The sequence below is a fragment of the Meriones unguiculatus genome, chromosome 3, assembly GCF_030254825.1.
Source record: "Meriones unguiculatus strain TT.TT164.6M chromosome 3, Bangor_MerUng_6.1, whole genome shotgun sequence".
NCBI classification, from domain to species: domain Eukaryota; kingdom Metazoa; phylum Chordata; class Mammalia; order Rodentia; family Muridae; genus Meriones; species Meriones unguiculatus.
In genome coordinates, this window is record NC_083351.1 from 118,351,957 (window position 1) to 118,496,135 (window position 144,179).

The 144,179-nt window shown below is 37.8% G+C and overlaps 1 pseudogene; it reads left to right on the forward strand.

Moving 5' to 3' along the window:
• The first annotated feature begins 19,686 nt into the window (after positions 1-19,686).
• On the forward strand, positions 19,687-20,918 carry LOC110543400 (inositol polyphosphate 1-phosphatase-like; annotated as a pseudogene).
• Positions 20,919-144,179: the final 123,261 nt, after the last annotated feature.

Sequence of the window (144,179 nt, forward strand, 5' to 3'; positions counted from 1 at the left end):
TTTATATGCCTCTATGTAAAAGCATGTTTGTTTGTTTTTTTCCACCTGTGGTTTGCCTGCCTTGTGCAGTTTGTCTGCCATGTATGGCTTGCCCTGGTTATTGTTAACTTTATTCATGTGACTCTTAAGCCCCAAAATATATATTGTCTGATGATCTGAATAAACTTGGCTATTGCCTGAGACTGCTTCATTTATTAGATCCATTTTTCCAGGTCCTCCTGCCTCAAGAGCAATGACAAACTAGATTGTGAGACATGATGATAGATGTCATGTTTTTATAAGTATTAAACTGTAATTCTTCATAGCCAATTAAATATTAATTTAATACGTGGCTCACTTTCCCAATATTTATTCAAGATTTTGGCTTCAAAAATATAGTAGTTAGATATCCTTTCTCTCTCTCTCTCTATACCTCCCTCCCTCCCTTCTCCACTTATCATCCCTTTATTGTTGCATGCAGTGAAGCTAAACTATAATTTAATCTGCAATTCAAGTGTAATTAATAAGATATAATTTATTGACTCTATGAACAAATATTGTATCATCTCTCTGGTTCAAAAGACAATGCCAGAAGCAGAATAGTCTTGCAAAACAAAGCATAAACAACCAGACTGAACAGGTTGCATCTCTGTAGCTGCACTAAGCTGGAGAACTGGCGTCATATGTCACTTCACACAGGGAAATAACCTGTTAAAGCACACCATTGTAGTGGTCAAGACCTCTTATATCTTCCATAATTCAATTATAACTGATCCACATTAGTTGAGAATTTAACAATCAGTGTTTCTTTTTGTTTCCTGGGAAACTTTGCCTGTTATACCTTAAAGTTTCTGATAATATGAACCTTACATTCACTGAGCACTTTCACGTGGGGAACCAGGCTTATCATAGCTACTCTATATATACTGATATAGAAAATAAATAAAATTATTAATAACAATAACAATAACAATAATTATTAATAAATAATAACAAATATACTTTCAAAGTAGAAAACTGTCTGTTGGTAGTTTTATTTTTTCAATATTTGTTGTCTTTTAAGTTTTAAGGAGAACTTTAAGTTTTAGGCAAAAAAAATTTCGATGTGTTCTAGCAATTCATATTCACTATTTCACTTTGTTTTCGTAATGAATTACATTTTCAATTTTTTTTGAGTTTTTTTTTTTATTTTTTTCCCTTTTTTTAAATTTTTCATCAATTACACATTATTCATTTTTCATCCCCCCATAAGCCCCTCCCTCCTCCCCTCCCAATCCCACCCTCCCTCCTCCCTCTGCTTGCATGCCACTCCCCAAGTCCACTAATAGGGGAGGTTCTCCTCTCCTTTCTGATCTTAGTCTGTCAGTTCACATCAAAAGTGGCTGCATTGTCCTCTACTATGGCCTGGTAAGGCTGCTCCCCCCAGAGGGAGGTGATCAAAGAGCAGGCCAATCAGATTATGTCAGAGGCAGTCCCTCTTCACATTACTATGTAACCCAATTGGACTCTGAACTTCCCTGGGCTACATCTGTGCAGGGGTTCTGGGTTATCTCCAAGAATAGTCCTTGGTTGGAGTATGAGTCTCTGGGAAGTTCCCTATGTTCAAATTTTCTTGTTCTGTTGCTCTCCTTGTGGAGACCCTGTCCTCTCCAGCTCTTACTATTTCCCAGTTCTTACCTAAAATTCCATTCACTCTGCCCAACAGTTGCCCATCAGGCTCAGCATCTGCTTTGATAGTCTGAAGGGCAGAGGCTTTCAGAGGCCTTCTGTGGTAGGTTCCTAGGTTGTTTCCTGTTTTCTTCTTCTTCTGATGTCCATCCTCTTTGCCTTTCCGGATGGGGATTGGACATTTTAGTTAGGGTTAGTTTAGTCTCTTGCTTAGTTTCTTTAGATGCACAGGTTTTTGTGGGTTTGTCCTATGTTGTATGTCTATATGAGTGAGTATATACCATGTGTGTCTTTTTACTTCTGGGACAACTCACTCAGGATGATCCTTTCCAGATCCCACCATTTACCTGCAAATTTCATGATTTCCTTATTTTTCATTGCTGAGTAATATTCCATTGTGTAGATGTACCACAATTTCTGCATCCATTCTTCAGTTGAGAGGCATCTGGGTTGTTTCCAGCTTTTGGCTATTACAAATAAAGCTGCTACAAACATGGTTGAGCAAATGTCCTTTTTGTGTACTTGAGCCTCTTTTGGATATATGCCCAGTAGTGGTATGGCTGGATCTTGAGGAAGCGCTATTCCTAGTTGTCTGAGAAAGCGCCAGATTGATTTCCAGAGTGGTTGTACAAATTTACATTCCCACCAGCAGTGGAGGAGGGTTCCCCTTTCTCCACAACCTCTCCAGCATGTGTTGTCACTTGAGTTTTTGATCTTGGCCATTCTCATGGGTGTAAGGTGAAATCTCAGGGTTGTTTTGATTTGCATTTCTATAATGGCTAGTGAGGTTGAGCATTTCTCTAAGTGCTTCTCTGCCATTCGGTATTCCTCTACAGAGAATCCTCTATTTAGTTCTGTTCCCCATTTTTTAAGTGGATTACTTGGTTTGCTGCTTTTCAGCTTCTTTAGTTCTTTATATATACTGGATATGAGTCCTCTGTCAGATAAAGGGTTGGTGAAGATTCTTTCCCAATCTGTAGGTGGTCGCTTTGTTTTGATGACGGTGTCCTTTGCTTTGCAGAAGCTTTTCAGTTTCATGAGGTCCCATTTATTGAACATTGATGCAAAAATACTTAATAAAATACTTGCAAACCGAATCCAAGAACACATCAAAGATATTATCCACTATGACCAAGTAGGCTTCATCCCAGGTATGCAGGGGTGGTTCAATATACGGAAATCCATCAATGTGATCCACCATATTAACAAACTGAAAGAAAAAAACCACATGATAATCTCCCTAGATGCTGAAAAAGCCTTTGACAAAGTCCAACACCCATTCATGTTTAAAGTCTTGGAGAGATCAGGGATACAAGGCACATATCTAAACATAGTAAAGGCAATATACAGCAAGCCTATAGCCAACATCAAACTGAACGGAGAGAAACTTAAAGCAATCCCACTGAAATCAGGGACAAGACAAGGCTGCCCACTCCATATCTCTTCAACATAGTGCTGGAAGTCCTTGCTAGAGCAATAAGACAGTTGAAGGAGATCAAGGGGATACAAATTGGAAAAGGAAGAAGTCAAATTATCACTATTTGCAGATGATATGATAGTATACGTGAGTGAGCCCAAAAACTCTACCAGGGAACTCCTACAGCTGATAAACCCCTTCAGCAAAGTGGCCGGATACAAAATTAACTCAAAAAAAATCAGTAGCCCTCCTGTATACAGAAGACAAAAGGGCTGAGAAAGAAATTAGGGAAACAACACACTTCACAATAGCCACAATGACATAAGGTACCTCGGAGTAACCCTAACCAAGGAAGTCAAAGACTTGTATGAAAAAAATTTCAAATCTCTGAAGAAAGAATTAGAAGAAGATATGAGAAGATGGAAAGATCTCCCATGCTCATGGCTTGGCAAGATTAACATAGTAAAAATGGCCATCTTACCAAAAGCAATCTACAGATTCAATGCAATGCCCATCAAATTACCAACACAATTCTTTACAGACCTGGAAAGAAAAATTCTCAACTTCATATGGAATAACAAGAAACCCAGAATTGCTAAAACAATCCTCTACAATAAAAGATCTTCCGGAAGTATCTCCATCCCTGATCTTAAGTTGTACTATAGAGCAACAGTTTTAAAAACTGCATGGTACTGGCATAGAAACAGAATGGTGGATCAATGGAACCGAACAGAGGACCCAGAAATAAACCCACACACTTATGGACACCTGATCTTTGACAAAGACGCCAAAACCATACAATGGAAAAAAGATAGCATCTTCAACAAATGGTGCTGGTGTAACTGGATGTCTACATGTAGAAAAATGAAAATAGATCCATACTTGTCACCCTGCACAAAACTGAAGTCCAAGTGGATCAAAGACCTCAACATAAAACCAGACACATTAAATCGGCTTGAAAAAAAAGTGGGAAATACCCTAGAACTCATTGGTACAGGGGAAAACTTCCTGAACAGAACACCAACAGCACAGGCTCTAAGAGCAACAGTCAATTTTTCTCTTGGTAGTATAAAATATCAACAAAATAAAACTGTGATAATATTTTAAAACCAATATTAAAATTATTAATTAATATTTAACATATTTTAAATTATTAATAATTAAATTAATAATTAAAATTATTTAAACCAAAATTAAAATAGTAATTTAAACCAATTTTAAAATTTTTTACAATTTATTCAGTTTGTATCCCAGCTGTAGTCCCCTCCCTCATCCCTTCCTCACCTGTTCTTCTCCTTCCATGTCCCTCCCCAAGTCTACTGATAGGGGAGGTACTCCTCTCTTTCCATCTGACCCTAGCTTATCAGTCTCCTCAGGACTAGCTGCATTGTCTTCCTCTGTGGCCTGGTAAGACTGCCCCACCCCCTCAGAGGGAGGTAATCAAAGCCAGCCACTTGAGTTCATGTCAGAGACAGCCCCCGTTCCCACTTGGAGACTGAGCTGCCATGAGCTACAGGTTTTCTAAGTTTTCTCCATGCATGGTCCTTAATTGGAACATCATTCTCAGAAAAGACCCACAGGCTCAGATCTTTTGGTTTGCTGCTCTTCTTGTGGAGCTACTGTGCCCTCCAGGTCTTTCTCTCTCTCCCTTCTTTGAAAAGATTCTCTGCACTCTGCCCAGAGTTTGGCTAGGAGTCTCAGCATCTGATTTAATACCCTGCTGGGCAGAGTCTTTCAGAGACCCCTTGTGGTAGGTTCCTGTCCTGTTCTGGTGCTGTCTCAGACAATTAGGAATAGTGCTTCCTCAAGATCCAGCTGTACCACTCCTAGGCTCCAAAATATGCTCTAGGACACAACAAAGACAATTGCTGAACCATGTTCGTACCAGCTTTATTCTCAGCCAGAACCTGGAAACAATCCAGATGTCCCTCAACTGAGGAATGGATACAGAAATTGTGGTACATTACACAATGGAATACTACTCAACAATTAAAACCAAGGAAATAATGATATTTGCAGTCAAATGGTGGGAACTAGAAAATATCAACCCGGGGGAGGTATCACAGAAGCAGAAAGACACACATGGCATATACTCATCTATAAGTGGATATTAGACATATAATATAGGATAAACATACTAAAATCTGTATACCTTAAGAACCTAAGCAAAAAGGAGGATCCTGGGTAAGTTGTTCAATCCTCACTCAAAAATGTAAACCATGAAAATATTTTTTAAATAGCAAAAGGTTTTTTTGTAGATTTTTTTAATGTGTTATAGTTTTGTATGTGCATATAATGCATTTTTGTTACTCTCTTCTATCATCCTTTTCAAATTTTTTCTTCCACATCTATTATTTCTTTCTCTCTCCCATATAGTTTGCAAGATACATGACTTTTGGGCTATTTGTGACTCACTTTTCTTAGCCAGCTTCATCTGGCTGACCAATGATTTGGAAGTATCTTTGTAGTTTGACAGAATAACCCAAAGGTAGACAAAGAAAGACAGTGACTTTCCTTTTTGTCCTGAATCTATTAGTGGGAAAGAGTTCATCAACTAGGGATAAACCCCTGAATGTCCACTCTATTCAGGCCCCACTGTTGACTGACAAGCTCTTCTTCAGACCCAGTGCTGGCAGCTGTAGCTACTACAAATACATGCTTGCAATGGATTATTTTTCCTCTATAGATAACAATCCACAGTCACTCACTCTATTTTCTGGTTCCTGCATTGTTCAGCTCTGTCTTTTGCAGTCTTTGCTGATCCAAAAAGAATACAGTATAAATAACTTGTTTAGAGATTAACACTCATTTGTCCCCTATTCTCAGTGTGGCCAACATTCAAGCTTTAAAATAGCAAAACTTTGATTCTCAATTGTTTTTTGTTTGTTTGTTTGTTTGTCAAAAACCTTAAATCGCCAGATATAAAAGCAAATCATGTCATCTTCAAGTTATATTATGATCACACAAACACTGCATCTTAAGTGGGGTGAATTAGCAGTGTGCTGTCATTACAGGTAATAGAACATATATTTTTTATAATGGTTTCCCTGAAAAACACAACATTGCCTATTATTTTTATTATGTCATATATTTGCTGAAACTTTCCTTATGTGTGCATGTAGCCATGTGCCAGTCAGTCTAACAATCTTTAACTATATAGCTGAAAAGAGCATCGACCTAAGGCATTGACACTGGGACTTAAGATGCTGCAAATGGGTTTTAGCAGGTTGAGACACCAGTATGTGGCCATGCTGCACTCTAACAAGCTGTTGGGTATGACAAGTGATCTCTGAGGTCTAGATGATGCTCCGTGAGTCACTGTTTATAATTTTTCAGAAATTTTTATGTATTTTTGGTTCTATGATACAGAAATACAACTTATTTATGAAACAAACCATTGTTATTCCCAGGAAACATAAACAATCAAATCAGCAGTTCAAGGGTGTTATGTGTTTTCACTCAGAGTGGGCTGGCTCTGTGGTTTTATATACTGCTTATAAAGTATAGTGCATTCATTTCACTAAAATAATAATGTCCCTTAATAATTCCAGATAATTGAACCAGTTTAGTGTTAACATAAAATTTGAAGTCTCAACATATATTTAATTTGTATTCACACTGAGCTGATGATTAGGTTGCTAAAATTTGATGACAAATGTCACATATACATTTTTTTTCTAGAATAGTGTAGGTTTTTTGAATTTTTATGATTATTTTATATGTGTCCAGTTTTTTTATTTTAATATCAGTACATTTTGTTTAACTTTTCATATTCTACATTGTCTTACTTGCTTTATTTTTTCCATATACTGTTTTAAAAATCATATATAATTTGTGAGTCCATTCAGGAATAATTATTTACTATAGAGGATCTTATTTAAATACATAATTAAACTTTTATTAAATTTGTGTTGAATCCCTGTTTTTTTCTGAATACATGAATTACATGAAATAGAAGGCCTTTTGTCTAAGGACCTTTATTTAACCACAGAGATTATATAGTGTTGATAATGAAGACTTTTTTTTTTTACTTTCATTTTTTCTAATTTCAGTTTATTTATTTTACATCCTAAGGATGCCCCACATTCTTCTCTTCGTAGTCCTCCTTCCCTCTTTTTCCCCTTCCTCTCTCCCATTCTACCCAGAAAAGAGGAGCCCCCTCCCCCTTATCCAAGGCAGTACTGCCGGGGGAAGTGATTCAAAGGCAGGCAATATAGTCCAAGTTAGAATGCTCCCCCACACACAGACACAATTGCCAGGCTCCCCATATGAAGACCAAGCCGCCATCAGCTACATATGTGCAGGGGGCCTATGTCCAGACCATGCATGCTCCTTAGTTGATGTCTCAGTCTCTGTATGCACCTATGGGCATGGGTTAGTTGTCTCTGTTGGTCTTCTTGTGAAGTTCCTATCCCCTCCAAGTCCTTCCATCTCTCCCCCAACACTTCCACAGGGCCCCCAGAGCTGTGCCCCATGCTTGGCTGCAAGTCCCAGCATCTGTCTAGATCCTCTCCTGGCTGGAACCTCCCAAACAGTCAAATCAGGCTCCATCTGCAAGTGTAGCAGAGCATCAATAATAGTGTTAGGCCTCTGTAAGGTGGAGTGAATCTCAGGTTGAGTCAATTATTGCTTGGACATTCCCTCAATATTTGTTCCCTCTTTATCCTTGGACTTCTTGTAGGCAGGGTAATTTTTGGATCAAAAGTTTTGTCTGTCATTGCTATTCCCCTCCTTCCACTAGGCTTGACTGGCTAGGAGGTAGTCAATTCAGTCTTCATGTCCCCTACTGTTAGGAGTCTCTCTAGAGTCATATCATCCATGTCTTCCCAGGAGCCTACCCTGTAGCCGGCCTCCAGCTTGACAAAGAAATATTCCCTGACCCCTCAGTTTCCCTTCTTGTTCCCAGCCCTCTCACATCCCATCCCATTCTCTTCTTCTATTTCTATTATTAGGTTTGGTCTTTTCATATTGTCCCAGATTTCTTGGATGTTTTGTGTCAGGAACTTTAGATTTAACACTTTCTTTGACTGATGTATTGATTTCTTCAATTGTATTTTCTACACCTGAGATTCTGTCTTCCATTTCTTGTATTCTGTTATTGATGCTTGGGTCTGTAGTTCCTATTCTCTTCCCTAGGTTTTCCATCTCCAGAAATGACTCAGATTGGGTTTTTTGTTTGTTTGTTTGTTTTTTGGATTTTTGTTGTTGTTGTTGTTGCTTCTATTTTCATTTTTAGGTCCTGGACAGTTTTATTCATTTGTTTCTCTCATTTGGTTATATCTTCTTGTATTTCTTTAATGGGTTTTCTCAGTTCCTTCACCTGTTTGAGTGTATTTTTCTTTGTTTCTTTAAGGATTTATTCAATTCCTGCATGTGTTTGGTTGCATTTTCCTGCAGTTCTTTAAGGGATTTATTTTCTTCTTTTTGAGGCCTTTATCATTTTCATTACCTCAGATTTAATATCATATTCTTGTGCTTCCAGTGTGATAGTATTGTCAGGACTTGCTGTGGTCTGTGGTCTGATAGCTGTGTTTTGGTGGTGTCATATGGCTCTGGGTTTTGTTGCTGATGTTTTTGCTCTAACCTCTAACCATTTGCTTGACTCTATTTTTAGCAAGCCTGGTGATCCCTGACTCTAATAGGTCTCTGAGGTTGTAGTTAGAGCTTGTGGTCCCAAATGGCTGCAGCCTTCTTGTTTTCTTTATGTTTCCTTATCCGTGCTAGTCTCCAATGCCTCAGATTGGGGTGGGTCCCAGGAAATGGCACAGGCCTGGAAACAACTGGCGTATGGGGAGCTGCTGTGTGCTGAGGAAATGGAACACAGAGGGCCCTGGGAAGATCTGGCCATTGCTGTGGCAGGCTGTGGCAGCCCAGTAGATGGGGATTGGGGGCTTTTCTCACCTGGCACTCCCTGATACATGTTGGTCTTGAGGGCCACAGATAGGTGTGGGTCTTGGGAAATGGTGTAGGCTTGGGAACTGGGGTATAGGTACACATGGGAAATTAGGAAGGACTCTTTTATGTGCCAAACATTACAAGTGCAGTTCTAATTAAGAAGGTCATTCATTCAGAACAATTTTTCCTTTTATGATGCTTGCCTGTGACAGTGTAATTGGTGGAAACATTATAAATATTAAAAAGTGATTTAAAATGGGCTTGAAACAGCCTATTACCATAAGACAGAAATCTTTTATTTTCTTTTATTTTTATTAATTATAGTTTATTCACTTTGTATCCCAGCTGTAGCCCCCTCCCTTATTCCTTCCCAATTCCATCCTCCCTCCCTCTTCTTCTCCTATGCCCCTCCCCCAGACCAATGATAGGGTAGTTCCTCCTCCCCTTCCATCTGACCCTAGTGTATCAGGTCTCATCAGGACTGGCTTCTTTGTCTTCCTCTGTGGACTGTTAAGACTGCTCCCCCCACAGGTGGAGGTGCTCAAAGAGCCAGCCCATGAGTTCATGTCAGAGACAGTTCCTGTTCCTATTATTGGGGAACCCTCTTGGAACTGAGCTGCAATGGGCTACTTTTGTGAAGGGGTTCTAAGTTATCTCTATGCATGGCCCTTGTCTGGAGTATCAGTTTCAGAAAAGACTCCTGTGCCCAGATGTTTTGGTTCTGTTGCTCTCCTTGTGGAGAAATCTTTTAAGAGGTAACCATTTGGAACAGAATTACAGGCCAAACAGGGTTGTAGCCAGAACAATTGGCTAACTATAAGAACTTCCTTATAAAAAAAATAATAAAAAATACAGAAATGTTTATCATATCTTATAGGTCTATATAAGTGAGTATATCCCATGTTGGTCTTTCTCCTTCTGGGATATTTCACTCAGAATGATCTTTTCTAGATCCCACCATTTGCCTGCAAATTTCATGATTTCCTCCTTTTTGATTGCTGAGTAGTATTCCATTGTATAAAAATACCACAATTTCTGTACCCATTCCACCGTTGATGGACATCTGGGTTGTTTCCAGGTTCTGGCTATTACAAATAGAGCTGCTATAAACATGGTTGAGCAAGTGTCCTTTTTGTGTACTTGAACAAACTTTGGGTATATACATAGCAGTGGTATAGCTGGGTCTGGAGGAAGCACTATTCCTATTTGTCTTAGAAAGCGCCAGATAGCTTTCCAGAGTGGTTGTACCAGTTTACATCCCCACCAGCAGTGGAGGAGGGTTCCCCTTTCTACACAACCTCTCCAGCATGTGTTATGGCTTGAGTTTTTCATCTTGGCCATTCTGATGGGTGTAAGGTGATATCTCAGGGTCGTTTTGATTTGCATTTCCCTGATGGCTAATGAGGATGAGCATTTCTTTAAGTGTTTCTCTGCCATTCGATATTCCTCTGTCGAGAATTCTCTGTTTAGCTCTGTTCCCCATTTTTTAATTGGATTACTTGGATTGCTGCTTTTCAGCTTCTTTAGTTCTTTGTATATACTGGATATTAGTCCTCTGTCAGATAAAAGGTTAGTGAAGATTCTTTCCCAATCTGTAGGCAGTCGTTTTGTTTTGATGACGGTATCCTTTGCTATACAGAAACTTTTCAGTTTCATGAGGTCCCATTTATTGATTGTTGCTCTTAGAGCCTGTGCTGTTGGTGTTCTGTTCAGGAAGTTGTCTCCTGTGCCAATGAGTTCTAGGCTGTTCCCCACTTTTTTTTTCCAAATGATTTAGGGTATCTGGTTTTATGTTGAGGTCCTTGATCCACTTTGACTTTAGTTTTGTGCAGGGTGATAAATATGGATCTATTTTCATTTTTCTGCATGTAGACATCTATACACCTAAAAAAGATAATCAATTGAGCAGACATGGGGTAAGATGATCAATCCTCATTTAGAAAGACAGATGGGATGTGCATTGAACGTATGACAGGAGTCTACTGAGTGCATCTGAAAGACTCTAACTAGCAGTGTTTTCAAAGCAAAGACTCATGACCAAACAGGGAATCATAAGAAAGAAGGGGAGTTAGTCTGATGGGGAAAGGATAGGAGCTCCACAAGGACCAAATATATCTGGGCACAGGGTCTTTTCTGAGACTGACATTCAACCAAGGACCATGTATGGATATAACCTAGAACCTCCACTCAGATGTAGCCTGTGGTAGCTCAGTAACCAATTGGTTTCCCAAAGTGAGGGGAATAGGGACTATTTCAAACAGGAACTCAATGACTGGCTCTTTGGTCTCCCCACCCCCGAAGGGAGGAGCAGTCCTGTTAGGCCACAGAGGAGGGCTTTGCAGCCAGTCCTGAAGATACCTGATAAAACAGGATCAGATGAATGGGGAGGAGGTCCCCCCTATCAGTGGACTTGGAAAGGGGCACGGTGGAGATGAGGGAGGGAGGGAGGGACTGGGAGGGAATGAGGGATCGGGACATGGCTGGGATACAGAGTTAATAAAATGTAACTGATAAAAAAATAAAAAATAAAAAATAAAAAATAAAAAAAATAAAGAAATGAAGGAAAAGAAAGGAAAAGAAAACAAAGACAAAAAAGAGTATCATAAAAATAAAATTTCTAATAAAGAAGTTATAGAAACACAACCTGAGAAATTTGGGAAATGAGAGAGGGAGGAAGAGAGAGGAGAGGGGGGAAGGAAAAAAGGAGGGGGGAGCAAAAGGGAGAGACTTCAAGTGAGAGACTCAAGTATGAGACCCTACTGGCAACTGGGAATTATACAAATGTCCTGAGTGAAGTAAGTAGCTGCAAAAACTCAGCTTGACAATATTCATGCTTTATGAAATGTAATAGTCCAGCATTAAAGAATCTTTTTGCTGTTGTTGTTGTTGTTGTTGTTGTTGTTGATGATAGGAATTGAACTGAGGAACTCTGGAAAAGCAGACAGTGCTCTTTCACACTGAGCCATCTCTCCAGCCCCAAGAATCTTTTAACATTTGAAAAATTGTTAACTTTTTTGAAAAAAGCCTTAACTTCAGAAATAAAGTTTAGTTCAAGAAAATAATCTATGAATCAACTATGTATGTGTAAAACCATGGAGAAATATGACATTTAGAATGATAAAACATTTAGAATGTTAAAAAAAATGTAATGGGCAGTTTACTTGTGAAACAAATATTCAGTTTATATATATCTAGATATCTATACATGTGTTTATTTTTATTCCAATAATGAGAATGAATGAAACTAAATGTGTTCCTATTTTGTTTTTACAACACCACTTGCTTTCTTGGAGTAATTGTGAAATCTGGAGTGTGAATGTACTAACTCTTTTTTTTTTTTTTTTTTTTTGCTTCTCATTTGAATGTTTTAACTCTTTAATATAAGTATTTTCTTACTAAGCAGGGACTATCTTGTTAGTTATTTTGTATTTCTCAGATTTTGTAAGATCCTGAAATGACTACAGATATAATACTATGGTGCTATTATAATTTTAACTAATTTCAATGAGCTTACTGCACATTAGGCTTTTTCTAAAATGTTTTCCTTGACTGTTTGCATCCTTTGTATGTTGGCATGCTCTAAGTATCTAATCCAGCATGTGTGCAGTGAAGAAAAGCTTTCCACTTGTTAGAGATTGGTTCTGGTTTCAGATATCAACACAACAAAAAGTTAGTGAAGTATAAAACAGGTTGGACTGTGGTTAACATTTGGAATGATGATAAATTCAGAAACTTAATATCTAAATGTAGAAAAGGAAGAGAAAAGAGTTTTAGATAGTGACCAGAGAAGGCAATATTGAGGTAATTTTAAAAAGTAAGACTGTTTGAAATTTTCACTATATTTTGTTATTGCTCTTTTAAGAATAGTTTTATATAAATTTGGTCTTTGTTAAATCACATACAACAAACATGAATAATGGATTGAAGAAGAGAAAAAATTTAAATTAATTATTTTTAATTGAAATAATATTATATTTCTCCCATTTCCTCATTCTCACCTCACAACTGACTGTGAGGTTCCTAACCCAATTTCTATATCTACTACACAACTGCTATACCTAAGACTCCAGGAACATCAGGGAAGAAGTTCCAGAAAGACTGTAAAATTCAGAAAAAAAAATCTATTAAAAGATTTTGGCTTCTGGATACAACAAAAAAAGTTATGTCCATGAAAGACTGACAATGTGATTGTCTAAGTAAGACCTGTGCAATGACAGCATCTACTGGTATGTCAACGTAGTGGGGAGAAGTCTATGGGGCCTTACCTCTAGGTAAGGATGACAAACAATTAACGACTGATGGAGGAGGAGAATTTATCATCCCAGGGATAAGACACTGAATTAGTTGTCCAATACAAAGATTTCCAATCAAATCGCATGTATACAGGAACACTAAATTGACTCAAAATGTTGAATTTCCAAATTTATGCATGTATGTGTATATGTACATTAGTAAACAAGTATATGTACAAAATTAAAGAATAAGATTTTAGTAAGACAGCACAGTCTCTAAGAGCAACAGTCAATAAATGGGATCATATGAAACTGAAAAGCTTCTGTAAAGCAAAGGAGAGTCATGAAAACAAAACGAATGCTTACAGATGAGAAAGAATCTTCACCAATCCTTTCTCTGACAGATATCCACTATATATAAAGAACTAAAGAAGCTGAAAAGTAACAAACCAAGTAATCCAATTAAAAAATGGGGAACACAGCTAAACAGAGAATTCTCTGTAGAGGAATATCGAATGGCAGAGAAACACTTAAAGAAATGCTCAACCTCATCAGGGAAATGTAAATTAAAATGACCCTGAGATTTCACCTTACACCCATCAGAATGGTCAAGATGAAAACCTCAAGTGACAACACATGCTGGAGAGGTTGTAGAGAAAGAGGAACCCTTCTCCACTGCTGGTGGGAATGTAAACTGGTACAATCACTTTGGAAGTCAATCTGGCGCTTTCTCAGACAACTAGGAATAGCACTTCCTCAAGATCCAGCCATACCACTCCTAGGCATATATCCAAAAGAGGCTCAAGTACACAATAAGGACATTTGCTCAACCATGTTTGTAACACCTTTATTTGTAATAGCCAGAAGCTGGAAACATCCCATATGCCCCTCAACTGAAGAATGGATGCAGAAATTGTGGTACATCTACACAATGGAATATTACTCAGCAATGAAAAATAAGGAAATCATGAAATTTGCAGGTAAATGGTGGGATCTGGAAATGATCATCCTGAGTGAGGTATCCCAGAAGCAGAAAGACACACATGCTATATACTCACTCATATAGACATATAACATAGGATAAACCTACTAAAATCTGTACATCTAAAGAAACTAATCAAGAGAGAAGACCCTGACTAAAATGCTCAATCCTCATCCTGAAAGGCAAAGAGGATGGACATCAGAAGAAGAAGAAAACAGGAAATAACCTAGGAACCTGCCACAGAGGGCCTCTGAAAGGCTCTGCCCTGCAGACTATCAAAGCAGATGCTGAGACTTATGGGCAACTGTTGGGCAGAATACATGGAATCTTATGTAAGAAGTGGGAAATAGTAATGGTCTGGAGAGGACTGGAACTCCACAAGGAAAGCAACAGGATCAAAAATTTGAACACAAGGGTCTTCGCAGATTCTCATACTCCAACCAAGTACCATGCATGGAGATAACCTAAAACCTCTGCATAGATGTAGCCCATGGCAGTTCAGCATCCAAGTGGGTTACATAGTAATGGGAAGAGGGACTGCCTCTGACAGAAACTAATTGGCCTGCTTGTTGATCACCTCCCCCTGAGGGAGGATCAGCCTTACCAGACCACAGAAGATGACAATGCAGCCTCTCCTGATGAAATCTGATAGACTAAGATCAGAAGGAAGGAGAGGGAGACCTTCCCTATCAGTGGACTTGGGGAAAGGCATGAGTGAAGAAGGAGGAGGAGGGTGGGACTGGGAGGGGAGGACGGAGGGGCTTATGGGGGGATACAAAGTGATTAAAGTGTAATTAATAAAAGTTAAAAAAGAGGAAAAAAACGATTTTAGTAATTAAGTTTGAATATCATAAATACAAATAGTTGTTATATGTAGGATAGTTTATTAGTAATCAATTTTCACTCATTTGATCATAACATCAACCAGATGAGAATTCATATTTTAAACATACTAAATATAAAAGTTTTAAAAACCTACCACTACATAGTATGTACATATCTTGGACTATCACAATATTGAGAAAAAGAGTCACAGAAAAATCTCATAAGGAAGTAGTAAAAGAAGGATAAAATATTAGCAAAAGGCTTATAGGACAAGCTTCTGTGCAAAAATTAGTACCTGAATTCAGGTTCCATGCACTCACCAAGATGGGAAAATGAGAGGTGTTGGAAGAGGGGAAACCATCATCAAAATATATTGTTAAAAAAAAACTATTTTATATATAAAAATAAAAAGAGTAAGTAAATTAAAAAACAAAAGTTAGATATTGATATCGATATGGATAGATATACAGATATGCATGTCAATGTACTTCTCCACTTCTAAATAAGGGGTGCATAATAGTAACAAGAAAAAACCTGGGTGTGCCAGTGGCTACAGTTAATCTTTTTTTTATTATTTTATTTTTATTTTTTGCTACCTTTAATTCAACTTGGGAGGCAAAGATAACTTGAGTGCAATGGCCAGCTTAACTAATCGGTTTCTAAATCACAGTTTCAGTAAGAGTCAATCACTGTATCAAAAGAGTAGGTGGCCAACTATTGCGGAAGTTGATTCTTGGTGTCTAGAAGCACATGTGTAGAATAAGTATGCAGGCCTGCTCACAAACGTGCACAAATCCACAATATATAAATCATACACATACAGAATGTGTGTATGTGTAAGAGAGGCAGAAAGAGACTGGAAGAATGGGAGAGAATGACAGAATGAGATGAAGTGGAAGTTTCTGGTTTCTTTGAAGAATCAGTTGAGTTACATGATGTTTTGCTAAAAGATGTCTTATGAGAGGGCAACAGATGTTTTGCTGTGAACTCTCTCGTGTGAGGGAAGTGACTTCAGCCAGCTGAGAAGATCAGTCAGTGGACTCTGAGGAGAGAATATTTTTAGAAGTCCATGCACAGTGAGACATGCCTTTTTGGACATCCCAGTGCTGATTTGACACTTGACTTCATGGAAAGAAAAAGTCCAGAGAACTTCTCTGGGCAATCCTACTGATTCTTGAGGCTTTTGCTGACTTGTCACCATCTTCTAAATCAGGCTGATTCACGTTGTTCCTTGATGTTGGCCTTTGGACAATACTGCTGGTATCCCGATGACTGATTTCAGTAATTCTCTAAAGACCCATAAACTCTAATCAGCACAAAGTAGATAAAAAAGAGCCACAGCTGTTTTCCCTACTAATCTCCAACCTAAGGTCCGATGCTAGAAGGGAAGTAAAAGAGTTTAAGAATTCTAAATTAAGTAGGTTTGGTGAAAAAAAAAATCTAAGCCTACAATGAGAAAATAAATGAGAGAGAACATGAAAATACTACTATACAGGTCAATCTCTAGACATTAAGGTATTCAGTTCATGGGAGCAATTAATGCAAATTTTGTATCTGAATATTCATCTGGTTGAGTGAGAGCAAGATAGAATAAAGGGACCAGCAAATCATTTTGCCTTTGGGACCAGAATTCAGTAGGATCAAGTGGTTGACTAGCAGATGGAAGAGGAATGATTTATAGAAATGTGTTTTTTGTATACAGGAGGGCTACTGACTTTTTTCAGTTAATTTTGTATCTGGCCACTTTCCTGAAGGTGTTTATCAGCTGTAGGAGTTCCCTGCTGGAGTTTTTAGGGTCACTCATGTATACTATCAAATCATCTGCCAATAGTGATAATTTGACTTCTTCCTTTCCAATTTGTATCCCCTTGATCTCCTTCAACTGTCTTATTGCTCTAGCAAGGACTTCCAGAACTATGTTGAAGAGATATGGAGAGAGTGGGCAGCCTTGTCTTGTCCCTGATTTCAGTGGGATTGCTTTAAGTTTCTGTCCGCTCAGTTTGATGTTGGCTATAGGCTTGCTGTAAATCGCCTTTACTATGTTTAGATATGTGCCTTGTATCCCTGATCTCTCCAATACTTTAAATATGAATGGATGTTGGGTTTTGTCAAATGTTTTTTCAGCATCTAGGGAGACTATCATGTGTTGTTTTTTTTTTTCTTTCAGTTTGTTAATATGGTAGATCACATTGATGGATTTCCATATTTTGAACTACCCCTGCATACCTGGGATGAAGCCTACTTGGTCATAGTGGATGATATCTTTGATGTGTTCTTGTATTCGGTTTGCAAGTATTTTGTTGAGTATTTTTGCATCAATGCTCATAAGGGAGATTGGCCTGAAATTTTCTTTCTTTGTTGGGTTTTTGTGAGGTTTAGGTACCAAGGTGACTGTGGCTACATAGAATGAGTTGAGTAATGTTCCTTCTGTTTCTATTTTGTGGAATAGTTTGAAGAGAATTGGAGTTAGCTTTTCTTTGAATATCTGGTAGAATTCTGCACTGAAACCATCTGGTCCTGGGTTGTTTTTTGTTTTTTTTTTGTTTTTGTTTTTTGTTTTTTTTTTTTTGTTGTTGTTGTTTGTTTTTTTTGGATGGGAGACTTTCGATGACCACTTCTATTTCCTTGGGGAATAGAGGACTATTTAAAAAGATCAGTAGCACTCCTGTGTACAAAAGACAAAAGGGCTGAGAAAGAAATTAGGGACAGGGGTAATATCTAGTATATATAAAGAACTAAAAAAAACTGGAAAGCAGCAAATCAAGTAATCCAATTAAAAAATGGGGAATAGAGCTCAACAAAGAACTCTCTGTAGAGGAATATCATATGGCAGAGAAACACTTAAAGAAATGGTTAACATCATTAGCCATTAGGGCAATGTAAATCAAAACGACCCTGAGATTTCACCTTACACCCATCAGAATGGCCAAGATCAAAACCTCAAGTGACAACACATGCTGGAGAGGTTGTGGAGAAACGGAAACCCTCCTCCACTGCTGGTGGGAATGTAAACTTGTACAGCCACTATGGAAATCAATCTGGTGCTTTATCAGACAACTGGGAATAGCACTTTCTCAAGATCCAGCCATACCACTCCTAGGCATATATCCAAAAGAGGCTCAAGTACACAATAAGGACATTTGCTCAACCATGTTTGTAGCAGCTTTATTTGTAATAGCCAGAAGCTGGAAACAGCCCAGATGCCCCTCAACTGAAGAATGGATACAGAAATGGTGGTACATCTACACAGTGGAATATTACTCAGCAATTAAAAACAATAAAATCATGAAATTTGCAGGTAAATAAATGGTGGGATCTGGAAAGGATTATCCTGAGTGAGCTATCCCAGAAGCAGGAAGACACACATGGTATATACTCATCCATATAGACATATAATATAGGATTAACCTACTAAAATATGTACACCTAAAGAAACTAATCAAGAGGGAGGACTTTTGCTAAAATGCTCAATCCCCACTCCGAATGGCAAAGAGGATGGACACCAGAAGAAGGAGAAAACAGGAAACAAGTTAGGAGCGTCCCACAGAGGGCCTCTGAAAGGCTCTGCCCTGTAGATTATCAAAGCAGATGCTGAGACTTATGGCTAAACTTTGGGCCAAATGCAGAAAATCTAATGAAAGAAGTGGGAAATAATAGTAAGAGATGGAGAGGACAAGGAAAGCAACAGAACCAAAAAATTTGAGCACATTTGAGTCTTTCCTGAGACTGGACTCCAACCAAATACCATGCATGGAGATAACCTAAGACCCCTGCACAGATGTAGCCCATGGCACTGCAGTGTCCAAGTGGATTACATAGTAATGGGAACAGGGACTGCTTCTGACATGAACTGATTGGCCTTCTCTTTGATCACCTCCCTCTGAGGAGGGAGCAGCCTTACTAGGCAGTGTCCAAGTGGATTACATAGTAATGGGAACAGGGACTGCTTCTGACATGAACTGATTGGCCTTCTCTTTGATCACCTCCCTCTGAGGAGGGAGCAGCCTTACTAGGCCACAGAGGAAGACAATGCAGCCACTGCTGATGAGACCTAACAGAGGAGGATCAGAAGGAAGAAAAAGAAACTCTTCCCTACCAGTGGATTTGGAGAGGGGATAGTGTGGAGAAGGGGGAGGAAGGGAAAGATTGGGAGGGGAGGAGGGAGAGAATTAGAGGGGGGATACAAAGTAAATAAAGTATAATTAAATAAAAAAGGATCATGACTTATTGATTGGGCATTTATAATTCCGACAAAATTTTACTTTATTTTTGGCTGTTTGAGACATTGTTGAAACTTTTTATTTAATGATTCTATTTTTGAAGTTATTCTGTAATTACACCATTTCCATTATCTTTGCTTTTTCAAAATTCTCCTGTATATTCATCTGTGCTTGGTTTCATACCATAGATTTTTTCATAAATTGTTATTACATGTGCAAATGTTTATGTCTTTATAATATATATATATATATATATATATATATTATTCCTAAATATAATTTGGTCAGTCTGTATAATGGTACTGACAATCATGAATTTCCATTATATGAAAATCAAAACTATCCTTTTTCCCTAGACAAAATGGCTTATTACCATAAAACTCAAGCATGTGCTAGTGGAGATAGGTAGAAAGAAAAGCCTTTTGTAGTATTTGTGGTAAATACATATAGTCCCCCCTATAAAGCTCAATGGCAGTTCTTCAGATAGATATAATTGGAACTTTGGCAGTATTGGGTACACATACAAAGGTAAGGATGTCAGTATAATATTTAACCTGCATGTCATTTTTAGTGTGAAAATTTTAAAAATTTATTTATTTTATTTGAGTTGTATGAGTGCTTTCCCTGAATGTATATATGCACCATTATTTGGGTGCTAGACATCAGGGAGAATATCAGGTACTGTAGAACTACAGATACAGATGATTGAGTGCCACCATGCTGCTACTGAGAACAGAACCCAAGACTACTGCGAGAACGATACAAAATTTTTGAAGAAGCATCCAACCAGTTTACAAATGATTTGGGGAAAACGATCACCATGGAACTAAAGTCAAAAGAAGAGGAAAAAGCAGAACTTCTCACCAGAATCCTTAATGGCAATGTCCTGGCATCTGTAGCTTTAGTGGTTCATCTGGACATTTGCTTAACTGACTGCACTCTGGAGTCCCTGGAGATGAGGATCTCACAGTCCATTCTTGGGATTTGGGGATCCCATAGATTTAACCTATCAATATATTAAAGGTTCTGCCAACGTTAAACCCAACCAAGGAGTTTTCCCCAGTGGACTTCAGTGTGTCCCCATTTAATTGGGGTTTGTGAAATACAGACAGGCATGCCCCTGATGGGAGTTATCAATCAGACGTCTGTGTCTCAAAATCTAACTACTCTGAGGTAGAAGGGACAGTGCTACTATGGCCTTTCTTACATGGAGACTAGCATCCGTTCCCTGCAGCTGGCCATCTCTAAACGTAACTGTGGAGAAGCCCAAACTGAAAACCCAATGAGTTCTCCAGCCCCTTTTCTGCAGCCATCAATACAAGTAAAAAAGAGCCCATGAAAGCCGCTGTGCTGTCACGTGTGTGCGGAGATAGTCTTCCCAGGTGCTGGGGCTGGTTACAAGAGCCTCTGTGTAGTCCAGAGACTGGCCGACATTTTCATCTTCTCGAAGGACACCAGGTCCAAGTGGGAGTCCTGCGCTGCTCACACCATTCTGAGGGCCGTGGTGAAGGCATCATAGAAATGAAGGAATGGGCTGAATTTTGGCACAGTTGCTGTGTCACATGGAAAATTAAGGTGCCTCTCGGGTGGATCTCTGAGCCAACAAGGGAGGACTGATACCTTATAGGTCCAGAAATCGGCTAGACACCTTCCTGAGCCACCTCATACAAAACCTGGGACCTCTGAAGATGCAAACATAGGACTCTGACCTCAACATTTCTTAAACCAAAGTGAACCCTTTCCTGTTATCTCTGTCTCTTGAAGATAATTTTGAAGATCGTTTTTTTCCATGAGTTAACAACCACCTTCTTCTTTGGTCATAATGTTAATTTCAGTAATTAATGACACTCATGTCACAATTATGTTGGTGCATAGTTCTGATAGTGAGCACCATGCTATTGATGTTACTGGCTACCCTTCAATAAAATACCAAGGGAGGAGCAAAACAAAAACAAAACAAAACAAAACAGAAACACAAAACTTAATTCACTGTATGTGTGTGTAGTTATTTTAAATAGTTTATACTTTATGTATGAGGTGATTGTGTATTTATGCTACACTTTTTAGATACTTCAGTTTTTCAGTCTCCTTGTAGAAAGCATCTGTAACAAGTGATATCATATTGTATCGGCAGCAGCCTTACATATTTGCTACCTGTCATGTGTTTAGTGGCACTAAGCAGTCAAATTAAATGATGAGCTTCTATGTACTGTATACTATGTGGTGCTTGCTTTATAAATTGTGAAACCAGCTGTTAGATTATTTTTCATAAATCATGCCCATTATATCTAATGCATGGTTATAAATTTGTTTCTTGTTACACTGTTCTTGTTTCAAACACTTAGAAAATGTAAATCTCATCAGATGTACTCCAGCCTGAGAACGGAAAACAACATCCGTGTTAGTCCTGAAGTTTGCTAAGGGGAACAACACCCATAAGAAATTATGTGGAACAAAGATGTATGGATATTCTTCCACTGATTACTTTTACCATAGCCATAACAGCTGGAATGAAAATAGAAAAAAACAATTCAGAAACTATATTCTCCTGTATGTGACCTAATTTATTAGAACTGGCTAGTCAACAAAAGCAGTATATTATTTATTTTCCCCTTGAGCAAAATGTCACGTAAATATTTTATAAATTTCAGTGTCCCCAAATGTAAGTCTATGTCCTGAGGCAAAATCATCATTATAAATGTTTCCAAAAATCAAATTCAATAAATCATACTTTCTTTCCCTACCAAACTAGAATAAATAAGTGACATGAATAGCTTGATTATCTTCCCAATGAGTGAATTTGGAAAGTAGAGAGTTAGGGTCTGGGTGGTACATGAAATACCTTGTACATTTTTTTTTTTCTGGATGTGTAACTAGTGCTTAGCATATACCTTATCACTCCATATAAGTTCTTTTCAGCATATGATTCTTCTTTTAAATTATAATTTACAATAAATGTTTTGTCCTTTAGCTTTACACATGTGTTGCTCTGTGTGAAAATTCTTCTTGGCATACAGTCGGACATTAAACACTGTTTGACACAAAATATTCAAGGACTTAGGAGTGGAGTGAATCTTCTATTCATAAAAAGTAGAGTTTGTAAGACAAAATTTCCTATTTTTTTATTATTATTTGCTGTAAGGACCGAAAGCATGGAACACTGAAAGTAAAGAACGTATATAGGACAGTTGTAGAAATATGATCCTGTTCGTGTTTGAGATATTATTCCTCTTAGTATTTAATATAGACAGCCTATCTTGTTTTAACACAACATGCTCTTATTGTGCTTCTCTTTGTAGCTTTGGACTCATCGAGGAAAAGCAGAACTACAGTTCCTGAAATTTGTTCTCTGACCTCTATAGATAAACTACAATGGGGGCTCCTGAGTTCCTTTACTTTTTCTCTATTTGTAGCTGATCTCTTGAAAAAAAAAAATATTTATTCCTTTTTCCCTTCTATTTCTTGCACTCCATTTGAAACCAAAGAGAACAATTCAGAGAATCAATGAAACCAAGTGCTGGTTCTTTGGGAAAATCAAATTTCCTATTCTTATCCTTCACCTTGGAACCCCACATTGAGATACCATGTAGAACAAACTAGCTGGTTTTTTACTATTTCGGGGTATTTCTTTATCCTATATTCTATATCTTACCCCACGTTTCACCCCCAATTACTAGATAGCATAGAAAGAAGGATGGAGAGAGAGAGATCTTAAATCTAATTTCTTTATTCTTGTTTTTTCTTTGAGCACAAGTCCAAACAAACTACAACAACCTCCATCCCCAGTGACCAGCAACCACCAGTCCCTCCTAAAAATTAGCCAAATTTTAAATGTCACATAATCTCAGCATCTGGCAAAACCATGCCTCTGCTAGAGCACAAAACAAATCATAGTCAGCTGTCAGAGCATCCCCTACAATAGGCCAACAACCATCAACCCCATATTCCCCACACCTGGGATTAAAACAAAACAGCAAAAACCCTATTCCCCTTTTTTTTTTTTTATCCAAAATTCCAGAATTCTCACTACACACATCTACTTATATAAGGTCAATATTTGGTTTCTTATGTTAAATTGATATACATGTGCTTTCTAGCAATTTTATATCAGCTTCACTACTGGAATGTTTGCCTATTTAAAAACACAACTCTTACCTCAAAGAACATGAGCAATAGTTTGTTCTGGAACCAAATATGAATGACCATGTCACAAAAAGACATAGTTAAAATATCCCAGAATCTATGCTGTGATGTAGAGAAATTTTCATCTATTTTATAGTACTTCAGAAGAAAATGATAAATGAAGATACATTTCAGGCACACATGTGAAAGCTCCGGAGAGGCAGGGAACCACAAGGCATAGAAATCCTCAGGACTAGCCACAGGATTATCATCATGGATTGCTGCAGCCATGAATCATCTGAAGGAATGGCGGGCATGGGAGCACTAGCAGGCCTTCTGGTGTTGGTCTCCTTGGTTTGCCTGTGGAATATATGCAAGATTAGAGTCTCACAACAGTGTGATGCAACCATGATCATTCAGGCCTTTACCGCCATTGAAGCAGTACAGTCTCCCCAAGCATGGTTGGCTACCATAAAAAGCTCAGGATGCGAGGCTAAGCACTGCACTCAGGGTCAGCCTCTTTGGACCCAGAGAAGAGCATGTCTGATTGCATGCGGGTTGATGCCCCAGGTCCCGCCTCTGAGAAAAAGGTATCGGACGGGTCTGATGCTCTTTGGGTGGATGACACCTAAATGAACATTGGTACAAAGTCCCAATTTATTTCTAATATCAGAGATCAGACCTCTACTCTTGCCTGATGCGTCTAAAACAAAAAGGGGGAACTGTAGAGAGCTGCGGAATGCTGTGCCTTAAAGATGGAGCTGGTTTCCGCCTTCCACCTTCCCGATGGTGAGTGCTCTCTGTCACGAACAATTCCACATTTGGCTAAGGCTGAGGATCTGGCTTGCTTCCATGTATGTGGACCTATCTGCATTGCCCCCGTGGCACGCCTGGGTTGGCTACCCAGAGGCTATTTAAGCTGTGGGTTGGCTTTCCCCAGGGTCACGTGATTGTTCAAGGTTCCTGAATAAACTGCATTGAAAAAAAAAATTCTTGCCAAAAAAAAAAAAAAAAAAAAAAAAAGAAATCTCTACAGTGAACCTCAGCTACTAAGTGATGACATTCATAGTGGGAACTTATTGGTCTGCTAACCGAACACATCCCCAAAGATATTTATTTGCTGTTTATTGGATACTAGTTCTTACATATAGATGAACAAAAAAAAAAAAAAAAAAAAAAAGGCTACTTAGGGGATAGCAATAGCCCAGGAAAATTTGGAGTTTGGCTGTGGACCTGCAGCAGTCCAGTCTCATGCAGATAACTCAGTTTGCCTTGCAAAATTCTCAGCTGGAAGGTGCAGGATTTGTTTGTTTGTTTGCCTGCTTGCTTATTGTTTGGGACTTTCATTCACAGTTTTAATAATTGTCCAGATATGTTTTCAGGTGTTAAGTATTCAAATAGTTATAATACATTTATTATTCAATACCATTCAGAATCCTTTGACTATCAATCTATCAATATATTCGAGATGTATATATACACTGCAAAGTAATTGATATTGAAATACTTGAGTAGTACTTTCTTTCCGAACTAATGTCATCGGAATCTAAATACAAAAATTTGAGCATGTCTTCAAGACACTTCCAGAACTTCCAAGACTCTAATGAAACTTCTGCACTAAGAGACTGATTTAACATTAATATGACTTTTGACAGCAAAGGTCATATTGGAGCAATATGTACTTGTAAATGTTGTTTCTATTTACTCGGATGAGGAGATAGGATGAGAGCTATACCCAAGTTTTACTAATACATGGCATGTGCTGAGCCAAGAGCATTTCTATCTAACTATTCCTAGGAATATGCCTAGAAGCTTCTAGCCTCCATATAATTTAATCTTCTTCATGCCTAGAAAGCTTCAGCTTCTAGCCTCCATCTGCTAGCCTAAGCTGAGAATATTTTCAGCCTTCAAAGACTACTGTTGAATAAACTCACCCTTTTCAATTCTTTCTGAACTCTGGATGGCTGGTTCAACTCAGCTGTTCTGGTCTAAACCACTCTCTAAGCTGACTGATTCAAACAGGCCTCTCTTGGCTTCTGACTGAATTGCTCTCCTTGGAAAAAATTTTTTTTTCTGAAATCCATGAACTAAACTCTCCCAAACTCCCTGCACTAAACTCAACCTTACTGCACAAACTTTACAGTGTTCCTGTTCTATACTATGCTGTACTGTATTGTGTCTTCACTGCTCTTAAGTAGCTTCTGTTTCCTGTTTGTTCTCCTAAGACTTGGGCATATCCTAGCTCTGACTCTGTCAAACCTTTTGCTGATTAGTCACTTTGTCTGTCCCTTCATTAGATGTCATTGTTTGGGATTAATAATGTGTACTAAAGGTGTATCTTGTCTATTTTCCAGCCAGATCACACAGACCTAGGTCTTTGGGTGTGATCCCTTGCCAGAGTAGCTATGTTGCTTGATTAACTTTTTTTTTAACATTTTTCTTCTTTCTGTTTAAGCTATAAAATAATGTATACAGTTTAATTATTACATGAGCACAGTCATTAATCCCATAAACATAACAGTTTAAATATCTTTAAGAGGCTTTATTGATGCAATGATTCTTCATTCTTCACCTGTCCTTCAGCAGATGTACATTTCAGTATTAAGGCTTTCTAGTCTGCCATATAGATGAAAAATCTGTCTTTTCTCAGCCAGTTTGTAGAACTGTCCCCATGCAGGTGGATCAGTTTTCTGTATCATCTATATTGCTGTCTTTATGTCTTTATGTGTCTATTCCTTTTTTAAGTCATGCCATTTATGCAGAAGATTTATTTACTCAGATTGGATCTTTATCAAATTTGATTGGACCCATAGTCTTTCATCACTTGTGGAAATACAGACAAAACATCTTTTCCAATTTAACACATTCCCTGACTTCTATTCTGATGTATAACCTCTTTAAAATACACAGGTTGATATAAATCAGCATTTTTTTCTCTCTACAATCCAGTGTCTTTCTTCTAATCTTATTCCTTGTTTCTGTTGCTCATGATACAATAAGATATTTATAACTCCACACATACCAAGATATAGCATTTTTTTACCAATTAAACAAGATACTTTGGAACTTACATTCCATGTATGGCTCCACACAGCTTCATACACAATAAAACATGGAAAAAACCAAGCCATAATAAATAAGATTTCAATAGACAGGGCCAGTTAAAATAGGTCTCCATTTTCTAAGATTGAAGGTATGTTGGTTTGAGCTTACCATTGTTGTACTAGATCTCTTCCTCTTGTGTTTATGGTTCTGAAACATAAGGCTTTAATATTTCTATTTAATCTTCTGGTCCCACACATTAATTTGCCTTATACTTTGCTTTACTTGGGATAATATTCCAATCTCTAAAAACTCTGTACATTCCTTCTGAAGGAGCCAATGTGGATTTTAAGATTCTAGTGAGATTATAGTTATACCAGCTTCTGTGTCCACCAAACTTTCAATTTTCATACCATTTAATTTTAATTTTCTCTACTCATTGAGAACAGTCTGCCAAAAAACCTATCTTTTAGTACTTCCAAATCTTCCTGTTTTTTTTTTCAATAAAAGTTTATTCACTTTGTATCTCCCCTGTATCTCCCTCCCTTCCCCTCCCAATCCCACTCTCCCTTTTCACCACCCCTGCCCCCTCCCAGTCCACTGATAAGGGAGGACCTCCTCTCTTTCCGCCTGGTCCTAGTCTATCAGGTCTCATCAGGACTGGCTACACTGTCTTCTTCTGTGGCCTGGTAAGGCTGCTCCCGACTCAGGGGGAGGTGATCAAAGAACAGGCCAATTAGTTCATGTCAGAGACAGTCCCTGTCCCCATTACTATGGAACCCACTTGAACACTGAACTGCCATAGGCTACCTCCATGCAGGGGTTCCAGGCCATCTCTGTGAGTGGTCTTTGGCTGGAGTATCAGTTTCAGAAAAGACCCCTGTGCCCAGACTTTTTGGATCTGTTGCTCTCCTTGTAGAGCTCCTGTCTTCCCCACGTCTTACTATCTCCCGCTTCTTTCATAAGATTCCTGCACTTTGCCCAAAGTTTGGCTGAGTCTCAGCATCTGCCTCCATACCCTGAAGGGTAGAGACTTTCAGAGGCCCTCTGTGGTAGGCTCCTGTCCTGTTCCCTGTTTTCTCCCTCCTCTGATGTCCATCCTCTTTGCCTTTCTGCATGGGGATTGAGCATCTTAGCCAGAGTCCTCCTTCCTGATTAGCTTCCTTAGTTGTACAGATTTTGGTATGTTAATCCTATATTATATGTCTAATATCCACTTATGAGTGAGTATATACCCTGTGTGTCTTTCTGCTTCTGGGATACCTCATTCAGGATGATCTTTTCCAGTTCCCACCATTTACCTGCAAATTTCATGATTTCCTTGTTTCTTATCGCTGTGTAATATTCCATTGCATAGATGTACCACAATTTCTGTATCCATTCCTCAACTGAGGGGCATCTGGGATGTTTCCACCTTCTGGCTATTACAAATAAAGCTTCTGCAAACATGGTTGAGCAGATGTCCTTGTTATTAATTGAGCATTCTCCTGTTTTTTCAATTGGGACTGTTCTGCCTTTGACATATGGAAAAGAGTAAAAGTTGAACAATCCTATCTCCTGTTTTATTTATTTATTTATTTTTAAATATTTATTTACTATGTATACAGTGTTCTGCCTGCCAGAAGAGGGCACCAGATCTTATTGATGGTTGTAAGCCATCATGTGGTTGCTGGGAATTGAAGTCAAGACCTCTAGAAGAGCAGCCAGTGCTCTTAACCTCTGAGCCATCTCTCCAGCCCCCTATCTCCTGTTTTAATCTGCATATTTTTTCTTTATATAAACCATAATCTCAGTCTCTCCCTTGAAGTCATCTGTAATTACTTAATTCACTATGAATCCTTGAGATTTTGGGCTACTTTTGTAAAACCATTTCCACTGTCTTTGGAGGTAGAGGTTCATGAACTTTAGTGGGTTATAGTATAGCACTGAATTTTTGGAGATAGTATGAGGTTTATTGATGGCTATTCTAGGGTACCACTTCCTTCTGTTGCAAGCATTAGGTCTTCAATACCAAGCATGTATGCACTATTCCACTGTCAAAAGAAAATGGCTGGCTTGTGTTGTTTGTTTTCTGGGTGTGAGATAACCCATTAGTGAGTTTCTTCTATTTACAGGATTATTTTTCAGGAGTTTCCTATCACCAAGGGATTCCCTCACATATCTCTTGCTGATCTGCATTCATTAGAAAAAATGCCTACCCCTACTGAATTTTCTACAAATCCCAGAAGGCTGAGGTCTTTTAGAGGCTCTCTAGGAATGTCTGTAAAGGGGACTGTAAATGTTACAATCCCTTTTCAAATGACCTTATCTCCAACAGTTAAAACAATGGACATTTTGATAACTAGGATTATTGGCCATTGCTTGTTCAATTACTGAGTCATTAATGTCAATACCAGCATGGTTCTAATCCATATATTCATGGATGCTGATCTAGTTTTTAAAGGTCTGAAAACTTTTTTTTACACTCTTCATTTGCATTTTCGAAAGTCAAAGTTTCAATTAATACCCGTCTCACATCTGGATCTGATAATGCCCTGCTTATGGCACACATTAATCAATGTAAGGAGTCAGTAAATTTCTCTCTGGGGCATTGCATAATGACATTGACTCTTTTCTTTGCTCCTCCACATTATCCCAGTCTCTTAAAGCTACTAAAATATATTGTATAATAATATAGTCATCAAATTGCATCTACTTTTCTAAATCAGCATATTGACCTTTAGTTAAGAATTTATTTTTCATGATATTAACAACTTTAGACCTATTATGATTTTTCCATAACTGCAGATTCTTCTCACCACAATGTCAGCCATTGTAATTGAGAACCAGCTTTCAGTACAGCTGCTGTTAAATGTTTCTGGTCTTTGGGGTACAATTCTGTTTGGAGTAGGCCAGGTATTTAAACAAGTCTCACATAGGCTGTTGCATTTTCTAAGTTACTATTGATTCTTCAAATTGTCTAAGAACTTGAAATTTGGCAGGATTTAAGGCTGGCTGTTCATTTTGTGAATTTTTACCATTGCCTGGTATTTTTCCCTGGATAACTGGAAAAGCTAGTGGGGGTTGTCACTTTTCCTCAGTTCCATTGTTGACTTATATTTTTCAAACACCTACTTTATTTAGGGTTCTAAATATCTCTACCTCCCTTCCAACCTCCTGCCTGTAGGTAGGAGATTCGTAGAGAAAGGGACTCTAGAACTCTTTAAGCTGCTTCCTGCTGATTAAGGTCTGGTCAAACAGCAAAGCATCAAACCACAGCAGGAAGAGCAAACAGCAAGCAACAGCAGCTGCAGGGGTACCATTCAGCAGAAGAGGCAAGAGTCCACCCAGAGGCAAAACCTTGACCAAAGCAACACAAAAGCTCTATGGAGCATTTCTCTCTGCAAAAACTAGCAAACTGATACAAACCATTACAAAACATAGAGATGCAAAATGTGTTGTCTCAGTGTCTGTGGGCTTCTATTTATCTCTTCTCAGAGTCCATAGAAATATGTTTTCCACCTCACAAACACCATGACCCTCTAAGGAAATAGCTTCCAGCTGACAAACATCAGGAGGTTTTTATATGGGTGCTATTTTTTTTTTTGCCAGGGGAGGAGGACATTCCCACATCCCATATTTAAGACCAAAACAAAAAACATATCTACATGACACAAGAAAATTTCTGAAGAAACTAGAAACTTCCACTTCATACCATAGGTTCACAATTAAGCCCTTTCTGTGTTCTCTCTCTCTCTCTCTCTTTCTCTCTCGTCTCAAGCCTTTTTATTATCCTAGATAATTTTCCTCTTATACAGCTATTTTTCCTGCCTTTTTGAGATGAAATATGTAAATATAGTAATTGAAAGTAGGGAGGGGTTTACTGTAGAAGTCTCATTTGAAATACCTACTGTGATGGCTTTTTAAAATAACATTTCTACACCCTCTACTTCTTCCCTTGGTCTTAAGGGATATGAATTAGTTTTTCCATTTTTTAATGTTAGAAAAGTCTGATTATATAACTAAAACCGTCTTTTTGGATGGCTTATTGTGATTCACTGTCTCAGAGACTCCAGTGTTGTTTCTCGCTGTTTTTATTTCTGTGATTTGCTATCTCAGAGGCTTCTGTGTCATTCCTTGCTCTGGGCTTGAGGCTTCCGTGGCTCCAGAGTCTCTTGATTTTCTTTGGCTGTCCAGTCAAAAGAAAAGAATTGATGCTCATTCTAGAGATGATTCTTGCTATGGGCTCCTTGATCCTGACTCTTATGTCTTCCAAGTCTTTCTGGGCATTTATTGGAACTGGAAGTACTGATGATTTCCCCCGAGACAATCCGAGGTAAATTTCTCCTTTGTGGCTTTCTGTCACATGTCTCTGGTCCTGTGCAATGTTTTGGTCTGATGTCCTCTGCTTTCTGTAATGTTGGCTGTTTTCCTCCCTATCCAAATGCGGTTTCTTTTTTATAACTGTGCTGGGTGCCAGATGTAAATGTTGTTTCTCTTGCATGAGATGATGGGATAAGATGAGAGCCATACCCAAGATTTATTAATACATAGTTTAGGCTGTGCTCAGAGTGTTTCTATTTAAATATCCCTATGCCTAGGCCTGGAAGCTTCTAATCTCCATTTAATCTAATCTTCTGCAAGCCTGGACTTTGAAGGCTTCAGCTTACAGTCTCTGCCTTCTAATGTAGGCCTAGGATATTTCAGCCTCCGAGATGATGAATACACTCATCCTTTCCAGTTATTTATGAACTCTCATTCGTTGGTCCATCTCAGCTGTCCCAGCTGAAAATTCATCTGTAAGCTGATTGTTCAAACGGGGTTCTCTAGGATTCTCACTGGATTGTTCTGCTTTAGAGAAACTGTCTCCGGACTCCATGAACTGAATTGTACCAAACCGCCTGAATAGAACTCGACCTGACTGCATGAACTCTACCAACTTCTTGAACTGTATTTAACTCTACTGTACAGTACTGACACTGCACTGCTCCTAAGTACCTATTTTTTTTCCTGGTTTTTATCTTGACAATATTCTATCTCTGACTCATTATGCCCAGTCTTACTGCAATTCATATTTTTTGTCTGTCCCTCAATTAGACATCACCAAGACCTTTTCCATGGTCCAATGTCCTACTTCCTCCTATAACTCCTCCTCCCCTGGCTGACAGGAAGTCCAGCCCTATTCTCTTCCCTTTTCATTGATTAGTGGTGAGCTGCTTTATTGGCATACCACTAGACAATTGGAGAGCAGTGTTTACTCAACATGGAGACAAGAGATTCTCAGAACAAGGATTACAACCAGATTTGGGAGGGGGGTACAGAAATCAGAATTTGAATTACACAATAAACTTATACGTAAGAAACATACACATAGGAATATATATTGACAACATAACAGCTATATATCATTGCTGTACATAGGGCTTGCTGGAGTTTTAATTTCTTAAGATTCAGTTTCTTAGTTGTAATAACTGTTGATGACCTTATTCAGTATAAAACAAATATATTCAGTTTTAAATAACAAATGGAAAGACTGTTAAATGAGATGAAGCACTTGTGAAAAAAGTCGACAAGATCTCTGAAAAGAAAATTATAATATGACAGAATTTAACATGTATGTGTGTGTGTGGGGGGTGGCTTTTTGTAAGAGTCAGGTGTGTATGAAGATCAGTGTCTATCTTCCATAAAACTCAAGGGGCTTATTCGATGTTGCTTTTGCCTTTGTCCTTTGTAAAAACTATACAGATAAATGTTTATTTCACCATTATTTCTGAAATATTTCAACTAAGAAGTTATCAGTCACTGCTTGATTATTTAAATTGCTGTCATACCTACTAGCAGTCAGAGATGTCAGTATAAATAGAAAAGCTAGGCAGGATATTCATGTTGTTGATTAAACTGTGTATTAACATTTAACGCTTAAGAAGACTTTGTACTCCAAATAAAATGCATTATCTATAAATTAAAAGAGGGTCAGATGTATAGATAGTTACTAAAAAGATATACTTTGTGCTTGTCTTAATTAGTACAAACTGATTGTTAAATATTAATGTAAATTCTTTATAATTTAACATCTTAGAAAAGAAATATATTCTACAGTTCTATTTTTTCTTCTTTATATTATTGTTTATTATTATTATTTACAATTTTTCAATTTGTATATCAGTTGTAGCCCATTCCCTTATCTTCTCCCTAACACATCTTGTCTCCTACTTACTTCCCTGTCCCTCTTCCCTAGTTCACTGATAGGGAAAGTCTTCCTCTTCTACTGTCTGACCATAGTCTATCAGGTCATATCAAGACTGCCTAGATCATCTTCCTCTGTGTGCTGGCTAGGTTGCCCCACCAGGGAGAAGTGATTAAGTAGCAGGCAACTTAGTTCATGTCTTTTCTACTCTTACTAGGAAAACATAGAAACTGAGCTGTCTATGGTCTATATCTGAGTAGGAGTTCTATGTCTTCTTTATGTATGGTCTTTGTTTGATGCATCAGTTTCTGCAATACCCTAAGAGCCTGGGTTTTTTTTTAATATTTTTTTTTTATTTTTTGCTTTATTGAAATCATGAAATTTGCAGCCAAATTCCATCCTGAGTGAGTTATCCTAGAAGCAGAGAGATGTGTATGTTATATACTCACTTATAAGTGGATATTAGACATATTATATAAGATAAGCACACTAAAATCTACAGACCTACATGCCAAGGAGGATCCTAGGGAAGATGCTTAATTCTCATTCAGAAGGGAAAACAGGACAGACACAGGAAGCGATAGAAGAGTGGGAAGAGGACTGGATCCTACCACAGATGCCCTGTAAAAGACCCTGACCAGCAGGGTACCAAAACAGATACAGCGACACACAGCCAAATATTGAACAGAGGACTGGGAGTGTTACGGAAGAAGAGGGGTATAAAAGGACCTGGCAGGTACAAGAGCCACACAGGAGACCAACAATTCTATTTCATAAATATATTTCTATACTTGAGAGTCTCAGGTTTCATGTTTATACGAACCTGGCTATGGATGTGAAAATTATCCTTTGACTTAGGTGAATATCAAATACTCTGTGTAGCCCATTTAGCAAAAAGTTCTTTTAGAACTACACATTAAACATTTATCTAATGCTAAGAATATGCAAAAAGTATGCACAGACAATGTTTATAATGTGTATTTACTCATTAACTGTTTAAAATGTTTTATTAGATTATCAACAGATATATGCTTGGAAATAGTGAAACTTCACCAGTTGTGGTGTTATAAATTCTACTGTGCAAATGTTTAAAAAGTAGTTAAAAACTAAATAAAGATCCCATAAGTTATGCTGTTGTAATGACTAAAACAAACTGCAGATCCATTTAGAACTTTGTTTCTGTCAGTATTTTAACTTTTATAAGCATAAGTAAGGAGCAGTTAAAGAGAGAAACTTCTTTTCTAAGTGTATCATCATAATTAATAATAAATGATACTATTATCTTCATGCATTCTCAATTTGGATCAAATTCATTAGCATGTAAATCTTTTGCAATTTCATTTTATTCCCCAAAAACATACCATTCAACTGCAAATATGCTGTTATAGGTAAAAAAAAAATTACAGAAATGACAATAGATTTTAAAATAAATTACATGGATGTTTAGGGGGAAAATCTGTTTTCATTTATGTTAGTGTTTTGGTGTCTATGTAAATGTAAGCCACATGTATGCAGCTGCCATGGAGGTGGTAGAATTGTGCAGAATCACACAGATCTGGAGCAACAGTTGGTTGTGAGCCATGTGCCATGTGCTGGAAACTGAATTTGGATCCACTGGGAGAGCAGCAAGAATTCTTTTTTTTTTTCTTTATTTTAATTTTTTTCTTTACAATTTATTCATTGTATATCCCTATTGAAGCCTTCTCCCTCAGCTCCCTCCCAGTTCCATCCTCTTTTCCTCTTCCCCTATCCCCTTCCCCTAGTCCACTGAAAAGGGGAGTTCTCCACTATTGCTACCTGCCCATAACTTGTTAAGTTTCATAAGGACTGCCGTGATCCTCTTCTTGGGTGGCCTAGCAAGGCTTCATCATCAGGGATGAGTGATCAGAGAGCAGCAGTCAACTGAGTTCATGGTAAAGGCAGCTCCTGCTCTCCTCCCTCAGAGATCCACATGGAGACTGAGCTGCCAATAGGTCACATCTGACAAAGGGGTCTAGGTCCTCTCCATGCATGGTTCTCTGTTAGTGCATCAGTCTCTGCAGGACCGCCTGGCTTCAGACCTTTTATTTTGTTGGTCTCCTTGTGGGGCTCTTGTTCCCTCCATGTCCCTCTATTCTCACCCCTGTCTTCCTCCATAAGACTCCCTTCACTCTGACCAAAGACTGGCAGTGAGTCTCAGCTAATATCCAGAATATATAAATAACTTAAGAAATTAGACCCCAACAAACCAAATAATTCAATTAGAAATGGGGAAGAGAGCTAAGCAGAGAATCCTCAATAGAGGAATATAGAATGGCAGAGAAACATTCAAAGAAATGCTCAATATCCTTAATCACCAGGGAATTGCAAATCAAAACAACTCTGAGATTCATTCAATCTTACACTTATCAGAATGGCTAAGATCAAAAACTCGAGTTACAACACATTCTGGAGAGGTGTTGAGAAAGGGGAACACTCCTCCTTTGCTGGTGGGAGTGCAAACTTGTACAACGACTTTGGAAATCAATCTGGTGCTTTCTCAGAAAATTGGGAATAGCAAAACCTCAAGATCCAGCAATATCATTCCTGGGCATACACCGAAAATATGCCCCACCATTCAATAAAGACATTTTCTCAACTATGTTCATAGCAGCTTTATTTGTAATAGCCAGAATATGAAAAGAAACTAAATGTCCCTCAGTGGTGGAATAGATACTGAAATTGTGGCACATTTACACAATGGAATACTACTCAGCTATGAAAAAAACGAGGAAATCATGAAAATTGCAGGCAAGTGGATGGAACTAGAAGAGATCACTCTGAGTGTGGTAACCCAGAAACAGAAAGACAGGCATGGAAAACACTCACTAATAAGTGGATATGAGCCATATAATACAGGATCGCCATCTACAGACCTAAAGAAGCTAAACAACAAGGAGCCCACTAGGGAGAATGCTTAAATCTCATTCAGAGTAGCAAAGAGGATAGACACCAGAAGTGATGGAAGAGAGGAAACAGAATGGAGGCCTACTAAAGAGGGTCCTCTGAAAGGATTCACCCAACATGGGGTTGAAGCAGATGCTGAGACTCAAGGCCAATCTTTGGGAAGAATTCTTAACTGCTGGGCTGTCTCTCAAGCTCATACTTTCTCTTTCAAATCTTCTCTCCATAACATATAGCATATGAAGAGCCATAATAGGAAACTATTGTTTTCATTTTCTTTGTTCCTAAGAGGCACAACCGTAGAAAGAGTAATTAATTTGCGCAAATTTATGGAATTTTTTCTTCCTTAAGGCTCTATTTTGTCACCATGATTTTCCTTTGGTACAAGTAATGTAGAAAAAATTACTAAGAGATAGATGCAGGTAATTCATTTAAAGCAGAAATTTCTGTATTTGGAAAAGAGAAAGCAGTGGTTGATAAAGCAATATATTTTAAAAATCTTAAGCATGATAGAAAGTCACAGATAGTAATTATATCTATTAAAATATCCCAGCATTATTATGTTTTCATAATAGCAATGTTAAAAGTTAAAACCAAAATCTGGAAGTATCCTGTTGCTTCAATACATAGAAGTTACTTTAATATGAGTAAATGTTAACAAAGTTTCTGTTAAAGTTAATTTCAGTAACAGAAAAATCTTAGGAGAGTGTATTTGACTCAACATCATCTAAGTGATTCAGAGAAATTTAAGCATCACAGTGATTGATTGTGACCTATTTAAAAAAGGAAAGTTGGTGAAGGAAGAAGCTTTTTATGTACAATTAACTAGTCCAAACTTCTCAAATGTAGCTGCAATGAAGGCAGCTAGGTTAACCTCCATAGAAAACAGATAAAATGTTGTTACACTTTAACATTTAGAAATAAGACTAAAGAACTCTGCTGTTTGCAAGGTCGAGCAAATGAATTCAAGGATTCAGTTTAATGTTGAACAACTAGAATAAATGTGCACCTCTAGAAGTGTCTGTCTTTGTACCAAAGGTTTAAAAAATACAAACATTGCTGAGTAAATCCCGACTTTCTTTCCCAGTGGCCCTCACTATTATTTTTATGAAAAAGCTGTCTTGAATCTTTACCTTTCCTTGCATTGACAGTGAAGAACATAAATGATGAGAGTTAAATTTGAAAACTATATTATTTACTAACACAATTTTTTTTGTTCAAAATCACACTGTTTCTTTAAGTGAGTGAAAAAGGAAAAAAATAATTTGTGTGTGTATTTATTCTACTTTCTGCCTTTAAAGGTAGTAGAATATTTAGCATGCTGCCTTCACTAAAGTGGGAATTACATGTCAGTGCTGTAAGGGCATTAAATGGTCTTCATGAGATATCTGTACGAGGCCAGAAGGAAGCAGATGGCCACAGCCTACGGGCAAGAGCTCACCTTATTGCTGGAAGTCTTTCTCTCCAACCCTGAGCACTCTGGATGGGAACAGATTCACCAGTCTATGCATACCAAGCAGAACAGCTCCCACTGCCTATTGACAACATGTGCCTTCTGTAGCTTGATAATCATTTGTTATTCCTCTTAGAGCTATGAATGTGTTTCCTCAGAGCTGTAATTTAATTTTGGATACTGCAAAACAACAGTATATAAAGACATTATCTCTTCCAAACAAAATACAATAGGGCAGAACTAGAAATGAATGGAATGGAAACTCAATAAACAAACCTTTGTCCTTGAAGACAGCTATAGGCACTACAGATGAAGGTGAGCACAACAGAAATCATTTACATTTCTTTATGTCATATGATTAGAGCCTGCTCCTCCAGCTGAAAAATATGACAGGAATGTTCTGAATCCACAGGGAAGCAGAAAAGTTCTGATTCCCTTTCTGTGCTCTTCCCTTTATACTTTGTCGCATCTATTTTCCCCCCTTTTTACCAAGCTATCATTTCCCGGACCAAAACAATAGTATGTGCAGATAAACCTAACGGTGAAATAACGGCACGCATGCATTGTCAGTAACCAACCAGTTTCTAATTGGTCTTAAACAAGCTCAGCAAGAAGCAAAGCATTCCTGCTGTTGGAAACCTAACCGAATACTCAGGACCAACAAGTGAAGTCATGAATCTTGAAGGAGAACATACAACTTCTACTATACTAAACTCAAATAATCCCATACCACATTCAAAATACATATCCTTAAACATACGGCAAGTGTAGTCCTCAGCCCTCATGAAGCAATCTTCCTTTTACAATAGACCAAGATCATTACAGAAAACCTTACCTGATCACCATGTAGAGTGAAGGAGTGCAGTTCTTTTTCTTCCTTTTTTTTTAAATTTTTTATATTAATTGCAGTTTGCTCACTTTGTATCCCAGTTATAGTCCCCTCCCTCATTACTTCCCAATCCCACCCTCCCTCCCACATCTCCTCCAAGCCTCTCTCCAAGACTGCTGTTAGAGGAAGTCCTCCTCCTCCCCTTCCATCTGAACCTAGCTTATCAGGTCTCATAAGGACTGGCTGCAATGTCCTCCTCTGTGGCCTGGCAAGGCTACTCCTCCCTCGGGGGGGGGGGGGGTGTAAAAAAGCCAATCATTGAGTTCATATTCTAGGCAGTTCCTGATCCCATTACTGGGGAATTCACTTGAATACTGAGCTGCCATGGGACAAGAGCATAGCACAGAGGGCCTCTGAAAGACTCTACCCAGCAGTCTATCAAAGCAGATGCTGAGACTCATAACCAAACTTTGGGCAGAGTGCAGGGAATTATATGAAAGAAAGAGGAGATGGTAAGACCTGGAGAGGACAGGAGCTCTACAAGGAGAGCAACAGAACTACAATATCCGGGCACAGGGGTCTTTTCTGAGACTAATACTCCAACCAAGGACTATTCATGGATATATCTTAGAACCCCTGCTCAGATAGAGTGCATTTCTAACTAACATATCCATGTAACATCTCCTAAGGTGTGAGGACCAGTATGACAAAGAGGAACAAAAATGTAAGACACTAAGAAACAGGATGATTGTGTGTGTGTGTGTGTGTGTGTGTGTGTGTGTGTGTGTATGTGAGAGAGAGAGAGAGAGAGAGAGAGATGGCTTCCTAAATATAACCTGAACAAAGATAGCACTAATAGAATTCTTAAACACAACTAAGAAATACTGAGAGTAGGGGAAATACTCTTCAGTAAAGATCACAGCAATTAGTTATCCAAAACCAAATGGTCTTCACACATGCAGACAATATGATACAGAGAGTTACTATATTTAAGGACACGCCAATACCACACATATAAGTAAGAAAGGTTAAAGAAAAGAGGTTATGTATTTGAAAGAGTGAGTCGGTATATGGGTGTGAACAGATAAAGCACAGAAAGTGGGGAGGGTCAGTGGAACTATAAGATAATTATAAAACCTTAACCAGAACAATTTAGAAAAAATTTACTATTCTTTTTCTGCTTCTTCATTTAAAATATGTGTTTGTGTGTGTTTGTGTGTGGCATCATATGTGTATGTATACAGACATGTGTGTGGGCAGGAGTGGTTATACATTCTGCATATGCACAGAGGTCAGTGGAAGATGTCTGTTCTCTTACTTGACTTCCAGCTGGTCTGGTGGCAAGTAAGTACCAGCATCATTCTATTTCTATATCCTTAACAACACAGGGGGTAGAGCATACAGAAACATGCTTGGCTTTTCACATAGTTACTAGGGATCTGAACTACAGTCCTCATTCTTACATAGCAAGTACTCTAACTTTTTGGCAACCTTCACAGGCTCCAACACAATTATTTTCCTTAGAGAGAAACCATTAGTGACAGTTATAACAATATTCTATCAAAGTCACACATATCCACATGGCAAATTATGAAACTATCTGTTGGTTAAAATGGTTCAATTGACGTTGATACTCTAAAATTGGCCACATGAGTCTTTTAATTGATTTTCACATCATAGAATAGATACTTTGTAATTTTGGGACACCATCATCTTATAACTACTAAAGAATATCAGAAGGACTCTTTATGACTCAATTTACATGTTTAAAATTACATACTATAATTAGATCCAGATTGAAAATACTTGAAATGTTACAAAATTCTGAGATTTCTCTCTTAAAAAGAAACAAAGAAATATAATTTTTAAATAATCCATTGGCCTTTGGGAGGATAAAAACAAGCTAAAATTTGGTCCATTACTCACAGAGGCATGTCAATAATATAAAATTAAATTAAATTATAAAGAAAGAAAAGGAAAAGGAGAAACAAAGAAAAAACCTGGAAAGAAGTTGGGAGAAATTTCTGTGATTAAAGTGCTACTTCTGTAATATGACAACATTAATTCAGAGATGCAGAACAGGAGAGCAAACGACACAAACAGATCTCAGAGGCTCTTTTCCCAGTCATCTCAGCAGAAATAGTTATCTGGAGGTATAGTGATAGAATCTGTCTCAAAGGAGAAAGGAACAGGGGGATTCAGGTGGAAATGAAGAAAAGATATAGGGTTGAAGGGGAGAGTGCTGGGAGACACAGTTGAAATTTGATCTGCTCAGATGTAGCCAATGCACCTCAGTCTCTATTTGGGATCCCTAGTAAGAAGAACAGGGGCTTTCTCTGACATGAACTCAGTGGCTGGATCTTTGATCACCTCCCCTTGTGGGGGTGCAGTCTTACTAGGTCACAGAGAAAGACAATGCAACCAGTCCTGATGAGACCTGATAGGCTAGGGTCAGATGGAAGGGGAAGAGGACCTCTCCTTTCAGTGGACTGGGGGAGAGTCATGGAAAGAGAAGAGAGAAGAGGACAGGAAGGTGGGATTAGGAAGGGATGAAGGAGGGGGCTACAGCTGGGATACAAAGTGAATAAATTGTAATAAATAAAAACAAATTAAATAAAATAAAATCCTAATTTTAGATTAAGAGAGAGAAAGAGAGATGATATGGAAACCTGGTGAAGTGGAAAAATTTTAAACATATGAAAGCAACTGTAATAAGGTCTCCTAACAGTGAAGTAGGCAGAGTCCCAATTGACCTTCTTTTGTCACCAAACTGTTTTCCATTACCAAGACTGAGTTGCATTCTATTAAGTTGTTTTCCAAGGGTTTTGCAGGAAAATTCTTACACAAGCCTGGCTGTTGCTAAGACAGTATAATGGTCTCTGCACACTGACAGATGGACCCCGTTGCTGGGAACTACATGCACAGGACTGACTGAATAAAGAGAAGCCAAGGTGATGCCTACATGGAATTTTCATCCTACTTGTGAGTTCTAGAGTCTTTGGTATGGGAAATAAAACAGCAGGAGAGAGAGAGAGAGAGAGAGAGAGAGAGAGAGAGAGAGAGAGAGAGAGAGAGAGGAAGAGAAGGAAAAGGAGAGAGATGAAAAGAGATTATGGTAAGAATCAAGGAGTAAAGGTGAACCCCTCTTTTTTTTTGGTATCATGAAAACAAGAGTGACTAATTGGAGATTGGAAATAAACTTGAAAGAGGGAAGGCAGGAGGAAGTCGAAGCCTGAGTAGGTTGTGGAAAAGAATAATGTATAACCACTATCTATCTATCTATCTATCTATCTATCTATCTATCTATCTATCATTATCTGCCTGTCAGCTTTATACCTATTATATATAATCTTTATCTATGTACATGTTATATTTATATAACCAAATATATGAGTGGTTTAATAAAGCCCATAGCAAAGATGAAAGGAGCCATAAATAATCATGACTGCCTTTACGGCTCACTTGTACCTGCTTTTGTAATACAGATCCCATTATATCTAATATTGTGAGAGATTGCTCAAAAGTTCCTACCCTGCTCTATTTGCTTTTGAAATTTTGATTACTTATGTCCTTTAACCATTATGCTACTAGAACATGAGTAAGAAGTCTTTCTAGTTCACAAAAATCTATTTTGAATGGTTAATTCCCTTTGTTATGTCAACAGTTTGCTTTGAACTTTCATTGAATTATATGTTCCAAAAAGAGACTGTGTGTTAAATAATTCCATTGGCATGTTTTCTAGAAGGATAATACTAAGAGTAGGGATACAGGATGAATGTGATACTGCATTGCATCTCTTGTGGTATTGCTACACAGGACCCTGAGTATCCCACAAGAAACTCTTACCCTGGAAAGAGATTTCAGAGATCACATAAACTGAGGTAAGAAATCTGGAGAATTATGCCTACACTTTTTTGTAATCTCCTAATGAGAAAAAGTCTTTATTTAGCCAGTACTGGGCTTAGTATGGTGAGTTATTTCTTTCTTCCAAAATAATATGCAAAGAAACATTGCTCCAGCTCACAGATACTTTAGCTAAAGCCAATGCTGTGATACATGCTGTAGTTCAACACATAGGATTAGATCAAATTAAACTTCAAATACCCTCTTTAGGATTTAAATGAACAAAGCCATAGTTGAAAGAGCTGATAAAATTCAGATCTTTTAAGCACCTACTAAGTTTTAGGGTGTCTATAAATTTCAGAAAAAAAAAAGAACAGAAGTAAGAAATTAATAAATATCAAGTACTTTTTATTTATATCTCTATAAAAATTTACTTAATTTTGATTTAACCCTATTCTATGAAAAGGCTGAAACAGAAATCTCATATTTAACTCTTAGAATTATTATTATAAACTATGATGGTATGTCTGTATACTAGAAAATACAATGTTGGCCATGTTTACGTTCTGAAAAGGTAACATTAAATATTTAATATTTATAAATTTATGACATGAGGTTCTATTTATGACAATGTTGCTTTTTAAGTAAGGAAATACATAAAGCGATTGACCATATAGTTGTGATAACTGATTCATCCTGAACCTGAGCTAAGTACTCCATTTAACTAGCATGCCCTTTAACCTGCCAATTCTTGTTTGCAAATGCCAGTTTTACAGGTCATACATGTTTAAGCAGCATTTCAGGAAATCTTTGAAATGTAAATTTTACTTGGACAACAGGGATTTGATGACATTAATTTCCATTCTGTAAAATAAGCCATGTATACCTTAGCGCTTGACATTTAAAAATAAATATATCTAATTGTAAGAACTATGAAATCTTAGAAAGAAAGTTGTCCTCTAATTCAGTTAATTAACAGTTTTTATCTCTGATGGACCTACACTTAGCACATCCTCAAAGTTCTGCTCATTTTTGGTCATCATGATATTCTTTCTCATAAGTATATTTATTTATAATTTGTAGTTATTCTCTTTGCTTCATGGAACTTCACTTTTGCTATAACAGATTATAATTATTCTTCAACTTCAGTTTTAATTGTTTTCTATGTCACTTGAAAGTCATTAAATTCATATATTTGTGGGTTTGCTTTTTTGGCTTAGGCTTTGGTTTTCATTTCTAGATTTCCCTAAACAACAACTTACTTAAAGATTCCTTAAAAAACACATAAAAGAGATTGGGTCGAGGGGGAGCCAAGATGGCAGCACCAGGAGAACAGCGCATCTGAGAAGCAGGACAGCACTCTCCATGCAGAGACCAGGAGACTGAACTTGGGGCCCTGAAACTACATCGATCATGTTTCCCAGGTGAGGGGAGGCTCCCACGGTGTGGGAATCGGTTGGGTCCACTCACGGCTACCCAGCCAGAACCCGGAAGAAATCCCGGGTAACGTGGGCTTTGGGTCTCCAGGCTGGAGCCACAAGTGGGCGTGTCCCAATTACTTTCCCAGGCTGATCCGTGGGCACAAGGGTATCTGAGACTGGGAGTCCCAGTCGTGGGGGGACCACACAGGGAAGCAGGGTTGCGGGTCTGATCTCAGGTCACCCAGTCTTTACCCGGAAGGTCTCTGCCGCCATCACAGCCGAGCTCCTGCCACGTACAGAGAGCTTTGCGCTCAGCTCAGTGGTACAGACAAGCTGCACGCCCCAGTACAACAGGGACTGGGAGCCCCTGTCCGGAGAGGACCCCACAGAGAAGGAAGAAACCGTGCTGCTTGGGTCACCTAGGGAAAGTCTAGCAGACTGCAGATCGCAACCAGGTGAGTAAGGCCAGCCATCACAGATCTGGGCCCAAACAGGGAGCACAGAATGATTGGAAACTCAGCTCCTGCAGACTAGCAGGTGGGCACACGCTCCGCCAGCTCAGAGGCCTGCTCCGTACCAACTATACCTTACAGGCAGAACTGAGTGCCCCAAGACACCAGAGCAGTACTCACCCGCCACAGATTACCTCTTGGGTTCTGGGGCACAGAGCCCCAACCTCAGACCTATAAAAGACCGGGAACCCCCAGATACTGCTCCAAGGGGCAACCAGTTATCCCTAACAAAACTGACCAAACCATGGGACAGACAGGTTACAGCAGCTGATCACTAAATTTACAGCAAGAAACCCAGAAGGAGGGCAGCTGTCTCCAGGACTTCTCCCGGTGAGAGGAGAGCCCTCTTGACTAATCAGGACCACAGTTACCACCCAGGACTCTATGCCTGAGGTGAGCTGTAGCAACTCCTGAAAAACACCAGACATCCAGGGACTATACCCAAAAAGCTGGGAAGGGTTCCTTGAGGAAAAACCATCTTCCTGCCAAAGGGATTCTCTCCACCACAACAGTCCAGGAACAACCAGAAACTAAATTCAAACAACTAAGATAGCCCAATGGGTAGAGAAGAGCGTAAAAGTTCAACCAACAAAGACCAGAGCATTATGGCATCTCCAGAACCCAGTTATCCAGGGGCAAATAGCCCTAGACACCCCCGCATAAATGAAATTCAAGGAGATGACCTAACATCTATGCTCAAGAAGATGATAACAGAGGAAACAAATAAAATGCAAAAAGAAATAGAAGCTGCAGCCAAACTGTATGTGGCCTTTAAAGAGGAAATGCTTAAATCACTGAATGAAATAAAAGAAACAGTGGATTGTTCAAACAAACAGCTGAAGGAATTGATGGAAAAACATGAAAATACAGTCAGACAGGGGAAGGAAACCAACAAAATAGCTCAAGACCTGAAGATAGAATTGGAAAAATTAAAAAAAAAACACAAATGGAAGAAATTGTGGAGAGAAAGAACTTAGGGAAGAAAGCAGGAACTACAGAGGTTAGCATAACCAATAGGCTACAAGAAATGGAAGAAAGAATCTCAGGTGTGGAAGATACAATGGAAGAAATAGATGTATCTGTCAAAGAAAATGTTAAATCTAAAAAATTCCTGACACAGACCGTCCAAGAAATTCAAGACAACATAAAAAGACAAAACCAAAGAATAATAGGAATAGAGGAAAAAGAAGATTCCCTGCACCAAGGCCCAGAAAATATTTTCAACAAAATCATTGAAGAAAATTTCCCCAACTTAAAGGAGAGGCCAATAAGAATACAAGAGGCCTATAGAACACCCAATAAATTAGACCAGAAAAGAAAATCCTCCCGCCACATAATAATCAAAACTGTAAGTATACAGAACAAAGAAAAAATACTAAAAGCTTCAAGAGAGAAAGGCCAAGTAACATATAATGGCAAACCCATTAGAATCACACCTGACTTTTCAACAGAGACTATGAAAGCCAGAAGGGCCTGGACAGATATCATGCAGACCCTAAGAGAACACAGATGTCAGCCCAGGCTACTATACCCCACAAAACTCTCAGTCCTCATAGACGGAGAAAACAAGATATTCAATGACAAAAACAAATTTCAACAATACCTACAAACAAATCCAGCATTACCGAAGACACTGGAAGGGAAAATACAACCCAAGAAAGCTAGCTACATTCAAGAAAATACAGGAAATAAATAACCCCACTACAGTAAAACAAAAAGCAACCAAGCACACAACCGTATGACCACAGCCAACATCAAATTCAAAGGATCTAACAGCCACTGGTCATTACTCTCTCTCAATATCAATGGACTTAATTCTCCAATAAAAAGACACAGACTAACAGAATGGATGCGTAAACAAAACCCAGCAATCTGTTGTATACAAGAAACACACCTAAGTCACAAAGATAGACATTACCTGAGGGTAAAGGGATGGAAGACGGCTTTTCAAGCAAATGGACGCAAGAAGCAAACAGGAGTAGCCATTCTAATATCTGATAAAATAGACTTTCAACCAAAATTAATCAAAAGAGATGGGGAAGGACACTTACTTCATACTCATCAAGGGAAAATTCCACCAAGAAGACATCACAATCCTGAACATCTATGCCCCAAATACAAGGGCACCCACATTTGTGAAAGAAACATTGATAAAACTTAAACCATATATAGATCCCCACACAATAATATTGGGAGACTTCAACACCCCACTCTCAACAAAGGACAGGTCAACAAAACAGAAATTAAACAAAGAAACAATATCTCTAACAGAGGTCATGAATCAAATGGACCTAACAGACATTTACAGAACCTTACACCCAAACACAAAAGAATTTACCTTCTTCTCAGCACCTCATGGAACCTTCTCCAAAATAGACCACATAGTTGGTCACAAGGCAAGCCTCAACAAATACAGGAAGATTGAAATATTCCCTTGTATCCTGTCTAATCACCATGGAATAAAGCTGGACCTCAGTAACAACAGAAATAGCAAAAAGCCTACACATGGAAACTGAACAAGTTGCTACTAAAAGACAGCTGGGTCTGGGAAGAAATAAAGAAAGAAGTTAAAATCTTCCTAGAACTCAATGAAAATGAAGACACAACATATCCAAACTTATGGGACACAATGAAAGCAGTGCTAAGAGGAAAGTTCATAGCACTAAGTGGCTTCAAGAAGAAATTTGAGACAGCTCATTCAAGCACCCTGATGGCTCACTTAAAAACCCTAGAAAAAGAAGAAGCAGACACACCAAGAAGGAGCAGACGGCTGTAAATAATCAAACTCAGGGCTGAAATCAATCAATTAGAAACAAATAAAACAATTCAAAGAATCAATGAAACCAAGAGTTGGTTCTTTGAGAAAATCAACAAGATAGACAAACCCTTAGCCAAGCTATCTAAAAGGTAGCGAGACACCATCCAAATCAACAAAATCAGAAATGAAAAGGGAGACATAGCTACAGACACTGAGGAAATCCAAGCAATCATTAGGACTTACTTCAAAAGGCTATACAGAACAAAATTTGAAAATTTAAATGAAATGGACAATTTTCTTGATCGATTCCACTTACCTAAATCAGGACCAGGTAAATCAATTAAATAGTCCTATATCCCCCAAGGAAATAGAAGCAGTCATGAAAAGTCTCCCATCCAAAAAAAAAAAAGCCCAGGACCTGATGTTTTCAGCACAGAATTCTACCAGACATTCAAAAAAGAGCTAACTCCAATTCTCTTCAAACTATTCCACAAAATCGAAACAGAAGCAACATTACAAAACTCATTCTATGAAGCCACAGTCACCCTGATACCTAAACCTCACAAAGACCCAACCAAAAAAGAGAACTTCAGGCCAATATCCCTTATGAACATTGATGCAAAAATATTCAAAAAAATACTCGCAAACTGAATACAAGAACACATCAAAGATATCATCCACCATGACCAAGTAGGCTTCATCCCAGGTATGCAGGGATGGTTCAATATATGGAAATCCATCAATGTGATCCACCATATTAACAAATTGAAAGAAAAAAACCACATGATAATCTCCCTAGATGCTGAAAAAGCCTTTGCCAAAATCCAACATCCATTCATGTTTAACGTATTGGAGAGATTAGGGATACAAGGCAAATATCTAAACATATTAAAGGCAATATACATCAAGCTTATAGCCAATATCAAACTAAAAGAAGGGAAACTTAAAGCAATCCCACTGAAATCAGGGACAAGGCAATGCTGCCCACTCTCTCCATATCTCTTTAACGTAGTTCTGGAAGTCCTTGCTAGAGCAATAAGACAGTTGAAGGACATCAAGGGGATATAAATTGGAAAGGAAGAAGTCAAATTATCACTATTTGCAGATGATATGATAGTATACGTGAGTGACCCCAAAAACTCTACCAGGGAACTCCTACAGCTGATAAACACCTTCAGCAAAGTGGCCAGATAAAAAATTAACTCAAAAAAATCAGTAGCCCTACTGTATACAATAGACAAAAGGGCTGAGAAAGAAATTAGGGAAACAACACCCTTCACAATAGCCACAAATGACATAAGGTACCTCGGAGTAACCCTAACCAAGGAAGTCAAAGACTTGTATGAAAAAAATTTCAAATCTCTGAAGAAAGAATTAGAAGAAGATATGAGAAGATGGAAAGATCTCCCATGCTCATGGCTTGGCAGGATTAACATAGTAAAAATGGCCATCTTACCAAAAGCAATCTACATATTCAATGCAATGCCTATCAAATTACCAACACAATTCTTTCCAGACCTTGAAAGAAAAATTCTCAACTTCATATGGAATAACAAGAAACCCAGAATTGCTAAAACAATCCTCTACAATAAAAGATCTTCTGGAGGTATCTCCATCCCTGATCTTAAGTTGTACTACAGAGGAACAGTTTTAAAAACTGCATGGTACTGGCATAGAAACAGAATGGTGGATCAATGGAACCGAACAGAGGACGCAGAAATAAACCCACACACTTATGGACACCTGATATTTGACAAAGACGCCAAAACCATACAATGGAAAAAAGATAGCATCTTCAACAAATGGTGCTGCTCCAACTGGATGTCTACATGTAGAAAAATGAAAATAGACCCATACTTATCACCCTGCGCAAAACTGAAGTCCAAGTGGATCAAAGACCTCAACATAAAATGAGACACATTAAATCAGCTTGAAAATAAAGTGGGGAGTACCCTAGAACTCATTGGTACAGGGGAAAACTTCCTGAACAGAACACCAGCAGCACAGGCTCTAAGAGCAACAATCAATAAATGGGACCTCATGAAACTGAAAAGCTACTGCAAAGCAAAGGGCACCGTCATCAAAACAAAGTGACCGCCTACAGATTGGGAAAGAATCTTCACTAACCCTTTATCTGACAGAGGACTCATATCCAGTATATATAAAGAACTAAAGAACCTGAAAAGCAGCAAACCAAGTAACCCACTTAAAAAATGGGGAACGGTGCTAAACAGAGAATTCTCTGTAGAGGAATACCAAATGGCAGAGAAGCACTTAAAGAAATGCTCAACCTCACTAGCCATTAGGAAAATGCAAATCAAAACAACCCTGAGATTTCACCTTACACCCATCAGAATGGCCAAGATCACAAACTCAAGTGACAACACACACTGGAGAGGTTGTGGAGAAACAAGAAACCTTCTCCACTGCTGGTGGGAATGTAAACTTGTACAACCACTCTGGAAATCAATCTGGCGCTTTCTCAGACAACTAGGAATAGTGCTTCCCCAAGATCCAGCCATACCATTCCTAGGCATATATCCAAAAGAGGCTCAAGCACACAAAAAGGAAATTTACTCAACCATGTTTGTAGCAGCTTTTTTTGTAATAGCCAGAAGCTGGAAACAACCCAGATGCCCCTCAACTAAAGAATGGATGTAGAAAATGTGGTACATCTACACAATGGAATATTACTCAGCAATGAAAAATAAGGAAATCATGAAATTTGCAGGTTAATCGTGGGATCTGGAAAGGATCATCCTGAGTGAGTTGTCCCAGGAACAAAAAGACACACATGGTATATACTCACTCATATAGACATACAACATAGGACAAACCCACTAAAACCTGTGCATCTAAAGAAACTAAGCAAGAGAGAGGACCCTAACTAAAATGTCCAATCCCCATCCGGAAAGGCAAAGAGGATGGACATCAGAAGAAGAAGAAAACAGGAAACAACCTAGGAACCTACCACAGAGGGCCTCTGAAACCCTCTACCCTACAGACTATCAAAGCAGATGCTGAGCCTAATGGGCAACTGTTTGGCAGAGTGATTGGAATTTTATGTAAGAACTGGGAAATAGTAAGAGCTGGAGAGGACATGGTCTCCACAAGGACAGCAACAGAACAAGAAAATTTGAACACAGGGAACTTCCCACAGACTCATACTCCAACCAAGGACTATTCTTGGAGATAACCCAGAACCCCTGCACAGATGTAGCCCAGGGCAGTTCAGAGTCCAATTGGGTTACATAGTAATGTGAAGAGGGACTGCCTCTGACATGAACTGACTGGCCTGCTCTTTAGTCACTTCCTCCTGAGGGGGAGCAGCCTTACCAGGCCATAGTAGAGGACAATGCAGCCACTTGTGATGTGAACTGATGGACTAAGATCAAAAAGGAGAGGAGAACCTCCCCTATCAGTGGACTTGGGGAGTGGCATGCAAGCAGAGGGAGGAGGGAGGGTGGGATTGGGAGGGGAGGAGGGAGGGGCTTATGGGGGGCTGCAGAATGAATAAAGTGTAATTGATGAAAAATTAAAAAGAAAAGGGAAAAATAATTTAAGAACCTTAAATGACTTTCAAAAGTGGAGGAAAACATGGAGTTAGTCAATTTACATGGAGCACGTCTCGCCCCTGGGGGCAATGGTCTCCTGAACCTACTCAGACCTCGGACACCACCACTGCTAGTTCTAGAACTGATTCAGGATGTTCCAACGAGGGGGTTAAGGCTTCTCATTATATTTCCTATAAGCCCACACCTGTTTGTTTATATCCCCCATTTCTATTCATTATTAGCCAGATAAAGCCAAGTAATTGTGGTAATGATACTTGCTTTTTTGCCCAAAGCTGGAATGCTAGTAAATTTACTAGCCGCTTACTCGCATGCCTAGCTGGGTGCCTGTGCCCGTTGATGCCCCTCACGCTATGACTCTCTTCAGACAGAAAAGGGATCTTGGAACTACAGCCACCATTGTTACTGCCATCTCATTGGTGGCTGTTGGAGCTACCACCGTGGCATTAGCCATGAGTCATACTGTGCAGACTGCTCAGACCCTGAATAATCTTTTAGCCAATGTAGCTCATGCCTTAGATGTACAAAAAGGAATTAATGCTCAACTAAAAGGAGGCTTGATGGTGTTCAATCAGAGGATTGACCTCGTGCAGGCACAAATTGATACCATATGGCAAATTGCTCAACTTGGCTGTCAATGAAAGTATGCTGGACTTTGAGTCACTAGCATACAACATGAGAATTTTCCCTGTGCTGCAAATCTGTCTAAACAATTGTCTAGCTATATTTTAGGTAATTGGACTGGAGAATTCGATACTACGATGGAGCAGCTGAGAATGGCCATTGTCACGGTAAATTCTACCAGAGTGGATGCAGGACTAGCCACAGGATTATCATCATGGATTGCTACAGTCATGAATCATCTGAAGGAATAGGTGGGCATGGGAGCGTTAGCAGGCCTTCTGGTGTTGGTCTCCTTGGTTTGCCTGTGGTATATATGCAAGTTTAGAGTCTCACAACAGCGTAATGCAGCCATGACCATTCAGGCCTTTACAGCCATTGAAGCAGGACATTCTCCCCAAGCATGGTTGGCTACCATAAAAAGCCAAAATGTTATGCTCAGGATGTGAGGCTAAGCACTGCACTCAGGGTCAGCCACTTTCGACCCAGAGAAGAGCATGTCTGATTGCATGCGGGTTGATTCCCCAGGTCCCGCCTCTGAGAAAAAGGTATCAGACAGGTCTGATGCTCTTTGGGTGGATGACACCTAAATGAACATCAGTACAAAGTCCCAATATATTTCTAATATCAGAGATCAGACCTCTACTCTTGCCTGATGCATCTAAAACAAAAAGGGGGAACTGTAGAGAGCTGCGGAATGCTATGCCTTAAAGATGGAGCTGGTTTCTGCCTTCTACTTTCCTGATGGTGCGTGCTCTCTGTCACAAACGACTCCACATTTGGTTAAGGCTGAGGATCTGGCTTGTTTCCATGTATGTGGACCTATCTGCATTGCCCACGTGGCATGCTGGGGTTGGCTACCCAGAGGATATTTAAGCTGTGGGCTGGCTTTCCCCAGGGTCAGATGATTGTTCAAGGTTCCTGAATAAACTGCATTGAAAAAAAAAAGATTCCTTAAAAAACAAAAAACAAACAAACAAACAAAAACAAACAAACAAAAAACAGATTCCTTGGATGGTTGCAGATATTATTCTCCATAAAGAGAGTTTCCTGTCTTCAATAAATGTAATATTGACCTCAATGAATCTGGAGAAGTATGTAGATGGAAGCTTGGCACAGTCTCAGTATGGAAAAGTCCATTCACTGGGCAAAGAAATGTAAAAGATATTTAATCATAATGGATTTATTTAAGTCAACCAGGGCAATAGCTCAAAACAAATTAAGCAGAGAATTCTTTTAGTTGGCATTATGCATGTCTGTGTCACTGCCTTGATTACTGGAGATTTTGCCAGAACTACAGTTGATAGCAGGGTCCCCTAGTTTTAACAAAAGTGCTTATTTGGGGTGTCTATCTGCTCAGCAATTGTCTATTCAACTTTGGACTAAAGACACTGTTGTAATGATCAGAGACAATATTTATTGCTTCAAAGCATTGGATGTAATATTTATTTATTTATTACCTGTAGCAGTTCATCTTGCCTCATGTTAATTGACTATGCCACAAATTTACTATGGCATGCACTTTCCTTCTATCAACTTCTTCCTTCCCATTCTTAGGCATTACCCTCATCTCAGTTTATAATCCCTTTGCAAATGCCTGGGTAGTGTTTTATGAATCTCAGTATTCTTTGGAGAGTTGGCTTTTGTCTGCAAGAATATATGGTATCTGTCCTCAGTCATAGAACTGTTTACTTCTTTTCGTGTTTACTTACATAAAAGGCCAGCCATGTGCTCTGGGCAACTTCCCCTTGTAGCAGATGTTAGTATTTGATTTTTTGTAGAATAGTTTGGAATTATTATTTGTTGTTGTTGTTATTTTGTGAAAACAACACTTTTTTCTGTTTAGTGGAAAACAATAATTTTGGGGTTTTTTTCTTCATTATTTCCTGATAAATTACATTATTTGAAAAATATTGCAATGTCTCCACTATGGAGTTAACAAACTTTTATTTTGTATGCTTAAATACCAACATTTTAAAACAAATACGGAAATAAAAACATTTAAAAAGACCCAAAATCAAATGGACCTAATAGATGTCTACAGATTTTTTCATCCAAACTCAAAAGAGTATACCTTCTTTTCAGCACCACATGGAACCTTCTCCAAAATAGATCATATAGTTGGTCATAAAGCAAGCCTAAACAGATAAAAAAAAAGATTGAAATAATACCTTGTATTCTATCTGCCCACCATGGATTAAAACTGGACCTCAACAACAACAGAAATAACAAACAGCCTACACGCACATGGAAACTGAACAACTTATTACTCAATGACAGCTGGGTTAAGGAAGAAATAAAGAAAGAAATTAAAGAATTCCTAGAATTCAATGAAAATGAAGGCACAACATACCCAAATTTATGGGACACATTGAAAACAGTGCTCAGGGGAAAATTTATAGCACTAAGTGCCTGCAAGAAGAAATTCGTAACATCACATACAAACAACTTAATGGCCCAACTGAAAACCCTAGAAAAAAAAGAAGCAGATACACCCAAGAGGAGCAGACTGCTGGAAATAATCAAACTCAGGGCTGAAATCAATTAGAAACAAATAAAACTATTCAAAGAATCAATGAAACAAAAAGCTGGTTCTTTGAGAAAATCAACAAGATAGACAAACCCTTAGCCAAACTAACTAAAAAGCAGAGAGAATCTATCCAAATCAACAAAATCAGAGATGAAAAGAGTGACATAACTATAGACACTGAGGTAATTCAAACAATCATTAGGTCATACTACAAAAGCCTATATACCACAAAATTTGAAAACCTAAATGAACTGGACAATTTTCTTGATAGATTCCATCTTCCCACATTAAGTCAAGATCAGGTAGAAAGACTGAATAGCCCTTTATTCCCTAAGGAAATTGAAGCCGTCATTCACAGTCTCCCCTCCAAAAAAAGCCCTGGGCCAGATGGTTTTAGCGTGGAATTTTACCAGACCTTCAAAGAAGTGTTAACACCAATTCTCCTCAAACTATTCCACAAAATAGAAACAGAAGGAACATTACCAAACTCGTTCTATGAAGCAACAGTCACCCTGATACCTAAACCACACAAAGACCCAACAAAAAAAGAGAACTTCAGACCTATCTCTCTTATGAACATTGATGCAAAAATACTCAATAAAATACTTGCAAACCGAATCCAAGAACACATCAAAGATATCATCCACCACGACCAAGTAGGCTTCATCCCAGGCATGCAAGGGTGCTTCAACATATGGAAATCCATCAATGTAATCCACCACATAAACAAACTGAAGGAGAAAAACCACATGATCATCTCCTTAGATGCTGAAAAAGCATTTGACAAAGTCCAACACCCATTCATGTTTAAAGTCTTGGAGAGATCAGGGATACAAGACACATATCTAAACATAGTAAAGGCAATATACAGCAAGCCTATAGCCAACATCAAACTCAATGGAGAGAAACTTAAATCAATCCCACTGAAATCAGGGACAAGACAAGGCTGCCCACTCTCTCCATACCTCTTCAACATGGTACTTGAAGTCCTAGCCAGAGCAATAAGACAACTAAAGGAGATCAAGGGGATACAAATTGGAAAGGAAGAGGTCAAATTGTCACTATTCGCAGATGATATGATAGTATATATGAGCGACCCAAATAATTCAGCCAGAGAACTCCTCTAGCTGATAAACACCTTCAGCAAAGTAGACGGATACAAAATTAACTCAAAAAAATCAGAAGCCCTCCTGTATATCAAAGACAAAAGGGCCAAGAAAGAAATTAGGGAAAAAACACCCTTCACAATAGCCACTAATAAAATAAAGTTCCTTGGGGTGACACTAACCAAGCAAGTGAATGACCTGTTTGAGAAAAACTTCAAGTCTCTAAATAAAGAAATTGAAGAAGATACCCAAAGATGGAAAAATATCCCGTGCTCATGGATTGGTAGGATTAACATTGTGAAAACGGCCATCCTGCCAAAAGCAATCTACAGATTCAATGCAATTCCCATCAAAATACCAACTCAATTCTTTACAGACCTCCAAAAAAAAAAAAAGATTCTCAGCTTCATATGGAGAAACAAAAAACCCAGAATCCCCAAAACAATCCTGTACAACAACAGATCATCTGGAGGTATCTCCATCCCTGATCTCAAATTGTACTACAGAACAATAGTAATAAAAACTGTATGGTATTGGCATAAAAACAGAAAGGAAGATAATGGAAACGAATAGAAGACCCAGAAATAAACCCACACACCTATGAATACTTGATTTTTGACAAAGAAGCCAAAACCATTCAATGGAAAAAAAGATAGCATCTTCAACAAATGGTGCTGGTCCAGCTGGATGTCCACATGCAGAAAAATGAAAATAGATCTATATCTATCACCCTGCACAAAACTAAAGACCAAGTGGATCAAAGACCTCAGCATAAAACCAGATACTATAAATCTCTTAGAAGAAAAAGTGGGGAATACCCTCGAACTCATTGGCACAGGAGACAACTTCCTGAACAGAACACCAACAGCACAGGCTCTAAGAGCAACAATCAATAAATGGGACCTCATGAACTGAAAAGCTTCTGTAAAGCAAAGGACACTGTCATCAAAAGAAAACGACTGCCTACAGATTGGGAAAGAATCTTCACTAACCCTTTATCTGACAGAGGACGAATATCCAGTATATACAAAGAACTAAAGAAGCTAAAAAACAGCAAACCAAGTAACCCAATTAAAAAATGGGGAACAGAGCTAAACAGAGAATTCTCTGTAGAGGAATATCGAATGGCAGAGAAACACTTAAAGAAATGCTCATCCTCATTAGCCATCAGGGAAATGCAAATCAAAACATCCCTGAGATATCACCTTACACCCATCAGAATGGCCAAGATGAAAAACTCAAGTGACAACACATGCTGGAGAGGTTGTGGAGAAAAACGAACCCTCCTCCACTGCTGGTGGGAATGTAAACTGATACAAGCACTCTGGAAAGCTATCTGGTGCTTTCTAAGACAATTAGGAATAGTGCTCCCTCAAGACCCAGATATACCACTGCTAGGTATATACCCAAAGTTTGCTCAAGTACACAAAAGGATACTTGCTCAACCATGTTTATAGCAGCTTTATTTGTAATAGCCAGAACCTTGAAACATTCCAGATGTCCATCAACGGAGGAATGGGTATAGAAATTGTGGTATTTTTACACAATGGAATACTACTCAGCAATCAAAAAGGAGGAAATCATGAAATTTGCAGGCAAATGGTGGGATCTAGAAAAGATCATTCTGAGTGAAATATCCCAGAAGAAAAAAGAAAAACATGGTATATACTCACTTATATAGACCTATAAGATATGATAAACATAATGAAATCTATACACATAAAAAAGATAATCAATTGAGCGGACATGGGGTAAGATGTATAATCCTCGTTTAGAAAGACAGATGGGATGTGCATTGAACGTATGACAGGAGTCTACTGAGCGCATCTGAAAGACTCTAACTAGCAGTGTTTTCAAAGCAAAGACTCATAACCAAATCTTTGGCAGAGTACAGGGAATCATAAGAAAGAAGGGGAGTTAGTCTGATGGGGAAAGTATAGGAGCTCCACAAGGACCAAATACATCTGGGCACAGGGTCTTTTCTGAGACTGACATTCAACCAAGGACCATGTATGGATATAACCTAGAACCCCCACTCAGATGTAGCCTGTGGTAGCTCAGTAACCAATTGGTTTCCCAAAGTGAGGGGAACAAGGACTATTTCTAACAGGAACTCAATGACTGGCTCTTTGGCCTCCCCACCTTCAAGGGAGGAGCAGTCCTGTTAGACCACAGAAGAGGGCTTTGAAGCCAGTCCTGAAGATACCTGATAAAACAGGATCAGATGAATGGGGAGGAGGTCTCCCCTATCAGTGGACTTGGAAAGTGGCACTGTGGAGATGAGGGAGGGACAGAGGGACTGGGAGGGAATGAGGGATCAGGACATGGCTGGCATACAGAGTTAATCAAATATAACTGATAAGAAAAAATAAAATTAAATAAAAAATAAAAACAAACAAACAAACAAAAATACCAACATTTTAGTATCATCATCATCATCATCATCATCATCATCATCATCATCATCATCATCATCATTTGGTTTTTCCAGACAGGGTTTCTCTGTATAGCCTTGGCTGTCCTAGACTCTCTTTTTAGATCAGGCTTTCCTCAAATTCACAGCACTCCACTTGCCTCTGCCCCCCTGAGTGCTGGGATTATAGGCCTATGTCATCATTTAGGTCCATAACTTTTCTTTTTTTTTAAATTTTTATTAATTATACTTTATTCACTTTGTATCTCTCCTGTAGCTCCCTCCCTGTTCCCCTCCAATCCCTCCCTTCTTCTCCCTGCTCCATTCATGCTCCTCCCCAAATCCACTGAGGGGGAGGTCTTTTTCTTCCTTCTGATTCTAGTCTATTAGGTCTCATGAGGAGTGGCTACATTGTCATTTTCTGTGGCCTGGTAAGGCTGCTACTCCTTCAAGGGGAGGTGATCAATAAACCGGCCAATCAGTTCATGTCAAAGACAGTCCCTGTTCCCATTACTATGGAACCCACTTGGACACTGAATTGCCATGGGCTACATCTGTGCAGGGTTCTAGGTTATCTCCATGCATGGTACTTGGTTGGAGTATCAGTCTCAGGAAAGACCCCTGTGCTCAGATTTTGTTGGTTCTGTTGCTCTCCTTGTGTAGCTCCTGTCCTCTCTAGATTTTACTATTTCCCACTTCTTTCATAAGCTTCCCTGCCCTTTGCTCAATGGTTGCCCATAAGTCTCAACATCTGCTTTGATAGTCTGCAGGGCAGAACCTTTCAGAGGTCCTCTGTGGCAGGCTCCTGACTTGTTCCCTCTTTTCTCCTTCTTATGATGTCCATCCTCTTTGCCTTTCTGCATGGGGATTGAACATTTAAATCAAAGTCTTCCCTCTTGATTAGTTTCTTTAGGTGTACAGATTTTAGTAGGTTTATCCTATTTTATATGTCTATATGAGTGAGTATATACTTGTGCATTCTTTTCTGCTTCTGGGATAGCTCACTCAGTATGTTCTTTCCTAGATCCCACCATTTACTTGCAAATTTCATGATTTCCTTGTTTTTTTATAGCTAAGTAATATTCCATTGTGTAGATGTACCATAATTTCTGTGTTGATTCCTCAACTGACTGGCATCTGGGCTGTTTCCAGCTTCTGCCTATTACAAATAAAGCTGCTATAAACATGGCTGTGCCAATATCCTTATTGTGTACTTGAGCCTCTTTTGGGTATATGCCTAAGAGAGGTAAAACTGGATCTTGAAGTGCTATTCCTAGTCCTCTGAGAAAGTGCCAGATTGATTTCCAGAGTAGTTGTACGAGTTTACATTCCCACCAGCAGTGGAGGAGAGTTCCCCTATCTCCACATCCTCTCCAGCATGCATCATCCCTTGAGTTTTTTATCTTGGCGAATTTGAAGTGTGTGAGGTGAAATCTCAGGGTAGTTTTGATTTGCATTTCCCGAATGACTGAGGATGTTGAGAATTTCTTTAAGTGTTTCTCTGCCATTCGATATTCCTCTATGGAGAATTCTCTGTCACTGTCATGATACTACATTTGATTTTTCCAATTTGAAAAAAAACAATTGCATAGTATTGATAATACCAAATGAAGGGATTTGTAACCCTGATTTATTAAAAAATAAAACTAAATACTATCCAATACACTACAGAAATTTATGTTTATAATATTTAAGTGCTTATCTTATCCTTTACAATGAATATAATTTAAATATATTCAATTCAGAAACCAAAGCATGGTTGATCTCTTTAGCATCTACTTGTTGCCAAGGTAGAGGAGTTTTGTTAAGGTTTTCTCCTCCCAGTGTGTATAACATCAAGTGAAAGAAGAAATGTGCAACATAATAGTGTATCTGAGTATAAGAAAAAAAAAACAGAGTTAATACTAACATTATAAACTTAAATATTTTCTCTGGGTAAATGTTTATCTCTGTCTGAGGGTGGCCAATGACAGTTAAAACAAACAAACAAACAAACAAAAAAAAAAGATGATGAGCCTGATGGCCAACTGTCAGGCAGAGTAAATGGAATTTTATGTAAGAAGTGGGAAATAGTAAGAGCTGGAAAGGACAAGGTCTCCACAAGGAGAGCAATAGAACAAGAAAATTTGAACACAGGGAACTTCCCAGAGACTCATACTCCAACCAAGGACTATTCATGGTGATAACCTAGAACCCCTGCACAGATGTAGCCCATGGCAGTTCAGTGTCCAAGTGGGTTCCATAGTAATGGGAAGAGGGACTGCCTCTGACATAATCTGATTGGCCTGCTCTTTGACCACCTCCTCCTGAGGGGTGGAGCAGCCTTACCAGGCCACAGTAGAGGACAATTCAGCCACTTTTGAGAACTGATAGACTAAGATCAGAAAGAAAAGGAGAACCTCCCCTATCTGTGGACTTGGGGAGTGGCATGCATGCAGAAAGGGGAGGGAGGGTGGGATCGCAAGGGGAGGAGGGAGGGGCTTATGGGGGGATACAAAATGAATAAAGTGTAATTAATTAAAAAAAAAAGGAAAGCTAGTAACTCATGCCTTTAATCCCAGCATTTGGGAGGCAGAGACAGGAGGAAAACAAACAAACAAACAAAAAATAACAAGCCCAAACAAAAACAACAAAACTAAGAAATAAAACTAAACAAAAAGACCTGGTGGAAATAATTTTACAAAGAGTTTAGCACTGTGTAATGGTTGTTTTCATTATTTTCTATTCCATTCATGAAAGAACAAATCTGAGACATAAAACTAAAATACTTTTACACAGTGAGTGTCTAATTCTGTCACTATGTTCACATTTCCAGATATCATGCACAGGGATTTGTCAAATGATAGGGCTGTTTATTACATAGTACTATTATGAAAGTGTCATATTGGGTTGACAAATAGCATATTCATTTTCTCAGTTAACATGTATTCTCAATTCAATTACAGTTCAAGTAATTTCAAAAAGGAAATTAAAATAATTTGTATAAGCTACGGGTCATAGTGTAGGTTTGGTTATCAATTCAATATGAAACTTTATTTGTTCAAAACAGTTGAATTAGAAAATAGAATACAAGGAGTGTTTGCTAGTCAACAGCTGTTATGATGAGAACAGCTGTGGAACCATGTGCATGGTGTATGTAATTTAATTAAAGTTCAGATGTGATGGTTGGTTTCTATTATCCAACATTTTTCACTGGTTGATTTATAGTAGTTTTGGTGAATTCAGCTTCTACACTTACTGTGCTTGTAAAATAGCACAGACTGTACAAATGAAATAAAGGATGAAGAATCTCAAGAATGTGGAAAAGATTCCTGAGAATGATTTTGTTTTGTTTTCTTTTGTTTTGTTTATCAAAAAGTATCTTCATGTTGCTTTCATCACTTAAGGAAAGATTTTTGCCAAGAGCCTTCACAAGGCATCAGGAAGATGCAAAAATGTTTTTATTGAATTTTCTTTTCCAGATCTGTAGGAGAATAAATACATTACTTTTGTCCTTATCATCTGTGGTGGTTTTTTCATGGGTCTGGGTTGTAATTTGCAAAAACCGTGTAAACTGAAGGGAACTTCTATACTAGGCAGTTTCAGAAACTACAGAGTGCATCAAATCCAGAATATGAAAAGAAATATAGAGCCTCCCTAAGAAAGATATATTTGCAATATAAGCAGGGACTGGAAAGAAATGAGTAGAAGAAATCTTAGACAGTAAAGTATGCAAATATACACAGTCTTAACTATGGCAGTGTCAGCTTTAGTGCATTTAGGCTGCAAATAATATAGTGAAAGATATAAAATAGTTTCATGAGTGAGGCTAAGCAAAGCAGGAAGCACTTTCTTGGTTATATCAGCAACTGACAATTTTAATGTTCATATTGAAGTTATGACAATGGCTTAATGTCAACAGTAGTTAAGAACTATGCTGAAGCATATTTCCAGCTTTATTTGCTAGACAAAAAAAAAACAATTGACAGAATTGATTTGATTATGCATGGAAAATTGTTTCCATATTCTTGTCCAGTGAGTCATACTTGCACACGTAATTTAAGCCAGAAAACGTTTTCCTTTCAATTGACCATACAAAAGAAACAGGTATGCTTTACAAGTATTAGTAAAACATTTTTTCTTGCTTGCTTTCTTTTTCCTGTTCTGATGGAGAATAATTTTTAGCTATTGTTGTGATAGGCATGGCTTTGTGTTTTAATTTTTCCTATTGGTGTGAGGAGACTACATGTAAAATACAGGCTTATTACAACATTCTCCCCTCATGTTCTCCTGTTTTTGATACGATTTTCATTGTGAGTAGGGTACAAGAGCCATAGAATAGAACCAGAATGACCCTAGTTTCTGACTGTACAGACAATCACACTTAAGAAATGCATATATATTTTATAACTTACTTTTACTATTCATTGCTGTATCTATTATGCTACATATATTTTTCTTCAAATAGAGAAGAATATAAAGAGATTGCAAGCAATTCTATGGAAATTACCCAAAAGAAACACAGTCATGGAAAAGGGACAGGAGATGGTGGAGAAACTGTAAGTATTTAGGCACCTGCTTCTATGTTGCTTAGCAACCAATGATGCCATCATGTGTCTCAGGCCAGGTGGCCACATCTGGAAGGGATAGTTACCTTGCTCCTGAAAGGGACAAACTTTCCAGGTTGCCCCCTCTTGCTATCTCTTGTCCTCTTGGCTCCCTGACCTCTCCCCTTTCTCAGTAGGGGTACATTCCTCTCACCCCATCATGTCCTGCTCTCCCTTCTCTCTCTTCATCTCCATCTAATAAACCTCTTTCATATAAAATCTGTTGTATGCTTCATCATTATTATTTTTTCTTTTTTTAAATTCTTTATTAATTACACTTTATTCACTTTGTATCCCCCCTGTGGTTCCCTCCCTCTTTCAGTCCCAATCCCTCCCCTTCTTCCACCCTCTGCATGTATGCCACTCCCTAAGTCCACTGATAGGGGAGGTCTTCCTTCTGATCCTAATCAATTAGATCTCATCAGGAGAGGCTGCATTGTCTTCTTCTGTGGCCTCTGGTAATAATGCTTCCCCCTCAGGGGGAGGTAATTAAAGATCAGGCTAAGCAGCTCATGTCAGAGACAGTCACTGTTCCCATTACAATGGAACCCACTTGGATACTAAACTGCCATGGGCTACATCTGTGCAAGGCTCTTAGGTTATCTCCATGCATAGACCTTGTTTGGAGTATCAGTCTCAGGAAAGACCCCTATACTCAGAAATTTTGTTTCTGTTGTTCTCCTTGTGGAGTTCCTGTCCTCTCCAGATCTTACTATTTCCCACTTCTTTTCTAAGATTCCCTGCACTTAGCCCAAAGGTTGCCCATAAGTCTCAGCATCTGCATTGATAGTCAACGTCCTTAGTCATAAGGGAAATGCAAATCAAAACGACCCTATGCTTTCACCTTACACCCATCAGAATGGATAAGATGAAAAACTCAAGTGACAACACATGCTGGAGAGACTGTGGAGAAAGGGGAACCCTCCTCCACTGCTGGTGAGAATGTAAACTTGTACAACCACTCTGGAAAGCAATCTGGCGCTTCCTCGGACACAACAAGGAATAGCACTTCCTCAAGATCCAGCCATACCACTCCTAGGCATATAGGCTCAAATACACAATAAGGACATTTTGCTCAACCATGTTTGTAGCAGCCTTATTTGTAATAGCCAGAAGCTGGAAACAGTCCAGATGCCCCTCAACTGAGGAATGGATACAGAAATGGTGATACATCACAACAATGGAATATTACTCAGCAATAAAAAACAAGGATATCATGAAATTTGCAGGTAAATAGTGAGATCTCAAAAAGATCATCCTGAGTGAGTTGTCCCAGAAGCAGAAAGATGCACACAGTATATACTCACTCATATAAACATATAATATAGCATAAACCTACTAAAATCTGTATACCTAAAGAAACTAATCAAGAGGAAGGACTCTTGCTAAAATGCTCAATCTCCATCCAGAATAGCAAAGAAGATTGACATCAGAACAAGGAAAAAAGAGGAAATAAGTCAGGAGCCTGACACAGAGGACCTCATCAATATTTAATTTGTTCCAATAAGAACAATTGGCTTCTGAGCTACAGCTTTTTTTAATTTTAATTTTTTATATAAATTACAGTTTATTCACATTGCATCCCAGCTATAGACCCCTCTTTCATCCCCTCCCTAGCTCACCTTCCTCCCTCATCTCCTCCCATGCCCCTCTCCAAGTCCACTGAGAGAGGAGGTCCTCCTCCCCTTCCATCTGACCCTAGCCTATCAGGTCTCATCAGGACTGGGTGCATTCTTTTGTGGCCTGGTAAGTCTCTTCCCCCATCAGGAGGAGGTTATCAAAGAGCCAGCCACTGAGCTCATGTGAGAGACAATCCCTGTTCCCATTAGTAGGGCACCCACTTGGACACTGAGCTGCTATGGGTTAAATCTGTGTAGGGGTTGTAGGTTATCTCTATGCATGTCCTTGGTTGGAGTATCAGTCTCAGAAAAGACCCCTGGGCCCAGATTTCTTGGGTTCTGTTGATTTCCTTGTGGAGCTCCAGTCCCCTCCAGGTCTTTCTATCTCCCCATTCTTTCATAAGATTTCCTGCACTCTTCCCAAAGTTTGGTTATATGTTTCGGCATCTGTTTTGATGCCCTGCTGGGTAGAGTCTTTCAGAGGCCCTCAGTGGTAGGCTCTTGTCCTATTCCCTGTTTTTTCCCTCTTTCAATGTCCAACTGTTTTGATTTCTAAATGAGGATTGATCCTTTTACCCAGGGTCATACTTAAAGTTTTTTTTTTTCTTTGTAGTTTTAAAATGAGAAGAAAGAAAGAGTATTCCTTAAAGGCAAGATAGATGTCATATGAAGAGATATGGATTCAGTCACAAGTTCTCTCAGATTGACTTCTGTGTTTCTTTTAATGGTAATGCATAATACTGGAAGGAGTTGCCATCCCTTTTTCTTATTTACATGAGAAACAAGTGTATGGCATTAAGATTTACAATAAAAACTCATCTACAAAGTTTCTAATTTTCTCACAAGTGATGCAAGAGAAACATTTAGATGACAATATTACTACTTCAACTTATTTCTTATCTATCTATTATGTAGTGGGAGAATATATACAAATAAAAGTAAATTCTAAGTTCTTAAATAAAGATGAACTACAATTAAAATATAGGATCCAAACAAATTAATGGTTAGTTGTTTTGTCAATATTGATATTATCAGTTGCAGGTGCTAAAAAATGTTTAAATAGGGTTATTTGTTTTAAATTGGATATTTTGTTTTAGAAGTAAAAAAAAAAAGAATTCTGTAGAATTATATGTGCTCTCTAAACACTCATCTGCACCAGTGGATGAGGACATAATTATGCCTTATATGTGCTTATGAGGCACATTTTCTCAAAAGAGTAGAGTATACAGATAGTAGAAGGACCATGCATGGACACAACCTGCTCAGATGTAGCCCATGGCAGCTCAGCATCCAAGGACGTTTCCCTATTAAGGGGAACAGGGACTGTCTCTGACATGAACTCATTGGCTGGCTCTTTGACACTCCCCTCTCTTCAGGGAGTAGACTTGCTAGGCCACAGAGGAGGACATCCAGTCCTGATGAGACCTGATAACCTAGGGTCAGATGGAAGGGGAGGAGGACCTCAACTATCAGTGGAGTTAGAGAAGGGTATGGAAGGAGATGAGGGAGGGAGGGTGGAATAGGGAGGGAATGATGAGAGGGCTATAGCTGGGATACAAAGTAAATGACCTGTGATTAATATTAAAAAAAAGGAAAAAATGTGCAGTGAAGAAACTCACCATATATTGAGAGAATAGAAAGAATGAGTAATGTGTGTTTCAAAATAGAATGAACATATTCACCTCTCTTCTTAATTATCTTTAATTTTTAGCATGTTGTATGCTTGCTTCTGTGGACACATGCATGTGTACACATGAACACATACACAGATTTAAAAATTCTTCTTGATATAGCTTGTTAACTAAATTAGTCTTACCTATTTCAGCCTATGAAATTATTTTGTATGTCCACCTAAAACAGTCATTTTAGAAACAGGAGGACAAATAAACATGTCTCCCACCCCATAATTTTATATTCAGTTCAGCGGTAGCTGTGTGTTTAACTTGAAAAAATAATATTGTAAAGAAATTAGAATGTATTAAAGAGTCAAATTAATAAAGTAAATGTTTGTGTGAGTTTTTTTCAGCTTTTACTGCTTATGTTGCATAGTATATTTGTTTTAAAACTTTTATGCTTTCCAGAGTGTTTCGTATGAGAGTCTATAAACAAAACAGAGTGTGTGAAATATAAATGTTACAAACATTTTAAATTACACCATCTATAGGTAAATGAAAGTCCCTTTCCACACCACTGTAATGGTAATTGAATCACTAAGTCTTAGAGAAACAAGCACTCTAAATCTCCCTTTGGGATTATTTGCTGTTCTTCATATAGTTTGAGTTTAAATCACAGCTCACATACCTGTGTTTTTAAGAGACCGCAGAGAGGGCATTATGCTTTTCTCTGCCATGTTGTCCTCAGAGCTTTCTTTTCTTTGTGTGTTATTTAGAGTTTGTGGGAATACTGAGAAGCTTACAAAACACATGCACACAAACACATTATATCTAAAGTAAACATTCTTTAAGTAGCTCTATTGATATGATGGAATGCATTTCTTTTTCCTTTCTTTTGTTGAAGGGAATTTGGCATGGAGGTTTCCTAGGTTATTCTAAATATGAAACTATAGCAGTAACTTCAGCCTCCAATATTTTGGGCCACTGAGTCTACTGTTAATTCAGGAAAGTCAAAGAGAAACACAGATGGAGAGGGAGCTGTTTAGCTATAATATACATATGTAATATATAAATAAATATTATAGATAATATATTATATATAAATAATATATAATATACACATATGTAAAAATGTGAACAATTTAAAATATATATTTATATATACATTATAAATGTGTATGTAATAAACATATATAATGTATATAATATATAAAAATGATATTCATGTTTTTCTTGAGGCAGCTTGTCCCATTTCATGTTGCTAGAGTGACCAACTGCAAGAAATAAAGTTGAAACAGAATGGAGGATCAATAGAATCGAATAGAAGACCCTGAAATAAACTCACACACTTATGGACACCTGATTTTTGACAAAGAATTCAAAATCATACAATTGAAAAAAAGGTTAGTAGCTTCAACAAATGGTGCTGTCTAAATGGATTTTAGATTTCTACATTTAGAAAAATGCAAATAAATCCATACTTACCACCTTGCACAAAACTGATCCAAGTGGATCAAAGACCTCAAAATAAAACCAGACACACTAAATCACTTAGAAGAAAAAGTGGGGAAGAGCCTTGAACACACTGGCACAGGAGACAACTTCCTGATCAGAACACCAACAGCACAGGCTCTAAGAGCAACAGTCAATAAATGGGACCTCATGACACTGAAAAGCTTCTGTAAAGGAAAGGACACTCTTGTCAGAACAAGACGACTGCCTACAGACTGGGAAAGGATCTTAACCAACCCTATATCTGACAGAGGACTAATATCCAGTATATATAAAAAAAACTCAAGAAGCTAAACAGCAACAAATCAAGTAATCCAATTTAAAAAAAATGGGTACAGAGCTAAACAGAGAATTCTCAATAGAGGAATATCAAATGACAAAGAAACACTTAAAGAAAAGTTCAGCATCATTAGTCATCAGGGAAATGCAAATCAAAACGACTCTGATTTCAGCTTACACCCATCAGAATGGCAAAGATCAAAAACTCAATTGACAACACATGCTAGAGAGGATGTGGAGAAAGGGGAACCCTCCTCCACTGCTGGTGGGAATGTAAACTTGTACAACCACTCTAGAAATCAATCTGGCTCTTTCTCAGACAGCTAGGAATAGTGCTTCCTCAAGACTCAGCTACACTACTCCTGGGCATATACCCAAAAAAGACTCAAGTACACAATAAAGACATTTAGCTCAACCATGTTTGTAGCAGCTTTATTTGTAATAGCCAGAATCTGGAAACAAACGAGATGCCCCTCAACTGAGGAATGGATACAGAAATTGTGGTATATCTACACAATGGAATATTACCCAAGAATAAAAAAAAGGATATCATGAAATTTGCAGGTAAATGGTGGGATCTGAAAAAGATCATCCTGAGTGAGCTTTCCCAGAAGTAGAAAGACACACACAGTATATACTCACTCATATAGACATATAATATAGGATAAACCTACTAAAATCTGTACACCTAAAAAAAATAAACAAGAGGGAGGACTCTGGCTAAAATTCTCAATTCCTATCCAGAAAGGCAAAGAGGATAGACATCAGAAGAAGGAGAAAAGAGGGAACAAGTCAGGAGCCTGACACAGAGGACCTCTGAAAGGCTCTGCCCTGAAGACTATCAAAGCAGATAGAGACTTATGGTTTCTATCATAAGTCTGATGAGACCATATGAGACTTATGTTCGACTTTTGGGTAGAGTGCATGGAATCTTATGAAAGAAGTGGAACAGTAAGATCTGGAGAGGACAGGAACTCCACAAGTTGAGCAACAGATCCAAAAAATCTGAGCACAGGGGTCTTTCCTAAGAATTATACTCCAACAAAGTACCATGAATGGAGATAACCTAAGACCCCTGCACAGATGCAGCCCATGGCTTTCAGTGTCCAAGTGGTTTCCATAGTAATAGGAACAAGGACTGTCTCTGGCATGAACTGATTGGCCTGCTCTTTAATCACTTCCCTCTGAGGAAGTAGCAGCCTTACCAGGCCACAGAAGAAGACAATGCAGCTATTCCTGATGAGACATAACTGACTGGGATTGGAAGGAAGGAGAGGAAGACCTCCCTATCAGTGGACTTGGGGAATGGCATATGTGGAGCAGGGGGAAGAAGGGAGGGATTGAGCCAGGAAGAGGAAGGGAACTACAGTGGGGATACAAAGTGAATAAGGTGTATTTAGTAAAGAATTTAAAAAAAAAATGAAAAAAAAAGAGTTCTGTGTGCCAAAAAGCCCACAGAACCACCCAACCTGATCCCAGAGGGGCTCACAGAGACTGAGCCACCAAACAGAAAACCTGAAAAAAAAAAGAAAGAAAGAAAAGAAAAAGAAAAAGAAATAAGATGAGATAATACTGGCTCAAAGTCATTAGCCATTAGGAAAATAAAATTCAAAATAACCCTAAGATTTCACCTTACAACCATCAGAATGGCCCAGATGAAAAACTCAAGTGACAACACATGCTGGAGAGGTTGTGGAGAAAGGGGAACCCTACTCCACTGCTGGTGGGAATGTAAACTTGTCCAACCACTCTGGAAATCTATCTAGTGCTTTTTCAGACAAGTAAGAATAGTGCTTCCTCAAGATCCAGCCATACCACTCCTAGGCATATATCCAAAATAGGCTCAAGTACACAATAAGTACATTTGCTCAACCATGTTTGTAGCAACTTTATTTGTAATAGCCAGAAGTTGGAAACAGCCCAGATGCCCCTCTACCGAAGAATGGATACAGAAAATGTGGTACATCTACACATGGAATATTACTCAGCAATGAAAAATAAGGAAATCATGAAATTTGTAGGTAAATGGTGGGAACTGGAAAGGACCATCCTGAGTGAGCTATCCCAGAAGCAGAAAGACACACAAGGTATATGCTCACTCATGTAGACATGTAATATAGGATAAACCTACTAAAATCTGTACATCTAAAGAAACTAATCAAGAGAGAGGACCCTGACTAAAATGCTCAATCCCTACCTACCCTGAAAGGCAAAGAAGAAGGACATTAGAAGAAGAAGAAAACAAGAAACAAGCTAGGAACCTGCCACAGAAGGACTCTGAAAGGCTCTGCCCTGCAGACTATCAAAACAGATGCTGAGACTTATGGCCAACTGTTGGGCAGAGTGCATGGAATAATATGTAAGAAGTGGGAAATAGAAAGATCTGGAGAGGACAGGAACCCCACAAGGAGAGCAACAGAAGCAGAAAATTTGAACACAGGGGTCTTCTCAGAGACTCATACTCCAACCAAGTACCATGTATGGAGAAAACCTAAAACCCCTGCACAGATGTAGCCCATGGCTGTTTAGTGTCCAAGTGGGTTCCACAGTAATGGGAAGAGGGACTGCCTCTGACATAATCTGATTGGCCTGCTCTTTGATCACCTCCCCTGAGGGGGGAGCAGCCTTACCAGGCTACAGAAGATGACAATGCTGCCACTCCTGATGAGATCTGATAGACTAAGATCAGAAGGAAGGAGAGGAGGACCTCCCTTATCAGTGGACTTGGGGAGGGGCATGTGTGAAGAAAGGGGAGGGAAGGTCGGATCAGGAGGGGTTTGTGGGGGATAGAAAGTGAATAAAGTGTAATTAATAATAATAATAAAAATAAATAAGCTTAACAGTAGAAGATAGCATGCTTTGAAATTTCAAAAACTTACTGTTATTTCTGAGTTATATGATTGGGAATTGATGAAGTCGGTTTCCAGCTGCAAGATAAAATATCTATTAAAAATTATAGGTAGACTCTTCTCCGGGGTCATTTGGATGCATTAATATTTACACTCACTTAGTTTTCTTAAAAATCTAATGAAGATCACATGTGTGGCTGTCTTGATACAAGCAAGCCACCAGAGATGACTATTCATATACAAGATAGAACCAACTGAAAGTCTTTATAGAAGGTGATTTAAATAAGTGCATAGTACATCTAATTAACATTGGCCAAATATATGGAACCAAATTTCTTTATATAATTTCTAAAGTCTAAATATTATAAATATAAGTCACTACAATATATTTAATAATTTAGGAAATCTATTCAAATTTAGAGATATTAAATTCTATATGAAATATATTACTTTTCTTTCAAATATATTTCTTAATATGAAATACATCAAAATATTTACCATGCATTTTTTTCTGACATGATAATAATCTTATAGTTGCTCAAATTATTGGCAATGTCTAATCCTACAAGTGAATGTGTTCTTAGCATGTGATATTTTCTTTAAATGCTCCTTTAAGGACCTCTTAATACAATTAAAAGTGACTGAGCCTATAAAAATGCCTTGGATAAAGTAAAGGAAGGAACAATCCAAAATAGTGACCAGTCTTCAACAAATAGCAACCTGTTAAATCTTAGGTATCCAGGAAGCTCAGTCTTCGGGAAACAGAATGATAACCTTTAATCAAACAAATTGGAAAGCATTAATTCAAAATAATTATTATAGGGTAATTAGCTATTAGCATCACTTGATTTTATATATAAAACTATATAGTGCTCATGATCTGTTCTTCAAAAATTTGAGATGACAGAAACAGTAAAAATTATTAAAATAATGGCAATAAATTGATTAGTGTTTTATTTATTATTTTTTATTATTTATTTACTTGGCAAACCTCAAGGACTACACAATATTATGGAATGATACCCCATTCCTGAAACACAAAATTATTTAATAATTTTCAATTTTATCTACCAGAGAAGCTTCATTTATCTACTATGTTATGATTGCTAAAGAAACAACTATTATAAGAAATAAGGATCTGTGCTAATATTTTATCTGTACTGAAGAAATGTAAATTATCTTATTTTAATTACCTTCAAGGACACTCTTTATCAAGACCTAAACTATGATTTGAAGCTAAACAAAATTGTATAGGGTATTCTGTACAAGTGAAACATGTAAGGTACACTCCAGCTTTAAGAAATTGAGAAAGAAAAAATGAGGACATTTTATAAACTTAGCAGTAGTGCAAAAATCCATGGCAAATTCAAGTTTGATGACTAACTCCAAGGAAAATCAGATTTGATTAACTGACAATATGAGTAGAGAATGCAGGATGGAAACTCTATAGGGAGGAAAAGTGAATCCAATTTCATCATAAATTGATGACTTGGAAAATAAGCATCACTTTTTAAATATACACTATTGGAATCCTAGCAAGAAAATATATTTTAAAACCATAGGTATTTTTATGTTTAAATGTGGACAGGATTTGATCAATATTCTTCTATTTCTGGGTTGCAAGTCTCTTTTTAAAAATGAAAAATCTAGTTCAGTACTGGCCTTATATTCATAATTTTCTCTTTGAGAAGAGGAAAAGGTACCTGAGAATGAAGAAAACATGAACTCCTGTAATTGAAGTCCTAGCCAGAGCAATAAGACAATTGAAGGAGATCAAGGGGATACAAATTGGAAAGGAAGAAGTCAAAGTATCACTATTAGCAGATGATATGATAGTATACCTGAGTGATCCCAAAAACTCTACCAGGGGACTCCTACAGCTGATTAACACCTTTAGCAAAGTGGCTGGATACAAAATTAACTCAAAAAAAAAAGAATCAGTAGCCCTCCTGTATACAAAAGACAAAAGGGCTGAGAAAGAAATTAGGGAAACAACACCCTTCACAATAGCCACAAATGACATAAGGTACCTTGGAGTAACCCTAACCAAGTAAGTCAAAGACTTGTATGAAAAAAATTTCAAGTCTCTGAAGAAAGAATTAGAAGAAGATATCAGAAGATGGAAAGGTCTCCCATGCTCATGGCTTGGCAGGATTAACATAGTAAAAATGGCCATCTTACCAAAAGCAATCTACACATTCAATGCAATTCCCATCAAATTACCAACACAATTCTTTACAGACCTTGAAAGAAAAATTCTCACCTCCATATGGAACAACCAGAAACCCAGAATTGCTAAAACAATTCTCTACAGTAAAAGATCTTCTGGAGGTATCTCCATCCCTGATCTCAAGCTGTACTATAAAGCAACAATACTAAGAACTGCATGGTACTGGCATAGAAACAGACTTGTGGAATCTAATAGAAGACCCTGACATAAATCCACACAGTTATGGACACCTGATTTTTGAGAAAGATGCCAAATCCATTCAATGGAAAAAAGACAGCATCTTCAACAAATGGTGCTGGTCTAACTAGAAGTCTACATGTAGAAAAATGCAAATAGATCCATACTTATCACCCTGCACAAAACTGAAGTCCAAGTGGATCAAAGATCTCAATGTAAGACTAGACACACTAAACCGCTTAGAAGAAAAGTGGGGAATACCCTTGAACTCATTGGCACAGGAGACAACTTCCTGAACAGAACACCAACAGCACAGGCTCTAAGAGCAACAATTAAAAAATGGGACCTCATAAAACTGTCTGATCAGTCTCAATGATTACATATAATAAATATTTTACACACTAACATAATTATATGTTGTACCACTATCTAAAATGTATAACATATTATAAAATACTATAAATTACTCTGTAATGAATTATGTAAAGGAAACTGATTTCTTGGACATAAGCAGGCCAAAGAATCCCAGAAAAAGGCACAAATCTGGAATCTCCGGAGGGAGTATTTTGAGACCAATAGATGGCACAATGCTTCATTTTGAGTGGAGAAAAGAAAATATATTACTATGATTTCTTTTTCATAAACACCTTGATACCCTAAATAAAGACTTCATGGTTCAATCACGTCTGAGAGCCATACTTTCTGTAACTACATTGCTGGTGGTTAGCAGGTGCCTAACCAAGATCTGAAGGATAATAATACCAATAGTTATCCTACAGTGGAGGGAAGAAATCTCATGGGACTTCATCCACGGATGAAGAGCTAGGCAACTAGCAACAACTGAGAGAGCGAAAATTAACCTTACCAAGGCATGAGCCCCTTAATTGCTTATCCAATACCAAGTGTTCATTCTTGAATTATTTATAAATAACACTAAACTGACTAAGCAGGCAGTAATTATTGCTTTATGCATTTGTGTCTATGTAAAAAGAATTAAAGAAATACAGATGAAAATTTGAGTGGATGAGGCAGGTAGGGAAAGTTTGGTGGAGGAGAGTGGGGTAGAAAATGATGTCCTTGTATTTTAATTTGAAGATGTTCTGGGACCCCTTTTCTGTATATCTGGAAATCAGTGAAGCCAAGAACTACTGTGGCAGAGATGATTATGTTAGCCACCATTTCTTAACTTTTATGTCCTAGTGAAACTTGCTGTTTACTGCTATTAACTCTCTTCACAAATAATTTCTAATGTTTTTGTTATCTTTAAAAAATAAAATTTATCGGTGATTAAGTAAATTTACTTTAAAAACTAAAGGTACTTCTAAAAAGAGGAAGAATGAGTGGGTGTGGCTTCACATAGTATAATTATACATATTTTAGTGTGCAGCTAGAATATCTGAATTTCAGGGAGAACAAACATTTGTTATTTTGTGGTTTTAGTGTGTATGTATTCATGTATATGTGCATACCAGAAGTCAATGCCAGATATTTTCCTCCATTGTTGACATTTTGAAAACATTTATTAAATTTCTTGAGAATTTCATACAATGTAATATGATTATAATAATAAACCTCCCGTAAATCCTCTTAAACCCTTCCCAACCTCACTTCCATATCAAATTTCATGTGCTCTCCCCAACCTCTCATTTAAAACCATGGAATTCAGTTTATATTTTCCAGCTACTGGGTGTGAGGCCTGTCCTGGACTGTGTTTATTGTGGTGTACAGGAGAACACACCCTTAAAGAGAAATGAATTCTGATATGCCAGAGGTATCTCCTGTTTCTCATCCAGATGTGGGATTTGTGTCTACCTCCCTCATCTTTGCTGGGATTTGTTTTCTGATTTGAGCTTTGGAGGCCTTGTGCATGCTTCCACAACTCTTGTGAGATCATACTTGGTTGTCTCCTGTTGTTCCCTGAAAACAATGTTTTCTCGAAATCCTCCTGCAACTGTGCCTCTCACAATCTTTCTGCTCCCTATTCTACGAAGATTCCTGAGCTTTGAGTGGGTGGGTATGCACATTTAGAGATGAATACTCCAAGTCATTTTCTGCATATTGGCAAGTTACAGCGCTCTGTGTTAAGTTCATCTGCTCAAAGAATTGTCTCTGATGAGGATTGAAAGACATAGTAATGAATGTGATAGCAATGTGTTATTAGGAACAGTTTTAATTCTATGTGCATTAGCAACATAATGGTAGTAGTTTCTCCTCTGGAGCCCATGACCACACGTGTGTTCTCGGCCCTGTTGACAGTGTTAGGCATGAGTTCCATGTAGAGAAGTGGAATATACATCTAATTTGAAAGTTATGGTTGCCCCATATCCTAGGTTTTTTATTACTCTGATCAAAATTACAAAAAAAAAAAAATCAGTTTGAGAAGGAAAAGGTTCATTTGGCTTTTATTTCCCCATCGTACTACATTGTTGAGAAAAGCAGAACAAGAACAAAGCAGAAACCTGAAGGGCATCACTGAAGCATTGGCCAAAGATGAATTTTGCTTAATGTCTTGCTCACTCCAGTTTTCTCAGTTACATCTTACGTACAGCTCAGGACCACCTTTCCAGGATGGCACTGCCCACAGAGGGCTAGGCCCTCCTACATCAATCACAAATCAAGACATTGGCCCACAGACTTTTCTACAAGATAATATGATGGAAGCAGTTCATCCCTTCTCATTTTTTCTTCCCAAATGACCGTAGCTTGTATCAAGTTGATAAAACAACAATGGCAAACAACTAACCAGCAAACTCCGATAATATTTGTTCCACTATTGTACCTTTGGGCATATCCTGACAGGTTGGTCATTATTGCAGCTCTCAGAGTTCATAGCTAGATGAGAATAATGATTACTTTTCTCCTCTGGTAGCATTCATAAAGTCTTCCAGTAGTATGAAAGAGAGCCAGTAGGGATGAGACTTCAAATTGAGTAGCAGCTAGTTTACTCCAAGTTCTATATCTCAAGCATGTGGTGTTTCTGTAGAGATTTACTGTCAATTTCTGGGAAGAATAAAGAGCATTGAAAAGAGACTGTGATGTTCAGGTAGGGTTCTATGGATTTTTACCATCCATTCATTCCAAAAGAAGTTATCTATTTGTTTAACGGGAGATTTTATTTGGCAGTGCATGGTGTCTAGTTGGAGTATTGTCCTTCACTGTAGAGAAACTATTTAAACTCTTTATATGTGGATATTTTAGAAAGAATTTTTTACATCCATTCATTTTTAAAAAACCCTTTAGTATTAGTTATACCTCATATTCCTTCCTCTACCATGCCTTCTCATCCACCAACCCATTTAATCCTTTCATTCATATTTCCCCCTTTCTCACTTTATAATGCTATATTTCACTCCTCAGCTTTTGAAAGAGTGTCCTCTTCTCTAGGGCTCCTTATCTGACCTAGTGCCTAACCTCTGCAGGACTAATACATGAAATGCAATTCTTAGAGTTTAAAAGCTGGCACCCAAAGGCTGGAGAGATGACTCAGCAATTGTGAGTTTGTTAGCCAGTGTCCATATGGTAGTTTCAAAACAGCCTGCAAATTCTGTTTTCTGTGGCCTAACATTTTCTTCTCATTAGTACAGACAGCACAAAATACACGTATATCCATGCAGGCAAATATTCCTTTATATGCAGCAATAAAAAATACTAAAAGAATAAATACAGCCAAACTCCCACTTATGGAAGGAATTTTCCTTTATCTCACTCAAAATGATTGTTTCCAGCTTCACCCATTTAGTCATAACTTTCATTTGTTTAGGAGTTGAGTAACATACTATTAAGCAATGTACCCCATTTTCACTACCTATTTTTTTTTATCTATTACTTACTCAATGTATGAATATCTAGGCTGCTTCCATTGCCTACCTATTGTGTTTAGCGCAGCGACAGACATGAAGAAGTTTCACTGCAGCAAGATGTAGAGTTTTAACCATGTTGTTCTGATCCTCACATCCTGAACTAGTTGTGACATGCTGACTCTGGGGAGATATTTAGAAACTTTAGTTAAACAAAATTAAACAAAATACATTGGGGTTATAAGGGAACTTGAGTCACAAATAAAACTTGTTCCATAACTATGTAAGGCTAAAAGATGCCACAAATCCCTAGAATTATGCTATGAAGCTCTCTTGTTCATTGAATGTGATTCCTGCTTTATACTTCACATACTTTTACAGTCCCGAGGTGGTAAACTTTATGACTCTTGAAAGAAAATGTGATTTATTGAGCTGATCCTATAATGTAGTTGTAGAGTGCTTGCCGGATGTGTGGAAGTCTCTAGACATGAACCACAGTATCACTGAGATGAATTTATACCCATTTGTGATTTTTAGGAAGATAAACATAAGCCCCTTATAAATGTCTACATGCTACATTCTGTTACTCACTTCATCATACATTGAGAGTAGTTTTAATACTATGTTGAAGAAAAAATATGTAAGTACCAAAGAGATTATGTATTCCTCTCAGAAATCATATATTACATTATTTTTTAATTCTTTATTAATTACACTTTATTCACTTTGTATCCCTTCTGTGGTTCCCACCCTTCTCCTGTCCCAATCCCTCCCTTCCTCCACCCTCTGTATGCATGTCCCTCCCCAAGTCCACTGATAGGGGAGTTCTTCTTTTCCTTCCTTCTGATCCTAGTCAATTAGGTCTCATCAGGAGTGACTGCATTGTCTTCTTCTGTGGCCTGGTAATGCTGCTTCCCCCTCACGGGGAGGTAATTAAAGAGCAGGCCAAGCAGTTCATGTCAGGTACAGTCCCTGTTCCTATTACAATGGAATCCACTTGGATACTGAACTGCCATGGACTGCCATGCATCTGTGCAGGGGGTCTTAGGTTATCTCCATGCATAGTCCTTGGTTGGAGTATCAGTCTCAGGAAAGCCCCTCTGCTCAGATTTTTTGGTTTGGTTGCTCTCCAGATCTTAATGTTTCCCACTTCTTTCCTGAGATTCCCTGAACTCTGCCCAAAGGTTGCCCATAATTCTCAGCATCTACATTGATAGTCTGCAGGGCAGAGCCTTTCAGAAGTCCTGTGTGTTAGGCTCCTGACTTGTTCTCTCTTTTCTCATTCTTCTGATGTCTATCCTCTTTGCCTTTCTGGATAGGAACTGAGCATTTTAGGAAGAGTCCTCTTTCTTGATTAGTTTTTTAAGTGTACAGATTTTAGTAGGTTTAGCCTATATGAGTGAGTATATATCGTGTGCGTGTCTCTCTGCTTCTGGGACAGCTCACTCAGGATGATCTTTTCCAGATCCCACCATGAACCTGCAAATTTCGTGATATCTTTTTTTTTATTGCTGAGTAATATTCCATTGTGTAGCGAACATGAAGAGCGCAATGAAAGAATAGCTTATTAAACACAGAAGCAGATCTTTCCATAGATTTTCACACCTTAGCACCATCTATCTTTCTGATGTACTTCTTTTGATTTTAAACTACATCTCGTGTAAACATCTTGAGAATAACTAGTCAATGACTTTTTATTCAATCAGTCTTTATATAGTGTTAAAGGTAGGTATGGATTCTTTCCAAAGGTTTGGTTCTTATTGGCATGCTTATTGAGATAGTAACAGCTACTAAGAGAAAAAAAAATGGGCTGGATTCTGAGTCCTGTAATAACCACAGTATTTCACATTAATTTCAATTTTGTGTAATTGGTTTTATATTTGTTATAGAAGAGGAAAATATTGTCAGAATCTCTGATGTTATTGTAATTAGTTTTGACATTACATTTTTTCTGTATTCTGTGCTTAATAATTTTAGTTTTCTGTGTCCAGGTTCTGTTTGTCAGTGATGATAATTTCTTTGTGTATTTCTAGATGTCTTTTCTTTATCAGTTGTTTTCTTTTCCCAATTTATTTACTTCATTTACTACTTTATCATGTATTACTCTTCATGTCATTACTCTTTTTTTTAAATCTCCCACCTTTTGATTGTCCCATTCTGTTACCTATATTTTCTTGTATTTATGGTGTAACCTTTTTTTTTATATTTTTAAGTAGAGAGAATGTAACAGTAGAATACAGGTATCCCTGTCTCTTGTATAATGTTCAGAGCATTGCAAACAATTGAGAAGGACGAATGTGAATGAAAATGCAAAGATTATCAAGTAAGAGTGGGGATACAGGAGGTAGATCATCAGAGAGGATCGATAAAGATCATCAGAGAGGATCAATAAAGTTTCCAAGTAGGTACCATAGTAAGGGGATCATGGGCTGTCTCTGACTTGAATTAAGTAGCTCGCTCTTTGATCACCTCCATGTGAGGTATGCCAGGACACAAAGAAAGCTGATGCACCCAGCCCAGCCATGATGAGACCTGATAGGATAGGGTCAGGTAGACGGGGAGGTTGTCCTACCCTGTTAGGGGAATAGGGAAAGGGAATAGTGGGAGAACAGGGAGGGTGGGTGAGACTGGGAGGAGATGACGAGGGGGCTACAATAAAAACACAAAGTGAATAAACTGTAATAAATAAATACATAGAAAGAAAAATTTAAAAAGAGAAAAAAACACAAAAAAGAAATTTAATATCCACTTATGAGTGTGAATATACCATATGTTTCTTTCTGCTACTGTGTTACCTCACTAAGGATGATCTTTTCTGTTCCCTCCATTTGCCTGCAAATTTCATGATTTCCTTGTTTTAAATTGCTAAGTAGTATTCCATTGTGTATGTGTAAATGTACCACAATTTCTGCATCCATTCCTCAGTTCAGGGACGTCCAAGTCATTTCCAGCATTATGAATAATGCTGCTATGAACATAGTTGAACAAACATCCTTGTTATAAGGTTGAGCATATTTTGATAAACTCCCAGGAGTGGGAAACCTGGAGCTTGAGGTATAACTATTTATTCCTAATTTTCTGAGAAAGAGCCAGATTGATTTCCAAAGCAGTTGTACAAGTTACATTCCCAACAGCAATGGAGGAGGGTTCCCCGTTCTCTACAATGTTTCCAGCATGCCTCATTCCTTGAATTTTTGATCTTAGCCATTTTGATAGATGTGAGGTGGAATCTCAGGGTCATTTTGATTTGCCTTTCTTGGATGACTAAGTACTTTGTATGGGGGGGGTAAACATACTAAAATCTGTAGTCTTAAAGAAGCTAAACAACAAAGAGAACCCTGGGGAAGAGGCTGAAACCTCACTCAGTAGGGCAAACAGGATAGACATCAGAAGTAGGAGAAGACAAGGAACAGGAGAGGGACCTTCCACAGGGGACCTCTGAAAGACTACCCATCACAGTATCAAAGAACATGCTGAGACTTATAGCTAAACTTTGGGCAGAGTCCAGGGAACCTTATGGAAGAAGAGGGAATTAGACATGGATGGGACAGGAACTCAACAAGGAGACCAACAAATCCAAAAAACCTGGGCCCTGCGGGGCCTACAATGACTTATACTCCAACTAAGGACCATGCATGGAGAGGAACTAGACCCTCCCTGCTCAGTTTCAAAGTGGGTTCCCTAGTAAGGGAGTAGGGACTGTCTCTGGCACTATCTCAGTGGCAGGCTCTCTGATCACCTCCTCCTGTGGAGTTGAAGCTTGCCAGGCCCCGGGGGAAGACAATGCAGCCAGTCCTGATGAGACCTGATAATCTAGGGTCAGATAGAAAGGGAGGAAGACCTTCCCTATCAGTGGGCTAGAGGAGGGGCATAGAGGGCAGAGGGAGTGGGGAGGGTGGCACTAGAAGGAGATGAGGGAGGGGCCTAGAGTGGGGTACAAAGTGAATAATTTGTAATAAATAAAAAATACAAAGTGAATACATTGAAATAAATAAATAAATAGAAAGTAATTTAATTCTATTGGAAATTGAGATAGTGATGAATTAGCAGCCATTACAGAAAAGGAAAAAAAAAAATATTGTGTGTCTCTCATGTCAGCGTCACTTCTATTCGGTAAGTAAATTCCTCAAGGCATCTAAATACATTACAGTCCACTCCAAATGTTGGACAAAGCAGTTACTGCCATTGATCACAGCTGACTTTGAGGATGTCCTTCAGGTGCCTGAGAGAGCGATTTGAAACAAGTGCCATTTCTTGGTTCCCTTGTGTTTCTTAAAGCTTCTAGTGAGCATCAATAATATGAATTCCATTTTAATTTTTCTATAAGGGATCTTATTTATAGAGCAATTTCAAGTGCAGTGTCTTGTCTCTATGAAATGATTGCCAACTCAGGCAGCCGTTAAAGTTTACAGCCTAGGCCCTTTTTCAAGGTGCACTATGGATATTACTTTCAAAAGCAATTTGTAATATGAAGTGAAAAATGTATGTTAACTCTTTGCAAACACCTGACTTAGACAAAAAAAATTTAGCCATTTTATTGATGCTTTGTTTGGCTAAGGTAACAAAATATAGTAGTAAAACTTGCTTTTTATTGACTTTATAAATTAATGATCCCTCCATAGCATGTGAACATTACCTCAAGAATTTAATTGAAGGAAATGATCATTTTATTTCATTTCAGATTTCCTGCCATTATGTTAACCCTCACCCACACACTGTGATAAAGTACCGAAGCTGTCATATTTTTATGAGCTTCCTGGGCAGGCATCTATATATATCCACTCAGCAACCAGGCTCAAAACACCCACGCAAAATTAAATAATGAGATTCCCAAGATATAACCTAGTTAGTAAAAGGTTCTATTCAGAATATAACCTGATCTTTCAAAGTTCACTTCTGTTCATCTAAAAGCTGCAGGGAATATCTTGCTGTACTAAAATAACTCTAAGACACAGACTCATTTCCTCACTGCTGCCAAGCTATTTACCCATTCTTCCTTGTTACTGTTGCAATATGTGAAGGGTAGAAATACAGTATTCTGTTTGAGTGACAGAGGGAGTTCAGTCTGCCCCATGGTGAAACACAGAAATAAAGTATCACATTATTCTGACTGAATAAAAGAAATGTTTCATCAGTAAACTGATTTCATCATGACTCATTAGGATGTTGCTTTGATCTCTATTTTATTACTTATGAAGACATGTCCCACACCGCGGCATTAATTAACTGATACATTATTTATTAACATGTCATATGTGTTTGCAACTGAATATATGATATATGTGTTTTGAGATTTTTGAATTTCAAAAAATATTGCAAAATTTACTTTATATTGTAGTATTTAAAAATCAGGAAATTTGCAGGTAAATGGTGGGAAATGGAAAAGATGACCCTGAATGAGGTATCCTAGAAGCAGAAAGACACACATGGTATATACTCACTTATAAGTATATATTAGACATATAATATAGGATAAACATACTGAAATATGTACATCTAAAAAAGCTAAACAAGAAGGACGACCTTGGTAAGATGATCAATCCTCATGCAGAAAGGCAAAGGGAATGGATATCCAAAGAGGAAAAAAACAGGTAACAGAACAGGAGCCTACCACAGTGGGCCATTGAAAGACTCTACCCAGCAAGGTATCAAAGCAAATGCTGAGACTCATAGCCAAGTTTTGGGAGAGTGCAGGGAATCTTATGAAAGAATGGAGAGATAGAAAGACCTGGAGGGGACAGGAGCTCCACAAGTAGAGCAACAGAACCAAAAAGTCTGGGCACAGGGATATGAAATGATTGCCAATTTTCTGAAACTGATACTCCAATTAAGGACATGCATGGAGATAACCTAGAGCCCCTACAGAGAGGTAGCCCATGGCAGGTCAGTCTCCAAGTGTATTCTTTAGTGATGGGAACAGGGACTGTCTCTGACATGAACTCAGTGGCTGGTTCTTTGCTCTCCCTGATGGGGGAGCAGCCTTACCAGGCTGCAAAGGAAGACAGTGCAGCCAGTCCTGAGAAGACCTGATAGGCTAGGGTCAAAGGGAAAGAGAGGAGTGCCCCTATCAGTGGACTTGGGGAAGAGATAAGGAAGGGAGGGTGGGGTTGAGTGGGGATGAGTGAGGATGCTACAGCTGGGATACAAAGTGAATAAACTGTAATTTATAAACATAATGAAATCTGTATACCTAAAGAAGATAAACAACCGGGGTAAGATGATCAATCCTCACTTAGAAAGACAAATGGGATGGACATTGGATGTAGGAGAAAACAAGTAACAGGACAGGAGCCTACCACAGAGGGCCCCTGAAAGACTCTACCTAGCAATGTATCAAAGCAGATACTAAGACTCATAATCAAACCTGGTGCAGAGTGCAGGGAATCATATGAAAGAAGGGTGAGTTTGTATGACTTGGAAAGGATAGGAGCTCCACAAGGACCAAGTATATCTTGGCACAGGGGTCTTTTCTGAGACTGACACTCCACCAAAGACCATGCATGGATATAACCTAGAACCTCTGCTCAGATGAAGCCCATGGTAGCTCAGTATCCAATTGGTTTTCCATAGTAAGGGGAACAAGGACTATTTCTAACAGGAACTTAATGGCTGGCTCTTTGACACCCCTCCCCCCACCAAGGGAGGAGCAGTCCTGCTAGGCCACAGAGGAGGACTTTGCATCCAGTCCTGAACATACCTGATAAAACAGGGTCAGATGAAAGGGGAGGAGGTCCTTCCCAGTCACTGGACTTAGAAAGGGGCAGGGAGGAGATGAGGGAGGGAGGGTGGGATTGGGAGGGAATGAAGGAGCAGGACACAGCTGGGATACAGAGTTAATAAAATGTAACTAATAAAAAGTAAATAAAAATAAAAAAGAAGTTTTATACTGAAGAGTTGGAATATGAAGGATAAAGAAGAATAAGCATGGACTTGACAGACTGTTTGACATCCCCACCCCCCAAAGGAGGAACAGTCCTGCTAGGCCACAGAAAAGGACTTTGCAGCCAGTCCTGAAGATGAGGGCAGGAGGGAGGGTTTGAGAGGGAATGAGGGAGCGGAATACAGCTGGGATACAGAGTTAATAAAATGTAACTAATAATAAAAAAATTAAATAAAAAAATTAAATAAATTTTAAAAAATATGACTGCATTCTTAACAAAACATCTTAATTACTTCTACAACAAGGGTCTTATTTTATTCAATCACTTTCCATATGGCATTAATTTAATCTTGAAATGTTTGTCCTCTTTTAGATATAACATTTAGCACAGCATTTGTTCTAAAACACTGTCTTAATTGTGGGAGAATCCACATAGTTTGTGAAGTTACGGGTGTTTCAGACATGCTATTGGCAACAGTTTTTAAATTCTAAGATGATAAATTTCACCTTTGAAAATATATTATTAAATAAAATTGACCTAATGAGATTCGGAATCTACAAGTATTTTTGCACTGTTGGCTTCTGTTTAAACGCAGTCATGTGACATTGAACCAAGGACCATGTATGGATATAACCTAGAACCTCCACTCAGATGTAGCCTGTGGTAGCTCAGTAACCAATTGGTTTCCCAAAGTGAGGGGAACAAGGACTATTTCTAACAGGAACTCAATGACTGGCTCTTTGGTCTCCCCACCCCCGAAGGGAGGAGCAGTCCTGTTAGGCCACAGAGGAGAGCTTTGCAGCCAGTCCTGAAGATACCTGATAAAACAGGATCAGATGAATGGGGAGGAGGTCCCCCCTATCAGTGGACTTGGAAAGGGGCACGGTGGAGATGAGGGAGGGAGGGAGGGACTGGGAGGGAATGAGGGATCGGGACATGGCTGGGATACAGAGTTAATAAAATGTAACTGATAAAAAAAAATAATAAAAAAAAAAGAGAAGGAAAGGGAGGAGATGAGGGATGGGGCGTGGGATTAGGAGGTAATGAGGGAGGGGGCTACATCTAGGATACAAAGTGAATAAAGTGTAACTAATATAAAAAAATAAAAATTTAATTAAAAAAATAAATGCAGACATGTTGGATTTCTGCTAATTTCTTCTGCTGGTTCCTTGTTGACTAATATTCTTATTTACTGTACTTAAATTATTTCAAGTTAACAAATTGGGTCAGTAATTCTTTTCTTTATCTTTTTTGCTTACTTAGGATATTATGCCCAGATTATTATTTTTATAAAATATACAGATGCTAGACAATAGGCATACAGAAAACAAATGTGTTTTATAGTATATAAATATACTTTGACTATCTAAAATATATGTTTTCGAGTATATAAAACATAAAAAGAAAGATCCATGTAGGTATAATAAAAAGTTGAATATTTTACTCAAAACACTTTTGGTGGTAATTACCCAATGTAATATTTTCTAATGGTGATATCCTCCTTTTTCATGTCTGTAATTTCGTATTCTGTAAAATCATTTGATTTTGTACATTTAAATTCTTTTCGTAATTTCTTTTACATATCGTTTTATCACCTTGTCTCTTTCCTCCCTCAAGCACCTTTAAGCTATTCTCTGTCAAACCCTTTCTATGCTTTCCATCTCCCAAGCTTAAAGCTTACACAAACACATACAAACACATGCACACAGACACACACACACACACACACAGACACACACACACACACACACACACACACACACACACACACTTTTGAGTCAATTTTTGTTAGTGGCTTTTAATTGTTTAAAGGCTGACCACTCTGTACTGGACAATCAGTAGCAGGGCTCATATTTTGAAAAGGGTAATCATCCCTCTCCCAGGACCCATTAATGGCCAGTTATTTTTCTAGTGTTGAAACTGCAAAATTTCCCACTCCCACATTGACATGTGCATTGAAATTGACATCTTAAAGCAACTATCTCCAGAAAAGTCTGTTTCATAGTAGATGTTCTGGTATTCTTGTTCTTACAGTCTTTCTATCCCGTTTTTCTGCAGTGTTCTCTCAGCTAACTGATAATAGGGCTCTAGTGCAACTACATCCATTGGGGTGGAGCTTTTTATATTTATTTATTTTTTATTAAATTTTTATTTTTTATATTATTACAGCTTATTTACTTTGTATCCCAGCTATAACCCCCTCCTGCATTCCCTTCCAATCTCACCCTCCCTCCCTCATCTCCTCCCTGCCCCTCTCTAAGTCCACTAATAGGGGAGATCCTCCTCCCCTTTCCTTTGACCCTAGCTTATCAGGGCACTTCAGGACTGGCTGCAATGCCCTCTTATGTGGCCTAGTAAGGTTGCTCCTCTCTCGCGGGGCAGAGGAGGAGTCAAAGAGCCAGCCATTGAGTTCATGTCAGAAACAGTCCCTGTTCCCCTTACTAGGTACCCACTTGACTACTGAGATACTATGGCTTTTCATGATTGGTCAATTCCACAGTGTGCCCAGTTGTAGTCATATATGATGCTTTCCTTTTGCTATAAATAAAGTCTTTTTGTTGGGGGGTAATCTATACTTATCTGTAATTAATATAACATTTAGAAATCTGTCAAGGAATTGCAGAACTGGATTTACAGTTAGTTGTAAACTGTCTGGCATGAGTGCTTGGAATTAAACTCAAGGCCTTTGTAAGAGCAACAAATATTATTACCTTCTGAGGTATCTCTATAGCCCATAGTCATTAATCATTAATTTTTCTTATTAAAAATTTTATTTTCAATACTGAAAGTAATTTATAAAATGACAAATGAAACACTTTACATTCTAGCTAGCATTACTTGAGATATTCATAGAATTGCTGTTAAAAACCACAAACAGCATCTTTGTTCCTTTTCATTCTTTTCATCATATGTAAAAAGTCAAAGTAATATATATATAATTCACATAATAAACTAATGATAGGGAGATTTTTATACATAATTTTTATTTTATAAAACGTTAAACAAATAGTAAATTTCATATATTTTCTAAAAGGCATATATAACTTTTATTTTCCAATGACACAGAAAATGTAGAATAGGCAATGGTATTTGTGGAACTTCCATAATTGTATAATAACATTTTAAACAATTTAGGAAAGTAATCGATATCTTTGTCATATACATAAACTTTAGGCATACACTGTTAATCACGCTGCTTTCTCAGTACTAGTCTACATTGAAAACATGTTATAGAAATGATGTCTGCATCCAAAACCATCAAAGAGAGAGCAAATATGTCTCATAGACCCTGGGATGATTCTCTTGTGATTAGGTTACCATGCTCTGGATTTAGATATAAGATCTCGTGGTTAAGAGAAACATTAGCTGTAATGTTGGGTTATTCTTTCTTGTCACAATAGCAGTTCTATTACATTTTCACTTTAGTAGAGAAAGTGCTGGTCACAGTTCTCAGGGTAAAGGGCTAATTGTGTCTGGAGAACACTGACAGAAGTACAGGCTGTGAATTATAACAAGTTATCTGTCGTTTCTACATTTAAGCCGGCTTTGTGGAGAGATTTATGACATGGACTCTAGAAGTACACCTTTGAAATGTGATTCTCTATATATGTCAATTGTGTAAATCACCCTCCACTGTTAAGGGCTCATATTTGCAATATTTAAAAATAACAATTCTCACTATGCTGAAAACATGTATTAGAGTAAAATGGTTGTAACAGCAAAATGATTACCAGAGTTAAAATTTCTTACACCTATATGTAAGACCAGGCATGACATCACAAACACACAGTTCAGTGTGGACAGAAAGAGGAGACTTGCTGAGGATTGCTAGCCAGTCGATCTTGCAAAACAAAAAATTCTGTGAGACCTTATTTCATAAAACTAAGAAGGAGAACAAGAATAAAAGGCAGTAACAACCAATTTTGAATCTCTAAGCTCCATACATATATATATATATATGAACTTCTCTCTCTACTGTACACCTATAACTAACATCAATCAATGCATCCACCTATAAATACATCTGTCTAGTCTTTGTCTTTCTTCTAGTACTCAATTTTTATTAGTTGAATGCATCCACCAAGATCAAGAATATTTGACTTATTTATATATCTTGGCTTGGTAAATAAAAGAATGTTGATTATTTGCATGTGTTTAATAATGACTGAACACTACATTAAATTCCATAACATATAAATTAATGCTATGATACAAATTAATAGAAACTTTAAGGGGTCGTGTACCAGATATTAATTTTTCCACAGTTCTAGATGTTAAAGTTCAACGTCTTGGCAGCACTTTGTGAATAGGTGCATCCATTCTTCTTCTTATAAGGGAATTAGTTGTGCTGGATTTGAGCCTGATGATTAATTATATTGTATAAAATATATTTCCCCAAATAGTTATATTCTTATACTTTAAAGGGTGGAAATTCAGTGTATATCTAAATGCTGCCATCCACTTGAAGTAGTTCTTTTTATTTACTGAAAAAGAAATGTGTATGTTGAATGATATAGTATGCTGTTTAGATATGAGATGTGGTGATATTAGCGATTTCAAAAACAAGAGAGGAAGATTTCTCCTACAGTTCCAGGCTCTTTAGTTACAAAGCAAAACCTGATATTTTTTTTACACTAGGAACATAGTAATAGTTAAACTAAAACAGTTTCTTCTAAATTAGCTTGTGATAATTTTTGATATCTGTTTTATTTCTCTCTCCCTCACCCCCCTCAGTGTGTGTGTGTGTGTGTGTGTGTGTGTGTCAGTGTGTGTGTGGGTGTGTGTGTGTGTGTGTGTGTGGGTGTGTGTGTTAATGGTCATGTAGGTGCAGGAGGAGAATAGAACATTGGGTCAGTTGTGAGCTGATCAATGTGGATACTAAAAACCAAACTTAAGTCCACTATAAAGGTAGCAAGTGATATTTAACTGTAGGCTTGTCTACAATTCACATGGCACCTAATTTAGTAACTGTGTTCAACACTTTACAGACTTCTCAGGTTACATATGCACACACACACACACACACACACACACACACCCCACACACTTTTTTTAAATAACAAGGATGAGATCATTGAGCAAAGATAAAAAGTAAAGTTATTTGTAATATTAAAAATGTCAAGTATTTATTCAAGTATTGAATATTCAAAAGTTTTTGTACCTCTAAAATTTTGGAATTTATTCAGATAAAAGCCAAAGTGAATGGATATAAGAAGTTTAAAAACATAAATCACAACAGCAAAAACAATTTTCAGTTTTTCTGTATGGAGGTATATGGGCTGGAGAGATGCAAGCTTAGGCAACAATTGGAGAGAGGTGGTCTATGCAAAATTACTAAGCCTCCATTAATTATCCCTGGAGATCATCTGCCATTTGTAGACTATAGCTATAACATTCAGTATGCATACCTATGATGGCAATCTCTTTGCCCCAGTCCTTACACTGAGCACTACCTCATTCCTTGGAAATTGTAGCAAGTATATACATTGAGTTCTGGCTCTATTTTATAACCCTGGAAAATTCTTGATTACAGTTTTTAAAGAATGAGTTTTATTAGTGAAATTATATAATGTAAAGAATACAGATGGCAATCATGGCAATTTAGAATAGATAATATTGTTCAAATCAAAATAGTTGATGCAACTTGAATATGAATTATCGTATAAAAATGAGAAAAATGTCTCTGAGCATTTATGATATGACATTAGCAATACAGATAAAGTCATGAAGAAGTTCTCTCATTATCTTTTCATTGTATTCATGTCAGTGTTTTCTAAACTTTAGTCATCTTAAAATTGGCTTTAATTAAAATACTTTACATAGATTGTCTAGAGTGAAGCACAAACTTGAATATATTAGCTCATGATGTTGATTAATGTACCATTTGATCATCAATAATAAAATAATATATAAAAATCAATGTAATTAAGATTAAAGAACAGAAAGAACCTGAAACTAGAATAGGTTAACAAAATCAATCAACTTTATTAAGTTTAAGGCTGAATATATTTATTTATTGTTTTCTTAATTATACTTTATTCACTTTGTGTCCCCCCTGTAGCTTCCTCCCCCATCCCCTCCCAATTCCTCCCTTCTCCACTGATAAGGGAGGTCTTCTTTTCCTTCCTTCTGATCCTAGTCTATTAGGTCTCATCATGAGTGGCTGCATTGTCTTCCTCTGTGGCCTGGTAAGGCTGTTCCCCACTCTGGGTGAGATGATCAAAGAGCAAGCCAATCAGTTCATGGACTGAACATATTTATACTCTAGAATCTTTGATTTATTTACTTTCATTGAAAGTGGGTCTTTAAGATCTTTTTTTTTAATTATTTGCTATCGATTCATATTCCTCTTTAAAGTCTATACATAGATGGTTTTCATGTACATTGTATTGCGTCCTAGCTAAGTTGAAAAATGAACTATAACCAATAAACATTCCACATTTGCAGAGGAAATCATCTTCCAGAATCTTCCATTGTTCATTGACTAGTTTTACTTATAATTCTGTCTTTTCGTATAATATCTAGTATTTATAAAATTATTGTTAAATTTCAGTAGATAATCTCAGTATGTTCAGAAAATGGATGTTTCTTTTGCATAGGATACAATTCCTTATATGGAAGAAGGGAGAAGAAAGTGAGATAATATCCAAAAGGTCTAAGGTACTCAAGAAACTGAACATCAAGAAAACAAATAATCCCGTTAAATTAAATGTTTTTATTTCCTCAGAAGAGAGGATGAGATAAAATCAGTAACTATGCTTTATTTATACATGGCTAGGGCTGATCCCAGAGCAATTCTATCAAACTATCCTTAGGCCTACATCTGGAAGCTTCTACCCTCCCTACAAACTAATCTTATGTAAGATTGGAGCTTGAAGGCTTTAGCTTCCAGCCTTGATCAACCAAGGCATAGAATGTTTCAGCCCCTGATACTGCTGAGGGTACACATTTTCTAGTTATTTCTGAACTCTTCCTGGCTGGTTCAGCTCAGTTGTTCTGTCCTAAACTTTTCTCCAACCTGACTGTTTCAAACTGATTTCTCTCATCTTCTGGGTGAATTTCTCTGCTTGGAAAAAAACTGCCTCTGAATATCAGAAATGAAGTAAATGCACAAACTCAACTGCACTCAACTCAACTGTACCAGCTTTGCACCAAACTAGACTATCCTCCTGAACTCTAGTAATACCTTCTCCATAAAATCTCCTACTCTCTGTGCCTGGCTCTTTAGTAGCTTCTTTTTCCTGTCTCTTCTCCTGAGAGTTAGTCTTATCCTCTCTCTGACTCATTCTGCCAAATCTTTCACTAATTCAGCACTTAATCTGGCCCTCAATTAGATGTCATTGTTCCCAAACAATTAAAAGCATGTATTAAATGTGTGTCTGTATTCCAGCCAGAGGGATTAAAGGTGTTTCCTGTCTATGTTCCAGTTAAAGATGTTTATTCTAGCCAGAAGGACTAAGTGTGTATACTAAGGATATACCTGTATTCCATCTCTATCACTACTCATCCTGGAAACTCTGGCTCTGTCTAGTGCAAAACGTGAAGCGCATATTTCAGGCTGAGGTCTTCTAGAGAAGTCTCTGCGAATAGCTTGTCTACAATTCCTTGTCAAACATCCTTGTCTCCACAGTTAAAATAGTGGACATTTGGATATGGTGGATTTAAGACCATTATTTATCCAATTACAAAGTCATTAGGGTCAATATCAGCAGGAGTTCTAATCCATTCACCCATGGGTACTAATTAGCTTTTAAAGGTCAAAGAACATTTTCACACTCTGAATTTACATTTTGGAAAGCTAAATTTTTAATGAATACCTGTCTCTGATCTGGATTTGATACTGCCCTATCCAAAGTGGATATTAATATGTGTAAAAACTTCACTAAAACTCCTGGGGCTTTGCATAATTTTTGTAAATGACAGATCTTTTTCCTTGTTCCTCCACCTTACCCCATTCTCTTAAAGCTACTGAAGTATATTATATAATAATAGAGTCATCATATTGAATCTGTTTTGTAAATCAGCATATTGAATCTCACCTAACAATTGATCTTTTATGATAATAACACCTTTAGCGCTAATACAATTTTCCATAATTACAGATTCGTCTCGCCACCATGTCAGCCATTGCGACTGAGAACCAGCTTTCAGCACAGATGCTGCTAAATATCTCCAGTCTTCGGGGTTAATTCTAATTTGTGTAGCTCAGGCACTTAACATCTGTTTTATATAGGAAGACAGCATTCCATAAGTTACCGTTGAGACCTTAAAATGTTTGAGATCTTGTATTTTAAGAGGAGTCCAGGCTTGTTCATTTCGTGAATTTTTACCATTTTCTGGCTTTGTTGCTGTGGAAATGGGAAATCTAGAGGAGGTGGTTGCTTTTCCTCAGTTTCATTAAGATGTGGCCCTGTAGGTTCAATGGACTGTCTACTTTGTTTCTTAATTTTACTATGTACTGAAAGTTTAAATTGTGTCAGAGGCAGTCCCTCTTCCCATTACTATGTAACCCACTTAGACACTAAACTGCCATGGATTACATCTGCTCACGGGTTCTAGGTTATCTCCATGCCTGGTACTTGGTTGGAGTATGGGTCTCTGGGAAGACCCCTGTGTTCAAATCTTCTAGTTCTGTTGCTCTCCTTGTGCGGTTCCTGTCCTCTCCATAACCTACTATTTCTTATTTCTTACATAAGATTCTACGCACTCTGCCCAGCAGTTGGCCATAAAGTCTCAGTGTCTGCTTTGATAGTCTGCAGGGCAGAGCCTTTCAGAGTCCTTCTGGGGCAGGTTCCTAGCTTGTTTCCTGCTTTCTTCTTCTGATGTCCATCCTCTTTGCCTTTCGGGATGGGGATTGAGAGTTTTAGTCAGAGTCCTCTCTCTTGATTAGTTTCTTTAGATGGACAGATTTTAGGTTTATCCTATAAGTCTATATGAGTGAGTATATACCTTGTGTATCTTTCTGCTTCTGGGACAGCTCACTCAGGATGATCCTTTCCAGGTCCCACCATTATCTGCAAATTGCAAGATTTCCTTATTTTTCATTGATCACCTCTCCCTCAGGGGAGAGCAGTCTTACCAGGCCACAGAAGATGACAATGCAACCACTCCAGATGTGATCTAATAGACTAAGATCAGAAGGAAGGAGAGGAGGACCTCCCCTATCAGTGGACTTGGGGAGGGGCATGCATGAAGAAGGGGGAGGGAGGGTGAGATCAGGAGGGGAGGAGGAAGGCCCTTATGGGTAGATACAAAGTGAATAATGTGTAAAAATATAGTAATAATGTAGCCCAGGGCAGTTCAGAGTCCAATTGGGTTACATAGTAATGTGAAGAGGGACTGCCTCTGACATAATCTGATTGGCCTGCTCTTTGATCACCTCCCCCTGGGAGGGAGCAGCCTTACCAGGCCATAGTAGAGGACAATGCAGCCACTTTTGATGTGAACTGATAGACTAAGATCAGAAAGGAGAGGAGAACCTCCCTTATCAGTGGACTTGGGGAGTGGCATGCATGCAGAGGGAGGAGGGAGGGTGGGATCGGGAGGGGAGGAGGGAGGGGCTTATGGGGGGATGCAGAATGAATAAAGTGTAATTGATGAAAAATTAAAAAAATAGTAATAATAAAAATATATAAGAAATGTGTAATAACCATAAATAAAATTAGACATCTGAACTGGAAAAAAATACTGTCTTATATTCTGAGTATAAATGTATTGTCTTTAGTTTTGTGCAGGGTGATAAATATGGATCTATTTTCATTTTTCTGCATGTAGACATCCAGTTGGTCCAGCACCATTTGTTGAAGATGCTGTCTTTTTTCCATTGAATGGAATTGGCTTCTTTGTCGAATATCGAGTATTCATAGGTGTGTGGATTTATTTCTGGGTCTTCTATGCGGTTCCATTGATCCTCCTTTCTGTTTCTATGCCAATACCATGCAGTTTTTATTACTGTTGCCCTGTAGTACAGCTTGAGATCAGAAATGGAGATACCTCCAGATGATCTGTTGTCGTACAGGATCGTTTTAGAGATTCTGGGTTTTTTGTTTCTCCATATGAAGCTGAGAATCTTTTTTTCAAGGTCTGTAAAGAATTGAGTTGGTATTTTGATGGGAATTGCATTGAATCTGTAGATTGCTTTTGGCAGTATGGCCATTTTCACAATGTTAATCCTACCAATCCATGAGCACGGGAGATCTTTCCATCTTCTGATATCTTCTTTGATTTCTTTCTTCAGAGACTTGAAGTTTTTCTCAAACAGGTCTTTCACTTGCTTGGTTAGAGTCACACCAAGGTACTTTATGTGATTAGTGGCTATTGTGAAGGGTGTTGTTTCCCTAATTTCTTTCTCAGCCTTTTTGTCTTTGGTATATAGGAGGGCTTCTGATTTTTTTGAGTTGATTTTGTATCCTGCCACTTTGCTGAAGGTGTTTATCAGCTGAAGGAGTTCTCTGGTTGAATTTTTGGGGTCGCTCATGTATACTATCATATCATCTGCAAATAGGACCTCAACATAAAACCAGATACCCTAAATCAATTGGAAAAAAAAGTGGGGAACAGCCTAGAACTCATTGGCACAGGAGACAACTTCCTGAACAGAACACCAACAGCACAGGCTCTAAGAGCAACAATCAATAAATGGGACCTCATGAAACTGAAAAGTTTCTGTAAAGCAAAGGATACCATCATCAAAACAAAACGACTGCCTACAGATTGGGAAAGAATCTTTACTAACCCTTTATCTGACAGAGGACTAATATCTAGTATATACAAAGAACTAAAGAAGCTGAAAAGCAGCAATCCAAGTAATCCAATTAAAAAATGGGGAACAGAGCTAAACAGAGAATTCTCGACAGAGGAATATCGAATGGCAGAAAAACACTTAAAGAAATGCTCATCCTCATTAGCCATCAGGGAAATGCAAATCAAAACGACCCTGAGATATCACCTTACACCCATCAGAATGGCCAAGATGAAAAACTCAAGCCATAACACAAGCTGGAGAGGTTGTGGAGAAAGGGGAACCCTCCTCCACTGCTGGTGGGAATGTAAACTGGTACAACCACTCTGGAAAGCTATCTGGCGCTTTCTAAGACAAATAGGAATAGTGCTTCCTCCAGACCCAGCTATACCACTGCTAGGTATATACCCAAAGTTTGTTCAAGTACACAAAAAGGACACTTGCTCAACCATGTTCATAGCAGCTCTATTTGTAATAGCCAGAACCTGGAAACAACCCAGATGTCCATCAACGGTGGAATGGGTACAGAAATTGTGGTATTTTTATACAATGGAATACTACTCAGCAATCAAAAAGGAGGAAATCATGAAATTTGCAGGCAAATGGTGGGATCTAGAAAAGATCATTCTGAGTGAAATATCCCAGAAGGAGAAAGACAAACATGGGATATACTCACTTATATAGACCTATAAGATATGATAAACATAATGAAATCTATACACCTAAAAAAGATAATCAATTGAGAGGACATGGGGTAAGATGATCAATCCTCATTTAGAAAGACAGATGGGATGTGCATTGAACGTATGACAGGAGTCTACTGAGCGCATCTGAAAGACTCTAACTAGCAGTGTTTTCAAAGCAAAGACTCATGACCAAACTTTTGGCAGAGTACAGGGAATCATAAGAAAGAAGGGGAGTTAGTCTGATGGGGAAAGGATAGGAGCTCCACAAGGACCAAATATATCTGGGCACAGGGTCTTTTCTGAGACTGACATTCAACCAAGGACCATGTATGGATATAACCTAGAACCTCCACTCAGATGTAGCCTGTGGTAGCTCAGTAACCAATTGGTTTCCCAAAGTGAGGGGATCAGGGACTATTTCTAACAGGAACTCAATGACTGGCTCTTTGGTCTCCCCACCCCCCGAAGGGAGGAGCAGTCCTGTTAGGCCACAGAGGAGGGCTTTGCAGCCAGTCCTGAAGATACCTGATAAAACAGGATCAGATGAATGGGGAGGAGGTCCCCCCTATCAGTGGACTTGGAAAGGGGCACGATGGAGATGAGGGAGGGAGGGAGGGACTGGGAGGGAATGAGGGATCGGGACACGGCTGGGATACAGAGTTAATAAAATGTAACTGATAAAAAAATAAAAATAATAATAATAAAATTAAAAAATAAAAAAAATTAAAAAAAACAAATGTATTGTCATCTAAGGATGGGAGAAAATGAAATAATTTGAATAAATGCTGTTTGCAAATGAAAATGAAAAAAAAGGAAAGTTTAAATTAAGCAGTCCACGTTCTCTTGCTTCTTTTATCTTTTGTTGCTCAAGTCATTGAATTATCATACCTATTTTTCTTTTGCTTTTAACTTCTTTTTTGTATTATTATTTTTACTAATTACAGTTTATTCACTTTGTATCCCACCTGTAGCTCCCTCCCTTCTTCCAACCTCATCCTCTCTCCCTCTTCTCAGCCCATGCCCCTTCCCAAGTCCACTGATATGAGAAGTCTTCCTCCCCTTCTTTCCGATCCTAGTCTTGTCAGGAGTGGCTGCATTTTTTTTTTTTTTTTTTTTTTTTTTTTTGCTCTGTGTTCTGGTCTTTCTTGATTAGTTTCTTTAGGTATACAGACTTTAGTATTTTTATCCTATATTATGTATCTAATATCCACTTATGAGTGAGTATATACCCTGTGTGTATTTCTGCTTCTAGGATATATCACTCAGGATGATCTTTTTCAGTTCCCCCATTTGCCTGCAATTTTCATGATTTCCTTGTTTTTAATTGCTGATTAAAATAGTATTTCATTGGGTAAATGTATCACAAATTCTGTATTCATTCCTCAACTGAGTGGCATCTAGGTTGTTTCCAGCTTCTGTCTAGTACAAATAAAGATCCTACAAACATAGATGAGCAAATGTCCTTCTTGTATACCTGAGCATTTTTTGGATATATGCCTATGAGTGGTATTGCTGAGTCTTGAGATAGCACTATTCCTTATTGACTGAGGAAGAACCATATTGATTTCCAAAGCTATTGTGCAAGTTTACATTCCCACCAGCAGTGGAGGAATCTTCTCTAGCATGTGTTGTCATTTGAGTTTTTTATCTTAGCCATTCTGATGGGTCTAAGGTGAAATCTCAGGTTCATTTTGATTTGCATTTTCCTGATGACTAAGGATGTCAAGCATTTCTTTAAGTGTTTCTCTGCCATTCTGTATTCCTCTACAGAGAATTCTCTGCTTAGATCTGTACACTGTTTTTTAATTAGATTACTAAATGTTTTGCTTTTTAACTTCTTGAGTTCTTTATATATTCTGGATATTAGCCCTCTGTCAAATATAGAGTTGGTGAAGATCCTTTCTTAATCTGTAGGCAGTCATTTTGTTCTGACAACAGTGTCCTTTGCTTTACAGAAGCTTTTCAGTTTCATGAGGTCCCATTTATTGATTGTTGCTCTTAAAGCCTGTGCTGTTGGTATTCTGTTCAGGATGTTGGCTCCTTCCCCACTTTTTCTTCTAACAGATTTAAAGTGTCTTCTTTGAAAGTGAGGTGTTTGATCCACTTGGAGTTTAGTTTTGGGCAGGGTGATAAGTATGGATCTATTTGCATTTTTCTACATGTAGACATCCAGTTGGACCAGCACCATTTGTTGAAGATGTTATCTTTTTTTCCATTGTATGGTTTTGGCATCTTTGTCAAAGATCAGATGTCCATAAGTGTGTGGGTTTGTTTCTGGTTCTTCTATTCGATTTTATTGATCCAACAGTCGGTTTCTATGCCAGTACCATACAATTTTTACTATTGTTGCACCCACTGGGTGGGTGGGGGTGATTCCTTTTACCTGGCAAACACAATTGCTGATATTTTAGGGCCCAGAGTTCCTTCTGCTATTTACTTTGCCGACCCTGCTGTGCTGCTGGTCAGAAAGAGTGTCTCCCTGGCACTGCCATCTTGAATCCATCCATACCTATTTTTTCATGTTGTACTTTTTTTTCTACCTTTTTTTTTTTTTTGCGGGGAAATATATAATGATTGCAAACAAAAATAGAGAAATATTTACTCAGTTGGTCACAGTTGCAGTAAGTTTTGCAAATGGCTTTTTCAAATAATGTTTTTATACCCTCTTCTACAGTTCCTCTTGAGAAATGATGTTTCCCATCATTTAATGCAGGAAAAGTCTGCCTATGTAATTCAAAATTGTCTTTTCTGGAGGCTGAGACTGTGATTCACTGTCTCAGAGGTTACAGTGTTGTTGCTTGAAGCTTTTGTTTCTGTAATTTGCTTTTACAGAGACTCCTGTGTCAGTCCTTGCCCTGGTCTAGAGGGCTTTGTGGCTGTGGAGTCTTCTGAATTTCCCTGGGCATCCAGTGAAACGCACAGGACTAATGCTTTCTCTGAGAATGATCCTTCCTATGAGATTGAGGCTCTCACAGCTCCAGAGTCTCCCGAGTCTTTCTAGGCATGGAAATGAACTTGAAGAACTGATGTTTTCTCTGGAGACATTCCTAGGTATATTTCTCCTCTTCAGCTTTCTGTCAAATGTCTCCTGTCCTCTATGATAGTTGTGTCGGATGTCTTATGCTTTCTGTAAAATTGGTGGGCTTTCTTCTTCACAAATCTCTTTGGGCATGGGATGAAACGTAGATATTATTTACCTCAGAGATTGACATGACATGAGAACCATTCCCAAACTTTTTGAATACATGGCTTGGTCTGAGACCAGAGTGTTTCTATCTGACTAATCCTAGACCTATGCCTAGAAGCTTCTAGCCTCCCTACAATGTAATATTCTGCAAACCCATAACTTGAAGGTTTCAGCTTCCAGCCTCCATTTGTTAACCTAGGCCTAGAATGTTTCAGCCTTCGTTACTTACTGCTGAGTAGGAACACTCTCTAGTTCTTTCTTAATTCTGGATGGCTGGTTCATTAGCTATTCTGACCTAAACTCCTCTCCAATCTGACTATTTCAAACTGGCTTCTTTTAGCTTCCTACTGAATTGCTTTGCTTGGAAAAATTGTGTAGGATTCCAAGAACTGAACTGCACAAACTCAACTGCATTCAACTCAACTGCCAGAATTGTACTGTACTCCTCAACTCTACTGTATTGTCTCAAAAAAACTCTTCCACTCTTTGTATTGCTTTTAAGTAGTTTCTCTTTTCTGTCTGTTTTAGGGAGTGTTGGATATATTATATTTTTAACTCATTCTATCAAAATTTTCTCTGATTTTCATTTTTTTCTGTCCGTCAATTAGATGTCATTATTTGGGATTAAAGGTATGTACTAAATTATGTCTGTATTCTAGCCAGTGGAATTAAAGTTGTGTCATGTCTATATTTTAGCCAGAATGATAAAAGGTATGTTTTCCAGCCAGATGTATTAAAGGTATTTAATAATGGCATGTTTATTCCAGCTGTGTCACATAGACCTAGGTTTTTGGATATGATTCCTTGCCAGAGTAATCATGTTGCTAGATTAAAATTTCATTTCATATTAGAAAATGGGTTTCATATCTAAACAAAGAATTCACAACAGGGGAATCTCAAATGGCCAAGGAGCACTTAAAGAAATGTTCAGCATCCTTAGTCATCAGGGAAATGCAAATCAAACTGATTTTGATATTCCATCTTACATCTGTCAGGATGGCTAATTTCAAAAACTCTAGTGAGAGCTCATGCAGAGCAAGGGGAACACTAATTCATTGCTATTTGGAATGTACAGACATTTTGGAAATTAATATTGTGTTGTCTCAGAAAATTGTGAATAAATCTACTTCAAGACCCAGATATACCACTCTTGGGCATATACTCAAAGAAAGCTCAATCATACACAAGAACACTTGTTCAACTATGTTCCTATCTGTTTTATTAGTAATAGCTGGAACTGGAAACAACCTAGATGTTTCTCAACTGAAGAATGCAGAAGAAAATGTGGTACATTTACACAATGGAGTATTACTTTGCTGGTAAAAATATTTTTAATATTAAAATAAATATATTTAATAGTTAACATTAAAATGAAATTTTAATACCATAAAATTTTGCAACAAATGAATATAATCATACTGAGTAAGGTAACACAGAACCAGAAACACAATTATGCTAGGTAGTCACTTTTTAGATGGATATTACCTGTAAAGTAAATGGTAAGCATGCTACCATCCACAGACCCTTCTAGCAGTGGGAAATAAGGAGCCAGAACGAGCCACCTCATGTAACCATCCAACACTTCTAGTGTATATATTAAGACACCAACATAATCACAAAATCTTCCACCAGCAGTCTAACCTGACTTCAAGAAATGGTGGGGTAAAGTTGCACAGAAATTATGAGAGTTGACAACCAGTAAGAAAGTGGTCTTTCATACAAGTTTTGACTTGCTTGGTTAAGGTAACACCAAGGTACTTTATGTCATTTGTGGCTATTGTGAAAGGTGTGGTTGCCCTAATTTCTTTTTCAGCCCTTTTGTCTTTGGTATAGAGGAGGGCTACTGATTTTCTTGAGTTGATTTATTATCCAGCCCACTTTGCTGAGGGTGTATATTAGCTGTAGGAGTTCCCTGGTAGAATTTTTGGGGTCACTCAGGTATACAATCATATCATCTGCAAATAGTGATACTTTGACTTCTTCCTTTCCAATTTTTATCCCTTTGATCTCCTTTAATTCTCTGATTGCTCTAGCAAGGACTTCAAAAGCTATGTTGAAGAGATATGGAGAGACTGGGCAGCCTTGCCTTTTCCCTGACCTCCCTTATCAGTGGACTGGGGGAGAGGGCACAGGTGTGGAATTGGAAAAGAGGGTGAGATTGGGAGGAGAAGGGACCTAGGATAAAACCAAGCATGATTGGCAAAAAAATTTTAAATTATGTAGTTCTTTATTATTACCTGATACACTCATATATTGCTATATAGCTCATTTTTCATCAAAGCTTTCATCAAGCAAACATGAAAACATCAAGTTCTAGAGTCATGGGACAGGGTAAATCAGGAAGGTCTAACTCTTAAAAGTCTATCTTAATAATGTAAACCACCACATACAATAGACATGAAATAAAACTAAAGTAAGTAATGGGCCAAGAAAGAATTCTTCTCGTTGAGCATTTTAAAGTTACTTTTTATTTTTCTACTTTACCAGTTCTCTATCCTTGAAAGTCAAGTATAAGGGGGTATTTGTAGAAAAATATGACAAAATAAGAAGTTGTCAAAAGAAAGTCTTGGAAAATCCTGTGAGTTTTGTAATTATAACAAGACGAGCAATTTTGATTTCTTTAAATCTTAGCTATTTTAATTTAATTAAAAACCAAGAAGGATTAGAAAGTTATAGTCTCAGAAATCTAAGACATTTTGAGAAGGATATAAAATATAAAAAGTAGCTAAGCACATTCTATAATATAACTAGCCTGCATTATGATTATTAACAATGTTGCTCTGAGCAATTTCTTTGAACATTTTCATTTAAAAATAAATTTGCACTATTAACCTTGAGAAGAGGATTAATTTTAAATTAATATTTTATAATCATTATATATTTAACTAAAACTTTAATTAGATAGGCTCTATTAGTTCATAGCCAAAGGATTTAGAAATAGTTTTCACAAAAAAAGAAATAGTTTTCAAATATTACACATTTTTCATATACATTTTCAATAAAAGCTATTTTTGCGTCCAATACACTGAAAAATGTAAATTGTACTCTGTTTACTTATAAAGTATAAATTCTTTGTTAAAAGAAAGAGTGGTTAAAAATAACAATACCTTCCTGAGAAGCAAACTATACAAGAATGGTGACACACTAAAATGTTTGTATATAAATCCAATACTTCATCCATTTATTTTTTGACAGCCTGTTATTCCAAAGAATAGCAAGTAGATACAGCATAACCAGTGCCTTCCTTACACAGACAGTGAATAAAATGCTGAGGAAAGGACCAGTGATATTTTCATGATGGTTTTATAAGATTTGCATAAATAAATACGGATACATATAGACAACTAGATTATTGATAAAAATTAATAGATAAAATTAGAGTAGTAGCCATATTCTCAAGTGATCAGAACCTAAAACAGTAAGGTTCTGCTGAGTGGAACAGTAATTTTGTTTTTATTTTATTTTTTTCTCATGTTTTTTTTATTTTTTTATTTATTATAATTTTTGTATCTCAGCTTTAGCCCACTCCCTCATCCCCTCCTAATCTGCCCTCCATCCATCCCTCTTCTTCTCTGCCCTTCCTCCAGTCTACTGATAAGGGAGGTCTTCCTCCCCTTTCCTCTGACCCAGATCAAAGACGTCAACATAAAACCAGACATATTAAACCGGTTAGAAGAAAAAGTGGGGAAGATCCTTGGACTCTTGGCACAGAAGACAATTTTCTGAATGGAACACTGACAGCACATGCTCTAAGATCAACAATTAATAAATGAGACCTCATGAAACTGAAAAGCTTCTGTAAAGCAAAGGACACTGTAATCAGAATAAAATGACAGCCTGAAGACTGAAAAAGGATCTTCACCATCCATGTATTTATTTTAATTTTTTTATTTTAATTTTTTATACAATATATTTTAAAATTTATTTCTTATTTATTACAATCATTCACTTTGTATCCCTACTGGAGCCCCCTCCCTCAAATTCCCAGTCCCACCCAGCTCCTTCTTCTCCTGCTATGCCCCTCCCTTAGTACACTAATAGGGGAGGACCTCCTCCCCTTCTATCTGACCCAGCATATCAGGTCTCATCATGGTTGGCTGCATCATATTCCTCTGTGGCCTAACAAGGCTGCACCCACCAGGGGAATGTGATCAAAGAACAAGCCATTGAGTTTATGTCATAGACAGCCCCTGTTCTACTTATTAGGGAACCCACTTAGAAACTGAGCAGCCTACAGGCTTCCTCTGAGTAAGATGCCTAGGTCCTCTCCATTCATGTTCCTTGGTTGGAGTATCTATTGGTCTCTGCGGGTCCCCCAGGGCCCAGGATTTTTGGCTATGTTGGTCTCTTTGTGGAGTTCCTGTCCCCTCCCCAGGTCTTTATTTAACCTTCTTCCTATAACATTCTCTGCACTCTGCTCAAAGTTTGGCTATGAGTCTCTGCATCTCCTTCCATAATCTGATGGCTAGAGTCCTTAAGCCTGTGGAAGGCTCCTGTCCTGTTTCCTGTCTTCTCCTACTTCCAATGTCTCTCTTGTTTGCCCTTCTGAATGAGGCTGAAACCTTGCACAATATATCTTGATTTCCACTCCTCAAACTACTCAGAGACCTTGCCCAAATTCCTACCCACCAAACTTTATGTTCTTTTTCTTTCTCTCTCAAATTTATCCCACAAAACAAGCATAACAAAAATAATCAAACAAACCTAGCAAAACAACTACAAAAAGAAATAAAAAGAAAAACACACATATATCAAGAGAGACTATTTTCTGTTTGTAATCTGGATAAGTTCTGCCCTAAAATGTAATTTCTATACCTTGTGTCACTCCACTAAAGAAAACAACATTGTGTTTCCTAGGTGTCAATTGCAAATAGCTTCTTGGCTCATACAGTCTTTTCACTTCCTCTTCCATGTAGTTTCCTGATCCTTGACAGGAAGTACTTGATAATGACATCCCATTTAGGCCTGTGTGCTTTAAAGTTTTTCATTTTTTGCTTATGTTTCACTGTTTGGTTTCTGTGTTAATCATAATGCCCTTCAAGAAGAAGCTTTGATTATGAGGACTGAGCAAAATTCTCATCAATGGTATAGCAGTCATTGGGGTCATTTTATAGTTGTATTTCTTTAATAAGATAATAGAAGCAAATTGTCTCCCAGAGCCTCTGACCTACCTATTCTCAGATTCAGAGCTACATTAGGAGTACCAGTTATGGATTTCATCTCATGGAGTGTGGCACAAATCCAATAAATATATAGTCCTTTACTCCTAGTACATTGTTGTGAGTATTGCACCCGTATATCATGAAGGTAGGGAGCTGTTGAGGGTATCATTGTATGATATCAATGACTACCATTTTTTCCTTTTGAGGCATGCTATTTGGTAGGAGTCAGGCTGCCAGTTGGATATCATCTCTAGTTTGCATGTTTGATGACATAAGCACATTGTGTATTCAGCAATGGAGCCTTACCATTTATCTTGTAGAAGGTAACAAATAAACAACAATAACATGAGATTTCTCAGGCAGGATATGAGACCCCTTGACAATCATTCAATAAGTTATATCTCATGCCTGGTACTGGACGTTTTAATCACAACAGTATACAAGAGTTTAATTTTTGTTTGTTCTCACTATATTTCCTATTTTCTCCATCCACCCAAACTCATTCCTCCTATTGTAAGTTTCTATTGTGTCTTTATAACATATTTCCCATTTTGTGGACGACCCTCTTTTCCTTTGTGGTCATTACTAGCCACCAAACAAAAACAATTTACAGCATGATCACAGCCAAAGTCATCCTGAGCAGACAGAAGAATCAAGCCATTTTAATTAATTTAAGGACAAAGGCAAGGCTGTCCTCTTGCTCTAAACCTATGATATACTTGATATCTTAGGGCAATTGGACCATGGAAGGAAATCAGAAGTTTTTTAAAAAAAAAAAAGAAGAAAAAGAAGCCCCAAATTTTTATTTGCAGCATTCAGAATAGCCAAGGTAAATAAATATATGACAGTACTTGATGGCAAGCCATGTTGGGTAAGGAGAATACTATCTTATAACTGTTAAGTGTGCAAAGTTGTTTAACTTCTTTAGGACTATAGATTTTAGTATGTTTATACTATATTATATCTCTAATATCAGCTTATAAGTGAGTATATACCATGTCCTTCTGCTTCTCACTCAGGATGACCTTTTCTAGTTCCATCCATTTGCCTGCAAATTTCTTGATTTCCTTGATTTTAATCGTTGAGTAGTATTCCATTGTATAGATGTGCCACAATTTCTGTATCCATTCCTCATTTGAGGGACATCTGGTTTTTTTTTTTGTGGTTGTTGTTGTTATTGTTGTTGTTGTTGTTTTGTTTTTTTTTTCCAGATTCGGGTTATTATGAATAAAGCTGTTACAAACATGGTTGAGCATCTTTCATATATATGTCCAGAAGTGGTATAGCTGGATATTGAGGTAACACTATTCCTAATTATCTCTTCTATTTTTTTTTAATAAGAAATTTTCTGGACCTTTGAGCTGGGAATCTTCTATTCATATTATTCTTCAGTTTTTTTTTATGGTGTTCCGAATTTGCTGGGTATTTTGTGATAGAAACTTTTTTATATTTAGCAATTTCTCTGAGCAGTGAATCAATTTTTTCTATCGTAACTTCTAGTCATGAGAATTTCTCATCCATCTTTTCTGTTCTGTTGGTAATACTTATATATGCAGTTCCTGTTCTCTTTCCTCAGTTTTCCATCTCCGGAATTGCCATTGACTCTGTTTTCTTTATTCCTTCTAGTTCCATTTTCAGGTCTTGAATACCTTTATTCATTTACTTCTTATACTCCTTACATGCATTCTTTTCTTTTTTAAAATTTTTATTTAACTTTTATTAATTACACTTTATTCACTTGTATCCCCCCATAAGCCCCTCCCTCCTCCCCTCTCGATAACACCCTCCCCCCCTTTTCATGCATGCCCCTCCCGAAGTCCACTGATAGGGGAGGTTCTCCTTTCCTTCTTTCTGATCTTAGTCTATCAGTTCTCATCAGAAGTGGATGCATTGTCATCTTCTGCGGCCTGGTAAAGCTGCTCCCCCCTCAGGAGGAGGTGATCAAAGAGCAGGCCAAGCAGATTATGTCAGAGGCAGTCCCTCTTCCCATTACTACGGAACCCACTTGGACACTGAACTGCCATGGGCTACATCTGTGCAGGGGTTCTAGGTTATCTCCATGAATAGTCCTTGGTTGGAGTATGAGTCTCTGGGAAGTTCCCTGTGTTCAAATTTTCTGGTTCTGTTGCTCTGCTTGTGGAGACCCTGTCCTCTCCAGCGCTTACTATTTCCCACTTCTTACATAAAATTCCCTTCACTCTGCCCAACAGTTGCCCATCAGGCTCAGCATCTGCATTGATAGTCTGTAGGGCAGAGGCTTTCAGAGGCCCTCTGTGGTAGGTTCCTAGGTTGTTTCCTGTTTTCTTCTTCTTCTGATGTCCATCCTCTTTGCCTTTCTGGATGGGGATTGGACATTTTAGTTAGGGTCCTCTCTCTTGCTTAGTTTCTTTAGATGCACAGGTTTTAGTGGGTTTGGCCTATGTTGTATGTCTATATGAGTGAGTATATACCATGTGTGTCTTTTTGCTTCTGGGACAACTCACTCAGGATGATTCTTTCCAGATCCCACCATTTACCTGCAAATTTCATGATTTCCTTATTTTTCATTGCTGAGTAATATTCCATTGTGTAGATGTACCACAATTTCTGTATCCATTCTTCAGTTGAGGGGCATCTGGGCTGTTTCCAGCTTCTGGCTATTACAAATAAAGCTGCTACAAACATGGTTGAGCAAATGTCCTTTTTGTGTACTTGAGCCTCTTTTGGATATATGCCCAGGAGTGGTATGGCTGGATCTTGAGGAAGCACTGTTCCTAGTTGTCTGAGAAAGCGCCAGATTGATTTCCAGAGTGGTTGTACAAGTTTACATTCCCACCAGCAGTGGAGAAGACTTCCCCTTTCTCCACAACCCCTCCAGCATGTGTTGTCACTTGAGTTTTTGATCTTGGCCATTCTTATGGGTGTAAGGTGAAATCTCAGGGTTGTTTTGATTTGCATTTCCCTAATGGCTAGTGAGGGTGAACATTTCTTTAAGTGCTTCTCTGTCATTCGATATTCCTCTACAGAGAATTCTCTGTTTAGCTCTGTTCCCCATTTTTTAAGTGGATTACTTGGTTTGCTGCTTTTCAGCTTCTTTAGTTCTTTATATATACTGGATATGAGTCCTCTGTCAGATAAAGGGTTGGTGAAGATTCTTTCCCAATCTGTAGGCAGTCACTTTGTTTTGTTGACGGTGTCCTTTGCTTTGCAGAAGCTCTTCAGTTTCATGAGGTCCCATTTATTGTTTGTTGCTCTTAGAGCCTGTGCTGTTGGTGTTCTGTTCAGGAAGTTTTCTCCTGTAATCCAAGAACACATCAAAGATATTATCCACTATGACCAAGTAGGCTTCATCCCAGGTATGCAGGGGTGGTTCAATATATGGAAATCCATCAATGTGATCCACCATATTAACAAACTGAAAGAAAAAAACCACATGATAATCTCCCTAGATGCTGAAAAAGCATTTGAAAAAATCCAACATCCATTCATGTTTAAAGTATTGGAGAGATCAGGGATACAAGGCACATATCTAAACATAGTAAAGGCGATATACAGCAAGCCTATAGCCAACATCAAACTGAACGGAGAGAAACTTAAAGCAATCCCACTGAAATCAGGGACAAGACAAGGCTGCCCACTCTCTCCATATCTCTTCAACATAGTTCTGGAAGTCCTTGCAAGAGCAATAAAACAGTTGAAGGAGATCAAGGGGATACAAATTGGAAAGGAAGAAGTCAAATTATCACTATTTGCAGATGATATGATAGTATACGTGAGTGACCCCAAAAACTCTACCAGGGAACTCCTCCACCTGATAAACACCTTCAGCAAAGTGGCCGGATACAAAATTAACTCAAAAAAAATCAGTAGCCCTCATGTATACAAAAGACAAAAGGGCTGAGCAAGAAATTAGAGAAACAACACCCTTCACAATAGCCACAAATGACATAAGGTACCTCGGAGTAACCCTAACCAAGGAAGTCAAAGACTTGTATGAAAAAAATTTCAAATCTCTGAAGAAAGAATTAGAAAAAGATATGAGAAGATGGAAAGATCTCCCATGCTCATGGCTTGGAAAGATTAACATAGTAAAAATGGCCATCTTACCAAAAGCAATCTACAGATTCAATGCAATGCCCATCAAATTACCAACACAATTCTTTACAGACCTGGGAAGAAAAATTCTCAACTTCATATGGAATAACAAGAAACTCAGAATTGCTAAAACAATCCTCTACAATAAAAGATCTTCTGGAGGTATCTCCATCCCTGATCTTAAGCTGTACTATAGAGCAACAGTTTTAAAAACTGCATGGTACTGGCATAGAAAGAGAATGGTGGATCAATGGAACCGAACAGAGGACCCAGAAAAAAAACCCACACACTTATGGACACCTGATCTTTGACAAAGACGCCAAAACCATTCAATGGAAAAAAGATAGCATCTTCAACAAATGGTTCTGGTCCAACTGGATGTCTACATGTAGAAAAATGAAAATAGATCCATACTTATCACCCTGCACAAAACTGAAGTCCAAGTGGATCAAAGCCCTCAACATAAAACCTGACACATTAAATCGGCTAGAAAAAAAAGTGGGGAATACCCTAGAACTCATTGGTACAGCGGAAAACTTCCTGAACAGAACACCAACAGCACAGGCTCTAAGAGCAACAATCAATAAATGGGACATCATGAAACTGAAAAGCTTCTGCAAAGCAAAGGAGACCATCACCAAAACAAAGTGACTTCCTACAGATTGGGAAAGAATCTTCACCAACCCTTTATCTGACAGAGGACTTATATCCAGTATATATAAAGAACTAAAGAAGCTGAAAAGCAGCAAACCAAGTAATCCACTTAAAAAATGGGGAACAGAGCTAAACAGAGATCTCTCTGTAGAGGAATATCGAATGGCAGAGAAACACTTAAAGACATGCTCAACATCCTTAGCCATCAGAGAGATGCAAATCAAAACAACCCTGCGATTTCACCTTACAACCATCAGAATGGCCAAAATCAAAAACTCAAATGACAACACATGCTGGAGAGGTTGTGGAGAAAGGGGAACCCTCCTCTACTGCTGGTGGGTATGTAAACTTGTACAACCACTCTGGAAATCAATCTGGCACTTTCTCAGACAACCAGAAATAGTGCTTCCTCAAGATCCAGGCATAATACTCCTAGGCATATATCCAAAAGAGGCTCAAGTACACAATAAGGACATTTGCTCAACCATGTTTGTAGCAGCTTTATTTGTAATAGCCAGAAACTGGAAACAGCCCAGATGCCCCTGAACTGAAGAATGTATGCAGAAATTGTGGTATGTCTATACAATGGAGTATTACTCATCAATGAAAAATAAGGAAATCATGAAATGTGCAGGTAAATGGTGGGACCTGGAAAGGATCATCCTGAGTGAGTTGTCCCAGAAGCAAAAAGACACACACGGTATATACTCACTCATATAAATGTACCTTGAGTTTTTGATCTTAGACATTCTGGTGGGTGTAAGGTGAAATCTCAGGGTTGTTTCAATTTGCTTCTCCCCGATGACCAGAGCATTTGAACATTTCTTTGAGTGTTATTCTGCCATTTGATATTTCTATGTTGATAAATCTATTTAGCTCTGTACCCATTTTTTTAATTGGATAATTTGGTTTGTTGGTGTTTAACTTCTTGTGTTCTTTATATATTCTGGATATTAGCACTCTGTCAGGTGTAGGTTTGGTGAAGATCTTTTCCCAGTCTGTAGGCTGTCATTTTTTTTTTTCTGATGACAAAGTCCTTTACTTTACAGATATTTTTAAGTTTCATGAGGTCCCATTTGTTGATTGTTAACCTTAGAGCATGTTCTGTTGATGTTCATTTGAGGAAGTTGTCTCTTGTGCCAATGAGTTCAAGGCTCTTCCCTACTTTTTCTTCTAATAGATTTAGTGTGTGTGGTTTTATGTCGATTTCTTTGATCCACTTGGAATTTAGTTTTGTGCAAGGTGATGAATTTGAGGGACATAAAGAGAAAATGAACAACAACAACAACAAAAAAAAAAAAATAGAGGCCATCATGGACAGTCAGGAATCCAAATCCAAATAAATGAAGGAAATGGTGCAAGACATGAAAATGGAATTACAAGTAGAATCACAAATAGAATTAATTTTCTCTGGATGAAAACTGATGTCTAATCTCCACTAACTAATACTTGTTCATATTGGCCATTACCTTAAGAAATGAGAGTTTCTATTATAAAAGAGTGAGCACAATACAGAATTTTGGTGATACCTAATTGCATATGGTTCAGACACTGTTAATAACATATGTTCAGTGATCACAAATCATTTATTTTTTAGCATAGTAATATTTTTTCTCTTTGATTCCTTCCTTGTAGGGTTTTCTCCCGACAGGGAAACTGAGTCTCTGATGCCCTGGGGCACACAGTTCTGTCTGTGACAGAGAGTTGGATGTGCAGCAGGTCTCTGTGGTCAATGCTGGATGCCCTGCTTAGGGCTGGAGGTGTGTGCCCACTGCTCCTTGGGACGTTTTCCAGGGAAAGCCTGGGTGACCTGAGGTCAGTCCCATTTCCTTCCTTCCCTGGGGCATTTTCTTGCGACTGGGACTCCCAGTCTCTGGTGTTTTTGTGCCTACAGTTCAGCCTGGGAAGGTGATGTGGACATGCAGGTATGTGGCTCTGTTCTGGTGGCAGAGTGCCTGCACGACCCTGGATGTCTTCTGGGTTCTGGTTGGGTGACCTGAGAGTGGACCCGACTGATTCCCTCACCATGGAGTTTCCTCTCACCTGGGAAACATGATCGCTGTTCTTTTAGGGCCCAGAATTCAGTCTCTTGGTTGCTGTACTGAAAATGCTGTCTTGCTCCTCAGACACAGTATCCTCCTGTCACCGCCATCTTGGATCTGCCTTTTTACTAATTTAAACAAACAATTACATCATCAACAACAAAACCTAAAATTTTGAACTTGAGTATGATGCAGAATTTTGTATTTTTAGATTAAAAGTGTTATAAAATTGAATATGGTAAAAGATGAATATACATGTTCTACTACATGCAGTAAAGAAAGCATTACACATGAAATAAAACAGAAGTTTTATATAATGTGATTTAAGTCTTACTAAGGCTTCTTTTAAATTATTTCTATGTATGTTGTCTAAATGTCTTGATGAAAACAGGTCTTTTTTTTTAACAAAAAAGCCAACTTTAATGCTACATAATCTGAGACTCTGCTTCCTCTATCTATGTGAGGATGATTCCTAAATTTGCTTAATCTACCTAGTTCATTCGGTTTTTATTTTATTTTTATATTAATCACAGGTTTTTTACTTTGTATCCCAGCTGTAGCGCCCTCCTCCATCCCAATCTCACTCTCTCTCCTTTATCTCCTCCCTGCCCCTTTCTAAGTCCACTGCTAGGGAAGTCCTCTTCCCCTTCCATCTGACCCTAGCTTATCAGGTATTTCCAGGACTGGATGCCATGTCATCCTCTGTGGCCTAGTAAGACTGTTCCTCCCTCAGTGGGGGTGGGGTGGGGAGGTAAAGGAGCCAGTCATTGAGTTCATGTCAAAATTATTTCCTGCTCCCCTTACTAGGGTACCCACTTGGTTACTGAGCTACCATGGGCTACATCCAAGCAGGGGTTCTAGGTTATATCCATACATGGTCCTTAGCTGGAAAAACAGTCTCATAGAGGGCCCCCTTGCCCTGATATATTTTTGTCCTTTTGGAAATCCTGTATTTTCTAGGTCATACTAACTTCCCCTTCTTTCATATGATTCTCTGCACTCTGCCCAAGGTTTGGTTATGAGTCTCTGCATCTGCTTTGATACACTGGTAGGTAGAATCTTTCAGAGGCCCTCTGTGGTAGGCTCCTATCTTGTTACTTGTTTTCTCCTACTTCCCCTGTTCATCCCATTTGTCTTTCTAATTGAGGACTGATCATCTTACTCCGGGTCCTCTTTCTTGATTATGTTCTTTAGGTGTCATATTTTAGTATGTTTATCCTATCTTACAGGTTTATATAAGTGAGTATATACCATGTGTGTCTTTCTGCTTCTGGGATACCTCACTCAGGATAATCTTTTCTAGAGCCCACCATTTGCCTGAAAATTTCATGATTTCCTTGTTTTTAATTGTTGAGTAGTATTCCATTATGTAAAAATACCACAATTTCTGTATCTATTCCTCTGTTGATGGACATCTGGGTTGTTTCCAGGTTCTGGCTATTACAAATAAAGCTGCTACAAACATGTTTGAGCAAATGTCCTTGTTGTGTACTTGAGCTTATTTTGGATATATGTTTAGGAGTGGCATAACTGGATCTTGAGGAATCACTATTCCTAATTGTCTAAGAAAATGCCTGAATCCAAAGTAGTTGTACAAGTTTACATTCTCATCAGTAATGGAGGAGGGTTCCCCTTTCTCCACAACTTCTCCTGCATGTGTTGTCATTTGAGTTTTTAACCTTTGCCATTCTGATGGGTGTAAGGTGAATTCTCAGGGTCATTTTGATTTGCATCTCTCTGATGGCTAAGGACATTGACAATATCTTTAGGTGTGCCTCTGCCATTTGATATTCCTTTATGGAGATTTCTCTGTTTGGCTCCATACCCCATTTTTTAATTGGATTGCTTGATTTATTGCTTTTTAATTTCTTTAGTTCTTTATATATTCTAGATATCAGCCCTCTGTCAGATATAGGATTGGTGAAGATTCTTTTCCAGTCTGTAGAAAACAGGTGATTTATAGTCATCAAACAGATCAACCATCAAAATTGTGTTTTCATAAAACACATGTTCAACAGTGGAATTTGTGAAGAAATTACAATTAGCAAATTGAATGACATTTGTTTATAAAAAAGCTTTTATTGTAGGTAAGAACTTATATGTTTGAACACACTCATGAATTTTATTTTTTTCTTTTATTACTCTTCCTAAAGTTACCTTACAATTGTAGTTAATCATTGCTGGCTTTCAAGAAGGTTTGCTATATTCTTCTTGCAATTCATATAAATGGTTTACAAAATGCTTGTTTGAGCTCAAATGTCATATGATATGATACTTTATTTATTTTTTTTATTATTTTTTAATATTAATAATAGTTTTATGGTTTTTTTTAATTTTTTTTCTTATCAGTTACATTTTATTAACTCTGTATTCCGGCCCTGTCCCGCTCCCTCATTCCCTCCCAGTCCCTCCCTTCCTCCCTCATCTCCACCGTGCCCCTTTCCAAGTCCACTGATGGGGGGGACCTCCTCCCCATTCATCTGATCCTGTTTTATCAGGTATCTTCAGGACTGGCTGCAAAGCCCTCCTCTGTGGCCTAACAGGACTTCTCCTCCCTTGGGGGATGGGGAGGCCAAAGAGCCAGTCATTGAGTTCCTGTTAGAAATAGTCCTTGTTCCCATCACTTTAGGAAACCAATTGGTTACTGAGCTACCACAGGCTACATCTGAGTGGAGGTTCTAGGTTATATCCATACATGGTCCTTGGTTGAATGTCAGTCTCAGAAAAGACCCTGTGCCCAGATATATTTGGTCCTTGTGGAGCTCCTATCCTTTCCCCATCAGACTAACTCCCCTTCTTTCTTATGATTCCCTGAAAGACTCTAACTACCAGTGTTTTCAAAGCAAAGACTCATGACCAAACCTTTGGCAGAGTATAGGGAATGATACTTTATTTTGAGATAAGAAGCCTACAACTTTAAGTTCCTATGGATCCTGAAGATAAGATCCTGGTAATTTTCCATGAGAACATGAATTCTGAAAACATTCTCTATCACCTAGTTGTGTAAGACAAATTACAAAAGACTTTGATGGCTTTAAAAAACAGTCATCGGTATTCTATTCTTTTTTGTTTTTGTTGTTGTTTTGTTTTGTTTTATATTCAGAGACAGGGTTTCTTTGTGTACATGTGCTCTTCTGGACTCATTTTATAGGCCAGGTTGACTTCAACTCACAGAGATCCAATTGCCTCTTCCTCCCCAAGTGTTGGGATTCCAGGTGTGTGCCACCTATCCCTGCTAAGAGTTCTTATCTTTTTGAAATTATTAACCTAATAATTTTGTTTGCTTAATGAGTCTTATTTTTAGAGACTTCTTAGCTATTTTGCTAATTGTATTTTTCCTCACTCTCTATTCAGTGTATCCTCTGTAATCATTGTAATTATTTGCTTATTTGTTTGCAGTTGTTTTGAAACAGGACACCCCTTTGCAGACCAGAGAGTCATCAAATATCCAATGATCTTCTGTTTTCTTCCTGTACAGTTCTGCAATTACAGGCAAGTGCCTCTATGCCTGGCTCCTTACTTGTAATTAGCAAAACATAGAGTAGTTTTTATGAACCGTAGATTCTTTTCATAGCATGTGTATATTGTTTTGAACAATTTTAGAATGTCATTGCATTAAATAGTTGGGTCATAAACATGTTAAGCATTTCTGAGATGCAGAAACAAACGGTGGTTATTCTGTTTGTTTTATTCACCAGGGTGAGCGACACTGTAAAATATACAACTTCTATTTTGGTAAAATGTTATCTCTAGACAACCTGCAAGCAGCAACAAAAGTAAAAGCAATTAGAGGCTGCTAACATACTGTCAAGATGATCTCTATAATTCATTCCAACAGAGCAAGTAATGGTTTTCTTTGAATTTTGGGATATTTTTTTAATACAAAGTATAGTTCTGAAAAGTCCTAGAACTGAATGTTTACCTTGTGAGCAAGAGGTAAGAAGTCATTTTAGCATGTGGAATAATTGTCTTCTCTAGTTTAATAAGTGGCAAATGATTACCTCTAAAATATGTAACACAGAGTTCTCAGATATATTAAATTTTAGTAATTTTCGTAGCAGTCGAAGAAAAAAGGGAATTTTATCTTCTCTACTTAGAAGGCTTGTCCTCAAGTGTATTTAAACCACTGTCTGCTGGCTCCCTCAGAGATCTGAACATGAGTCAGACTGAAAATGGAGAAGCTATTGTACCCATGGGACCTCATTGTCGTATTAGCTCTGTTTTACAGGTAAAACAGCTTTGCTATATACTTATTTATTTATTTTTTTACATATGCTTCTGCCAGTTATCCCAGACTTACCTGAAGTCTGTTTTTATACTAAAATGTGTTCATTGACAACCTGCAGTGAACTGTTTATGTGATCTTTCTGCCACTTCCATAGGTCAAATTCATGAAACAGGAAAATAAAGAAAGTTGATTCAAATTACTACAGTATGTCATTACTAATTTATCTTTTATTCTTTAACATATGAGAACTCGTGTTCTATTATTACTTTAAATTTCTATTAACTTTATTTATGTGTATAAAATCTGTTCAATAGTTTTTTAAAAATAGGATTGAGAGCTAATTAGCTAATTGTATTTATTTTTTCTTTCTGTAATAGGATTAAGATGTTATATAAGGATATATTTTTGTTGTTACTAGGTTTTCATTTCAAGTGAGAGTTCTTTCATTACAGCCTGACAATTCATTCCACTAAGATTTCTGTTTTGCCAAAAGAGAATGAGATTTTAAACTAATATATAAGTTGAAGACTAGATATCAGAACAGTATTTTTCCTGTTATGAACACCTACTGTGACTGTTAATATCACTTTGGCAGAATATAGAATCACCTAGTCAAGCTTCTAAGCACAGCTGTGAGATATAATCTAGAGTCATCATCTGAACATGATTTCTTTGGTGGATTCTTATAATTGAGGTAGTTAAGATATCATTTGATGGGCAGGGATTCTGAGATGGATAAAACAGAGATCATTTGTGTAGGGGGCTTAGGTCCAGTCCATGCATGGCCCTTGGTTGGTGCTTTAGTCTATGTTAGACCTCCTGAACTCTGGTTAGTTGGCTCTGTTGATCTTGTGGAGTTCCCACCTCCTCCAGGTCCTTCTATTCGCCCCCCTCAAACTCCACTCTTCCATAAGTTCCTGCAATCTGCCAGTGTTTGGCTGTGAGTCTCATCATCTGTTTCCATCTGCTGCTGGGTGAAGCCTCTCAGAAGACAACTATGCTAGGCTCCTGTCTGCAAGCATAGCATAGTATCATTTGTAGCCAATCGTCAGCTAGATTTTCATGTGGGTTCCCTAGTATGGAGAGCAGGGTTGTATTTGATATGGACTCTGTTGCCTGCTTTCCTATCACTTCTCCCTGGCAGAGCTGCCTTTCCATGCCACAGTGGAAGAAGATGTACTCAGTCCTAATGCTACTTGATATGCTGGGGTGGGTTGGTGGGGGTGGATACCTTTTCTGAGGGGTAAGGGAGAGGTGAGGGGTGAATAGGGAGAAGAGAGGGAAGTTATAATGGAATTTAAAGTGAACAAATAAATAATATATAGATAAATAGGTAGACAGACAGTCAGACACACACATGCAGGCGTGCCTGCATACATACATACATACATACATAGAAGAGAACATATTGGGAGCACTATCAGGCATCAATGACCGGTTGTCTCATAAGCTTGCTGACATGACCCTTTCCCCCTTATCAGCTTTACACTCTTGTAATCTAAGCTGAAATTAACCATTCATCTCTAAATTTGCTTCTCTTCAGGAATTTGGTCATTGTAATAAGTAAAGAAACTACTATATTGCCTCTAATATACATGTACATATACATGCACAGACACACACACACACACATATATATATACACTTTTTCTTATATATAAGGAAGAAAATTTTTCATACATTAATTTATATGTAACACTACAAAATAAAGCTTATCTTGTAAAGAATAAAGTAAATAAATAAAAAAAATTATAGTGCCTAAAATGACTTTTCTTAGCCATAAATACCAAAGATTGTTATGAAATAACTGGTGAGAAAATGGTTCCAGGTGGCCAAGACTGCACGAGAACCACTAGGAGAAGTCCTTTATCCTGTAGTAATGAGAATATAACTGAGTCTCTCCCCATTAACAGAAGCCAGGCCCTTACAACTGTACTATGTGTACAGATCAAGAATATCTTGAGTATTTACTGATGTGTTGTACAAAGCAGCTGCCGATTGGGTTAATATTAATGGCTAAATTTTGCATGGAGAAGTCAGACCATCCAGAAAATATCATAGGACATCAATGAATAAGGTTTACCTATGCTATCAGAGGTATTGATCTAGCAGATATCTGTGTTTTGAAGACTTTTAAAAATATATTTTATAGGCAATATATTTTTTCCATCCTAATAGAAATCTTCAGCTTTATTTAATTTCACTAATATCTTTTATTCAGTATATAAAATATATGAAAACAAAGTACATTTTAAAAACATATAACTTATTTTAAAAGAAGAGCTCTCCAGAAATAAACTTACTTAAATATGATGCACATTGAGAAAGTGATGTGATGAATTTTCCATCAAAGTACACAAAAATACAACAATTTCTTACTAAATTACCTATATTCACATGTTCACGCTCCTGAAACATTCATCAGCATCACTTGCACTGTCATGCTGATGGAGGACTAAATACGAATTTACAAAGAATTTGTGATTTGAACCACAGGATCAAGCCTGCGGTTGTGTCTCAGGACTCACCCTTCTTTCTCTGCAAGGAGATGCCCTGTTCTCCAAGAGAATCCAGAAGGGTTACCTCTTACTACCATCCCTGTTGCAGATTTAACCCAAGGGGTTTTCTTGTATAATTTTAATCTTTAATCAGAATAAAGTTCTTTGTCACAATTTCCAATTATGGGAAAATAATATTTCAATATGAAATATATTCTAAAATGTACTAAAGAGTGAAATGAGCATTGTTATAACACACCTCCAATTTTATATCAATGAAAATAACAATTGTACATAATAAACATTCATCATTTATTTCTGAAACAGTGAAAACAGCTGAGGGATATTAAGATAAAACATGTACTAACTACCACGTTATCATGACAATGATATACATAAGGGGGTGTACTTACAAAAAAGCAGGTGATTATTTAGTTTACACATCTGGAGGCTCAGTGGCAGGGCACTGGTACTTCACTATTTTTTCTCTGCTTCAAACAAATCCTAACAAAGGATGGATCACATAGCAAGGCAGAAGTGAGAGAAATGTGGGCCTGCCATTGCTCTGTTTATGGCACATATCTCAGGAGGTCTCACTTAGAATCTTTAGAAGGTAGGACCAGTGATTTCCACCAAGACCCCCATAGTATTTCTTCTATATCCTCAAATGGCTACCGTAAGGACAAACTCTGAAATTCCATCGATATTGGAAAAGACACTTTAAATCTTATCTAAATTATGGCAACAAGTTCTATACTGAGTGGAACTAAATAATGTAAATTAGGTAATGATGTTTAATCTAATTGTTAACTTGTTGAGATTTATAAACAAGAGGAAACTGGACTTTGAGCATTCCTGTGAGGGATTATATTGATTAGGTTAACTGAAGTGAAACAGCCACCTACTGTAGATGGTGCTTCCTGAAATCCAAAAGTGTTAATGAGAAAGTGAGCGGAAACAATATTATTCAATGATTTCTGTTTCCTTTTTTTAATTCTAATTTTTACTAATTACAATTTATTCACTTTGTATCTCCCCTGTAGCTCTCTCCCTCCTGCCCTCCCAATCTCACCTTTCCTCCCCCTTCTGCACCCATGACCCTCCCCAGTCCAGTCATAGAGAAGGTCTTCCTCCCCTTCTTTCTGATCCTAGTCTATCAGATCTCATCAGGAGTGGCTGCATTGTCTTCCTCTGTGGCCTGGTAAGGCTGTCTCCCCCCAGGGGGAGATGATCAAAGAATATACCAATCAGTTAATGTCAGAGACAGTAGCTGTTCCCAATTCTATGGAACCCACTTGGACACTGAACTGCCATGTGCTACTTCTAATCAGGGCTTCTAGGTTATCTCCAGGAACGTTCCTTGGTTGGAGTATCAGTCTCAGAAAAGACTTCTGTGCCCAGATATTTTGGTTCTGTTGCTCTCCTTGTGGAGCTCCTGTCTTCTCCAGGTCTTACTATTTCCCACTTCTTTCATAAGGTTCCCTGCACTCTGTCCAAAAGTTGGCCATAAGTCTCAGCATCTTCTTTAATACCCTGCAGGATAGAGCCTTTCAGAGCCCCTCTGTGGTAGACTCCTGTCCTGTTCCCTGTTTTCTCCTTCTTCAGATGACCATCCTCTTTACTTTTCTGAATGGGGATTGAACATTTTAGCCAGACTCTTCCTTCTTGGTTAGTTTCTTTATGTGTACAGATTTAGTTGGTTTATCCTATACTATATGTCTAATATCCACTTGTCAGTGAGTTTATACCTTGTGTGTCTTTCTGCTTCTGGAATAACTCACTAAAAATGATCTTTTCCAGATCCCAACATTTACATACAAATTTCATGATTTCCTTGTTTTTTTATTGCTGAATAATATTCTATTGTGTAGATGTACCACAATTTCTGTATCAATTCCTCAGTTGAGGGGCATCTGGGTTGTTTCCAGATTCTGGTTATTACAATTAAAACTGCTACAAACATGGTTGAGCAAATGTCCTTGTATACTTATCACTCTGCACAAAACTAAAGTCCAAGTGGATCAAAGACCTCAAGATAAAACCAGACACACTAAACCGCTTAGAAGAGAAAGTGAGGAAGAGCCTTGAACTCATTGTCACAGGAGACAACTTCCTGAACAGAACACCAACAGCACAGGCTCCAAGATCAACAATCAATAAGTGGGACCTCATGACACTGAAAAGCTTCTGTAAAGCAAAGGACACTGTATTCAGGACAAAACAGCAGCCTACAGATTGGGAAAGAATCTTCACCAACCGTCATCTGACAGAAGGCTATTCTCCAGAATATATAAAGAACTGAAGAAGTTAAACAGCAACAAATCCATTAATCCAATTAAAAAATGGGGTACAGAGCTAAACAGAGATTTCTCAATAGAGGAATATCGAATGGCCAAAAAACATTTAAAGAAATACTCATCATCCGTAGTCATCAGGGAAATGCAAATCAAAGCCACCCTGAGATTTCAACTTACACCCGTCAGAATGGGTAAGATCAAAACCTCAAATGACAACACATGTTGGAGAGGATGTGGAGAAAGGAGAACCCTCCTCCACTGCTGGTGGAAATGTAAACTTGTACAACCACTCTGGAAATCAATCTGGCACTTTCTCAAACAATTAGGAATAACACTTCCTCAAGATCTTGCTTTACCACTCCTTGGCATATATCGAGAAGATTTCTCTTTTTTAATGGTGCATAATCATGATTGCTCTGCCTTCCATGACCTGATAAAGAGTACTATGAACTGAGCCAAACTTTACCCCCTTTGCAGTTGATTTTTCAAGGTTTTTCTGTTTGTTTGTTTTTTTTTTTAATCACAGTAACTGAAACAGACAAACGAACAAAGCTAAACAAAAAACTAAGGCATGGACAATCTTATAGTAAGACACAAAGTATAATGGTATAAAATAGCAGGACACCTGTAGCTCACGGCCTATTCAGTAAACTAATCAAGGCTCACTTAGGCTCACAGAGATTAAATGGCAAACATGGGGCCTGCAGAGGTCTGCAGCAGGTTCTCTGTGTATGTTATGGTTTTTAGCTTTGTGTTTTTGTAGGATTCCTAACCATGGAAGCAAGAATAAGTCTGACTTTTTTTAACCTACTTTTGTGACTCCTTTCCTCCTACCGGGTTGCCTTGTCCAGACGCTTTATGGGGGCTTTCACCTGGTCTTAATTTTATCTTGTTTTGTCATGTTTGGCTGTTATCTGTGTGAAGCAAGCTTTTTTCCTGAAGAGGAAACAGAGAAGAGCAGCTCTCGGGGAGAGGGAGATGGATGAGAGAATAGGCAGAAGAGAGGAAAGGGAAGCTGTGGTCGGCACATATTGTATGAGAAGGATCTATCATAAAAATAAAAGAAATACTCATGAAGGTTAATCATTGTGTGAGCCACCAATTATCCCTTTAGTAAAGAGAAACTGAAAAATGTAATCAATCTTGAAACGATGGCCAAATGCGTAGTATTCATTGCTAGACTATTTCATGTCTCCACATCGAGTTTAAATAACATGAAATGATACAGTCCTGTTATTCTCCAAAGAACATGTTGGATTCCTTGTGGCCACAGTTGTGATTATAACAAAACCATTTCCTCCAAACTGAATAAACTCTTTTAACCTGCATCTATTTAAAGGATAAATTAATAATAATAAAATATTCATCTATAATTGCTATTTGATCAATGAAATTATGGTTTTAATTAATTCATTACAATTTATTCGCCTTGTATCCCCACTGTAGCCACCTCTCTCATCTCCTCCGACTCCCACCCACCCTCCCTCTGCTATCCCTATACCCTTTACCTTAGGGACCTCTTCCCTTCAGCCTGACCCTAGCTTATTGGGTCTCATCAAGGCTGGCTGTATCATCTACCTCTGTGGAAATTAATTATAAATACTATAAATATTTTCAATTGTTTATAATGAATAGTTCTAAATAAGAGAGACAATGAGTTCATTGAATTGATTGTATATTACATTATAAAGAGTATATCTGTTTCCTATGGAAGCAGATTTTCAGTTCAAAGATGATGATTTACTTACCAGCTATGACACATTAAATTAATATGGAAGAAAGATAGATAGACTGATATGTAAATGTATAAAAGATTAAATATATAAATGGGAATATAGAATAAAATAGAAAATATTCTTTTGTAGGAAAGTTTGAAATTTACTGTTTTCCACCTGAATAATATGAATTGAGAGTAGACTTAGTAAATAACCACATAACAATTATAAGAAATTAATAGCTGTGTAGTATTTGATTGTGTAAATGTACTACAATTTCTGTATCCATTCCTCCATTGCAGGACATCTAGTTTGTTTCCAGCTCCTTGTTATTAGGAATAGAGCTGCTACAAACATGGTTGATGGAATACTACTCAGCTATTAAAACAAAGAAATCGTGATATTTGCAGGCAAATGGTTTGAACTAGAAAAGATCATCCTGAGTGAGGTAACTCAGAAGCAGAAAGACACACATGGTATGTACTCACTCATAAGTGGATATTAGCCACATAATATGTGATAAACACACTGAAATCTATACTCCTAAAGAAGTGAAACAAGGAAGATCCTAGGGAAGATGCTCAGTCCTCATTCAGAAGGACAAACAAGATAGATATCAGAAGCAAGAGAAAAGAGCAAACAGGACAGGAGACTATCACAGAGGGCCTCTGAAAGACTCTACTGATCAAGGTATCAAAGTAGGGGCTGAGACTCATAGCCAACTTTTCAGCAGAGTGTAGGGAATCTTAAGAAAGAACTGTGAAATATTAATACCTGGAAGGCACAGGAGCTCCAATAGGAGATCAACAGAACCTTAAAAACTGATCCCTGAGCACCCTGAAGAGAATGATATCCCAACCAAGGACAATGCATGGAGAAGTCCTAAAACCAGGCTCAGATGTCGTCCATAGACTCAGTCTCCAAGTGCATTCTCTAGTAAGGGGAGCAGGGGCTGTCTGTGGCATGAGCTCAGTGTCAGGCTCTCTGATCACTTCCTCCATGGGAGTGTGCAGCCTTGTCAGGCCACAGAGGAAGACAATGTAACCAGTCCTGATGAGACTGATAGGCTCAGGTCAAATAGAACGGGAGGAGGACCTCCCCTATCAGTGGGCTAGGGGAGGGACATAAGGAGAGAAAAGAAAAGAAAGTGAAGGTGGGTTTGGGAGGAGAAAAGGGAGGGGACCACAGCAGGGATAGAAATTGAATAAATTATAATAAATGATAATAATAATAAAGAAAGAAATATATAAAAGAAAAAAAAGAGAAAGAAATTAAGAAAAGTTAGTCTGTGTTTGCAACTTACATAAAGTAACAGGATTGGTGGTGGGCTACAGAGTTGTTGAAAAGGAGGAACAAGCCATGTAATGTTGACATCTGAGCTGTACAACAGCAATATTTAGTTTGTTCTACAGATACTGTCTCCCAGGTAATAGGTACCTATGAGAGTTTCTACTTGGTTCTTGTACTAGACTACTCAGTCTCTTTATCATTTGGGAAATCTTTCTTAGGAAGCATGGAAAATATTAAGTGGTTATTCTCAGACTCCATTTGCTCTTCACTAATGCAGGTAGAAATAAATGTCACTCTTTTAAAAGTATTTTGATGAGATTCCTTTATCAGTAGAAGGTCATAGTCAACACAAAATATATCAAGAAATCAATTGGATTTTCTGGCATGATTTGATCTCCCCTAATATGTGATATATTTAAAAGCATGCAAAAACACAAACCAGATATATTTGTGGAATTTTGTGGCATATTTTATAATGTTAGTTGACGTAGAAAATGAATTTTCCCCTTTCCATAACTTTTCTCTTAAATAAAATGTAAACATGCAACAAAGAGTTTTATCTTTAAAATAGTATTAGAAATAATAGCAATACTTTGTTACATTTCTTTAATAAAAATGCTTTCAAGTGTAAGAAAGTCAAGAGAATATATAATGCTCTTTAATTGAAACTTTCTATTACTAGTTTCTGAGATCTTACTAAGGTAATTTGGATAGGGCATGTCTGAACTCTTAAAACAGAATATTTTTTCTACTTTAATACTACCTATGTCATCTTGTTGATTATTACTGGCTAAGAGAAAATATATAGAATGTGATAAGAGCTCGTTTTAGAGACAGTCCTCTAGCTACAATTTTATTTTTTAAAAGAATGACAGATCTTACATTGTCAGAGAATGTTTTAAAATAAATCTCTCCTGTGTTAAAGTTTATTTTCTCTAAAAAGCCAAGATACTCATTTGTATATATCTTTGATAGTTATTTAGCCATGATTTTGTGTTAGATGACCTTTGCTTTGATTTTTATAAAAAGCTATATTCATTTCATGAAGTACTGGTGTATTTCTTAAGTAGTCACCGTTAGCTTGCTGTTCAATGAGAACTCAATCTAGTTCATTCATTGATCTTTTTCTATTGTCGATTCCTGCAGATTTCAGGCTAAAACACTGAAAAAAGAAAGAATGAAAGAAAAAAGAATCAGACAATTCTTAATGGGATCTGAAGTACTGACTGTAGTCAATGAGGAAGGAATTAGTAAGTAAAATATTAGAATATAAAATATTTCTAATTTGTAGATAAATACAAGGTGCTGCCCTACTTTGGAAGACCCTTTCAATGAGGACATCTGCAGAAAATATCATGATGGAGATGAAAATGTTTAGAAGATCCCTGGTGAGAAAAGAAATACTTCTTCCATAGGAGAGTGTTTCCCAGTTCCAGTAAATGGAGCTCAAACAGATCAATATCTATTAATTTACTTATTGGCTTTTGTTTAATCTTTAATTTAAGCTGTTAGACTGAGGCAAGCATGGTAGCTTCAGATTAACATTTTTTTATAGTTTCATAAGAAATTATGCATTCATTTTATTGGCATATTCTCCTAATGTGAAATATCAGTGCAAAAAGCAGGGACTATGATCAAGAGTACTGGTAACTACACAAAGGAGTAAATGTGGAATGTTGGTATAGGGACATTGTGTAACAGCATGAAAAGAATTCATTAGTTATAGGGAAGGGACTTATGAGTTGGGGATTAAACAACTGAAGGAAATTACTACAAATATGTGCAAAATGAGTGAGGTTCTGAGAAGCAGTAAAATTGGTGCTTGTAAAAGAGACACTTGAATGTGTGTTACCTACATTCAAAAATTTGTTTGATCTGTTAAAGTGTCTCTGCCTTCAAGTATTAGCTTTTTGTTTTTCAGAGTGTGTACTCTTCATTATCATCCCGACTTAGATTATATAACCACAGAGGTTAACTGAATGCAACAGACGAATAAACTCACAGCATTTCTGAGCTAGGGACTGAAAGTGGGAGAAGCTGATGTTTGAGCTCTTTCCCCCATGCACACATGGATTCAGAGGGATTGGGTAGTTACAAAAAAATAATAATGCTGAAAACAAAAGATGAGATCACATATTTTCAATATTTTGTAAACCAGTAATATCTTAAGGTTCACTGTATACTGGAATGGTTTGCTCAGATTGATTTATTGAAAAATATAATTAAACATTACTGTAAGGTATATGAAAAACATGACTGTTTCCCTAAATAAACAGAAAACCAAGGAGGAAATTCAGACAAATTTTAAAAGTAGAAACCATACTAAGAAGGTCTTATCTCCCCAAGTCATTTTTCCCGCAAACTCTATATCTATGTCACAACAAAGCATTATTTTCAGTTATGTCTACAAATCAATACAGAGTTAAGCACTCCAGAGTCAGATGCCATGAAAGATTTATTATTTTTTTCTTAACAGTTAATTTTATTTAATCCACAAAGCTGACCTTTTTAATTTATTTCCTGTTTTTCATTGTTTAAAACATTAATTTAAAAAAGTATATCACACTTGGACTAAGATTCCTGTAAGAGTAGAAGATGAAAAAATAAAATGTAGCAACTAAAAGATGGGGATTTCTAAACCATGTTAGAGTATAGATTTAGAAGCTAATAGCACAATTTTTCTTTTTTTTAATTAATTAATTAATTTGTTTTTTGTTTGCTTGTTTATTTATCTATTATTACAATTTATTCACTTTGTATCCCTGCGGTGGTCCCCTCCATCATCATCTCCCAAACCCACCCTCCCTCCCTCTCCTCCTCCCATGTCCCTTCCCTAGTCCACTGATAGGAAAGATCTTCCTCCCCTTCCATCTGACCCTAGCCTATCAGGTCTCATCAAGACTGGCTGCAATGTCTTCCTCTGTGGCCTGGTAAGGCTGCTCCCCGCTCAGGGGGAGGTGAGCAAAAAGCCAGCCAATGAGTTCATGTCAGAGACAGTCCCTTTACTAGGGAACCCACTTGGACACTGAGCTGCTATGGGCTACATCTGAGAAGGGGTTCAAAGTTATCCCCATGCATGGTCCTCTGTTGGAGTATCAGTTTCAGAAAAGAGACTGTACCTGTACCAGAATTTTTGGTTCTACTGCTTTCCTTGTGGAGCTCTTGTCCCCTCCAGGTCCTTCTATCTCCCTCTTCTTTCATAAGATTCCCTGCACTCTGCTCAAAGTTTGGCTATGAACCTCAGCATCTGCTTTGATACACTGCTGGGTATAGTCTTTCAGAGGCCCTCTGTGGTAGGCTCCTGTCCTGTTTCCTGTGCTCTTTCTCTTAGGATGTCCATCCTGTTTGTCTTTCTGAGTGAAGATTGATCATCTTAACCAGGGTCCTCTTTCTTGATTAGCTTCTTTGGGTGAACAGATTTTAGTATGTTTATCATATATTATATGTCTAATATCCATTTATATGTGAGTATATACTGCGTGTGTCTTTCTGCTTTGGGGATACCTTACTCAGGATGATCTTTTCTAGTTCCCACTCATTGCCTGCAAATTTCATGATTTCCTTGTTTTTAATTGCTGAATAGTATTCTATTGTGTAAATGTACTACAATTTCTGTATCCATTCCACAGTTGAGGGTCAATCTGGGTTGTTTCCAGGGTCTGGCTATTACAAATAAAGCTGCAAATATCCTTGTCTTGTACTTGAGCATATTTTGGATATATACCTAGAGGTGGTATAGCTGGGTCTTGAGGAACCACTATTCCAAATTGTCTGAGAAAGTAACAGATTGATTTCCAAAGTGGTTGTGCAAGTTTACATTCCCACCAGCAATGGAGGAGGATTCCTCTTTCTCTACATCCTCTAAGATAAACAATCAATAAATGGAATCTCATGAAACTGAAAAGCTTCTGTAAATGAAAGACACTGTATTCAGAACAAAATGACAGCCTATAAACTTGTAAAGGATCTTCACCAACCCTACATTTGACAGAGGGCTAATATCCAGAATATATGAAGAACTCAAGAAGTTAAAAAGCTACAAATGAAGTAATCCAATTAAAAAAAAATGGGGTACAGAGCTAAACAGAGAATTCTCTGAAGAGGAATATAGAATGGCAGAGAAACACTTAAATAAATACTTAATGTCCTTAGTCATCAGGGACATACAAGTTTTATTATTTTTTTAAATATCATTACTTAAGCGGTGTTCTAAGTAGACTTGTTCTATGATACTTATGCCTCTGATATTTTGTGGAAAGTAACGTCTCAAGCCAAGCTTTGTGCTCTATCATTGAGATTGGCTGGAAGACCTGTGTAGTTCTCTTTCATTTATAGAGAGTGAATAGCATCACAGGCCACACAGGAATGCTGAAAACAGCATACGGAACTTATATATCCTTTCCAAGGAGAAACATTCTCCTACTTCTTTTCATAAATCTAAGGACACTGTGGTCCTTCATTTTTGTTTGTATCTGCTGTTTGTTCATCTCTTTCCTGTTTTTAATATGCAGATTTTCAAGGCAATAGTGTCTCATCATTCAACAGAAATGTCTTTGAGATATCAATTCCCACCTTTGTATTTGTACAAATCTTTGTGAAACAAATCTATATTATTTGAATATAAATTTCATTTGAGAACCATATCTCAAATAATATAAAACAAAATATTTCATTTGAATATCAAACAGATATTTTAAAGGAGGCATAATTAGAAATCTATTTATTAACACTTATTTTATGTCTGTATTTCTCTTTGTTGTCTTTTGACAAAATCTGTTTTATATAAAATTAACAATTACTGAGGGTTTTGATTATGGGTTACAATGTATAGTATCAATAAAATGTAGAAATGTAAATCTAATAAGATATTGTCTACAGGAGAATGGAGAGATGGCCCAGCACTTAAGAGCACTGACTTTTGTTCCATATGGCCACAGTTCAATTCCCAGAATCCGCATGGCAACTTACAACTGTCTGCAACTTCAAGATCTGACATCCACAGGTATACATGCAGGAAAAACAGCAATACACATAAAATAAAAATAAATAAAAAATATAAAAGGTACTATCTACATATCTAACTGTATATCTTCACATCGTTAAGTATTTTTTATCTTACTTTTACTGTACAATTTTATAAGCTAATCATGATTTTCACTTACCTCTACTTTGGCCTTTTCTGTGTCATGCATTATAACCCCATCTCCAATCTCTATTTTCACCAGACAATTTTTGATGGCATTCCTTTACTAGAGGCAAACTTTAACTTTGATTCTTTTTCATTCTGATTGTCAAATATTTTTTTTTGACAATTCAGTCTTTTTATTGGACAACCCAACAGCCTTGGAGAGAACAGCAACCTGAGAGGCCAAGGTATTCAATGGAGGAATAGACACAGATATTGTGATACATTTACCCAATGGAACACTACTCAGTAATTAAAAACAAGGAAAACATGAAATTTGCAGGCAAATGGATGGAACTAGAAAAGAACAACCTGAGTGAGGTAACTCAGAAGCAGAAAGACACACATGATATATACTCACTTATAACTGGATATTACCCATATAGTGTAGGATAAACATATTAAAATCTCCAGACCTAAGGAAGCTAAACAATATGCAAACAGCATTTCTGTCTTATGTTTAATGTACTTAGTATTTTTAAAAAATACATACTTGTTAAGTCCTTATCCAATTCTAGTACATTTGAAAAGCTCTTTGAATGGACCTGTCTGGCAGCACACTTTCCTTTCAGGTTTGGCAGCAGAACATGCAGCAGTAAACAAGTGGAAGCAGCAGCAGAAAATGTTGCCCTCTCGTGAGAACGCCACTGTGCTTTGGGTATTGAGATGCTTTGTTCTTACTTGTTAGTTCTCCTGCTCTCAGCCTGTTGTCTCAGGCTCATCAACCAACCAGAGCACTTGATAGCTTTCTGGCAGTGTACTGTTTCTCAGGGCCACAAATTCCCTTCCTCTCGCCATAGCATTTTGTTCTTTTTCTCTCATGGTTTCTACTTTCCTTTTCCCTGATCTGACCAACATGAAACTGTTCAGGAGCCTTCTCAGATGTTAGGAATTCTTTTTCAAAACTCAGTGGTCAATTATTGGGTGCTTTATGATATTGTCTTCTGTCAGAAAAGTATTTTGGAGTAGGAGTTTTAGTAGTGGCTCACATTGGTGGGCTGCATAGGAGCTGGGTACAGATGAACTTATATAACACAGGCATGAGACTGGTTATGAAAGACAGCTAGTAGGTGGACTTCTGGTAGGGAGACAAGTTCATGTGTGAACAGTGAGGTGATATGATGCTTCCCTGCTTAAGTATCAGGATTTGCATCTAGTAAACTAGGTTTCAGATACAATCGCAGTATTAGATACAAGAAGCCACATGAAATGTGCAACCACCTCTAGGTTGCACATTACGGCTTTTTTGGGTCTTTTGTTATTAATAATTAATTAATCTGTTACCAGGCCACCTCCATCCTCATAATTTTGTTACTAATATCTTTGTCAGCATCATCACTCTGATGTTTCTGTACCTTTTCTTTTTGTGTTACCAGTACAAAGCCCACAAATGAAAGCAAGCCAGGAACAGAGACAAGATTTTACAACCTCAGGGAGGGTAGCATAAATAATTACCAAGCCACCTTACTGAGTGAGCCAAAAAAATAAATATTTGCCCATTCTGCTAATGGGTGTTCAGAAATATGAGAACCCTACATTTACACAAGCCAAAGTGACTTGTTTGGACCAAATCATAGCTTTGCCTTTTAGTAATCATAAATCATAGTCATCAGTGTTTGGGTTTAAAGAAGCCGTAATTTTGTCCTCTAGCTGTCACCTCCCACCCCTTTAGTAATTCTCAGAGATCCTTCTCTGCCTCAAGTGTCTGGAAGTCCTGCTGAAGTGGAGGGTGCCTAGCCCAATCCCAAATCTGCATTAGCAAACACATCTGTGCCGTACAGCAGAGGCTCTCATCCAACTTCAAGTCATAAATTACACTTCAGATTATTTTCCTTATAACAAATCAGATCCAGTTAATTTACCTAATGACCAATCCCAATGAGACATCAACAGAAATGTTTTATACCAAGAACTCAAACAACCAAAAAACAAGATAAAAACAAACACATGAAAAGAAAAACTTGTACAAGCATGGAGAGATGGTTGATATTCAAGCAAATCTGCAAAAGAAAAATAGCATGCCCAGAGCTAGCTCCTTAGCTTGACTTCCTAGAATTGGAAAGCTCTGAGTTCAATGGCTAACACTGCCTCAATAAATAAGGAGAACAATCTAAGAAGACGGGCCACATCTCCTACCCCATTCATGTTCATTCACACCTGCAAGTATATGAATGAGCACCCATCTTCACACACACACACACACACACATGCACATTGCATTAAAAAATCTGACACAGTATTTTGATGATATTGGACAATGAACTAATTGGTCCAATGGTAGGAACAGCTGACAAAGAAAAATATTATGTTATGGCTTTTAGATTAAAGAAATTCAAAATTGTAACTCATAAAATATACTCAAATTACATCAACTTTAAAGCTCTATGTGTAAAAATATAGTTTTACTGATAAACAGCAGATTTTGACTTCTGAAGTTCTTTGTATATGTGTGACACTCCTTCCTTTCCACTGATGAATGATTTTTACTCTATAAATTAAATACTTTAAGATGTGTGTGTGTGTGTGTGTATATATATATATATGTTTGAAAACAGATTTTATATAAAATTATAGATACATATATACATATACATATGCAATATACAATATTATATATAATACATAATATAAAAATATATGATATATTTCTAATATATATTATATAGTACATTATATAATTAATATATACATATAAGAATATATAATATAAAATAATATAGTGTGTAATATATGCATATATTCATATATATGTATAAAACCTTACAATCTGGGAGAGTAAACCTGTAGCTAGTGAATGATAATAAGCAAGAACATTAATGATTTGATTAATTTGGTTTGATTTCTAGCTATGTTCATTTCATTTCTGTTACAGTGATAAAATATCCTGACCACAAAGCACCTTGGATGAGAAAATTTTTATAATAGATCAGAGTTGTAGAATACTGTCCATTACTTTGGGAAACTTACAGTTATAAGAGCTTGAGACAGCTGGTCACACTACATCTACAAATGACAACATAGGAATGAATCCATCTATGCTCATTTCTTTGCTTGCTTGCAGTCAACTCTATTTCTCAACTCTTAGACAATTCAGCCTCCCAGGCCTAGAAAACAGTGTTGTCCACAGTAGCTGAGTCTTTCCACATCTACTGTAAATCATTCATTGGTTAATAAATTTCTATACTGTGAAAATATGGCTTTTATATAGGAAAATGAAGCACAGGTTTTTATTCAAAAGTGCAAGGATGAGATAACCTAGAACCCCTGCTCAGATGTAGCCCATGGTAGTTCAAGTGGGTTCCATAGTAATGGGAAGAGGGAACAAATACATGAAAACAAATAGATAATTTCTATTATATTTTATTTTTCTATTATATTTTATATTTCTAGAGAAATAGACTATTTCTCTCATGGGAACTCAGTGGCTGGCTCTTTGATCACCTCCTGCTGAGGGAGGAGCAACCTTACCAGGCCACAGAGGAAAACAATGCAGCCACTCCTGATGAGATATGATAGATAGGATCAGATGGAAGGAGAGGAGGACCTCCCTTACCAGTGGACTGGGGGAGGGACAAGTGTGGAGAAGGGAGAGAAAGGATAGGATTGGGAAGGGAGGAGGGAAGAAGCTACAGGAGGGATACAAAATGAATAAACTGTAATTAATAAAAATAAAAAGTGTCTACTAATGAAAACTAAAAGGGGATAATTATTTATTTTACCACTTCTCTGATTTACTTCCACAGATTAAAATCACTGGCTATTATGCACATATGGTACTATCTTAGGCATTCAAGTAAAAAAAGGCAAATATGGAGAGACAGATGCATGCTTTTTACAAAACAGTTTGGGTATTGAGGGAAATACTATCTAGAGTTAACCTTGTTTTATCTGGTGCTTTACCCTTAAAAACTGAAACTGGTAGAAAGGTATCAGGCTAATTATGTTTGAAGATATATAAATCTGGTTCTCCCTCTGTTTCCAACAGTTGTCCAAAAGCAAGGGGAAACAAGAGCAGCAAACTAAAATGTTTAGTTTTTAAATGACACTAGGAATATTATGTTTTATTAAATAAGAGTGAACTGAAAAACAAAGCTAGGGTATAAACAGGAAAAAATTCCCTGTAGAAGGATTAAAATATAGGACTCTTATACAAAAATCAGAAACAGAATAAAACCAAGATATGCAGTGAGTAAAATCTCAAAGCTTATATTCAAAGTATATATTCAAATATAAATACTAATTGACTACTAGTGAGAAAAGGACAGAACTGGCTGACAGAAAAAAACAAACAAACAAACAAAAAACCTGATTGACTCTAGGAAACACAGAGAAAACTTGTTTGTAGGAAAGAATTTGGTTCTCTGGAATGGGAACAGATAATACATCTAAAATAAATAAAATTTATTAAGATTAAATCACAGTGATTCATACCCTGTATATTAGTGATAGTATGGGAAAATTGATGTAATCAATGTTAATCTATGAGAAAGTTTCATAGACTCAAAAATATTTACATGCCTCCATTTGAAGAAGTGAGGGATGGAGAGAGATACATAGTGTATGTGTTTATTTTGGAATTCTTAACAACCCTATAGCTTGTGCTACTTTCACAGATGAGAAATCTGAAGGAAATAGTGGATAGAGAGAATATAAAAATCCTACAGCTCCAAAAAAGGACAGCATCCAAGTGAAACTTTTCAAGTTCCCTATGTTTATTGGTATTTACAGACGACTCATCAAGTACCAGACCCATCTTAAAATTTTGTTAGTAATTTTTGTCATGTTTTATTGTTAAATCAATCAGTCCTCATATGAGCAACGTGATATAATTTTACTTTATGTGCACCGTCATAATTGATAGTTTTCAGTGTATAATAATTAATAGAAAAAATAAATGTTCACATCAGTTGTTATTTAAAGAGGAAAACCTGGAATCAGCACAGATGGCTTTCAGGAGGTGAAAGAGTGAGCAATGTTGAGAATATCTACCAAAAGGAATTGAATCACAAAGTGATGGAAAATAATGAACCGCTGGAATACACGTCAGAATAATGACACTGAAAAAAAGACATCATGGATGAATAATTCTAGGTATCTAGTTTTATAAATTATATGAAAGTCAATTTGTGTTGGTGAGGGTGCTTAAAAAGTGGAATATTTAGCTGCTCAGTTTATTTCACTAAGTTTATGTATTTGCCGGTGCCTATTTACATGTTTATACATGTATATTTGCTAGTAATTTGTATACCACGTGTACTCCAAAACTATGATAAAGTGCAGGAAGATGAAAAAAAAATGTATATCTAAGCCAGGTATAGTGGTACACTCATGTAATACAAGAACTCAGGGAGGCAGAGTCAGGGGGGTATCTATGAGTTTAAGGCCAGCCTGGTCTCCAAAGCTAGTCCAGAGTAGCAAAGGCTACATTGAGAAACCTTTTTGTGGTAAATAAAACAAAACATAAAAAACAAATATAATTATATATCTCATTCATATAAATTATCAAGATGTTAAGTGGTAATTCTAGAATAGTTTCTCAATCTAAAAAATTCTATAGATGATTTACGGTATCCTGTCATTATTTCCCAGCTCTTTTTTACATATGGACTTTATTTATAATAAACTACATACAGTAAGAACAGTTACACAACAAGTAAGCCATATATAAAAGTTACAATCAAAATATTTAGCTTATTTGTATTTGGCAACCTTAAAGAAAATATTATTTATCCTATCTAGGTAAGTCTAAATTTTGTACTTAAATCATTCTCTGTCATACCTTGTATTTATCAACTTAATAAACATCTTTATAGACCTAAAACATTTCCTTATATCATAAACAACTTAAGCCTAACTGTGAAACTATAACTATCTACCCTTCTACCACATTAGAGACATGAGAAGGAATAAAATTATTACATAACCAGGAAGTGCAGTCAAAATAAAAATATCCTGTTGGTATAATGTTCTTTGAAAATGTATACACCTTACCCTTGTTAATTCAAATGCTGATTTCCCCACTCCCAACTCTCTAGTTTCAATCCGGATATTTCATTGTGATACTCATTATAAGCATCCTGTCTCAACTCTTGTGTAAACAGGACAAAATAAAGCAACTAGATACAATGTTGTGCAATGGGAGGAGCCAAAGGACAGGAAAGAGAGGTGGAGCTAGAGAGCCTAAAAGGAGTGGGAGGAGATTGGGCGAGAGGAGAGTGCAGAGAGCAGAGCTGGAGGAGAGATCTTGGAGCATGTGGAGCATGAACCAGATCTAAGATTTCACAAAAAGCAAGTATAATGTGGGAAATCTAAATGTTAGGAAACTGAGGGCTTGGAGGTTTAGGAGGGAGTAAATATTGCCCAGCATTGTGTTCTATGTTAACTAAAAACCCGGTCTCTGTGTGGTGATTTGGTTTTACAGCTGTTTAAGATTAACAGAAAGCATTACCAGAAGATAAATCAATAGTAAATATTAATAACCTCCTACAACACATGGCGCCCAACTCTCTCTAAAGACAATAGGCTGTCCAAAATGGACAAGACTTGGAATCAGGCTGAGTTGACTGCCGAGCTCTGCCATGACAGGGTAAGCAAGGCTTTCATATTTCCTCCTTAACAATTATGTCTGCAAGATATACTGGACCAGAAGGCTGAATATGATGCCCCAACATTATACAGAGAGAATGGGTAACTGACCAGGCAGTAAACTGTCTCAGTCAATTCCAGTTCTTTATAACCATAAGTTTCTTGTATCTTCTGTTTTCCATTGAGGACAATGAAGCTAGACAAAGTTAGGGCTCATATTTTAAAAATGCAAATGTAATTCAAGCAGAAACAAAAATATGCATGGCTCATTTATTGTTTAATAACAGGAACAACAAATATTCTCTGTTTTTTATCAAATAGAAAAACAAGGAAAGCTCATTTCAGTTGAAAAATTTGGTCAGTTATGTGGAAAGAACATGATTTAGAAAATATAGAAATATGGGTTGGAAAATGAGTGAGTTATTATATAAAATAAAAATAGTGACAAGATCAATCATTTCAATGTATAAAAAAACCTACTCATATACATGCACAAAGAGAAAAATATGCAATACATTAAAGAAACAAAACATGCAAAACTAATAGACACATAATTTCACACCAATAAGTGAATATAACAGAAGAGCAGAAGTTATTTGATTTCCATTATGTTGTCTTTTGTAATTTTAGAGATAAATATTTAAATCATTACGATACCTCTAGGACTATAAATTAAATCATCATAATTATTTTTGCTATAATCACAGAAAGAATTATTTCTCTGTCCCACCATTTAACATATAAATTTTAGAAGATAGACATTATTACTACATAAAGAAAATATGTGTTTTAACTGTTAAATTTTCAAAGTTTCTTCTTATAGCCTACCACGAGAAATTAAGATTTGTGTATTTATATATCTCTATATTTGGTATTATTTGCCTTTTGTCTCTACTATGAAATATATTAAGAGTAACAACTTTAAAAAAAATGTGCAATCATTTATGTATACATAGTGAAACTTGATACTCTACAATTGTAACACTTTGGAACTTCTTTTCTATTTTGATTTCTGTTAAAAATTAGTAATTTAGTTTCAATTGATATATCTAACAAAAGATTGCTAGGTTATATGAGAGGTCTACAACTATTTTCCTTTCTTTAAGTTGTATTTTAATTAGAACATTTCTTCTCTTTACTCTCTGAAAACACTTCCATATACTCCTCCCCACTTTCCTTCAGCTTTTTGCCTTTCTTTTTCATAAACTGTTATTTCAAGCTTACACATAGTTGTAATTGGACAGGAATATATATTCCTAGATATCACCTGTTGAATCCATGTAATGTTACTGCTATATCTTTTCAGGGATCATCACTTGGATCTGGACAACAAATTGTGGGTTTTTTTGTTTGTTTGTTTGTTTTGTTTTGTTTTGTTTTTTTTTGCTTTTGTGTTTCGTTTTGTTTCCTTTGAAAAGGGCAACCTGTTGCAGTCCCAGCATTATTCAGGTTGTCTATAGTTCATTGTGTAGGTTTGAGACCTTTCGGTATTTGCCCCATGCAGTTTACAGTGTTCATTGCAGTCCTCCATTAAGTCACAGTTGGTCCATGCTAGTGGCACACTTTCACTGATGATAAACAAGTGCTCTCTAAGTGGACTTCAAACTCCTCAGCTGGAGGGATACCATACTTGGTACTGAAAGTCTAGATGACTTACTATGAATATAAATACAAATTATTATAAATTTTTGTTAGGGATTTTGCTGGTTTAGTAAATTAGTGGGTGTAGATTGTCCTCCAATATTCATGATTTTGCTAACACTGATTAGTTATCTAGACTTACAGTACTTAGCCTGGTATCCCTCTAGTTGAACATGCCTGAAGTTTACTTAAGAGAGCATCAACATGTGTGTGCCACTTTTGCACTCATAAGGTAAAAGTCTTATGTTGTTTGTTGATTAAGCCCATAAACATAATAGCTGAGCAGGTTGGTTATCTACCCTTTGGTAGCTTGAATGAGTTTTATTGGGTTACTTAGAAACCTGGTAAGTGGTTATTTACAGAGCATACACAATTTGCCAATGGTTATATCACTAGGAATATATCCCTCCTTTTAACTCTCAGGAACAATTAATTACCTATATATGCCCGAGGAGTGGTGGAGTCACTTAACTCATCCTCATTTATGATTTTTATTTATTTTATTTTATTTTTTAATTTTTTTATCAGTTACATTTTATTAACTCTGTATCCCAGCCGTGTCCCGATCCCTCATTCCCTCCCAGTCCCTCCCTCCCTCCCTCCCTCCCTCCCTCATCTCCACCGTGCCCCTTTCCAAGTCCACTGATAGGGGGGACCTCCTCCCCATTCATCTGATCCTGTTTTATCAGGTATCTTCAGGACTGGCTGCAAAGCCCTCCTCTGTGGCCTAACAGGACTGCTCCTCCCTTCGGGGGTGGGGAGACCAAAGAGCCAGTCATTGAGTTCCTGTTAGAAATAGTCCCTGTTCCCCTCACTTTGGGAAACCAATTGGTTACTGAGCTACCACAGGCTACATCTGGATGGAGGTTCTAGGTTATATCCATACATGGTCCTTGGTTGAATGTCAGTCTCAAAAAAGACCCTGTGCCCAGATATATTTGGTCCTTGTGGAGCTCCTATCTTTTCCCCATCAGACTAACTCCCCTTCTTTCTTATGATTCCCTGTACTCTGCCAAAGGTTTGGTCATGAGTCTTTGCTTTGAAAACCCTGCTAGTTAGAGTCTTTCAGATGCGCTCAGTAGACTCCTGTCATACGTTCAATGCACATCCCATCTGTCTTTCTAAACGAGGATTGATCATCTTACCCCATGTCCGCTCAATTGATTATCTTTTTTAGGTGTATAGATTTCATTATGTTTATCATATCTTATAGGTCTATATAAGTGAGTATATCCCATGTTTGTCTTTCTCCTTCTGGGATATTTCACTCAGAATGATCTTTTCTAGATCCCACCATTTGCCTGCAAATTTCATGATTTCCTCCTTTTTGATTGCTGAGTAGTATTCCATTGTATAAAAATACCACAATTTCTGTACCCATTCTACCGTTGATGGACATCTGGGCTGTTTCCAGGTTCTGGCTATTACAGATAGAGCTGCTATAAACATGGTTGAGCAAGTGTCCTTTTTGTGTACTTGAACAAACTTTGGGTATATACCTAGCAGTGGTATAGCTGGGTCTGGAGGAAGCACTATTCCTATTTGTCTTAGAAAGCGCCACATAGCTTTCCAGAGTGGTTGTACCAGTTTACATTCCCACCAGCAGTGGAGGAGGATTTCCCTTTCTCCACAACCTCTCCAGCATGTGTTATCCCTTGAGTTTTTCATCTTGGCCATTCTGATGGGTGTAAGGTGATATCTCAGGGTCGTTTTGATTTGCATTTCCCTGATGGCTAATGAGGATGAGCATTTCTTTAAGTGTTTTTCTGCCATTCGATATTCCTCTACAGAGAATTCTCTGTTTATCTCTGTTCCCCATTTTTTAATTGGATTACTTGGATTGCTGCTTTTCAGCTTCTTTAGTTCTTTGTATATACTGGATATTAGTCCTCTGTCAGATAAAGGGTTAGTGAAGATTCTTTCCCAATCTGTATGCAGTCGTTTTGTTTTGAAGACGGTATCCTTTGCTTTACAGAAACTTTTCAGTTTCATGAGGTCCCATTTATTGATTGTTGCTCTTAGAGCCTGTGCTGTTGGTGTTCTGTTCAGGAAGTTGTCTCCTGTGCCAATGAGTTCTAGGCTGTTCCCCTATTTTTTTTTCCAATTGATTTAGGGTATCTGGTTTTATGTTGAGGTCCTTGATCCACTTTGACTTTAGTTTTGTGCAGGGTGATAAATATGGATCTATTTTCATTTTTCTGCATGTAGACATCCAGTTAGTCCAGCACCATTTGTTGAAGATTCTATCTTTTTTCCATTGAATGGAATTGGCTTCTTTGTCGAATATCGAGTATTCATAGGTGTGTGGATTTATTTCTCGGTCTTCTATGCGGTTCCATTGATCCTCCTTTCTGTTTCTATGCCAATACCATGCAGTTTTTATTACTGTTGCCCTGTAGTACAGCTTGAGATCAGGAATGGAGATACCTCCAGATGATCTGTTGTCGTACAGGATCGTTTTGGAGATTCTGGGTTTTTTGTTTCTCCATATGAAGCTGAGAATCTTTTTTTCAAGGTCTGTAAAGAATTGAGTTGGTATTTTGATGGGAATTGCATTGAATCTGTAGATTGCTTTTGGCAGTATGGCCATTTTCACAATGTTAATCCTACCAATCCATGAGCACGGGAGATCTTTCCATCTTCTGATATCTTCTTCGATTTCTTTCTTCAGAGACTTGAAGTTTTTCTCAAACAGGTCTTTCACTTGCTTGGATAGAGTCACACCAAGGTACTTTATGTTATTAGTGGCTATTGTGAAGGGTGTTGTTTCCCTAATTTCTTTCTCAGCCTTTTTGTCTTTGGTATATAGGAGGGCTTCTGATTTTTTTGAGTTGATTTTGTATCCTGCCACTTTGCTGAAGGTGTTTATCAACTGAAGGAGTTCTCTGGTTGAATTTTTGGGGTCGCTCATGTATACTAGCATATCATCTGCAAATAGTGACACTTTGACCTCTTCCTTTCTGATTTGTATTCCCTTGATCTCCTTTAGTTGTCTTATTGCTCTGGCTAGGACTTCAAGTACTATGTTGAAGAGATATGGGGACAATGGACATCCTTGTCTTGTCCCTGATTTCAGTGGGATTGATTTAAGTTTCTCTCCATTGAATTGATGTTAGCTATAGGCTTGCTATATATTGCCTTTACTATGTTTAGGTATGTGCATTGTATCCCTGATCTCTCCAAGACTTTAAACATGAATGGGTGTTGGACTTTGTCAAATGCTTTTTCGGCATCTAAGGAGATGATCATGTGGTTTTTCTCCTTCAGTTTGTTTATGTAGTGGATTACATTGATTGATTTCCGTATGTTGAACCACACTTGCATGGCTGGGATGAAGCCTACTTGGTCATGGTGGATGATATCTTTGATGTGTTCTTGGATTCGGTTTGCAAGTATTTTATTGAGTATTTTTGCGTCAATGTTCATAAGAGAGATAGGCCTAAAGTTATTTTTTTTTGTTGGGTCTTTGTGTGGTTTAGGTATTAAGGTGACCGTGGCTTCATAGAATGAGTTTGGTAGTGTTCCTTCTGTTTCTATTTTGTGGAATAGCTTGAGGAGAATTGGAGTTAGCACTTCTTTGAAGGTCTTGTAGAATTCTGCGCTGAAGCCATCTGGTCCAGGGCTTTTTTTGGAGGGGAGACTGTTAATGACTGCTTCGATTTCCTTGGGAGATATAGGGCTTTTCAGTCTTTCTACCTGATCTTGACTTAGTTTTGGTAGATGGAATCTTTCAAGAAAATTATCCACTTCATTTAGATTCTCAAATTTTGTGGCATATAGGCTTTTGTAGTATGACCTAATAATTGTTTGGATTTCCTCAATGTCTGTGGTTATGTCCCCATTTTCATTTCTGATTTTGCTGATCTGGATAGTTTCTCTCTGCTTTTTAGTTAGTTTGGCTAAGGGTTTGTCTATCTTGTCCTTTTCTCAAAGAACCAGCTTTTTGTTTCATTGATTCTTTGGATAGTTTTATTTGTTTCTAGTTGATTGATTTCAGCCCTTAGTTTGATTATTTCCAGCCATCTGCTCCTCTTGGGTGTATCTGCTTCTTTTTTTTCTAGGGTTTTCAGTTGGGCCATTAAGTTGTTTGTATGTGATGTTACGAATTTCTTCTTGCAGGCATTTAGTGCTATAAATTTTCCTCTGAGCACTGCTTTCAATGTGTCCCATAAATTTGGGTATGTTGTGCCTTCCTTTTCATTGAATTCTAGGAAGTCTTTAATTTCCTTCTTTATTTCTTCCTTAACCCAGCTGTCATTGAGTAGTAAGTTGTTCAGTTTCCATGTGCGTGTCGGCTTTTTGTTGTTTCTGTTGTTGTTGAGGTCGAGCATTAGTCCATGGTGGTCAGATAGTATACAAGGGATTATTTCAATCCTTTTGTATCTGTTGAGGCTTGCTTTGTTTCCCACTATATGGTCTATTTTGGAAAAGGTTCCATGTGGTGCTGAAAAGAAGGTGTACTCTTTTGAGTTTGGGTGAAATGATCTGTAGACATCTATTAGGTCCATTTGATTTAGGGATTCTGTGAGTGCTTTTATTTCCCTATTTGGTGTCTGTCTAGTTGATCTATCCCTTGGTGAGAGTGGAGTGTTGAAGTCTCCCACTATTAAGGAATTAGGATCAATGTATGATTTAAGCTTTAATAATGTTTCATTTACGAATGTCGGTGCTCTTGTGTTTGGGGCATAGATATTCAAGATTGTGATGTCCTCTTGGTGGATTTTTCCTTTGATGAGAATATAGTGGCCCTCCTTATCTTTTTTGATTAACTTGGGTTGAAAGTCTATTTTATTAGATATTAGGATGGCTACTCCAGCTTGTTTTCTGGAACCATTTGCTTGAAAAACAGTTTTCCAGCCCTTTACTCTGAGGTAGTGTTTGTCTTTGTTGCATAGGTGTGTTTCTTGGATGCAACAGAATGTTGGATCCTGTTTCCTTAACCATTCTGTTAGCCTTTGTCTTTTTATTGATATTGATAGATAATAGTGACCAATGCATGTTAGTTCCTTTTGTAATGGAGTCGATGATCTAACCCTGTTTCATTGCTTGTTTTCTTTTCATTTTTGTTGGGACATTATCTGTATGCCCTGTTTTCTTGGGTGAATTTGTTTTCATTGGATTGGAGTTTTCCTTCTAGTATCTTCTGTAGGGATGGTTTGCTATGTAGATATTGTGTAAATTTAGTTTTGTCATGGAATATTTTGTTTTCTCCATCTATGTTGATTGAAAGCTTTGCAGGGTATAGTAGTCTGGGTTGACATTTGTGATCTCTTAGAGTCTCCATGATACTTACCCAGGCCCTTCTGGCTTTCATAGTTTCTGATGAGAAGTCCAGTGTGATTCTGATAGGTCTACCTTCATATGTTACTTGGCCTTTTTCCCTTGCTGCTTTTAATATCTTTTCTTTGTTCTGTAGATTTAGTGTTTTGACTATGATGTGACGTGATGTGTTTCTTTTCGGGTCTAGTCTATTTGGTGTTCTGTAGGCCTCTTGTATATTTATGGACATCTCTTTCTTTAAGTTGGGAAAATTTTCTTCTATGATTTTCTTGAAAATATTTTCTGGACCTTGGAGTCTGGAGTCTTCTTTTTCGTGAATTCCTATTATTCTTAGATTTTGTCTTTTCATAGCATCCTTGATTTCTTGGATATTTTGTGATTGGAACTTTTCTGATTTTACTTTTTCTTTGAGAGAAGTATCCATTTCTGCAAGTGTGTCTTCAGCTCCAGAGATTCTCTCTTCCATCTCTTGTATTCTGTTGGTGATGCTTACCTTTGTGGTTCCTGATCTTTTCTCCAAGTTCTCCAGCTCAAGGGTTTTCTCATTTTGTGTTTTCTTTATTGATTCTAATTCTGTTTTCATGCCTTGCACCATTTCTTTCATGTGTTTGAATTTGGATTCCTGTCTCTCTACGATGGCCTCTATTTCTTTTTTCATTTCCTTCTTATATGCCACTAATTTTTCCTCTACTTGTGTATCTATTTGTTTGGCTATGTTTGCCTGTGTTTCTTTAAGGATATTGTCTATTTCTTCTTTCTTTGCCTCCAATTGACTGGCCATCTCTTTGAAAGACTTGTTCATTTCCTCCTTATGAGCCTCAAATAATTGGGCAAGCATGGCTTTAAAATCATTTTCCTGTGCTTCTGCTGAATTGGTGTATCCATCGATTTTGGGGTTTGCTGGTGAAGTCATGATGTCCTGATTTATGTTGGAAGTGTTCTTTCGCCTACCTCTGGCCATTGGCTTATCTGAAACCTTCCCTGTTTGTTTTTGGATTCTGCAGATCAGACTGGTTCTGTCTCTCTCTGGTGTCTGGAGAGTTCTTCAGGAAGCTGAGTACTCTCAGCGTGTGCTGAGGACTAGCTGTACCTGTGGGAGGAAAGTACGCAGGCGCAAACGGGGCAAATGCAAGCGTGTGTGCGCGCGCGTGTGTGTGTCTGTGTGTGTAAGTGTGCGTGGATGAGTTTCTCGAGGGACAGAGTGATGGCTAATGTTGAACCCTTGAGTGTGTGGGAGGGGCTCTGCACTGTATATGTCGCAGGCGCTAATGATGATCGCAGCGCAATTTCTGGCATTAACTGTCTTAGCTCCTCAATCAGGCCCACAGGGCAGGAACTTCAATGTCCCTAGTGCCCCTCTGTTTCCCAAAGTGGGTATGTGGGTGGGAGGGGGGTTCGATGCCTGGCTTCTGATTTAGAAGGACCCAGGATCTGGGGAATTGCAGATTCTCAAGGGTACACTCACTTACAGGCAGGTCTCTTGGCAGGTCTCTTGGTATCTGGGGCTCTCTGCTCTCTGGTTTGGCCCTGCTTCTTTGATGTGTTCTGCCAGTTCTGTGCTGCTGTCACTGCCAGGTTCTGAGGTCTTGCTGCAGCTGGAGATTTCATGGTGGTCACTTCAGCAGGGATGGGGTAACCAGGCTCTCTGTTCTCTGGTTTGGCCCTGGTTAGTCTTAAACTGGAGGGCTGTGGTGCCCTGCCAGTTCAGTGCTGCTCTGCTGCCAAGTCCCGCTGTAACTGGAGACTGGGTTGCTAGTCCCAATGCTTTCTGGGAAGTCCTGGGATCTCTTGTTTTGCTCTCCAAGCTTGGGAGGCCCAGCGCCTGGTGTGTCCAGGTTGTATGACGTTTCTGCCTGGTTTTGGTGATTATATAGCGTATTCTCTGTCACTGTGTAATTGGGCGGGCTGTACAGTCAGTGATGGCGATCCTGCGGAGCTAGTATGGTGTCTAGCAGATTCGCGCCCTGGGAGGATGGTGCAGCCGCTGCGCGAATCTGGGACTCCGGGGCACGTACTGCTGGCTTTTGTCTGCCGCTAAAGTGCTTGGGGTCCGTCTCAGCGGCTGTATACCCCAGGCAGTTAGGTCTGCGCTGAGAAAGATGAGTCCGCAGTGCCGCTGTGCAGAGGAGGAAGGAGGTCTGGGGGAAGGGAGTGCAGCAAGAACAAAGGATTGTTTCTCTCCTTCCCCAAGCAAGTCTCCAGGTGACCGGAGGCCAAAGTTTTCACCTCCTGCGATGTTCTCTGGTGTTCAGAAAGCCTCGCTGTGGTTTTCCTGGGTTGGGGGTCCTTCCATTCTCCAACTCAGAAGATCAGGTATCCCACCGCTCAGAAACTGTGTGTGCTAGTCGCCATCTTGGCTCCGCCCCCCCTCATTTATGATTTAAATTTGACTGAACCAGTCCTATAAATGTCTTGTCCAAGAAATTAGAGTTATTGTTAATTCATAATTTGAAAGGTGATGTCATGCACAGAACGCTTTCATTAACCTCTTCCATCTTGGCCTTTTACATTTCCCCCCCTTCCTCCGCTGTGATATACCTAAACCATAAACATTAAATAAATATTTCACTCAAGGATGGGCATTCAAAAGTCAGTTTTTCCTCAGCACTCTATAATTATTGCTGTTCTTTGTTAAAGAAGATTCTTTAACAAAAACTGAGAGCAGCATTAAATTATAGTTTTAAACATAACTATTTATCATATTTTTTTTTTTCAATGCAGTTTATTCAGGAACCTTGAACAATCCTCGGACCCTGGGGAAAGCCAGCCCACAGCTTAAATAGCCTCTGGGTAGCCAACCCAGGCGTGCCACGGGGGCAATGCAGATAGGTCCACATACATGGAAGCAAGCCAGATCCTCGGCCTTAGCCAAATGTGGAGTTGTTCGTGACAGAGAGCACTCACCATCGGGAAGGTGGAAGGCGGAAACCAGCTCCATCTTTAAGGCATAGCATTCCGCAGCTCTCTACAGTTCCCCCTTTTTGTTTATCATATATTTTAAGGTGAACAACATTTCCATTGAGCAAACTGTATGTTCTAACTAACATCTCAGTTAATGACAATTACATATCTGGATTTCAATCACCTTTGTAAGTACTAATCTCTTCACTCCAGTACAGTGGGCTTCAAATAATAATCAGAATGGGATGTGTTATCTCTATACTATCCATTTCACCATAGTACTATACAGGTGATACAGCTGTGCAGTACATTTCACTTTCCTCCTCTTTAAAATTGCACAGTATTTTGAAGCATTATGAACAATACCCAGCAATGATAAAACAACCTCTGAGTTACAGATGGAGTTTTCTATTCCCAGAATTCAAAGTCGGTAGTATGTTTTTCAATAGAGTCATTTGATTTGCTTCACATGGTAAACAAAAGAAAACAAAAGAAAACAAAAAAAATATACAGTGACAATAAATTGTGTTGTTTAGGAATGGGAGTGCACAACCTTCTCCATGATGAACAATCACTAAGTATTATTTAAATTTTCTTAAATGTGTTTTCCTAATGTGTGAAGATATTATAAATAAAACATAGCCCTAAACTAAAATTCACTCTAATTTGTTTTTCTATACTTATGTAGATTCATGCTCTTTTGAAGGCTTCCTCCATTTTTTTTTTTTACTTATAAAAAAGATTTTTCTGTTATCTCATACCAGCTAATATTCTCTTTTGTTTTAGCTAGCAATTGTTAGGTAAAGTCTATATGTTACTATTTTGTTTTATTGCTGATACAAATATCCTGACAAAAGCAAGGGATATAAAAAGGTATTCATTTTAGTTCCCAGTTCCCATAGATAGTCCATCATCATTTTGTAGGAATATTGAGACAGCAGGAACTAGAAGTAGTTAGTCATCTTCACATTAACAGTAAAAATAAAATGATTAATAATCACCAGACTTTCTCTACTATCATAAAACTTAGGAAATGGTGCAGCAAGAGAGGGTTGGGTCACCTCTTATCAATTAACATAATCAAAACAGTCTTCACTCACCCAGGTAGTGAGTCAACCTTTTCTACACTGAAAACATCTGGCCCTGAGCTTTTCTAAAGAAGACCAACAGAGCCAACTAAGGTGGGCCCATGGGGGCTTAAAGAGACTGAAGCACCAGCCAAAGAGCGTTCATAAACTGGACCTAATACTTCAACCAAGTACCATGCATGGAGATAACATAGAACCCCTGCACAGATGTAGTCCATGGCAGTGTAGTGTCCAAGTGGGTTACATAGTAATGGGAAGAGGGACTGCCTCTGACATAATCTGATAGGCCTGTTCTTTGATCACCTTCCCCTGAGGGGAGAGCAGCCTTACCAGGTACAGAAGGTGACAATGCAGCCAGCCATTCCTGATGGGATCTAATAGACTAAGATCAGAAGGAAGGATAGGAGGACCTCCCTTATCAGTGGACTTGGGGAGGGCCATGCGCGAAGAAGGGGGGAGGGAGGGTGGCACCAGGAAGGGAGGAGGGAGGGGCTTATGGGGGGATACAAAATGAATAAACTGTAATAAATAAATAAATAAATAAGTAAATAAATAAATATTTAAACACTAAAACAACAACAACAACAACAAAACTGGACCTAAGCCCCAGACACATGTGTAACTGATGGGCAGCTTGGTCTTCCTGTGGGTCCCCTAGCAAGTGGAATGGAGGTTGTCTCCGACACCGACTCAGTTACTTGCTTTTTGGACCACTTTCCCCTAAGTGGGCTGCACTGAATGGCCTCAGTGGAAGAGGATGCACATAGATCTTAGAGTTAAGTGCTGGGGTGCATTGGTATAGGGAGGCTCTCCCTTTCTGAGAAGGGGAGAAAGGAAAGAAAAGAGTGTGGGAG